Source organism: Notolepis coatsorum, assembly GCF_963971535.1.
Source record: "Notolepis coatsorum genome assembly, chromosome: 4".
Taxonomy (NCBI): Eukaryota; Metazoa; Chordata; class Actinopteri; order Aulopiformes; family Paralepididae; genus Notolepis; species Notolepis coatsorum.
Genome location: NC_140168.1, coordinates 196,505,769 through 196,649,947, shown reverse-complemented (window position 1 = coordinate 196,649,947; position 144,179 = coordinate 196,505,769).

Sequence of the window (144,179 nt, the reverse complement as noted above, 5' to 3'; positions counted from 1 at the left end):
ACTGTGGGTGGGAAGTAGCTGCGGCGTATGTTGACACCTGGGAGTGAGCTGAGTTCCGTCTCCCACTCTCTCCATGTGGATGCAAGGTGTTCGGGTATGGGGTCGTCCCAGCCCTGGTCCTTGTCCCATAACGCTCTTACAATCATCTTTGCCCTGGTGGTGTAAGGTAGAATACATCCCAACGGGTCATATTGTCTGGCGAGTGTTCTGTATACACTCCGTCTGGTGGTCGGTAGTGCAGTCGACCTTCCCTGCTCCTTGGTCAGGGGTGTGTGTTTATAATGGAGCGAGTCTGTTTTGAAGCGCCAGACTAGTCCTAATGTCATTTCTTGGGCTTCTCCTGGGATGGTCGCTATCCAGGTCTCGCTGCTTGCTGCCTTGTCCTCGGGGGAGAGGCTGCGCAATACTTGCGGGTCGCTGCTGGCCCACTGCCTGAGATCAAAGCCGCCTTTGATCAGGGAGGCGCGGAGCTTGAGTAGAAGGGCCTCGGCTTCTTCTGGCGTCGAGACGCTTTGCAGACAGTTGTCCACGTAGAAACTATTTCCTACACTTTGTCGGACCTCTTCATCAGCTGCTGGGTCCTCTGCGACGTGTTTTTGCAGTGCAAACGTAGCACAGCATGGGCTGCATGTGGTTCCGAAAGGGAGGACTTCCCATTGATAGATGGCTGGTTGCTCATCCCCGATCCTCTCTCTCCATAGGAACCGCAGCAGGGGCTTGTCCTCCTCCACTAGTCTCACCTGCAGGAACATCCCTTTGATGTCGCCGCTGATGGCCACCTTGTCTTGGCGGAAACGTAGTAACACGCCTAGTAGAGAGGGGCCGAGTGTTGGGCCGGGCAAGAGCTCTTTATTCAGATTTTGTGATCCGATCTGGTAGCTGCAGTTGAACACAATACGATCCTTGCCGTTGTGGTGGACTTTGTGGCGCGGCACGTACCATGATTCGGTCGTCTGATCGGCCTCTTTAATGTCAATTTTCTTTATGTGTCCCGCTGTGATTAGCTTGTTAATCTCAGCGCGGTACACAGCTTCGGCCCGCTCCCTTACCATATTCTCTTCCGTCTGAAGGCGTCTAATCTCTAGACGTATACGATCTTCGTCGCTCCGTTGCTGCGCCTGAAGGCGTTCTCTTTCCATGGAAGAATGTTCGCGCTCACTAAGCGTCTGTGCTTGGAGTCGATCGCGCTCTGTTGAGGCTGCTAGGCTGGCGAGGAATGCCTGTGCCAGCATCTTGTCCGCCTCGCTGGGGGAAGACGCTGGTTGAGGTGATCCGCTCCTGGCAGTACTCGTTGGAGATCTGTTCTCCTGTGGCGAGTCCTGGAGATCCATCTCCGGGGTGCTCTCCTCTTCTTGTAGCGGGTAGAGTTCCATCCCTGGTGAGCTGTCTTTATCCTGGAGCTCTCCGGGGACTACTTCTTCGGTCTTGGCGGGGGGTAAAGTCATGTCGGGTCCCTCCTGGTCCCTACCGTGAGCTTGGTCAGTTACGTTAGAACCCACTAGGGCCTCTATTGGCGGGGTAGCCTGGTCGATAGGGTCGGACATAATTTTACTATCTACTTTTTCCGCGTTTACCGTCTGTAGAAAGCTAGGTAGTATATTGGCAACGTAATCCTCTAAGTACTGAGGTGTCTGCCGTCTACGCTGCGGGCGATCTACTTTAGGAGAACCGTTTTGTGGAGTGTTCATCATAGGCCATGTCAATATTAATACCACTATATTAATATTACACTAGTTACCCTCCGGCTCGAAGGACCAATTGTAACTGAGGGGTACAATTCCCTGACTGTATTGATAAGTATGGTATCATTAAACCACTACCGCTTTATGTACTTTAATTACTGGCCATACAGTACATGATATATAAATATGATGAACACTTCCCACATTGAATCGGTTCCACACAAAGTTGTCTTTAAGTATTTATTGCAGCAAAAGGTACATAATACTTCTCTATTATACTTTGAATGCACTTGTAAGGCAAAGGAATGTGCGTAGGCAAATCAACAATGAATGTCCATTCTCTGGTTACGCAGGAGGTAATTATACAACCTGAATCTTAGGGAATTATATCTATGGTACACTAGTAATATATAGCGGGAGATACTGGAAGGGTCCCCCTGGTTGTAAGCCAGCAGGGGTAGAGGATCTGTCGGTAGTAGAGAGTCTGGTCAACGATGACTAAGGAGACTCCAAGTACAGGAGACGGTGCAATAGTCTCTTGATCCACAGACGAATACAGCTGTTCTCCGTAGACTGTAGCTCCACAGTGAAGAAAGCTAGCCGGCCTCAGGCTCTCTGAGGCGCGGACTCGACTTGGCTCCTCACAGGGTAAATCCAACACGTGCAGGCGTCGGCGATTCTCTGCTCCATAATCACAGGACCAAAACAAATATAATCCAGCCGCAAAGGGCTATGTAGTCGTCGGGTAGATTAATCCAGTGTACATGTCCACACGGTTCTCGTCTAGGTCTCCTTGGTCGAAAGCGCCATGAAAGCAGCCCAGCCTGGATAAGAACTCTAGCTGATACGAGGAAGCGTTGGTGATGCTGGTCACTGTAGAACTTTAGCCGCACGATACACTATACACAAATAGACTATTACTGACTGAATAGAAATATGTCGCACTCGACGGTATAGCGCCAAACTCTGACAATTCAGTTATTAATTCACACGCGGTCTCAATGCTCTATTCTGGGGCCAAACAGGCCATACTTCACCGCACGTTGTATTTATATGCACGGTGAACAAACTAGTGCCAACGACATTTCTGTCTCGTAGCCCTGGGCAAAGCCGGGCATGTTCAGACATGTCTTGACGGTGACTTTGAACCTGACTCCGGAGGCATGGCTCTGGCGCCTGTGGACCGCTGTCCAATAGGAGAATGAAATATTATGGTCTGGGCTAAAGGGATATTCCGTGTATATGTACAAGGAATATACAAGGGATATCAACGATATACAAATACTATGCAATATATATCAATAAATAAATATATATATTCGGTTTAATCTGATCCTTTGTAACACTAACCGTGCGACTACCTAGTGACCTAAACCTTCTACCAGAGGGGAGGAGTTGGAAGAGGTGATGAGCTGGGTGCAGGGGGTCACTGATGATTTTGTGTGCGCGTGTGATGGTGTGATGTTTGTGTATGGAGTCCAGGGTGGGGAGTGTGCAGTTGATGATTTTGGATGCCCTAATGATGATCCTGTCTAGTCTGTGTAGTGTGTGTTTGGGTGTGTTGCCGTACCAAACAGTGATGGAGAGTGAAATGATGTTTTGTATGATAGCTGTGTAAAATTGAATCATTAACGTCTTCCTGACCTTGTACTTCCTGAGTTGTCTTAAATGAAATAATCTTTGTCCACCTCTCATCAGCTGTGTCTTTTACACAAGTATTAACTGGCTTTATCCAGTATGCATACAACCGGCCATCATCCACTGTTTGGGAATGAAGGCCTGTCGCCAATATGACTGCCCCTAATGTAATTGACAGCATATTGAGTGTTTGTTCCTGTCTGCAATCTGTAAGGAAAAGCAATGTCCTTTATCTAATACCTAATTATACTCCTGAATTATACTATCCGTAATAGCAGTGTCCTCTTTGTCCTCTATCTGTGTGTATTTACCAGCAAGGCAATTTCTTTATAAGCAACCCTCTCTACATAGTTCTAAGGAGCTAATGCCTCTTTCGATATAGTAAAAATATCAATAAAAACATATAAAATAAAATATATAAAAATATACATTCAACACTTGTACCATACATATTCACACAAATAATCATCATTCAATCACTACTAAGTGTTACATTTTTTCATACACTCCATACTCCAATCATACGCCTCTAATTTAACTGGTCAGATATACTGCATATAGACTCACTCCCTCCCCCATTTTAACTATTTTTAATCTCTCCCAACATCAAGTGTCCTCTTATGTGTTAACTGTGTGAGTTTTAACCTGATACTCTGTGTATGTATATATCTGATATTTGTGTACTAAATTTGCAATGTGATTAATCAGGATGCAATATTTCTACTGAAATGCAGCTATTGCTACCACCTTGTGGTGAAAAGCGGAAATTCCTCACATAGACCATACATACACTGCATTGTTCCATTCAGACATACTCACACATTACGTCCTGTAATGATAAACTGTACCTATTCTTAACTTCTATATCATAAAAATTGATTTCAACAACACTTTCACATATTCTACTTCATTTAGTTATTCAAGTTGCAACATCTTAGGGCAATATCCTATCCTATCAATAAATGCTATTAAGAATATTTCCTTGTCTTTTAGTCATACTACATCACAGTGGATTTTATAAAGAAAGTGATCAATTTTCTATTACATCTTTTTTACCCAAATGCATATTGACAGCAGGGAAATTCATACAGTAATAGTCTATATAGTGAGATATTTGCCATCTTACTGCAACAAACCATCAAAATGAAATAGAATATCCAAAGTATTCCGGTTTATTTGCCAAACTTCTTGTCAGTAAAAAGAGCTAATATATTGTAAACAAAACCGTGCGTTTTAAATGTAAACAATCATTATTCACATACTTCATTCATTTCTTCATTCATTCTGTGCAAACGCTTAAAGCCAACTGTTCCATTCACTGTAAACCCCGGATGTTCCATCCTGAAGCAACTCCATTTGTAAGCATATTGCTCAAATCATACTTTAGTTCCCCCCCACAGGCTATACATATAAAACATTTGTCCAACATTATCCAAACATATTTTTCTTCTCTGTTACGTTGATACAACGATACTAGTCATTTTTGTCAATGAAACCTATATTCTCCTGTGGGAACTGGCGGTGCTGACGTAACACTCATTTATTTAAGCCAATGGGCGTTCACATTGTTCACAGTTATACAACACACAGACCAATGAAAGACGTCGATATTCGATGCAAACTCTCCATTCATTCAAATACCGGAAGTAAACACGTTCGTTTTGTGATTTCTTTAAACGCTTTTTTATCACATGAAATCATAAGATAATATCCTTATTCTAACGTGAATCGATATAAACTATATTATACGTGTTTATGCTGTTTTTAAAATGCTCGTTTTGTACATCTAAGTATAGTTTGGAAAGTTTTTTGAAAACACATATTTCTTCAGTACCAAGGACACCTTTATTAGAGTGCTCAAGCTGCCTTATTAACTTATTAAGTGCAATTTTCATAGTCAAAAGTTTTGGAAAGACGTCTCTTTCTTTAGTACATATATGTAGACTTCCATGGATTCGTTCTCTATTCCTCAGAGCTTGGAAATGCGTCTTATCAGACCATCAACGTCATTGTTTCTGGGACTCTGAATACATATATTTTTTCTTATAATTGTCTTCGTCCACTTCTTAACAGCACGGGATCTGCCAATTTCATCCTATAGTAATAATTTGTACTTCGTTACCTGTTAATCAGTGCGAGATCTTCCAATTAACCTAGGATTCAAATTTTTTATTAAATAATTCTATATGATTCAGAGTATTCAATAACCATAACTTTGAGAACCCCTAAAACAGGCTTATTTCCGTTCCCCACCTAGGCGCGACCATAGATTTCAAACGATTTGGCAAGTTTAGCAGGTTTTTTAAACATATATTCCTAATGAATTATGCCAATAGCTTAATTAAACAACTCATCGTCCCCAACGTGGAGTTGGCGCATTTCCACCTCTGGCACTATTACCACAATGTTCTCTATTTATCAATAGTAAGATTATAATTATCATTCTATAATTTTCATCACATCTCTAATAGTGTGGGATCTTCCAATTAGTTTATTCAATAATTGTCTTCGTCCACTTCTTAACAGCACAGGATCTTCCAATTTGTTCCTATATTAATAATTTGTACTTCGTTACCTGTTAATCAGTGCGGGATCTTCCAATTAACCTATATCTAAATTCCTACTATTTGGCAATTCGCCTGACAATGAGAAAACTTAAAAGATTGATTATTTTTATTCTGTGATTCTCCGTAAACTCTGTTGTGTCTTGCCAACATGTTACTTTCCTCTCTGAGTCAGTCATTCTCTCCTTCTGGCAGTGGTCCACAATTTCACATTTTGTTAACATGTTGCAGTTCTACTCACCTTCAGCTTTTGAAGACAGGAAACTCAGTGTTTGAAGAAAACAGCGACGTCCTCTTTAGTTGTTTGAAAAGTTCTGCTGACGAGGTCCAAACGTGGATTGTTTCTTTTTGTTGGTTCGGTCCTAATTCTGGTTTATCGTCCCCGGGTTTCGGCACCATTAATGAGGTTACAAATCAGCTGTGACTTTGTAAACAACAATTATGGAATGACCAATTTCAGAGCAAGAAAGTAGACGCTGGATACAAGTTGAAAGTCAATGGCTTCAGGTTCTCAGTCGATTTATTCAGCAGGGCACCAGCGGTAGAAATACAGCAATATCACAGGATACAAATAATCTCTCTGACACACAGCTTGTCCTGTTGTGTGTGTGTCCTCTAATGTCAAGATGTGTGGTTTATATGTGTTTCAACCGAATCTAAATGCTGTGATGTGATTTGCTTATCACTACCTGGGTAAACTGGTTTTGGTCTCTGTCTGTGTGAGATTCTAATGGGTGAGGGGGTGTGAGCTCTACTTTCGGTCACCTGCAATACTGGGTGTGTGTTTCATTCATCAGTGTGTGTGTTCTACTTAACCAGTCTGTCTTGTTAGTTTAGACAATGGTCACTGTGTGTGTGTGTGTGTGTGTGTGTGTGTGTGTGTGTGTGTGTGTGTGTGTGTGTGTGTGTGTGTGTCAATCAGGTTTGCCAAGGTCAAGCCAAACTGTGGTCAGCTAGCCATTCTGAATAATGCTATAATACTGTTGAAATAACTATTACTAATTAATCAAAAATACACTATAATATCAAATCTATTAGCCATGTGAACATAAATGGTTACTTCACGAGTTTTGGCGAGTATCCAAAACGGAAACACAATTTCAGTTATCCTGCATAAACGGCGTTTCTTTTTAACTTGGACAGCAAACGTAATCATTCAGCAACAAAAACGTCTCTGTATTCAATGGTGTAACCATGGCCTAAGACACCCACCCTGATACTAAAACAGCTCTCACTACTAGACTACGACACCCACCCCCTCTGATACAAACACAACTCTCAACACTAGACTAAGACACCCACCCTGATACAAACACAGCTCTCACCACTAGACTAAGACACCCACCCTGATACAAACACAACTCTCCCCACTAGACTAAGATAGTAAGACACCCACCCTGATACAAACACAGCTCTCACCGCTAGACTAAGACACACAAAATAAGACTGACATTTTCATGCAGCAGGATACAGTAAGGCTGCTGCGGTCATGAGCAAATTTTCCAGGAGTTTGTTTTATTTCAATTTGCTCAGCAGGTTGTGGTGTCATGATGACATTATCTAATCAAATTTGTCTCCAAGGCAGCAAATTAAAGATTAGATGGACCTTTATTTATCCCTGTGGGGGAAGTCTGGACTCATAGCAGCACAGGAAAGAGAGGGGGGAGGTACAGACAGCATAACAGCACAGGAGAGAGAGAGAGAGAGAGAGAGAGAGCGAGAGAGAGAGAGAGAGAGAGAGAGAGAGAGAGAGAGAGAGAGAGAGAGAGAGAGAGAGAGAGGGGGGGAGACAGACAGACAGCATAGCAGCACAGGGGAGAGAGAGCAGAGAGGTACAGGCAGCATAACAGGAATAAAATATAAGAATAAAAAATAAATAAAATAAAGATAAAGGTGTGATCTACAGTGGATCTTTGAACAGGTGAGACATATGCATCAATAATATTAATAATAATAATAATTAATAGTAAAATGGTGCATTTATTTAGCGCTTTTATCCAAAGCGCTTTACAATTTGTTCCTCACATTTTACCCGTTCACTCACACATTCACGGCGGAGGAAACCATGCAAGGACACTTCAACACGCTGCTTGGGAGGGGCGGGAATCGAACCGGGAACCTCCGGATTACCAGACGACTGTTCTAGCGCTTGAGCCACTGTCGCCCCTACAGAGTCTGTGGCTGGACATACTCCTAGTCTTTGCTAGCTCTTCGTGGAGAGGTTCTTCTGGATGTACTCCTAGTCTACTCCTAATCTAAAATAGATAAGTATAAAAGTATAGTAAGTATAAAATAGAAATCAAGTACGTAGACAAAAAGTGTTCAATATATACATATACAATGTACAATGCAGAGTAGAAAGTAACTGAGTTACAATACAATATACTATATACTATACAGTACATAGCAGAAATGGGATGAGTGTAAGAATCTCGTTGTTGGTGGTGTGGACCCAGGCGCAATAACAGGAACGAGAGAGAAAGGCAGGACACAACTGGGTGTAGTTGGGAAGAGCTTTACTTAACTTCAACAGTTCAACTACCTAAGCTGGCAGATAATGATCAAATAACAAAGGGTACAAACGTGGAGAGCACAGAAAGGTGCTTGTCGAACCACAACCACAATGCTATGATAATAATGATAATGGTAACAACAACATTCACAAGTAAAGTTTACGAACCGACAGGGGAGTAACAGGACAGCACAGAATATATAGGAAGACTAATCACTAACAAGAAACACCTGGAACAAACACACAAGCTGACATTAACAGTGACACCAATATAAAACAAGGACTGAATAACAATGATACATACAAATACAACATTAAACCAGACCGGGGAACAGAGTGGACAACACACACAGGAATGCAATACACGCATTGAACAAAGACATAAACATTGGGGACAATAAGAGAGTAAGAATATGGAGACTGATTAGCATAGGGGATAACAGAGGGAGTACACCATTGACTCCGCTAGGGGGAGCTAACGGGCATTCCTTTCCAAGCGGAGGGATCTTGTGGCCCGTCTGGTCGGGAGGGATTGACCCAGGCTCGAAGGGCCGATTATGACAATGAGGTCCAATTTAGGTACAATTTACAGTAAGGTGTAATGAGGTATGAGTTGTAGTGCAAATTCTTTGCCAATAAATATAAAGTGTGTTTAGGTGTTCTAAAGTGGGTAAAGTGGGTGCAGCAGTGAGTTGTTTGTTTAAAGTGAGTGTGTGCGTGTGGATGTGTGTGCTGTGAGTGCATTTGATGGTTGTTACGATTGTTCATTGTTCAACCCTTGTTCATTGAGCAATCATTGTTCATTGAGCATCCTGATGGGCTGGGGATAGAAGCTCCTTCTGAGTCTCTCTGTGCTTGCCATGAGACTCCGGTATGGCTTGCCTGACCGCAGCAGTTCAAAGAGGCAGTTGTTTGGGTGGCTGGAGTCTTTGATTATTCTCATTGCCTTGCCCATGCACCGCTTGTTGTAAATGCCTTGGAGAGTGGGAAGCCCCCCTCCAATTGTGCGTTCGGCTGAATGGGCCACTCTCTGTAGTCTGCTACGGTCTTGTGCAGTGCTATTCCCAAACCAGGAGGTGATATCGCCAGTCAGGATGCTCTCTATTGTGCATGAGTAGAAGTTCTTGAGGATCTTCTGACTCATGTTGAACTTCCTTAAGCACCTAAGGAAGTAGAGCGAAGTAGTAGAGTTGTCGTGCCTTCTTGATAACACTGTCAATGTCTGTGGTCCATGTCAAGTCCTCGGATATGTGGACTCCGAGGTACTTAAAACTGTTCACTCTCTCAACCGGTGCCCCATCGATGCTGTAGTCCTGTAGTCCATCGAGGCTGTAGTCCCTGACCTTCGACCTCCTAAAGTCCACAATCATCTCCTTTGTTTTGCTGACGTTCAGGGAGAGGCAGTTCTCTTGACACCATCCCGCTAGAACTTTCTTAAAGGTCCTGCTCACCTCATGTTCTGTTATCCTGAACACTGAATCTCCATCAGCAGCGCCCCCCCCCCCCCCCTCAATTGCAGTGGTTTGTAGGCTGTTGTTATTCCCAGCCTCAAACCGCGCATAGAAGGTATTGAGATAATTTGCTAAGGAGATGTCACTGTTCAGTTTGAGGGAGGTGCCTTTGTAATCTGTCATCATTCTGAGGCCCTGCCACATAGCTCTAGAGCAGGGGTGGGCAACTTTGTATATGGTGAGGGCCACAAAATGTCCACAATCAATCTGGGGGGCCGCATTGTTTATCGGCATTTCCCGCCAGTAGTACCCCATCACTCAAATAGCCCTAATAGTCACAAGGTATATAAACAATTATAATTTGTTGTAACTTTGTTTTTATTCCATTTCAAATGCATTTAGTAATGCAATTTCAACTTTATGAATTTATAAACAGCTGAATTTAAAAGTATTGCTGTGTAACCCCAAATATATACAAAAATTATCAATTATAATTAAGGCTTCTAATAAAATAAATGTATGAACTTAAAGCCCACTGCTCAACAAACACAAAGCAGCATTCCTGCTGCATTTCACTACAACAGTAAATCAAAAGTGCAATAATAAATGATTTTGTTAAATGTATAAACTTTTATCCTGCTACTAAACAAAACATTATAACACTGAAATGCATGTTATGGATATGAAGCACTCAGGAATGTTTTGTTTAGTAGCAGGATAAAAGTGTATACATTTAACAAAATCATTTATTATTGCACTTTTGATTTACTGTTGTAGTGAAATGCAGCAGGAATGCTGCTTTGTGTTTGTGTTATTAGTGTTATCTGAACACTACAAAAGTAAACAAGTAAAGTGCAAGTAAAGTAAAGTGCAATACTACATGCCTCCCTTTATCAAACTGGCATGACATTCACCCTCGCCCCACAGTGGGTCAATAATGGTTATAATAATAATAATAATAATAATAATAATAATAATAATAATAATAATAATAATAATAATAATAATAATAATAATAATAATAATAATGGTCCCCTCTCTACACCTCTCCATCATCTCCCCCCCTCTCTACATCTCTTCATCATCTCTTCCCCCCTCTCTACACCTCTTCATCATCTCCTTCCCCCCCTCTACACCTCTTCATCATCTCCTCCTCCCCCCTGTCTTTAATGAGACACTTGTGGTCTCTCCATTTGGCGCACAATAGCAGGAATGTCAACTTCAATGTTTGTGCATGCAATCTGCATCAGATGAAATAATGTTTCATCCGACAGCCTGTTTCTCTACTTTGACTTGATGTGCTTCATGTTTGAGCAATTGCTCTCACATATGTATGTGCTCCCAAACATACTGGCCATAGAGAGGGCAAAGTCCCTGAGGAGTGGGAAGCGGGGCTCAGGTAGCAGTTTCCAAAACGAAATTCCCCTCTCATTTCTCTTTGCTTGAAAAAAAGGATCTGACTGTAGCTCGCACAGTTCAAGCTGCAACGGTGGGGGCTGCTCTGACACCGTAGCGGTGAGGGGGCCAGCAAACAGCGCTATCCGTGACTGCATGCCATTGAAATCTTCAAACCGATCATTGAATTGCATTTGCAGTGTTTCAATGTCGCTCCTGTACTTTCCGACGGCTCAGCCATCGGATTTCTGTGTGTAGCTGCAAGTCGACATAATCAGTGTCCATCTCTTCCAAAAAGGAGACAAACTTTCTATGGTTTAGTGACCTGTTGCCTCCACGAATTAGATTGGTAACCTTGGTAACCAAATCCATAACATGGCTGTAGTAGTCAAGCTTCTTGGCACAGAGAGCCTCCTATATCAGATACAAAAAAAGAAAAACTATTTAACGACTCTTGCATATAATTTGACTACACTCGACTCGCATTGGTCATTATAGTGACCCACAATAGATGGAAATTATGTTAGCGAACTTACCTGATGTATAATGCAGTGCAGCATTGGACACTCAACGCCACTCTGCCTTAGAAGCCCGGCGAATCCTGTGTGTTTTCCTTTCATTGCCGGTGCTCCATCGGTAACAACAGCCGACAGTTTATCAAAACCCCCATATTGCTGCACGGCACTTTCAACAGCGTTTCATATGTCCACACTAGGGCTGACCCCTATTAGTCAAATAGTCGACTAATCGATCGAAAGGAGCCATAGTCGACTGCCAACTCTTCTTAGTCGAATACAATAAAAAAAAGAAAAAAAAAAAAAATTATATTGGCCTGGGGCCGCATGGAACGTCGGTGAGGGCCGCATGCGGCCCGCGGGCCGCCAGTTGCCCCTCCCTGCTCTAGAGTCAGCCTGTTCATATTGAAGTTCAATTTTATCCCTGTAGCGCCTTTTTGCTTCTATTACTGCCCTCCTAACATTGTATCTCGCCACCTTGTGGTCATTCATGTTGCCTGCCACAAGCCCGGCGTTGTAGGCTGAGGTGCGCGCCTTCAGAGCTTCGTGGACGGATTTGTCTACTCAAGGCTTTTGGTTTGGGTAAACTCTAATTGTGGTAGTGGGGATTGTTTCTTCCACCAACGTACAAACAAAGGAGGAGAGGTTCTCCTCGACGTACTCCTAGTCTTTGCTAGCTATTCATAGCGGGGATGGAGAGGTTATCCTGGATGTACTCCTAGTCTTTGCTAGCTCTTCATAGCGGGGATGGAGAGGTTATCCTGGACGTACTCCTAGTCTTTGCTAGCTCTTCATAGCGGGGATGGAGAGGTTCTCCTTGACGTACTCCTTGGCTTTGCTAGCTCTTCATAGCGGGGATGGAGAGGTTCTCCTGGATCACATCCAGCTTCTTTTCCAAGATCAAACTCTTCATCTCAATATTATCCCACATATCGACGGCCGAAAAGCAAAACCTCCTATCTGAATTCTTTTTTTTACTTGCAGGATATCCAATACAACACACTGTTTCTGGATTATATTACTACATTATGTGTTAACAAAACCGACCAGGTATTAGTGCCTCGCAAAGTGCAGATAATGAGGTTTTCCCCCACTTTTCTTTATGCAGATGGAAGGTTTTGCTCTTCGGCCATCGATACGATTAAAAGAAAGAAAATCACAAATTGGAGCTTTAAGAAAATATCACGACAGGAAGTTATTTTGTGACGAGTGTAATGAATTCATAATAATCCGAGCACCGCTGCGGCTTCCTGTCTCTGATCCTCATTCATAATAAGGAGGCCATGCACTTAACAATGCAGTGTAGCCTATACGCTACCATTGTATACAGTATTAGATCATATTATATTAACAGCGGCAGAGTAGTGCTCCAGATTTCGAAGGGTGTAGCGGGAGCGTGTTAATTGTTTACTCTCTCCCCTGCGTTCCGTTTGAATATGCATGGCAGGGAGGAAGAGGCTGGGTATTCCCAGGGACATATGTACTGTGAGAGAGTTTTGGTTAAAAAAAAAGAAAAAGAAAAAGAACCGGCTCAGACTGGATGAAGCTAAAAGGAGAAGTAACCTCATTCTCTCACTGGCGTGTGAGATTCAAAGAAGTAGAACATAAAAAAAAATTATAATAAACGTTGCGGATATTATTGTTTATTTGATCGGGTTTGAATATGTAGAATACATGAATATATATAGATCAGATTTGATTAGATTCAAATGTATTGTCATTGTACAGCGGCACTGAGGAAATGTCAATAAGGACGAGTAGATAAGAGAGAGTAACAGCCACTCATCTTAAAGAGCCATGGAAAAGATATTCACGCCATCGCACGCTTGCAGATTTGTACGTATTTCCGCATTCGTCCACATTTGGTTGACATCCAAAAGTACCTGCGTATTTACAAAGATGGGGGAGGGGGCGGGTTTCAAAATAAGATTTCTTTCTTTTTGGGGGGGTGGGGGGTTGGTGTTTGCCCTCAAGTGCAGATTAGATTAGATTAGATTTAAATTAGAGATGTCCGATATTATTGGCCTACCGATATTATCGGCCGATATTGGCATAAAAATGTGATATCGGAAAATATCGGTATCGGTTTTTCCATTATTTTTTTTTAATTTATTTTTTTACCTTTATTTACCCAGGCAAGCAAGTAAGAACAAAGTATTATTTTATTCATTGTCAAAGTATGCATAATGTGTTAATTACACAACAAGAGATATGTAATTTTAATTACCTGAAATTATTCAGTTTTTTGGCGGGGTATATCGATATCGGTAAAAAAGTCAATATAGAAAATCCCTAATTTAAATGTATTGTCATCATACAGCACAAGTACCGTACAACGAAAAGTTTGGCATCTAACCAGAGTGCAAATGTAACAGTAAGGTGCAATAGTACAATGTACCGGTGATTAATTAAACTTGTTTCTAACATGGATCTCTTACAAATGATGTTGGACACTTGTATACAGTCAAATTCAATATATCTAACTTCCGATACATCAGAAACTATCTGAACATTGAAGCAGCAACACTGTACTTCAATGCCATCATCATGTCACACCTTACCTTACTCAGTAAGGTAAGTAAGGCTTATTACCAGCTGGACCCAGGCCTGCAAAACAACTCTAGCGCCCATTCAATCTGCATAGGTTCTGGACCAGAAGCCTATCCGTCACCACCACTGCAATATCCTGGACAAACATGCCCTCTTGAGCATCCATACAACATCCATCAAACTAACCGATGCCAGTCTGGTCTTCAAAATCCTCCATGGTCTAGCCCCACCCCCACTTTCCGATTTTTTCACTCCCAGCAGCAGGTTCACCAGAACTGTTGTACCGGGTGACTTGGCTGTTCCATTAAGGACAAGTACATTTAGCCAATCAGCCCTCTCCTTGAGAGCTGCTAAGACCTGGAACTCCATTCCAAGTTACATCCGCAATATTTAAACACACAGATCATTCAAACACACTTTCAAAACATGGTTAACTAACTAACTAAATAACTACACATGTGAACACAACAGCCATGCAGAACTCTAACCCCATATGCTTGCCTGTACCTAATATGTAGTATTATTGTTTGCTTATACATTGTCTGTACATGTCTGCTGTATATATTTTGCATGATGTGTTTTTAACCTGTTCTTTAACTGTATGCCATATATGTTTTTTTATTTGTATTTAATTTTTTTTATTATTTTTTAAACAAACACATAAACAAACATGACAACACACGATAAGATATACAAGCATTAATTGTCAGGGCACATCCAATGAGATTACATTTGAGTTAATTGTCTTATATAAGATGCCATATATGTTATGCTTTCTTTTTTAGCAGCTTTTTAACACCAGGCCCAGGGACAACAGTCGAAAATTTGCTTCGGCTGTCTCACACATTGACTTTTATGTTCATTAATGTGTGCTGTCCCTGTTCAAATAAAGTTTAAACTGAAACAGATTTTTTTTTCTTACAGCGCTAGAAACTCTCTCGTCTTGCCGTGCCGCGGAGGAGAGGAGCCTCTCTCCGCCCGGTGTGTGGAACCTGCTTTTTTTGACACAAAATGAAACAAACTCAAAACTGCCCTTAATTTAATATAGAAATGTCAACCTGGCTGCATGGGGGAGTGTTTCAGGAGGGCATGGGGAGTGGAGCTGAGGTTGATCTTGGCAGGAAGGAGTAGTTTGCTTTTAGTGTCTCTCTTCCCCCCAGAATGCACTCATACGATGTGGCAGACCATCAAGCGGGCGTGTGGATGATGCAATAATATACCTGCCGCAGAGGACCTAGGCCACCCCGGACAGATCCAGACAGAGGACCTAGTCCACCCCGGACAGATCCAGACAGAGGACCTAGTCCACCCCGGACAGATCCAGACAGAGGACCTAGTCCACCCCGGACAGATCCAGACAGAGGACCTAGTCCACCCCGGACAGATCCAGACAGAGGACCTACTCCATCCCGGACAGATCCAGACAGAGGACCTACTCCTTCCGCCGTAAACGTTTGGATGTTCGGACCTTGGTTCGTTACGTTGGCATTCAAATTATAAATGTTTATAATATTTTTTATATATATATATTTTATGTGTCTATTCATTCTGTTTAAACCAATAGTTTTTTTTCTTTCTTCTCAGTTGCAGATAAAGATTAGGCTACACTAATAATATAGTATTAAAACTGATGAGTTATATTCATTAAAGAAAGTTGATTTAATAAAAAGATTTAACTTATTTAATCAGATTAATCACTTTATTCAAATTGAGGATTTAGTTTAAGGATATTTATTTAAAAAGTGTTTTTATTATTATTAAAAACGAAGGTTCGAACGTCCGTTAGAAAAACCCTGACGAAGTTCGACGCACAAAAACGGGCTTCAGGGACAGCTCCCGACAGAGGACCTATTCCCCCCACGTACAGATCCCGACAGATCCCGACAGTACACGCTGCCGATTATGTACTTCGACTTCTCCGGCGCCTTCGATATTATTCCCCAGCCCAGAGACTCTGCTGGAGGATCAACTGGAGGCCGTGCGGGTGGATGATGATGTATCCATGGTCTCTGGACGGAGGACTACCTGGCGGTGCAGGACACAGTGGTGCAGAGCTCTGTGAAGCGTGGTGTTAGAGCTCTGTGCAGCGTGGTGTTAGAGCTCTGTGAAGCGTGGTGTTAGAGCTCTGTGAAGCGTGGTGTTAGAGCTCTGTGAAGCGTGGTGGAGAGAGCTCTAGTGAAGTGTGGTGTTAGAGCTCTGTGAAGCGTGGTGGAGAGAGCTCTGTGAAGCGTGGTGTTAGAGCTCTGTGAAGCGTGGTGGAGAGAGCTCTGTGGAACGTGGTGGAGAGAGCTCTGTGAAGCGTGGTGGAGAGAGCTCTAGTGAAGCATGGTGTTAGAGCTCTGTGAAGCGTGGTGTTAGAGCTCTGTGAAGCGTGGTGGAGAGAGCTCTGTGAAGCGTGGTGTTAGAGAGCTCTGTGAAGCGTGGTGTTAGAGAGCTCTAGTGAAGTGTGGTGTTAGAGCTCTGTGAAGCGTGGTGTTAGAGCTCTGTGAAGCGTGGTGTTAGAGCTCTGTGAAGCGTGGTGTTAGAGCTCTGTGAAGCGTGGTGTTAGAGCTCTGTGAAGCGTGGTGTTAGAGCTCTGTGAAGCGTGGTGGAGAGAGCTCTGTGAAGCGTGGTGGAGAGAGCTCTGTGAAGCGTGGTGTTAGAGCTCTGTGGAGTGTGGTGTTAGAGCTCTGTGAAGCGTGGTGGAGAGAGCTCTGTGAAGCGTGGTGGAGAGAGCTCTGTGAAGCGTGGTGGAGAGAGCTCTGTGAAGCGTGGTGTTAGAGCTCTGTGGAGCGTGGTGGAGAGAGCTCTGTGAAGCGTGGTGGAGAGAGCTCTGTGAAGCGTGGTGGAGAGAGCTCTGTGAAGCGTGGTGTTAGAGCTCTGTGAAGCGTGGTGTTAGAGCTCTGTGGAGCGTGGTGGAGAGAGCTCTAGTGAAGCGTGGTGGAGAGAGCTCTGTGAAGCGTGGTGGAGAGAGCTCTGTGAAGCGTGGTGTTAGAGCTCTGTGGAGCGTGGTGGAGAGAGCTCTAGTGAAGCGTGGTGGAGAGAGCTCTGTGAAGCGTGGTGGAGAGAGCTCTGTGAAGCGTGGTGTTAGAGCTCTGTGGAGCGTGGTGTTAGAGCTCTGTGAAGCGTGGTGTTAGAGCTCTGTGAAGCGTGGTGTTAGAGCTCTGTGGAGCGTGGTGGAGAGAGCTCTAGTGAAGCGTGGTGGAGAGAGCTCTGTGAAGCGTGGTGTTAGAGAGCTCTAGTGAAGCATGGTGTTAGAGAGCTCTAGTGAAGCGTGGTGTTAGAGCTCTGTGAAGCGTGGTGTTAGAGAGCTCTAGTGAAGCGTGGTGTTAGAGCTCTGTGAAGTGTGGTGTTAGAGCTCTGTGAAGCATGGTGGAGAGCTCTGTGAAGCATGGTGGAGAGAGCTCTGTGGGGAAAACCACCGGCAGCTGAAATGTCATCGAGACAAAGGAGATTGTTGTGGATTTCAGGAAAAAGAAAACGGTCCCATCTTCTCCGGCCCGCCTCGGCGGGAGTGATGTGGAGATCGTGGAGCGATGTGGAGATCGTGGAGTGATGTGGAGATCGTCGAGGTCTTGGGCGTCCAAACTGGAACGGCCCACCAACACCGAGGCCTTCTTATAGGGGTGCTATTGGCCTAGGCTTTACTTCCTGAGAAGGCTCAGATCCTTCCATGTCTGCAACAAGCTCCATCAACGTCATCTTCTACGCTGTGGTGTCCTGGAGTGAAGGCATCAAAGCAAAGGACGCAAAGTAAACTCGTAAAGATGCCTGGGTCTGTCAAGCTTGTCACATCGGAGGACAGAATGCCGGAGAAACCACTGGCGTTCCTGGATAATGCCTGGATAACGCCTACCACCCCCTACACAGCATGTCAGCATGTAAAGAGCACCTTTAGCATCAGACTCGGTCAACCCCGGCATGCGTAAAGGAACGACACAGGAGGTCATTGTTGACGGGTGCTATCAGACACTACAATTCATCTGCCTTTTGTCAGGCCACGCTGACATTGAACTGCTCATATATTAAACTTGACATTGAACCGTTCCTGGACTAAACATGCTTTTTTGCGTTTATCTTTAACACTCTGCCCGTTGCACATCAGGGCTACCAGAACACTTGAATATATCAGGACTGCTATTGAACCGGTGCTTACCTTTGTGTTTTGTATTTGCTCATTATTCCGGTCACCTTGCTCGTGGCAGACTGTGATATGTGACTTGATATTTGATGGTGTTTGAATGTTTGAATATTTGTGTTTGTGTACCTGTTGTCCTCTGTGGTTTGATGTGTCTGGCTGCTATGACAATTGAATTATCCTCTTAATAAAGTTAACTATCTATTAACTTTCGCCTCTGTGGTGAATTTACTTTAATTTGAAAAGGGTAGACTTGCATAATCCACCCTAAAACAGAATTCAAATATGTTACAGTACATACACCGCCGATGACTGAAAACACACTTCTTCAATCAATATCTGAAATACAACTACAAAAGAAACTTCTTACTGTCTTTTACTATTATGCACTTTGCTACTAGGTAATCTACTATGCTAGTATGTCTATGCATTCAATACTGTAGCACTCAAGTTCAACACTGTTTGACCAACAATCTTACTGACCTTGAGCTGCCAGAGTCGTACCCTTCCTGCTGACTTGTTGTACAGAACATGTAAGTCACTTTGGATAAAAGTGTCAGCTAAATGACTAAATCAACTTTGACTCGTTAATCACAGGGAGTTTAATCAATGTTTGCAAACAAGAACAACTGTCTTGCAAAACTCAAAAGACCAGAGAATAATCTGATATCATCAAATAAAAAATCTTGGAACCGTTCTGCTGAAAGTGAATGGAAAAATAACAAGTTGTTCATTGTCACATGCAGTCACAGATATTGATTGAACTGTCCAATATCATAGAAATAAATGTGCGGCTTCCATTGTATGGATTTTTATTTTTAAAAGCAATAGCTATAGTCTGTTAAATTACTCTTGTGACCCACAGCTCAGTTAGTCTGAGCAAACCCAGACAACTGTGTCACACAGCCACAAAATTGAATTTGTCTGGCCCCCCATAATTAGTGACATCATCCAGATGCACAACTCCTTGTGAGAATCACTTGGCAAACATGATACTTTTCTGAGTCGAAACTTCTAGTGTCTAATGACTAGACAAATACAAAATAAAGCTAGCTTCTGTTTTGAAGCTCAAACTAAAATGTATATCCACAAATACAGGTAACTATTGGCCTATTGATTGATTGGAGTAAGCAGTTATTGCATCCATCCCCCATTCACATATATACTGGCAACACCCTACAATCCTTTAAATCAGACCTCAAAACCACCTGCCAACACCCTACTGTCCTTTAAATCAGCCCTCAAAACCACATGCCAACACCCTACTGTCCTTTAAATCAGCCTCAAAACCACCTGCCAACACCCTACAATCCTTTAAATCAGACCTCAAAACCACCTACCAACACCCTACTGTCCTTTAAATCAGCCCTCAAAACCACCTGCCAACACCCTACTGTCCTTTAAATCAGCCCTCAAAACCACATGCCAACACCCTACTGTCCTTTAAATCAGCCTCAAAACCACCTGCCAACACCCTACAATCCTTTAAATCAGACCTCAAAACCACCTACCAACACCCTACTGTCCTTTAAATCAGCCCTCAAAACCACCTGCCAACACCCTACTGTCCTTTAAATCAGCCTCAAAACCACCTGCCAACACCCTACTGTCATTTAAATCAGACCTCAAAACCACCTGCCAACACCCTACTGTCCTTTAAATCAGAACTCAAAATCACCTGCCAACACCCTACTGTCCTTTAAATCAGCCTGAAAACCACCTGCAACACCCTACTGTCCTTTAAATCAGCCCTCAAAACCACCTGCCAACACCCTACTGTCCTTTAAATCATCCTCAAAACCACCTGCCAACACCCTACTGTCCTTTAAATCAGCCCTTAAAACCACCTGCCAACACCCTACTGTCATTTAAATCAGCCCTCAAAACCACCTGCCAACACCCTACTGTCCTTTAAATCAGCCCTCAAAACCACCTGCCAACACCCTACTGTCCTTTAAATCAGCCCTCAAAACCACCTGCCAACACCCTACTGTCCTTTAAATCAGCCCTCAAAACCACCTGCCAACACCTTACTGTCCTTTAAATCAGCCCTCAAAACCACCTGCCAACACCCTACTGTCCTTTAAATCAGACCTCAAAACCACCTGCCAACACCCTACTGTCCTTTAAATCAGCCCTCAAAACCACCTGCCAACACCCTACTGTCCTTTAAATCAGGCTCAAAACCACCTGCCAACACCCTAATGTCCTTTAAATCAGCCCTCAAAACCACGTGCCAACACCCTACTGTCCTTTAAATCAGACCTCAAAACCACCTGCCAACACCCTACTGTCCTTTAAATCAGCCTCAAAACCACCTGCCCTCAAAACCACCTGCCAACACCCTACTGTCCTATAAATCAGCCTCAAAACCACCTGCCAACACCCTACTGTCCTTTAAATCAGACCTCAAAACCACCTGCCAACACCCTACTGTCCTTTAAATCAGCCTCAAAACCACCTGCCAACACCCGACTGTCCTTTAAATCAGCCCTCAAAACCACCTGCCAACACCCTACTGTCCTTTAAATCATCCTCAAAACCACCTGCCAACACCCTACTGTCCTTTAAATCAGCCCTTAAAACCACCTGCCAACACCCTACTGTCATTTAAATCAGCCCTCAAAACCACCTGCCAACACCCTACTGTCCTTTAAATCAGCCCTCAAAACCACCTGCCAACACCCTACTGTCCTTTAAATCAGCCCTCAAAACCACCTGCCAACACCCTACTGTCCTTTAAATCAGCCCTCAAAACCACCTGCCAACACCTTACTGTCCTTTAAATCAGCCCTCAAAACCACCTGCCAACACCCTACTGTCCTTTAAATCAGACCTCAAAACCACCTGCCAACACCCTACTGTCCTTTAAATCAGCCCACAAAACCACCTGCCAACACCCTACTGTCCTTTAAATCAGGCTCAAAACCACCTGCCAACACCCTAATGTCCTTTAAATCAGCCCTCAAAACCACGTGCCAACACCCTACTGTCCTTTAAATCAGACCTCAAAACCACCTGCCAACACCCTACTGTCCTTTAAATCAGCCTCAAAACCACCTGCCCTCAAAACCACCTGCCAACACCCTACTGTCCTATAAATCAGCCTCAAAACCACCTGCCAACACCCTACTGTCCTTTAAATCAGATCTCAAAACCACCTGCCAACACCCTACTGTCCTTTAAATCAGCCTCAAAACCACCTGCCAACACCCGACTGTCCTTTAAATCAGCCCTCAAAACCACGTGCCAACACCCTACTGTCCTTTAAATCAGCCCTCAAAACCACCTGCAACACCCTACTGTCCTTTAAATCAGCCCTCAAAACCACCTGCCAACACCCTACTGTCCTTTAAATCATCCTCAAAACCACCTGCCAACACCCTACTGTCCTTTAAATCAGCCCTTAAAACCACCTGCCAACACCCTACTGTCCTTTAAATCAGCCCTCAAAACCACCTGCCAACACCCTACTGTCCTTTAAATCAGCCCTCAAAACCACCTGCCAATACCCTACTGTCCTTTAAATCAGCCTCAAAACCACCTGCCAACACCCTACTGTCCTTTAAATCAGACCTCAAAACCACCTGCCAACACCCTACTGTCCTTTAAATCAGCCCTCAAAACCACCTGCCAACACTCTACTGTCCTTTAAATTACTCTTGTGACCCACAGCTCAGTTAGTCTGAGCAAACCCAGACAACTGTGTCTCACAGCCACAAAATTGAATTTGTCTGGCCCCCCATAATTAGTGACATCATCCAGATGCACAACTCCTTGTGAGAATCACTTGGCAAACAGGATACTTTTCTGAGTCGAAACTTCTAGTGTCTAATGACTAGACAAATACAAACTAAAGCTAGCTTCTGTTTTGAAGCTCAAACTAAAATGTATATCCACAAATACAGGTAACTATTGGCCTATTGATTGATTGGAGTAAGCAGTTATTGCATCCATCCCCCATTCACATATATACTGGCAACACCCTACAATCCTTTAAATCAGACCTCAAAACCACCTGCCAACACCCTACTGTCCTTTAAATCAGCCCTCAAAACCACCTGCCAACACCCTACTGTCCTTTAAATCAGCCTCAAAACCACCTGCCAACACCCTACTGTCATTTATATCAGACCTCAAAACCACCTGCCAACACCCTACTGTCCTTTAAATCAGAACTCAAAACCACCTGCCAACACCCTACTGTCATTTAAATCAGCCTGAAAACCACCTGCAACACCCTACTGTCCTTTAAATCAGCCCTCAAAACCACCTGCCAACACCCTACTGTCCTTTAAATCATCCTCAAAACCACCTGCCAACACCCTACTGTCCTTTAAATCAGCCCTCAAAACCACCTGCCAACACCCTACTGTTCTTTAAATCAGACCTCAAAACCACCTGCCAACACCCTACTGTCCTTTAAATCAGCCCTCAAAACCACCTGCCAACACCCTACGGTCCTTTAAATCAGCCCTCAAAACCACCTGCCAACACTCTACCATCCTTTAAGTCAGACCTCAAAACCACCTGCCAACACCCTACTGTCCTTTAAATCAGCCCTCAAAACCACCTGCAACACCCTACTGTCCTTTAAATCAGCCCTCAAAACCACCTGCCAACACCCTACTGTCCTTTAAATCATCCTCAAAACCACCTGCCAACACCCTACTGTCCTTTAAATCAGCCCTTAAAACCACCTGCCAACACCCTACTGTCCTTTAAATCAGCCCTCAAAACCACCTGCCAACACCCTACTGTCCTTTAAATCAGCCCTCAAAACCACCTGCCAATACCCTACTGTCCTTTAAATCAGCCTCAAAACCACCTGCCAACACCCTACTGTCCTTTAAATCAGACCTCAAAACCACCTGCCAACACCCTACTGTCCTTTAAATCAGCCCTCAAAACCACCTGCCAACACTCTACTGTCCTTTAAATTACTCTTGTGACCCACAGCTCAGTTAGTCTGAGCAAACCCAGACAACTGTGTCTCACAGCCACAAAATTGAATTTGTCTGGCCCCCCATAATTAGTGACATCATCCAGATGCACAACTCCTTGTGAGAATCACTTGGCAAACAGGATACTTTTCTGAGTCGAAACTTCTAGTGTCTAATGACTAGACAAATACAAACTAAAGCTAGCTTCTGTTTTGAAGCTCAAACTAAAATGTATATCCACAAATACAGGTAACTATTGGCCTATTGATTGATTGGAGTAAGCAGTTATTGCATCCATCCCCCATTCACATATATACTGGCAACACCCTACAATCCTTTAAATCAGACCTCAAAACCACCTGCCAACACCCTACTGTCCTTTAAATCAGCCCTCAAAACCACCTGCCAACACCCTACTGTCCTTTAAATCAGCCTCAAAACCACCTGCCAACACCCTACTGTCATTTATATCAGACCTCAAAACCACCTGCCAACACCCTACTGTCCTTTAAATCAGAACTCAAAACCACCTGCCAACACCCTACTGTCATTTAAATCAGCCTGAAAACCACCTGCAACACCCTACTGTCCTTTAAATCAGCCCTCAAAACCACCTGCCAACACCCTACTGTCCTTTAAATCATCCTCAAAACCACCTGCCAACACCCTACTGTCCTTTAAATCAGCCCTCAAAACCACCTGCCAACACCCTACTGTTCTTTAAATCAGACCTCAAAACCACCTGCCAACACCCTACTGTCCTTTAAATCAGCCCTCAAAACCACCTGCCAACACCCTACGGTCCTTTAAATCAGCCCTCAAAACCACCTGCCAACACTCTACCATCCTTTAAGTCAGACCTCAAAACCACCTGCCAACACCCTACCGTCCTTTAAATCAGCCCTCAAAACCACCTGCCAACACCCTACTGTCCTTTAAATCAGACCTCAAAACCACCTGCCAACACCCTACTGTCCTTTAAATCAGCCCTCAAAACCACCTGCCAACACCCTACTGTCCTTTAAATCAGCCCTCAAAACCACCTGCCAACACCCTACTGTCCTTTAAATCAGACCTCAAAACCACCTGCCAACACCCTACTGTCCTTTAAATCAGCCCTCAAAACCACCTGCCAACACCCTACTGTCCTTTAAATCAGGCTAAAAACCACCTGCCAACACCCTAATGTCCTTTAAATCAGCCCTCAAAACCACGTGCCAACACCCTACTGTCCTTTAAATCAGACCTTAAAACCACCTGCCAACACCCTACTGTCCTTTAAATCAGCCTCAAAACCACCTGCCCTCAAAACAACCTGCCAACACCCTACTGTCCTATAAATCAGACCTCAAAACCACCTGCCAACACCCTACTGTCCTTTAAATCAGCCCTCAAAACCACCTGCCAACACCCTACTGTCCTTTAAATCAGTCCTCAAAACCACCTGCCAACACCCTACTGTCCTTTAAATCAGACCTCAAAACCACCTGCCAACACCCTACTGTCCTTTAAATCAGCCCTCAAAACCACCTGCCAACACCCTACTGTCCTTTAAATCAGGCTCAAAACCACCTGCCAACACCCTAATGTCCTTTAAATCAGCCCTCAAAACCACGTGCCAACACCCTGTCCTTTAAATCAGACCTCAAAACCACCTGCCAACACCCTACTGTCCTTTAAATCAGCCTCAAAACCACCTGCCCTCAAAACCACCTGCCAACACCCTACTGTCCTATAAATCAGCCTCAAAACCACCTGCCAACACCCTACTGTCCTTTAAATCAGAACTCAAAACCACCTGCCAACACCCTACTGTCCTTTAAATCAGCCTCAAAACCACCTGCCAACACCTGACTGTCCTTTAAATCAGCCCTCAAAACCACGTGCCAACACCCTACTGTCCTTTAAATCAGCCCTCAAAACCACCTGCAACACCCTACTGTCCTTTAAATCAGACCTCAAAACCACCTGCCAACACCCTACTGTCCTTTAAATCAGCCTCAAAACCACCTGCCAACACCCGAATGTCCTTTAAATCAGCCCTCAAAACCACCTGCAACACCCTACTGTCCTTTAAATCAGCCCTCAAAACCACCTGCCAACACCCTACTGTCCTTTAAATCAGACCTCAAAACCACCTGCCAACACCCTACTGTCCTTTAAATCAGCCTCAAAACCACCTGCCAACACCCTACTGTCCTTTAAATCAGCCCTCAAAACCACCTGTCAACACCCTACTGTCCTTTAAATCAGCCCTCAAAACCACCTGCCAACACCCTACTGTCCTTTAAATCAGCCCTTAAAACCACCTGCCAACACCCTACTGTCCTTTAAATCAGCCCTCAAAACCACCTGCCAACACCCTACTGTCCTTTAAATCAGCCCTCAAAACCACCTGCCAATACCCTACTGTCCTTTAAATCAGCCTCAAAACCACCTGCCAACACCCTACTGTCCTTTAAATCAGACCTCAAAACCACCTGCCAACACCCTACTGTCCTTTAAATCAGCCCTCAAAACCACCTGCCAACACCCTACTGTCCTTTAAATTACTCTTGTGACCCACAGCTCAGTTAGTCTGAGCAAACCCAGACAACTGTGTCACACAGCCACAAAATTGAATTTGTCTGGCCCCCCCATAATTAGTGACATCATCCAGATGCACAACTCCTTGTGAGAATCACTTGGCAAACAGGATACTTTTCTGAGTCGAAACTTCTAGTGTCTAATGACTAGACAAATACAAAATAAAGCTAGCTTCTGTTTTGAAGCTCAAACTAAAATGTATATCCACAAATACAGGTAACTATTGGCCTATTGATTGATTGGAGTAAGCAGTTATTGCATCCATCCCCCATTCACATATATACTGGCAACACCCTACAATCCTTTAAATCAGACCTCAAAACCACCTGCCAACACCCTACTGTCCTTTAAATCAGCCCTCAAAACCACCTGCCAACACCCTACTGTCCTTTAAATCAGCCTCAAAACCACCTGCCAACACCCTACTGTCATTTAAATCAGACCTCAAAACCACCTGCCAACACCCTACTGTCCTTTAAATCAGCCCTCAAAACCACCTGCCAACACCCTACTGTCCTTTAAATCAGAACTCAAAACCACCTGCCAACACCCTACTGTCATTTAAATCAGCCTGAAAACCATCTGCAACACCCTACTGTCCTTTAAATCAGCCCTCAAAACCACCTGCCAACACCCTACTGTCCTTTAAATCATCCTCAAAACCACCTGCCAACACCCTACTGTCCTTTAAATCAGCCCTCAAAACCACCTGCCAACACCCTACTGTTCTTTAAATCAGACCTCAAAACCACCTGCCAACACCCTACTGTCCTTTAAATCAGCCCTCAAAACCACCTGCCAACACCCTACGGTCCTTTAAACCAGCCCTCAAAACCACCTGCCAACACTCTACCATCCTTTAAGTCAGACCTCAAAACCACCTGCCAACACCCTACCGTCCTTTAAATCAGCCCTCAAAACCACCTGCCAACACCCTACTGTCCTTTAAATCAGACCTCAAAACCACCTGCCAACACCCTACTGTCCTTTAAATCAGCCCTCAAAACCACCTGCCAACACCCTACTGTCCTTTAAATCAGCCCTCAAAACCACCTGCCAACACCCTACTGTCCTTTAAATCAGCCCTCAAAACCACCTGCCAACACCCTACTGTCCTTTAAATCAGCCCTCAAAACCACCTGCCAACACCCTACTGTCCTTTAAATCAGCCCTTAAAACCACCTGCCAACACCCTACTGTCCTTTAAATCAGCCCTCAAAACCACCTGCCAACACCCTACTGTCCTTTAAATCAGCCCTCAAAACCACCTGCCAATACCCTACTGTCCTTTAAATCAGCCTCAAAACCACCTGCCAACACCCTACTGTCCTTTAAATCAGACCTCAAAACCACCTGCCAACACCCTACTGTCCTTTAAATCAGCCCTCAAAACCACCTGCCAACACCCTACTGTCCTTTAAATTACTCTTGTGACCCACAGCTCAGTTAGTCTGAGCAAACCCAGACAACTGTGTCACACAGCCACAAAATTGAATTTGTCTGGCCCCCCCATAATTAGTGACATCATCCAGATGCACAACTCCTTGTGAGAATCACTTGGCAAACAGGATACTTTTCTGAGTCGAAACTTCTAGTGTCTAATGACTAGACAAATACAAAATAAAGCTAGCTTCTGTTTTGAAGCTCAAACTAAAATGTATATCCACAAATACAGGTAACTATTGGCCTATTGATTGATTGGAGTAAGCAGTTATTGCATCCATCCCCCATTCACATATATACTGGCAACACCCTACAATCCTTTAAATCAGACCTCAAAACCACCTGCCAACACCCTACTGTCCTTTAAATCAGCCCTCAAAACCACCTGCCAACACCCTACTGTCCTTTAAATCAGCCTCAAAACCACCTGCCAACACCCTACTGTCATTTAAATCAGACCTCAAAACCACCTGCCAACACCCTACTGTCCTTTAAATCAGCCCTCAAAACCACCTGCCAACACCCTACTGTCCTTTAAATCAGAACTCAAAACCACCTGCCAACACCCTACTGTCATTTAAATCAGCCTGAAAACCATCTGCAACACCCTACTGTCCTTTAAATCAGCCCTCAAAACCACCTGCCAACACCCTACTGTCCTTTAAATCATCCTCAAAACCACCTGCCAACACCCTACTGTCCTTTAAATCAGCCCTCAAAACCACCTGCCAACACCCTACTGTTCTTTAAATCAGACCTCAAAACCACCTGCCAACACCCTACTGTCCTTTAAATCAGCCCTCAAAACCACCTGCCAACACCCTACGGTCCTTTAAACCAGCCCTCAAAACCACCTGCCAACACTCTACCATCCTTTAAGTCAGACCTCAAAACCACCTGCCAACACCCTACCGTCCTTTAAATCAGCCCTCAAAACCACCTGCCAACACCCTACTGTCCTTTAAATCAGACCTCAAAACCACCTGCCAACACCCTACTGTCCTTTAAATCAGCCCTCAAAACCACCTGCCAACACCCTACTGTCCTTTAAATCAGCCCTCAAAACCACCTGCCAACACCCTACTGTCCTTTAAATCAGCCCTCAAAACCACCTGCCAACACCCTACTGTCCTTTAAATCAGCCCTCAAAACCACCTGCCAACACCCTACTGTCCTTTAAATCAGGCTCAAAACCACCTGCCAACACCCTAATGTCCTTTAAATCAGCCCTCAAAACCACGTGCCAACACCCTACTGTCCTTTAAATCAGACCTCAAAACCACCTGCCAACACCCTACTGTCCTTTAAATCAGCCTCAAAACCACCTGCCCTCAAAACCACCTGCCAACACCCTACTGTCCTATAAATCAGACCTCAAAACCACCTGCCAACACCCTACTGTCCTTTAAATCAGCCCTCAAAACCACCTGCCAACACCCTACTGTCCTTTAAATCAGCCCTCAAAACCACCTGCCAACACCCTACTGTCCTTTAAATCAGACCTCAAAACCACCTGCCAACACCCTACTGTCCTTTAAATCAGCCCTCAAAACCACCTGCCAACACCCTACTGTCCTTTAAATCAGGCTCAAAACCACCTGCCAACACCCTAATGTCCTTTAAATCAGCCCTCAAAACCACGTGCCAACACCCTACTGTCCTTTAAATCAGACCTCAAAACCACCTGCCAACACCCTACTGTCCTTTAAATCAGCCTCAAAACCACCTGCCCTCAAAACCACCTGCCAACACCCTACTGTCCTATAAATCAGCCTCAAAACCACCTGCCAACACCCTACTGTCCTTTAAATCAGAACTCAAAACCACCTGCCAACACCCTACTGTCCTTTAAATCAGCCTCAAAACCACCTGCCAACACCTGACTGTCCTTTAAATCAGCCCTCAAAACCACGTGCCAACACCCTACTGTCCTTTAAATCAGCCCTCAAAACCACCTGCAACACCCTACTGTCCTTTAAATCAGACCTCAAAACCACCTGCCAACACCCTACTGTCCTTTAAATCAGCCTCAAAACCACCTGCCAACACCCTAATGTCCTTTAAATCAGCCCTCAAAACCACCTGCAACACCCTACTGTCCTTTAAATCAGCCCTCAAAACCACCTGCCAACACCCTACTGTCCTTTAAATCAGACCTCAAAACCACCTGCCAACACCCTACTGTCCTTTAAATCAGCCTCAAAACCACCTGCCAACACCCTACTGTCCTTTAAATCAGCCCTCAAAACCACCTGTCAACACCCTACTGTCCTTTAAATCAGCCCTCAAAACCACCTGCCAACACCCTACTGTCCTTTAAATCAGACCTCAAAACCACCTGCCAACACCCTACTGTCCTTTAAATCACACCTCAAAATCACCTGCCAACACCCTACTGTCCTTTAAATCAGACCTCAAAACCACCTGCCAACACCCTTGTAGCTGAGGGGCTACACAACCCGGACTGTATTAAAGATTGTTTAGATTAAACCACTACTAAATATTATTACTTGCCAGACAGTACAGTTAGATAAATATGGCAGACACTCAATTGACGGCACGGGGACAAGGATATCAAGTTTACAGTATTTTAATAGTCATATCACTATACAACTGAATTATTACGTTGCTCTTTTAATAGTAGAATGATAGTAGAATGTCAGAGTATCAAAGTCAGGGGGAATGAATAATTCCTAGGTTAAGAATACTCGACCGGAGCTCTGCATGGAGTGAGAGAGGCGATACAGGGCAAAGCGAGGGGGATAGCTGGAGACGATGATTTTCTCCATGGAGTTGTAAGCTCCAGAGGATTTGAAGAATAGTCGGATAATCCTGTGGTCACTGAAGAAAAGGGGGTCTCGTACGGATCCAGTCCTTGTAATCCAAGTGCCCGATGGCAGGGTTAATAGCTCTTAATCCAAAGCCCGATGGCAGAGATGGTAGCTAGCTAGCTTCGTTTGTACTTGAAGCTAGCCCGATGACGGTCTTCAGGGAGTAGTTAGATCCAAATGCTGATGGTCTTAACTATACGCTTCTCCACGTTACTTCGCTTACACAAGTCACTATACTGCGCCAATAATGGTTCTACAATATTATGGTCGTATCTAAGTAGCTACTAGCTATCCGTAACGATACACCGCGGGTAGGTCTGTGTACAACGGTACCGAACGTATTACAATCTCGCTCGGCTGCTTCTCCTGTTCTGCTACTGCCGACTCATTACTTCCACTGCTCACATATTCACTCGTTCTGCTGTTAGGTTAGGTTACTTCTCGTTTCTCTGCTTTCGTTCACACACTACGGCTGCTTGCGCCATCTACAATATATATTTTTTTTATCCACTTTTTCTCCCATTTTTCCATATTTTCTCCCATCCCAATTTCGTATCATCCAATTCAACCCTCCCCTGTCACGAACGCTGTTTCTTGCCTCCCACAAGCCGGCTGCAATGTGGACTAAGTCATACATAGCACAAGTCCCCTCCGGTACTTGAGGTAACAGCAGTCGCATCTTTTCACCTGCGCAGCTCGATCTCTCAGTGTCGAGGAGTAACGCGTGGGAGGCTCACGCTGCCCCCGACACTTCCTGATTCTACTGCGCAGGCGCACCAACCGACTTGTAGGAGTCGCTTGTTCACAACGTTCGATCCCCACCCTTCAGTTTTCCCTCCCCGTAATACGGCCAATGTGTATTACTGCGGACGACCAGCCAAACTGAAAAACAATGTGGAGAGCTGGATTCGAACACGCGAATCCTAGCGTCTCCACACTGGTGGCGAGTGCCTTGCCCACTACACCACCTAGCCGCCCTCGCCATCTACAATATATATACTCAGAGTGATTTCTAGAGCGCAACCGAATTACTTGTCCGGAATCAATGCGCCTGCTAAGGGTATGTCTGAACTTGCCCGGACACGTCTTTGAACTTGTCTGAGGGGCGCGTCTGCTGGCGCCTCCAATGTCAAGGGCGGTGCCCAATGAGGCGAGCGGATAATACTATGATGCAAACGGAAGCTTAAAGGTATATAGCTTATATATATAAACAATATACAAGTTATACAAAATAATAAACGCAGATTCTCAGTGTTAATCTGGACCCTTCAGAACAGCCGCCTCCTAATTAGTCCGCACCTAATTAGTAAATAAATGAGGGCACAGATTAATATTAAGGTCAAGTCAACTTCTCCATAATGCGCTATGGGTAGTTGGAAACAATCTACAAAGTCAGTGGGTCATCGTCGTCGTCAGGGGAGTCAGGGATCGCCGGCAGCTCTATCAACTTGGCTACATGTCTGGTGTAGGTCCGCCCTTGGACGATGACTTCTGCCGCTCTGACCTTCCCATCGGAACCAGTGATCACTCTGCTCACACGGCCGGCCGGCCACGTAGCTCGGGGTAGTGACTGGTCTATTATCATCACGACGGTATTCACTGTCAGGTTGTCCCTGTCTTTAACCCACTGGCTGGAAGGGAGGGTAGGTAGCTTAGGAGGAAGCAGGCCCAAGACTGGTCGGCCAGTACTTGGCCGTGTCTCCACATCCTCCGTCCGTTCATCTCGTCCTGTCTGTACACCGTCTGAGGAAGGGCCGGGTCCGGCCGCGCCATCAAGAGGTGGTTGGAGATGATGGGTTCGATGTCAGCTACGTCGCTTGGAGCGTAGCTGAGAGGCTTGGAGTTCAGAACTCCCCCTTCTTGAGCCCTCAGGTAGGCCACTGTTCCGTACGCCACTTCTGAGGCGTCGCTGAAGACGTGCAGGTCTGTCTGACACTTCTCCAGTCGCACGGTAGGGGGGAAGTGACTCCGCGGGATGACCACCTCGCGGAGTGAGACAAGTTCACCCTCCCACTCTCTCCATGGGGTAGCTAGGTACTCGGGTATGGGGTCTTCCCAGCCCTGCTCCTTGGCCCACGGTTCTCTCACCGGCATCTTCGCCTGCTTCAAGAGTGGGGTTGCGTATCTGAACACTCCGTCGACCTCGACTCTCGTAGTCTTCTGATCTAGTAGAGTGGGCCGAACCATCTTGCGTTCGGTCTTGAATGGCATTGCGTCTAGTGTCCATAGCCTCTCAACGGGCTGTAAGAGAGTGTTGTCTGTGTCGCTCACCTTGGTGTAGAGGCAGCGTGTGGTCGTTGGTTGGCTGGCAGGTCCGTAGAGGGGGCCCTGGAGCGTCCACCCCAGTCGGGTCTTAACCGCGGCTGGGCATCCTTTGCCAACACCCTACTGTCCTTTAAATCAGCCTCAAAACCACCTGCCAACACCCTACTGTCCTTTAAATCACACCTCAAAATCACCTGCCAACACCCTACTGTCCTTTAAATCACACCTCAAAATCACCTACCAACACCCTACTGTCCTTTAAATCAGACCTCAAAACCACCTGTAACTTGTTCTTGTCAGAGACCAGCAGGGCTGAGTCGTCCGCAAACAGGAACAAGTTGCAGTCACAAGCTGACGACATGTCATTTGCATAAATTAGGAATAGTAGCGGTCCTAGTATGCTTCCTTGTGGAACACCACAGCTCACTGTGAGGGGGGGGGATAGGGTACCGTTTACCTCCACCATCTGTTCTCTCCCCTCCAGGTAGGATTGTATCCACTGATAGACTATCAAAACATATTGCTTTTAGCTTGTCAAACAGAATGGTGTGATTGACAGTGTCGAAGGCCTTTTGTAGGTCCAGCATGACCATGCCGCAGTATTTGCCCGCATCCACCTCTTGTTTGATGTGGTCGTTCAAATAGAGAAGGCATGTGTCAGTGGAGTGGGATGTTCTGAAGCCAGATTGGAATTCGTAGATTAGATTTTTTTCCGCGATGTACTTTTCGATCTGTTCGTATACTATTTTTTCCATGACTTTCGAGATGGATGTAATGATAGAAACAGGGCGGTAGTTGCCTGGGTCTAATTTGCTGCCCTTTTTGTGCAGGGGTGTTACTCTTGCAATTTTTAAGTCCTTGGGGACGTGTCCCTGTTTTATGGAGAGGTTTATTATGTGTGTGATGACTGGGGTGATGGCGGCTGCTGAGTCTCTGAGGAATTTGGAGGGGATGTTGTCATGGCCAGTGGCCTTGTTCGGTTGGAGGGCGCTCAGTTTTTTGAGTACCTCATCTGTAGTTACCATTTCCAGTTTGAAGTCGTCTTTGTGGACGCCTAGGTTCTTGTAGTATGCTACTATGTGTTCTACCCCATACTGCCCTGAGTGGGAGGGTAGTTTGTTTACCAGTGCTGTGGCTATGTTTGTGAAGAAAGTGTTTAAGTGTTGTCTGTCTTTATGTTTATGTTTGAGAACCTGGTTTTAAGTTTTTTACTGCAGCCTAGTTGATTGTTGAGTAATTTCCAAAGTTCACGTGGTTTATTTTTGTTTTCCTCCGTTTTGTCATTGATGACATTTTTTTAGCAGTTTTGATCATGGAGTTTACGTCATTTCTTAGTCTGTTCCTTTCTAGTTTGAGTTCAGTCACGTGGTCTTGGAGTTCACTGCTCGTGCTTTTGGTAAGCTTTGACTGAATTTTACGAAACTCAGAGCATTTTTTGTCTCTGGCTTTCATAGCGGTCAGTATTTCAGTGTGCATCCATGGCTCAGCGTGATTTTTTACCCTGGTGGTTCTTAGGGGGCCATGTTGTTTAGTATTGATGAAAATTTGGTTTTGAAACCAAGCCAGGTTTCTTCAACCAGTGTACCATTGAGTTCATCTGACCAGTCCAGACTCTCCAGTTCAAGGTTAAAGGCCTCGCTAGAGTAGGTTTTCAGGTCTCTAGATGTGACTGTTTTGTGACAGCCAGCCTTTTTCTTTAGCTTTTTGCGGGTACAGAATATCATATAATGATCACTTAACCCGCATTCTATAACCCCTTTATTGGAGATCTTGGACTTGTCAGAGGTCAGGATGAGGTCAATGGTAGTCTGAGTTGTTTCACATACCCTTGTGAGTTGGGTGATTAGCTGGATGAGGCCGTGCAGATCACAAAACCTATTGAAGGATTTGTAGACAGGTGCATCTTTTTGTTGCATATCCGTGTTCCAATCCCCAATAAGAATCATTTCAGCATCCTCAGCTCCAGCTAAGCACACATCCAGAGTATCATAAAAGCCAACAACATGTAGCAGACACGTTTGGTCAAAGCTCCGCTCCCGTCAACGTTAATTTAGCTTAAAAACCTTATTTGTACAACACTAATGAGTTTAAACATCATCGTATATATTAAATAAGACCTTCTACTAACTATATCAAAAGAAATAAAGATTCAACATGGGACCTAAGGAAAAGAAAGAGACTGGAAAGAAACTCGGAGGAGACAGTACAACGGCGCAAGTTGTGACACGCTCAGCCGCCAATACAACAGCACCGTTGTTGACTTGCCCCGTTGGGGAGACAGTAGTTGATAATATACCGGGCCCGACGACAACTTGCCCCGAGAGGGTGACAGCAGACGATAATATAACGGTAACGGCGGGGACGAACTCTGTGAGAGAGAAAGCAATGGAATTTGAGAAGAAAATATCCGTCAACTCCACCGTGACTCCCAATGCTCCAACAACCTCAACTGATACAAGCAGGGAGGGTACACCACCCGATTTCAGGTCTCTGACTATCCTGATAAAGGAGCGGATGGACGACTTCAAATCACACATCGATGCTAAATTCGAAGAGGTTAAAAAAGCGGCCGCAGAACAGGCCGGGCGTATTACTGCAGTGGAGAACACTGTTCTCGAAATCACATTGAAAGTCGAGGAGAACAAGAAGACTGTTCACGATGGATTCACAGAGATAGCGGAGGAGATACAACAGGTGGACAAAGCACTTCGGAAGAAAATACAAGACATCGAAGAAGCAATGGAGAGGCGGCTCGAGACCGAACGTTACTACCGCAGATATGATATCCGTATTGTGGGATTGGATGAATCAGTCATTTGCACAGACGACACATTTCCAACAGTGTTAGCTGGAATTCTAGGTAAACAGATCCTCTCCACAGCGCCGTTAATGGACCATTGTTGTAGAATCGGTACACGGGACCTAAAAGGCAACAGGACGAGGGTTATCATTGCTACTCTGCGCAAGACAGAAATAAGAGACACGATCATCAGAGGGGCACGCAAGCAATGGGGGAAACTGAAATATAATGACAAACCAGTGTCATTCTACGAGGATCTATGCAGGGAGGCCATTTCCCTACGTATCCCTTACAAAGAGGTGCTGCAGAGGCTATACAGGAGAAATCTTAAGCCCAGCCTGCGTTACCCTGCCTTTCTCTCCATCTTGGGGGAAGATGGTAAAAGATTCGAGTTACGCTCGCCTAAAGACGCCGATGAATACATGAGGCAACTTGATATCGGCCCCCGGGGACCGGTCGCACCATAGGATCAGAAGACAAGCCTACTCATCTCTCTCTTTTTCTCACTTTTTATTATTTTTATTAGAATGTAGAATATAAATATTTAAAGACTTTGCCACGGCTCAACTACAAAAGCAACAGCAGATATGCCTGTAGGCAACACTGAGGTACAAAGTGTTTAATACGGAACGATAGGCACTATATTTATAGACTTCTGGTTTCTGAGGAGGCAATAATCCAACAATGACATTGGGAACACTCTGGAATATTCTGGATTCTTCTCTTGACTACTCAGGGACACAATGGAATATACTGGAAAACACTAGAAGGTCATAACTCCTGGACAGGAAGACCATTCTGGAACATAACATCAGTGTTTACAAATTTACAAGGGTATTCTACAACTTTCTAGAATACACTGTACTCCTACAATGAAGGCCTGTAACAATAACATCCGGTATGTATAAGCATATGAACCAGAGATGGAAGTTCAATAAGGTTTTAAAAACATCCTCATCTAAAGGTATAAGCATGACAAGGTTATTCTAATATTTTAAGCAATTACTCCACTGCTTTAGGGATTTGCATAATTTAGTTCTAAAAATCTCTTTTTTTCTGTTGAGTTTTATTTTATTTCTTTTTTTTTTTGCTAGTATTTTTCTTCTCTCTTTTCTTTTTTCTGATGGTTCCAACATAAGTTAGTAGAAGGTTCAAATAAATATATCAATGGAGGTATATTTTTCATTTTTCACACTATTTTTATTACATTAATGGGAAGGCGCAAGACCAAAAGTGACATTCTATTGAATTAGAATGAAAGTTTTAGATCCTATGGCAATTAGCATAGGAAGATTAGTGTTAGAAAGCTCATTTTGGGCAACCCGGTGGCTTACGCGTAGGATGTGTCTATGGAACACAGTCCTGTACGACTCTCAGAGGGAGGGGGAATTAGGGGATTATTATTTGTATATATGTATGTTTTTAACGTCGGGACCTCAATAGTTGGATGTATATCTATTGTAGATTCGCACTCCAGAAGCATTACCAACAACTACACAACAACATGTATAGATTATGGCTAGTTTGAATATAATGATCTGGAATACTGGGGGAATAAATAATCAACACAAACGCAAAAGCGTACTCACACTGATGAAAAACGAACAGGTTGACGTGGCTCTGCTAAGCGAAACGCACATTTTAGGGAAAGACATAGCTACGTTAGCGGACAACACATACCATAACATTAGTCACTCTTCCTTTGGAACGAGAACTTGTGGAGTTGCCATAGTCGTTAAACGGAAGTTGAATATTGAATTAAAGGGAGTATGGTCTGATGCAGATGGTCAGATAACTATAGCTAAGATTGTACACAAGAACAGGAAAATAGCGTTGGTAGCGGTATACGCCCCAAATTTGTACGAAGCTAATTTCTTCACTACACTTACCAGAACAATGTTAGACCTTCCCGAATACTCATTTATAATTGGTGCGGATTTTAATGCCATTTGGGATCCAGGGATGGATAAATCTTATCCCTCCTTTTCCAACGAACAAAGAAATTCATCTAATGCATTAAAGGATTGGTCGAAGAATACAGGTGTAAATGACCTATGGCGATCACTCAACCCCACGACCCGGAAGTACTCTTGTCGATCAGCAATACATAACACACTTTCCAGAATAGATTATGTTTTTGCATCCCCGAGACTATTTGATAACTATTATGTGGAAATGATATCCAATGCATTGTCAGATCACTGTTACTTACTCCTAAAAGGATCATTTGGTATACTATCATCCCGTGCCCCAATATGGCGATTTAACTCGATGCTGCTTAATAACAAGGAATTCATTACACAATTCAAAGAAGCTCTTTCAATATTCCTACTGGAGAATGCGAATTCGGTGCAGGACCCCAGAATGTTATGGATGTCGGTAAAGGGAATGATCAAGGATTTCACCGATAGCTTTTCGTCCAAAATACGCAAGAATCGATGCTCAAAACTGGCTGAACTGGAAACGCTTTACTCTACGTTATTTTCTTCTTTACAATACAACGACTCGGTTCGACTGGAAACTCAAGTTAATGTACTAAAAAAAGAGATTAACGCCATATATAAACAACAATCTGAAATACAAATACGTAGCACAAGACAACAGCAGTACTCTCAAGGTTCTAAACCAAGTCACCTATTAGCTATGCGATTAAGAGTTAACGCAACATTTGCAGATATAACTACCATTAAAGCACAAGGACTTGTTACACACCCTAAAAAAATAAACGCGACATTCAAAGAGTTCTACTCCAACTTGTATAAATCAGAAACGACCTTCGATCAAAACAAAATGGACACATATCTTAATCAAATTAACCTCCCTAAACTTTCAGAGGATGACGCTAAACAGTTAGAAACACCGATCACACTAGAGGAACTCAGGAAGGCCATATCCGAAATGCAAAGTGGTAACGCTCCAGGAAGAGACGGTATCCCACCAGAAATGTACCTCTCATGTTGGACCCCTATTGGACCCCTATTACTTAATATGATTTTATACTCAGTCAAGGAGGGGAACTTCCATAAGAACGACAATATTGCACTCATAACAGTCCTCCTTAAAAAAGACAAAGACCCCACCGAGTGCGGTAGTTATAGACCCTTAAGCCTCCTCGGAACCGATATCAAACTGTACTCTAAGGTATTAGCCATCAGACTTCAAAAGCATATGACGTCTTTAGTTCATCCGGATCAAACTGGCTTCATAAGAGGCCGCTTGATCACTGATAACATAAGACGATTACTACACGTACTAGATGCCAACAAGGACGACACCACACCTAAGGCGATGCTGTCTCTGGATGCAATGAAAGCTTTTGACAGGTTGGAATGGTCGTATCTATGGGCAGTATTAGAAAGGATGGGGTTAGGAAAAGGATTCATTGATATGATTAAAGTATTATACAAAGATCCATCGGCCATAATTACAACAGGTATAATCACCTCTGAAATCTTTCCGGTATCACGCTCTTCTAGACAGGGTTGCCCTCTTAGTCCCGGACTATTCGATTTATCATTAGAGCCTTTAGCACAATATATAAGACAATCCCAATCCATAGAACCAATCGTAATCTAGGGCACACAACATAAAATTAGTTTATATGCGGACGACGTAATACTGTTTATGCAAAACCCCAACACCGCAATGCCTCATCTTCTCAAGTTGATTGAGGACGTTGGCGATTTATCGGGATTTAAGATAAATTGGCCGAAGTCGGCTTTCCTTCCACTTAACGCCCCTGCAAAAAAATATAACCCTCCCAGAAGAGATACCGATGGTTAAACACTTTAGATGTTTGGGAGTTGAAGTATTCCCTACCATAAGCCAAACGGTGAAGCACAATTACATAAAAATCCAAAATAAAATTAAATACGACTTTGACAGGTGGTCAAAGCTTAAAAACTCAGTACAGGCACGGGTATCAATAGTTAAGATGGACGTCCTACCTAGAATCAACTTCTTCAGCTCAATGCTACCGTTACCCCCTCCAGATGGTTACTGGAAAATATTACACTCCTCCGCATACAAATTTATTTGGAATAACAAACCACCACGTATAAAAAGATCCACCGCACAGAGAAACAAAGCCGACGGTGGTATGGCATTTCCACTATTTTAAGGCGTACACTTTAAGACCACTGACAACATGGTTTGATCCCCAAGCATCAGTATCCTGGAGAAATTTAGAAGAAAATAGTAGCACCACATAGACTGCAGGACATAGTGTACACCGAATTATCAATTAAGCAATGCGAACGGAAATTTGGCCCCATTATTACTCATGCGATCCGGATATGGCGTGAAACACAAAAAAAATATTCTAACCCACATAAATGGCATAATCATACTCCCTTATTCAATAACAATGCACTCCTGATTGGAAAACGACCTATAAGATTCACTAGATGGGAAAAGCAGGGCATACACACATTAGGAGATGTTTTCAACAAACAGGGTTTTTGTAGTTATGAGGAAATACACAAAAAATGTAATCTCACCGGTTCCACATATTATTTTTACGCAGTTATTGTTATATTTGAAGGCTCATGGTGTTTCATTAAGGATACCAATTGTACACCACAGATACCACAAATTCTTCTATGAAAGAGAGACATCTAGAGGTTTTGTATCAGATTTTTATCATCAATTACTAACATCCTCGTATGAAATCCTCCACCTAGACTCTGTCTGGAGGAGGGATATACCAGACCTGGAAAAAGTTCGACTTGCATCACGGAACCCGGACCATCAACAAATCAATATTAACTATATTCATAGGACATACTTGACTCCTATAAGACTGAACAAAATGGGTCTTAAACAAGACTCCAAATGCTCGTTATGTACAAATGGGGACGAGGGTACATTTATGCACATGTACTGGGACTGCCCACCAATTAAGATATTCTGGAAAGAAGTGACCCAGCAATTATCAAGTCTCTTAACTCTGAATATACCTGTACACCCCTCTGTATTACTGTTGAATGATGTTTTTGAGTGTGCAGTACCTATAGAGCTAAAGAGATTGGTTTTATCTGGTATCACAGCGGCTAAAAAGCTGATAGCATCACGATGGTTTCATCCGGAAAAACAATTGCCGGAAGGTCTGGATTCTTACATATCTCGATGTGATTTATCTAAAAATATCCACAGCAAGAATTTTGCGTCTCAGTGAATCCAAAATTACAATGTGGTCAGAAGTGGTGGAGAGAATAAAAGCTAGCATATAATTGTAGTGCCTGGTTAGGAGCGAATGATAATGGATGGATTATCCAAGGGGGGGCCCGGGGGGGGGGGGAGCGAGCGAGAGCATATGTGTGTAGGGTATTAGATAGCAGGTATTAGGTGTATATCTTGTATAAGACATTTATTTAAAAATGTTGATTTAACTGGATGTGCACTGTTAATTAATGCGTGTATATCTAATTTTATGTTGTCATGTTTGTTTATTTGTTTGTTTAAAAAATTATATATAAAAAAAAAAAAAAAAAAAAAAGCCAGTTTGATCTGGCGGTCTGACACGGAGGTGGATGTCCTCATCACGGAGGTGGATGCCAAGGCGGGGGTACTATTTGGTTCCCTCAGCCTTGGCATAACGACTAAGAGGAAGAATGCTGCGTGGGAGGCAGTCACTGATGCCGTTAATTCCATATCTCCGCAGCAGCGAACCATTGCGGAGATAAAAAAGAAATGGTTTGATGTCAAACTGACCGCTAAGAAGCGCCTGGCGGAATACAAGAAAAATGCCAGTGCGACTGGCGGGGGGCAGGTATGTCGTATGTCAATCATATATGATATATCTGTTATGATGAATTGAAAATGGGGGACCCTGATGTAAACAAGACGAAAGTATTTCTCTGGTCTGCATCCCCTTAACAATTGTGTGTATTGAGCTGTACTGTATTGTACCCATTCTGCAATCTGTTAATACAGTTTTTCAATCAATTCAATTCAGAGTCAGAGTGACCTGTCCCCACTGGACATGAGAATCGCCAGCATCATCGGGGACGAGGCGGTGGAAGGAATTCCGCGCACCACCGACACCGACACATATGAAGTGGCTGGGCCATCCAGCCAACAGGTGGAAGGTAATAATATAATATACACTTTATTTGGATAGCACCTTTCATACAGGAATTGTCACATCAGTAAAGAAGACTGGCATAGAAATAACTTTGTCGTCAATGATTTTATTGAGGAACATGACAAAAGAATCTCTTCATTTATTTGAAACAATATTTAACCGTATGGTTTCGAACCTTTCTAGCAAATAAATAAAACGTTATCAAATTGCCTATTCATTCCACAGACAACTCGGCTCAGTTGCCCGTCGGCACCCAGGAGGAGCAGGAGGAGCAGGAGGCGTCCTGCAGCCGACCCCCTTCGGCGTGCAGGGGGCAGAGCTCCCACCCGGTCCTGACTGAGGCCGTGATCGCCAACCAAGAGACCACGTCACCCTCCTGAATGACATGCGAGACGAGATGCGGCTCACACGCCAGAATGTGGCCCAATTGGTCCATGCCCTGTCGGGCATTGGCGACAGTCTGAAGGGCATCGGCGACAGTCTGTCGGGCATTGGCGACAGTCTCCGAATAATAGCTGAAAGAAACCAATAAAGACCGTAACCACTTTTGGCGTTGGTGTCATTATTATTATAATTAAATAATTATTAGCTGGATAAATGTCTTTTTTCGTTCCGTTCTTTTAAAAGTTCGATTGATACCCTGCATGCACGGTAAACTGAGTGTCATCTGGTCACTTTTAAACTGTCAGCTACTTTTATTCAACTAAAACTGTAAAATGCAATTAAAAAATGGTTCCAATTCATTAATCAGCTCAATTCGATTTCAAACGGCAGTCTTTTTTTTTATGTATAGGTTACTAATGATTATTTAATGAATATGAATTAACCCCAAGCTCAGTTCTTACAGTGCATGGGGTAGACTTACTTAAAACTGCTCGATGATCCTAGCTCTTGTCTGCATTCCAGTGGCGTTTGGAGGTGGCTGTTCCACGTCTGGCATGGGGTCGTCAGGTATTTCTGGGTTTAGCAGCGGGATGCCATGCCTGATGGCCATGTTATGGAGCACACTGCAGGCCACGATGATGTTGCAAACCTTTTCAGGCCGGTACTGCAGTGTGCCCCCCGTGCCAGACAGACAGAGCCATCGACCCTTCAGGAGACCAATTGCACGCTCCACGGTGACTCTTGTGCGTGCGCCCGGTTATAGGTGCGCTCCTGTTGGGTGGTGGGGTTGGTCAGCGGAGTCATTAGCCATGGCTTCAGTGGATAGCCACGATCCCCTGCATTAAAGAGATATAATTTAATTACAGATACCAGTAATAACATTACAATTTAATTAAATATAGGCCTAAATGTGTAACACTCACCAATAAGCCACCCGTCTTCAACAGCCCCACCCTGGAGACGAATGCCCACAGAGCTATTCTGCACCACAAACGAGTCGTGGGTTCCCCCTGGCCACCGCGCAACGACATTTAGGAGTGCCAAACGGGCATGGCAGATCACTTGGACATTTACCGAGTGGAACCCCTTCCTGTTTACATAATTGAATTAATTTTGTGATGGTGTTTTGATGGCTATGTGTGTGCAGTCTATTGCTCCAATTATGTTGGGGAAACCGGCAATGGCGTGGAAAGCCCTCTTGACCTCGACCTGCTGTGCGTGTGCGTATGGGAATTTGATATAGTCGGGGATTAGGGACATGATGGCATCCAACACTGTGGGCATGATCCTGCTGAGTGAGGGTTGGGAGATGCCAGAGCGATCTGCGATCTCCCGCTGAAACGTCCCGGTGGCCAAGAATCCCAGGGTGGAGAGGACTTGGAGGTGGACGGGGATGGCATGTGTGCGCCTTGTTTGGCGCTCCAATTCGGGTCCCAGATTCTGGCACAGGTCGAGCAGGATTTCCCTGGGGAAGCGGAATCTGCTCATGAGCCACTCTGTGCTCTCGGCAAACAGGTCTGCCCTGTCCCTGAAGACGCGCTCCCTGCGGAGCGCACCATGTCCCACTGCCAAATCATCCAATACTGCAAGGACCGCGTTATCCATGCTGCATACATTCTGACATCCATATTCCAAATATAATTTATAGGGTTTGCCGACGATTACACTCATGTCGCTAATTTAATTACGGGTCATACAGAACACCTGCGTATATTGAAACTCTTGATTGATTTTCTTTCAATCTGCGCTCCAATTGGGTCGTTGTTGGTCAGGGACGTGATCACCTGCATTTAAGTGATATTTTGATGACAGATATAATAACATTACAATTTAATTAAATAAGATTAGGCCTGAGTCATGCGTTCCTTATCAGCCAACAACGTATTGGCCAAATGCGACGTTAACCATCCTGCATTCATTCGGAAATTAATGCTATTTAGGGTTTGACAATAATTACACTACTATCGCTATTTCACAATGAACTATAATGAATTACGGTTCATACGGAACACGCGCCAGTGTCGGGAGTAATGCACGGAAGCTTATTTCCGCATTGAAACTAATGCATGGACTGAGGAGCGCATATGCCGTCCGTCTGCAGTAACGATATTCTACCACCGGGCGTCAGCTACGCATGCTCCGAGCTGTGCGTAGATATACGCACAAAGTCAAGTTCACGTTCAAATAGATAAATCCCACACTTTGCTTAGAAATTATCGTACGCACGAGTTATGCACATATCTGTGCGTACGCAACGTTGATAAATGAGGGCCCTGGTCTCCATCCTAGCATCCTCAAGCAGTTGTGTATTGAGCAGTACTGTATTGTAGCCATTTTAATCATTGATAGATTGATTTCCTTCACCCTCAAATCAATCTACTAGGTGTACCTGTGGAAATTGTGGACGAATGCCGACAGAGGTGGAGAATGTCTGCTGCATGGAGGTTCCTCAGCAGGGGCGGAGCTAGGGGGTGGCTACCTGGGCTCAAGCCCCGGATGTATTCTGAAAAGCCCCGAATCTATTTAAAAAAAAAATAAAAAAAATAAAAATAATTTTTTTTTTTTATACAATTCATCATTGTTACATGAAAATATGTTTGCACCAGATTTAGCAGAAGCTAATTTCCATCTGTGGTCTATCCAGCTGCTAACTGTATTTGAGTGAGTTAAGTCTTGGTGTTATGGTAGACTCAGACCTAAGCTTTAAATCATATTATTATTATTACAATCAACAAGTTGACAAAAACTTAATTCTTCCACCTTAGAAACATAGCTAAAGTACGGCCATTTATAAATCAAAAGGACGCTGAAAACCAGATCCATGCCTTTATCTCAAGCCAACTCGACTACTGTAATGCACTCCTTACCGGCCTCCCGAAAAAATACGATGATAACTATTTTATTGCAATGCACTATTGCATTATTTTATTCTATTTTACTAACTATTTTATTGCACTGCACTATTTTACTTTGTATCAGTGAATCATAGACGCCTGGCCATAAGAGCATTCGGAGCATCTCTGCTCTCCCACTATTGAACTTGGGGGAGCAAAGGTATGATCTTGCTCCACCACTTTTTGATTATATGAAAAATATGATATATCCCCCCCCAATATATAAATCTAACCATAACTACGTTATGGTTAACTGAGTTTTATAGTGAAAAGAGCAGCTTTATTGGTCAAGATTGAAGGCTCTATATTGCAGGAAATTGCACGTACAGGTTCATTAAATAAAAAAAAAAACACCCCTTGCCTGCAAAAAAAAATAAAAAAAAAATATATATATAAAAAAAATAAAAAAAAATATAAAAGGGGGCCCATCTGGGCTAAGCCCCGGATCTCCTACAATCCTAAATCCGCCCCTGTTCCTCAGGTACAGTAGTAATGTCACACAACCTTGCATCTGGGTAGCACTGAAAACCATGCATATGGCTAACTATTTTATTTTAGGTCAGGAGAAGAATAAATCAAGAGCCCGAGGCAGTTCCGTGGATGGTTGTTCATCCTGGATTGCAACCAGTCTGCTTCAACCCTACAAATGGCAACAAATATCTACAAGGCAGATTTTGGCCGGATACCAGCCCACGGAATCAATAAGTAAATAATATTTATTACAGATTTATATTTTATTTACAGGTGTTTCTCCATCTTGCATCTCTCAGACTATACTAATCTTTCTTGCAAACACGATCTAATTCTTATTGCACATCCCACATAATCCAGCTTGCTACTGTCCAATGACATGACATGACAAATAGTAATTTCACAACATTTATTTTTTTTATTTGTGCATAAATATAATACTTCCTTCTTTTTCTTTAGCCGTTTCAGATATATCGCATACCGGTGTTTTGTGGCCTGGTGTTGGGGGTTCTTAGGACGCAGAGTGAGGGTAGTCATCCCTTCATGTGTGGTCCTAAGAATTCACACCGAATTTCCGGATGCTGATGGTGTCTACACTGGCTTCAGGTCGGTACTAGATTGAAGCGTGACACATATGCGGCAACAGCATCTTCCATGGAAGGCCTGTCAAACTGTGCGCACAGATGTTTTGGGATGGGAATCTGCTGCACCTCTGCCAGATATGGTCTATTTTTATATGGCTCATGTGTGTGCAATAATAAATGTTGATATTTTCACTTACTGACTGTTGGAGAGCGGTTTTTCCTCTGTATACTGTGTCCACCCTTTTTGGCCTTGGGAAAGCTCATTCGGCAGGCGCTCCCAAAACGTTATATGCTGGCGGTTGGCGTTTTCATTGAAATGCATTGCAGCTAGGTATAGTCTGAAAGGAAAATTTCAATAAGCAATATATTTGTAGTTGATCTGAGGTTATCTATTTGCAACATAATGAGTGATTCGACACATCAGGAGTCCATAATTAGTCATTTGTACACAATATAAAATATCTGCAAAGCATTCCAATGTATGAAAAGACAACGTTCTTCGGGGCAAAGCGTAAAATGACACTGTGATAGGACTCCAGTGAAGAGGTTTGATGGTGTGGACTTAGTTTGGAGAAATCTTTGATGAGCCTCGTGTTTAGGAGCACCTTCTCGAGCTGGTGGGCAGGTTTTGAGTCTAAAGTAAAAAAGAAATTGCATTCAGATATTTCATTAGAGTATATTACAGTAGATTAGAATTATTCAAGCAAGTATACATTTGTAAATCACACCAATCTAGATTGAGAACATAAATAAATATGTTGAGTATATAATCATGATGAAATACGGACAGACATACAGAGGTCTTTTGAGAATAGCAACTTCTGACACGTAACCATAGAATGTACATACCAGGCTTCACCCACTTGCTACTATCTCTCGACAAACGGTCATCATGAAGACAACGTGGATAGAGTGGTTCTTCGTCGTGTTCATCTACATTCATCAGGTGATTGACGGATGACTTCCACTTGGCCACCCTCTCAGCCCCCGTCTTTGATGTGGCCGCAGTCCAGTAGAGGTGGTTCGATAAGTGTTGCCGCCATTTTTTTATCACCTTGCAGTCTTTATCTTGTGCCACCTTGTCAAGCTTCTTAGACAGGCCTTGAATTTGAATCAAGCAGAACATAACAGTCGTCAATCTAAACAGAACAGGATAACAACATCCTAAGAGATTGAATGTGTGGTGCCTTTCGACATAAGTGTCATACCTTTGGCCACGTGCCACACATCGTAGAAGTGTTTGATGCCCAGATCTCTCAGGTACTTTTGAATCTGTGGGTGGCGGTCTGTGACAATGCAATTTCTGTCCTTCAGAAGAGCGAGGCTTCTCTTCAATCCTTCCTTCTCCACATGGTAACTCCTGCCAACCGCATTGCTCTGTTGAGGTACAACAAGCAAGGCAAGAGAGACAGACTAATGAAATAGCCTTTTCAAAATAGTCACCCGTGTTAAAAACACTACATCCCCCATCCCACAATTTCCATTTCCTAACCCCCCCTCGCCCACACACACAGCCAGACCACTTCACACTTACAGCGATTCAAGATTCAAGAGCGAGAGCTTTGTGAGATGTATGTAATGTGTTTGAGCACAATGAAGGGTGCAGTGTCTTCAGACTTGTTGTATACACACTTGAATGAGTTTGACGTCTATGACATGATTTGTGTCAAGTTCCATCACAGAGTAACTACCGTACTTTGCACTGTGCCCTGTTGAAAATAATAATAACAATTTCAATCAATGTAGTGCAATATTAAAAATGTATTCATAAAGTAGAAATCTGACACTGGGGAGCTGTTTTCTAACCTGGAGAGTCTGCGTGCATGTCACCTCCGACTTCGTTTTCGGACTTAATCTGGCGAGGGTGACCTCTTGCTCCGTCTTCCACATACTTAGAACAGCAGGTTCCAAGAACTTCTTGGTGTGTCCCTGAAACGCTCTGTACTTGATTGTCTTGACGCGTAACGCATTGAGAACCTAAAAGAATAAATGAATAACGCTTTGTTAATATGCATGTGTGAAACACAAACAAAAACAAAACATAATGGATATATGACTTGTGCAATCAAATACCTTCTCCATTTGGGTGAAAGATGAGCCAGTGAAAAACACAGCAGCCGAAAGCTGTACATTTCCGGCTGGTGTGCTCCCAATTAATGGCTGACTGGACCACTTTCTGCTATATTTACAACTAGGGCAGAGCTGGCTGAGAGCCAAGAAGGTCCCTCGCGTAGTCTTCTTGATATGACATCCAGCATCGCACACCGGACACTGTTGGAATAACTATAGTAGACAGTCTTCGTAAACGATGTATTTCTGGACCTCATAGATTGGTTTTGATGGTTGCCTGCTCGCTCAAGGGAGAAAAATAGAAACACAAATAAATAACGTCATCGACACAGCACAACTGGCACATCTATACAGCTTTACTATTTACCGGCCATGGAGATTTTTGTAACAACTTACGCTAGAATCGAGGGCTCGCTCATCAATGAGTCAATGTTGAACGTGGAATCATGAGGCTCTGGAACGTCTATCGAGCTGTAGGTCACTTCATCCTCATTGGACTCCAGTCGTGGTATTTTACTGGGTCTAAACGCCTTCACAGGTGTTGACTTGGAGGGTTCATGTTGACTAGACCAGTAGCCAGTAGTTGGGGTCCCCACCCCGACAGATACAGACACCACTTTTGCCTGAACACCTATGTACAAAACATAGTTTAGTCAAACAAGGGAGACTATAGTTCAAACTGTACAGATTGCTATAGATACAAGATTGTTTATTGTCATGTGCAGTTAAACAGGCCGCAGTTAAAAATGTGCTTTAGTGATTCAGAGTTGGGGGGGGAGGGTGTCAGATCAGAGAGCCTGGCAGGCACAAAACTGGGTGGGGGGGGGGGTATATGTGTCACCTGGCAGCGCTAGTGACCACAACTCGGCCCGCCCCCTTTTAGTCTAGACGTGAAAACGTTTTTTTTTTTTTTTTTTTTTTGTGTTTTTTTTTTATATATTATTATAAATTGAATGTATAAGCACATATATACTATAAAAACGAACAGTTAGAATATTTAAAAATAGTAACAACCTTTGTTTAAAAGTAGGCTGTTCACGACATGATTTCAGTGGAACGGGGGCGTAATAACAATTTGCATTTGAATCGAATCTAAACCTTGGGGGGAGAGGCAGCCCGCAGCGCAACGCCCACAAGACCTATACACCTGTTGGCACCTGGTGACACTTTTAATGTGTCTTGCGTTGAGATTGAGAGATGGATGCAAAGACGATCGCTGCTGAACTCAACAAAATATCTGCTGCAGGAAGAGCCATCGATGGATCGCATTTAATGAATGGGTACTTAATGGACTATTTTTCACCCAGGTCCAGTCCCCGAACCACCGCCCAAACCGGACTCTTCAGATGAAGAAAAAGATTCGGATGACGAAGTAGTGCCTGATATCGATCCGATACAGCAGCGCGCTGATGATTTTGAAGAGGAAGATGAGCGCGCGGATCAATCAGATTTAGAGGATGATTCTATTCACAGCGGGACCGTCACACCGGGCTATTCAACGGAATTAACGATGAGACATGTCGCAGATATGATGTCTGTTGTAACCGTAGACAGTGACACCAATGAAGAATTGGAAAAAATAAGAACGTTTGATTGCAAATGCTATAAAGAGCGGAAAGAGAATTCCGAACGGCAGGCGTTGTCGTGTACAACAAAACTGTCGGAAGAATTGATATACAATAGCAGGCTGGACATGGCCTCATTGACGCCGAAAGAGAGGGACATGTGTCTGCTCTCGGCTATACAAACAGGCATCAATGATTCTGAAGTCACACAAAGCACAAAGCGAGTAAACACCATTCGCAAAGCTTCACGGACAGTGTACAGATTCCATAACGTCGTGGTCTGCCGGGCAACATTCTGCTTTCTCCATGGGTAAGTGTGCCATTATTATTCTGTGTGCATGTGTAACTATGACCGGTTAGTACAGGCTAGTATACATTCTGGAACATTCTGAATTGTGTTGTCATAGTAGTGATGTCATAGCAGACCCTTGATTGATTAAGTTTATTAACAGATTGCAGAATGGGTACAGTACAGTACAGCTCAATACATACAATTGTTAAGAGGATGCAGACCTGAGAAAGACTTTCGTCTTGTTTCCATCAGGGTCCCCCATTTTCAATTCATCATATGACACACACAACATACAGATAGACAGTACTGCTACATCTATACATTTATGACATACCAGATTTTCAAATACAGTACTGTTTGTGATACTAAAAAATATACATTTGACATAGAAACATGTGCATTGGGGAGGTTGGGTAGGTGGGGTGGGGCTGTACATTGGAGGTGGGGGGGGGGGGTTGGGTAGGGGGGGGACACTGTACATTGGAATACTCACATACATTTGACATAGAAACTGTACATTGGAGGAGGTTGGGTAGGTGGGGTGGGGCTGTACATTGGAGGTGGGGGGGGGGGGGGGTTGGGTAGGGGGGGGGACACTGTACATTGGAATACTCACATACATTTGACATAGAAACTGTACATTGGAGGAGGTTGGGTAGGTGGGGTGGGGTTGGGTGGGGCTGTACATTGGAATACTGACATTTGTAGGGGCCAGTTTTGAATTGCAGTCTCCCGTAGGTGTTCTTTGAGAACTATAGAGAACTACAGTACTATACAATAATATTCTATATAGTGCAAAGCACGTGACTGTATTGAAGACATTATCATTGGCTCTAGCTAGCAGGGACTGTGTGTATGTGTGTATAATAATTATTTCAAAAAAAAATTTGTTTAGGATAAGCTGTGGACTTCTCAAAGCTATTATCAAGCACTACAAGACAAATGGAATGACACCACGTGATAGAAAAAAACAACCGAGAACTCACAAAAAGTTTCTCTGTAAAGACGACTGTCAACGTGTGGTCGATTTTCTCACCAATTATGCAGAGGTCCATTCTATTGTCTTGACTGGTAGACATCCTGGCCACAGAGACTACACTGCCAAGTTACTTCCAAGCAATCTGACAAAAGCGGCACTCTGGCGTCAATACAAACCTGCTGGGGAGGAAGCAGGTATGTGTGTTTGTTATTTATTCATTTATTTCATGACATGAGGTACAGCCGCCTGGACTGCAACATTCCATAATGTTGATAATTTTCTACTGTTCTATAATAAGCATGATCTGTTCAACTGTGAAATGCAATGTTGAAGGAGCCAAGCTGCTTTCATCAAATATCCTTCTCACAATACAATCTCTCCAATGTACTTATTGACATCACTTAAGTTCAAGCCCCCCTCCATAAACCACTTGTGTTTACACATCAATTGTGTAAATTTGCAGCATAGACCAGTCCTGAGTAGCCATCCTCTGGCATTGTGTATATGTAATGTGTACTATTACCAAGACAAAGACATTAACGATCTAACATTCCATAAACCACTTGTGTTTACACATCAATTGTGTAAATTTGCAGCATAGACCAGTCCTGAGTAGCCATCCTCTGGCATTGTGTATATGTAATGTGTACTATTACCAAGACAAAGACATTAACGATCTAACATTCCATAAACCACTTGTGTTTACACATCAATTGTGTAAAATTTCAGCATTAAGTATGCCATTCTTGAGTAGCCATCCTCTGTCATTGTGTATGTAATGGGTACCATTCCATAAACCACTTGTGTTTACACATCAATTGATTAAGTACACCAGTCCTGAGTAGCCAATAGCCATCCTCTGTCATTGTGTATGTAATGAGTCATTTTTTTTTATTTTTTATTTTTTATTTATATTTTATTCTAGGACATCGCGTTGTTGGTCAGGGGAGCTTTCTTCAGCTGTGGAAAACCCTTCTGCCCCAGATAACAATCATCAAACCGAGGACAGATTTGTGTTGGGAATGCTACAAAAACAACTACCAGTTGAGTCAAGCGGCTGGCAAGCCGGATAAATTGCAGACAGAAAAATTGCAGGTGCAATTACAACATCTGGCCCGTGTTAAGAGAGAGCGCAAGCTGTTGCAGGCTATGACTGCTTCCACCCAAAAGACCTGTGCGGAATTGCAGCTGAGTCTAGGCCCTGCCACACCGGCAAGCAAAGACATCACAATGCACTACAGCTTTGATTATGCACAGCAGGTGAGAATCCGATCCTATTACAATGTAGCTTTTTGTTGTTAACTTACTTGACAAAAATCGTTTGTTTGCTGTATTACAGCATTACATCATGTTGTGTAATATTTAAAATGACAATCACCATCACAATCACTACAGCACTACTGTACTACTACACTACAACATTATTTCAATGTATAATTTGTCTTTCTTCCGTCAGGTACACTACCCCTCTCACCCTCTTCAAGTTGGGCCGATGTATTTTGCAACACCGCGCAAGTGTGGCCTGTTTGGCGTACATTGTGAAGGGCTGACAAAGCAGGTGAATTACCTTATTGACGAAGGGATGGCCACGAGTAAGGGTAAGAGACTCCAAGATACCAACATCTTCCCATCCATAGCAGAGCTCTTGGTCACTTTATCTGTCTGTAAACTGTCCTTTCATTGTGTCCTTTAATATTTCCCATTACAGGTAGCAATGCTGTGATCAGCTATCTGCATCATTACTTCAACAATTACGGCGTTGGAGAAACGAAAGTCAACCTGCACTGCGACAATTGCTCGGGCCAAAACAAGAACAACTACGTCTTGTGGTATTGTGCCTGGCGTACACTCCACCGACAGCACCTGCAGCTTGGTCTCCACTTCCTAATTACAGGCCACACAACGTTTGGCCCCGACTGGTGCTTCGGTTTGATAAAGCAGGTATACAGGAAAACTGCAGTCGATACCCTGGCAGGCATCGCCGACATCGTGAGGAAAAGCTCTGAGGTAACCTAGTAAGGTTTAGTCGATAAACCAATGTACAGTTCCCCCCCCCCCCACAATGTACAGTTTCTGCATCAAATACTCTCTTCTTCTTTTTTAACTCTTTTTGTATCACAAACCGTACTGTATTTGTAAATCACACACACACACACACACACACACACAGATGGACCCTGCATCCATACACTCTGTAGACATTGACTTTTATTTTATCTTCCTAAAATTGTTTATTCTATTAGTCCTATACTGTCCAGATAGATGGACCATAGAAATGGACTATTTTATTGTATCTTCCTAATAATAATTATTGTTTATTAATTGTGCACTGTTGACAGCACTGTAAATAACACACACACACACACACACACACACACACACACAAAGGAGGGAGGAAGAGAGAGGGAGGGAGGGAGAGAGAGGGAGGGAGAGAGGGGGAGGGAGAGAGGGGGAGAGAGAGACACAGAGAGAGAGAGAGAGAGAGAGAGAAAGAGACACACACACAGAGACAGACATAGACTGTCTCCACTAGTGTTTCTTCATCAAGATAGAGAGAGAGGAAGAAAGAGAGGGAAGGGATACCACTTAGTTTGCTTGATTACAGACAGATTACAGACTTCTGAATGATTGTATTGTACCCATTCTGCAATCTGTTAATAACATTTTCAATCAATCAATCAGGTGAAAGGAGTCAATATCCCCCAACTTGTGGGAAGCGAAGATGGGACAGTGTTTGTCCGAAGCTACGACTGGCAGCAACATCTGGGTGGCTTTTTCAAAAGGTTCCCACAGATAAAGAAATACCAGCACTTCAGGTAATTGTCTATATTTTATTGTATATTGTATATATATTTTATCATAATAAAATAAGTAGAAGAAAGCAGGAAGCCGGACCAGCACACTCAGGTTTTCGCAGCCGAATACAGACATGTTTCGGAACAGGTGTTCCTTCTTCAGTGTATTATTATTATTATTATTATTATTATTATTATTATTATTATTATTATTATTATTATTATTATTATTATTATTATTATTATTATTATTATTATTGTTATTATTATTTTTTTTTTTTTTTTTTTTTTTTTACGAATGAGGAAATGTTTTCCTCCTGTTTTTTCTGTTCTTATCTTAGATAATTTTGGTTTGCTAATATTGCAATAGGCTAATTTACTTAGCCCTATTAGCTATGATGAAGAAGGTTTATTTTGTTTCTGGTAATCAATGTACGAAATGTGTTGACATAGATGCTTGACTCACAGTGTCCTGGGACCAGTGTTTTCTTTACGAAATAGACAATATTTTAAATGTGTTCTTTATTCTATTACAGCTTCGATGCCAGCAGACCTGGCATGGTGACGGCGAAATTACACCGTGATGATGCTGAACCATTCGAGTTTCAACTGCTGAAAGACCCAAAACGCTACCCGACCATCTCCAATTTTCCAGTGATACCCCCACCCGGACTTGACAATGACAGGCAGAATTATCTTTTTAAGGAGATAAGACAATACTGTTCTGATGCGGGAAAAGACATCACATGCCCGCGACCAACGTCTACAGCACCTCAGAACAAGACTGTACGATGTTAGATACCCTCAAGACCAACGTCTACAGCATCTCAGAACAAGACTGTACGATGTTAGAAGACCCAACACACACAAAGATACAGATAAGTGCTGAGATCACACACACACACACACACACACACACACACAGATGGACCCTGCATCCATACACTGCAGACATTGACTTTTATTTTATCTTCCTAAAATTGTTTATTTTTTATTGTGATGTTACCTACTAAGATAAGATGATCCTTTATTAATCCCCTTGGGGAAATTCTGGTGTCAAAGCAGCATGGGGGGGGGGGGGGGGGGTACATAGAAATGGACTATTTTATTGTATCTTCCTAATAATAATTATTGTTTATTAATTGTGCACTGTTGAGCTATATAACGCTGTCTGTATAATGACAATAAAGACTCTAGAAATATTCTATTCTATTTAATTTTATTAAAGCACTTTGGTTTGTGCTTAAGGTCAACGAGGTCAAGCTCTTGTCTGTACAAGCTGGCAGAAGACGAGCCAAATTAACTTCAATTAATATCTGAAACTACTAACCTTCATACCATCTTTTACTAGTATCCATCTTACTACTACTACCTACTATGCTAATAATGTCTATACTACTATGCATTGAAAACATTATTAACAGATTGCAGAATGGGCACAATACAGTACAGCTCAATACAAACAAGAGAATGAAGATCGGGTCCTGAGGAGAGATAACTGCCATGGCAGCACTTAATTATGTTAATGCTATTCAGGTGAGGGGCGTTGCTGGAGGGGGTTAGTTGACGCCCAGTTGAAACTGTCTGAAGTGTGAAAAGTTGCCTTCCTTTGAGACACCTTTTCACCTCTTAGGTAATCTAGAACACAGCCAGTTTTAGAAGTTATAATTGAGCACATCGTGTTCAAAACATTCTCAGATTTCAACATATGACACATCATTTGAAAGCTTAGATTCTGTACTTTAGCAATCTGGAATAATCTGAAAAATGAAAATGTAGAGATCTGGCATAAAGCGCTGTGAGGTGACACATATGTAAAGGCTATTATAGCTGCCAAACTACATGTGTGTTGGAATACATTAATTGCTAATTGATCAGAAATGTTACAAACCTCGACTCTTGACATGTGACCATAGAGTGTTCTTAGACAGCTGTGTGCCAACAGAACTCATATTTGGGGGGTCGGTCTGGCAACTGATGTCCCTGGAAGCTGGACGCAGGCAAAGCTGGGTGCTGGAGCTTGTGGCCTAAGTAAGGACATAGTAAAACAATTACATTATATAATCCAAGTCACAAATATAAATAAACAGAAATAATTAATAATTAATTATATACCCCACCCCACCGTCGAACACACTAACGTTAGATTGTGTTGATAACATACCTCACCCCCCCCCCCCCCCCAAAACAATGGTCCCCCCCCACACACACACACAGTGAACGTAGCAACAGTTAGTTAGTTAGCTGACTAATTACGACATATCTACTTAGTACTTCTGTCGGGTCCCGAATAGTTGGTACAACACCTTTCTTTAGAACAATCCAGGAAACCACCCCAGCATCAAAAAGAGATTGATTGGCAACGTCGTCGGTGCACAAGTGTGCAGTACAGACCCGAGTATGAGACATTGCGACAGCACTATTAATTATATACCCCACCCCACCGTCGAACACACTAACGTTAGATTGTATTGATAACATACCTCACCCCACCCCCCGCCCAAACAATGGTTCCCCCCCACACACACAGTGAACGTAGCAACAGTTAGTTAGTTAGTTAGCTGACTAATTACGACATATCTACTTAGTACTTCTGTCGGGTCCCGAATAGTTGGTACAACTCCTTTCTTTAGAACAATCCAGGAAACTACCCCAGCATCAAAAATAAATTGATTGGCAACGTCGTCGGTGCACAAATGTGCAGTACAGACCCGAGTATGAGACGTTGCGACAGCACTAGGAGGGTCCCCAAAAACGAACTTGGTCCATTGCTGGCGAAGTACAACATCCACGGGAAAAGTGTGCAAAGATGTATTAGGAGCTTTACAGCCAGGAACAGAACATGTCCTGCAGGGTTTGCTCATCGTGGAAGTTAGGCAAGTTACTGCAATCCTGTCCTCTGGTAGGTAGGTAGGTAGGTACAGATACAGCCATAAATAGTCATGGAACAACTGCTTTCGGGCCGTTTTGATGCCGTTTTGCTTGGTTAATGTTAACAATGACCAGCGGGGGCACTCTCATACAGCTGGTGACAACGTGCTGGACGAGCTCCCCCTCTGCAAAGTGAGAGAGAGGCAGAGAGAGAGTGGACTAGGAAGTAAATATCGCGTCTCGTCTGTTGGCAGTGGGTTTAGCTCTCAATCGGTAAGCTCTTAATGCATACATACATTACTATTGAAATGCATTTTTACTTAACTTTACAGCATTATTCAAACGTGATAGGAAGTTATGAGTCATCAGCCGTTTATATGCAGTACGTTTTTGCCTACAGATTATACAGTACATGGCAAATGGCCAGCCGGCTCACATACAGTAGACTAACGTTACGTTACTTTCTCAGATAGCAATCTGTGTGTGTGTGTACTTATGTGTTGTACTAATTGTACTAATAATAGTGTTTACATTCCATGTGTCCATATCCTGGCTGCCAAGAGGTGCGAGGAGCTGGAGAACACGGAGCTGCGCCATGATCTCAGTCCTGGAGAGCAGCATCAAGGACATATACACTGTACATTGGAAGAGGTCTACAAATATACAGCACTGTTGGGGGGGGCTCTCTCGCATATAGTAATAATAGAGTATATACATTTGAGGGGGAATAAACTTTTTATGTTGAAACTTGTTGTGTGCCGTGTTGGTCAGGACTCCCTGGAAGAAGATATATTGTATCTCAATGGGACATTCCTGGATAAATAAAGGATATAAAATTGTTTGATACTTTTCTGGACTCTTTGTATCATAAACAGTACTGTATTTGCAAATCTGGTATGTCATTAAATGTATAGATGTAGCAGTACTGTCTATCTGTATGTCATATATGTTATGATGAATTGAAAATGGGGGACACTGATGTAAACAAGATGAAAGTCTTTCTCTGGTCTGCATCCCCTTAACAATTGTGTGTATTGAGCTGTACTGTATTGTACCCATTCTGCAATCTGTTAATACAGTTTTCAATTAATGTCAGACGTCCTCTCCATAAAAAAACGATTGAATTGCTCAGAATTTTAAATTATGTCCCCAATAGGACATAATAATATTAATATTATTCCCCAGTATGACACAATAAACACAGAATGAATGCCCCCCCCCCCCCATAAAAACATACTGCCAAATTACCCCCATGGGTGTTGAAGACACTGTACCACCACAAGTCAGGAATTGAGAAAAAGAAAATGCAACTTCAGCCTCACGCTGCTCCAACTTTTCTTCCAGCATCGTGATATTGTAATATTCTTACATCCACTTGGACCATCACTTCTTCCCTTCCACCCTCATCTCCAAAACAGTTGGCGTGAACAAATAATACTAGAGACAGAATGAGTTTTGCTTCTTTTTTTGGTTTTTCTTTTAATCAGTGAAATATATTCCCATCCATATCCCCAACTATGTGATTTTTACATACTGATCAGACGGAGGCAGAATAGCCTGCACATACATCAATGCATCTCTTGTAAGATATGAATTGCGGCATACATTTTCCCAGACATGGTGCTGTTGGCGTCAAGCACAGGAGGTGACGGGTGGATTGTCACCACCTGTTTAGCTAGGGCAGAGCGCATGTAGAGGGCATAGAAGAACCAGACGAGGCTGAAGATGCACAGGCCGATGGAGATGTTGATGAACACTTTGCCCATGTCAACCTTCTTCTTCTTCTCCTTGCGGTGCAAGGCAGCAGGATTCTCCTCTTTCCTCTGGAGGGGAGCAGCTTCACCGGTCACCACCCTCGTCCTCTGCCTTCCCATCCTGCCCACAGGAGCTGAGTGAAGAAGTGCAGAAGAGAAGATGTTTAGGTTCAAAGGGACAGTCAATGGCATGCTTGAGGAAGACCGGTAAGGTCGAAACGTTGCATCTACTGCCTTTTTTGTTTATTAAAATCACCTTGGAACTACAAGTGAGTTGCGAGCCCCACTTTGTTCTTATGTATTACTGTTTTTACAGTTTGGCTCAGCACCAACAAACGGAGGATGTGCGTTATTTATTTTTTCTGACTGTTCAAATAAATAACATGTTATTTTCACACTTGTTATTGTGTTATAAATGTTGATTGATTGATTGAAAACGTTATTAACAGATTGCAGTACAGCTCAATACATACAATTGTTAAGGGGATGCAGACCAGAGAAAGACTTTCGTCTTGTTTACATCAGGGTTTGTATCTGAATGCTGGTTCAGATACAAAACTCATTCTCCTTCTAAAACAGACTGGTTATTTTTTTTTATCATTTTATTTTCAAGACAAGTCAAGAGTTCAGAATTGTATTAAAACACACACACACACTAATTACAAGATACAAGATACATGAGTTATTTACACGACCAAGTACGTCAAATGTATATACACTCTTTTTCTGGTCACTTTTTGTATCACAAAAAGTACTGTATTAAATGAATTCACTCAAACTGTATGGTAGCCTTTTCCTTGGATCCTCTGATCGCGGGTTCCGCAAACGTTCATTCACTCGATCACAAACTTTATCCCAGGTGATTACACTATAGCGTGCTTTAATTTGAGCAATCAACATCAATCTGAGGTTCTTAGGTAAAGCATGTTTCCCCCGTTTACCATTCCAATTGACTTTATGAGCCCACTTTTGGTAGGTTTCAAAGTCCACTAGCAGCATGAACATCCGCCCTGCATAGTCATCAGGCCGTGGTCTGCCTTGTGCGTCATGAGCATGATCGAACGCCTTTTGCTTGTCGTCTGCTGAAATACTTTCCAGTTCTATGTTGGGCAGGGCTGGACGCTGTCGCTGTGCTTTTTTCTGTGGTTTTGCCACTGGAACTGCAGGCACTGGCAGAGGCGTTCGGAAGGGTGAAGTTTGAAGAGGCGTTCGGAAGGGTGCAGGTTGAGGAGAAAGCGGTTGCGGAGAAAAACATGCATCATCTTCATCATCATCATTATCATCATTCTGGGGCGTTTGGGACAGAGAGGGTGATAGAGCCAACCATGGTCGTACATTCTCATAGCCCACTTGGGATGGGTAGGGACTGGGCGTTAGAGCCCGCCATGGTACATTCTCATCTCTTGATGGTGTGTAAAACAAAAGCTGCCGATTGAATGTATGAGCCGCAGGTTGTGGAGAGGAGGGTGTAACCAGTTTAAGCAGCCTGGCCAGCTCTGTCTCTGTGGCCTTGTGTCGATTATCAGAGGCGTCCAGTCGATTCTCAGTCGCCTCCAAACGTTTCTTAGTCGCCTCCAATCGATTCTCAGTCGCCTCCAAACGTTTCTTAGTCGCCTCCAGACGGTCCTCCAGACGTTTCTCAGTCGCCTCCAATAGTTTAAGCAGCCTGGCAACATTCTTGTTTATTTTTTGTTCAATAACAATAGCCACTGTTGTCATGATAATCGTATTACAAATGTTATTAATGGTTGGAGTTGGTGTTGGTGTTTCCGCTGTCTCCTCATCTCTCATCTCTGTCGTTACTGCTGGGAGTGGCATGATGTCCATAACAATAACAGCAGCCTGCACAGCAATAAGGGAGGGAAAGTTAAGATAAGATTTGTGTCACAATGATGTGATGTGGAAAACATGATTGATTGATTGATTGAAAAGTTTATTAACAGATTGCAGAATGGGTACAGTACAGTACAGCTCAATACATACAATTGTTAAGGGGATGCAGACCAGAGAAAGACTTTCGTCTTGTTTACATCATGATGTAAACAAGGGGGGACACACTGTACATTTGAATACTGACATACATTTGACATAGAAACTGTACATTGGAGGAGGTTGGGTATAGGGGTGGGGTTAATGGGGCTGTACATTGGAGGTGGGGGGGACCCATGTAAAAAGATTGTCTGAATAATGGAAAATGCAATAAAAAAAAAGTTTACTTACTGCTTTCTTTTTGACCATACGGTGTTTTGATTTGGGGGGAATCACAGGACCTCCTGTTCTTTTTCGACCTAGAGGTGCCTTTACTTGAGTTATTCCTGGTCGATCAACACTCGGGATAGATGTCTAGAATAGAAAAATTATGCATAAATAAATAATTAAAATGTCGGGGACATCGAATCATTGTGTGAGAGGAGAGGAGAGAGAGAGAGAGAGAGGTATCTGTAAAGCATTCCCGGTAACTGGAGAAAGGTATTCCCGTAACCTACAGTATATGTAACCGAGAATACCTTGAGGTACCAGGAATACCATGCCTAGGTAGCATTTTGTATAAAAGTATTCCGTACTTCTGTATGACAACTAATAAAGAAACTTGAACTTGAACTTGAGGTGACCAGGAATACCTGTTTTTTCCAAAATTCTGTTCAAATGCCATCTTGGAATAACAAAACAACGATTGTGTGCAGACAATTGAAAATGTTGGGTTCCTTTCCACTTTCTTGAAGATAGAACAAATTTAAATACTTGTTCTAGAACTGCATTTTTTGCACTTGTTTGTTAAGTTACTGGGAATACATGCGTTACCCATATAGAGAGAGAGAGAGAGAGAGAGAGACCCTTGAGAAATATACAAACATACCTTCAGTTGTTTAGTGCCGTAAAAGGTTGCCATTCTGTCCTCCTCAATATTCTGTCCACACAGGACTGTCCGGTCCACAGATTCCACACACGACTTTTATATCAAAATAACTCGCGGGGGTGGGGGGGGGGGCGAGGCGTGAACGAAAGCCTAATCTTACATTTAAATTAAATGTTTGCTCATGCATATGTTTGGACACCTCTAGCTGATAAACCAATCAGGATACAGAAACGGGAAATACGGACCCCAAAATTGTCAACAAGAACAAGACTGGAACGCTGGCTGGATTATACATTGCAAAATGAGACAGTAAATACTATTGTAATAAAACGTTCAAAACTATGTTCAATTTGTGTATTGTTTTGTTACTATAAGATTGTATTTCACACTGTACCGACGTCACAGATGAGCTTTAGATGGTTAACATGATATTAACGTTAGATCTAACCGACCACAATTTGATTCGAAATGTATTACATACCTCACTTTGTTGGTCTCTCACGAAAGTCTTTCTATTGTTTGCATCCCCTTAACAATTGTGTGTTTTGAGCTGTACTGTATTGTACCCATTCTGCAATCTGTTAACCGTTTTCAATCATGTCAGACGTCCTCTCTATAAAAAAAACTATTGAATTGCTCAGAATTTAAAATTATGTCCTTAATAGGACATAATCATATTAATATTATTCCCCAGTATCACACAATAAACACAGAATGAATGCTACCAAAGAGAATGCTATATGCAATTTGTGTATAAAGTGTGTATTAATCCTGTAACATGAGTCAAGGTCAGATCGAGCCTGGCATAGAGAACAGAATGTTGATTTTTTTATGTTCAAGTTTCTTTATTAGTTGTCATACAGAAGTACAGAATACTTTTATATAAAATGCTTCTTTCTGTTTTGCTCCAGAGATTGTGCTAGATAAAAATAGATAAGTATAAAATAGAAGTCAAGTACGTAGACAAGTGTTCAATATATACATACAATGTACAATGCAGAGTAGAAAAGTAACTGAGTTACAATACAATTGTGAGGTTTTGTCCGCTGCTCACCAACTTTCTCTGTTTTCTTTAAGCCTACTGTTAGAAATTCCCTTCTCACTCACTCTCTCTAGCCCCCACCCTCTCGTTCTTTACTCTCGTTTACTCTCAGTGGCCACACCTGGACTATTATCAATTACCTCTCGCACCTGTGGTGGCAGGCTAATTAGTTCCCCTGTGGGCTTTAAATACCAGGGCTCTTCCCCTCGTTTCGGCGTGGGGTCGTGTTGTATTCATGCTGAGTCATATTCTCTAACATCTAGACTCTTTCGGGAGATCCTCTGGTCTACCAATGCTGTATATGGATTTCTCCAGCCTTGAGATGTTTTGCTCCAGCCTTCGTCTGCTGTCGCCGTAGCCTGTGGAGGAGACTGTTCTGCGCTCCCTGTACTTCCACGGGAGGCACCCCAGCGCTCCACTGCAGACCCCAGCGCAGCTGTTCGTCCTGACGCACATCTAGACCAACGCGCATCTCCCGGACCCTCGGGCTTGGCACGCTCTCCAGTCACCAGCGCGCAACGCGCATCTGCAAGGGCTTGGCACGCTCTCCAGTCACCAGCGCGCAACGCGCATCTTCAAGGGCTTGGCACGCTCTCCAGTCTCCAGCGCGCAACGTGCATCTTCCAAGGATCCTCGTGCTTGGCACGCTCTCCAGTCACCAGCGCGCATCTGCAAGGGCTTGGCACGCTCTCCAGTCACCAGCGCGCAACGCGCATCTTCAAGGGCTTGGCACGCTCTCCAGTCTCCAGCGCGCAACGCGCATCTTCCAAGGATCCTCGTGCTTGGCACACTCCTCCTCGCAGACGCACCCCGAGGCGTCTCTCGGTTCCGACGTGCACACCAAGGTGTGGCGCGCCACTCTGTTCCTCGGCTCCGACAGCGGCTACCCGGTGGACGACACCCTCGCCACCGCCGCTGTTCCAGCACTCTGTTCCTCGGCTCCGACAGCGGCTACCCGGTGGACGACACCCTCGCCACCGCCGCTGTTCCAGCACTCTGTTCCTCGGCTCCGACAGCGGCTACCCGGTGGACGACACCCTCGCCACCGCCGCTGTTCCAGCACCCTGTTCCTCGGCTCCGACAGCGGCTACCCGGTGGACGACACCCTCGCCACCGCCGCTGTTCCAGCACTCTGTTCCTCGGCTCGGACAGCCAGCTACCCGGTGGCGACACCCTCGCCGCCGCTGCTGTTCCTGCACCATTACGCATACGCCTGGGTGAGTTTTGATTGTGATGTCACTCACCCAGCGTATTGCCTCTTGCCCCCGTCCCGCTGCGTTTCCTGTACCATTACGCATACGCCTGGGTGAGTTTTGATTGTGATGTCACTCACCCAGCGTAATGCCTCTTGCCCCCGTCCCGCTGCTGTCCCTGTACCATTACGCATACGCCTGGGTGAGTTTTGATTGTGATGTCACTCACCCAGCGTAATGCCTCTTGCCCCCGTCCCGCTGCGTTCCTGTACCATTCCGCATACGCTTGGGTGAGTTTTGATTGTGATGTCACTCACCCAGCGTAATGCCTCCTTTTCTTGTTCTCACTTAGTTAGTAGTTTGGACATTTCATCTCCCACTCTGTTTTTGTTCTCACTTAGTTAGTAGTTTGGACATTTCATCTCCCACTCTGTTTTTGTTCTCACTTAGATAGTATTTTTGGACATTACATCTCCCCCTGTGTGTTTGTCACACGAAGATATTATTACTTTGTTACTTTGTTTATTTGGACTGTTCTGCATCTGCTCTGTTTGTTCCCTTTTGAATATTAACCCTCTCCTCTGTTCTGCAGAGCGGCCCAGATGTTTTCCCACCAGTCCCCAGTTCCTCCCTGTCCCCAGCCCGCCTCCGCGGGCCTCAGTCCCCTCTGTCCCTAGTTCTCCCCTTCTAGTTCCACCTAGTTCCTGGTCCCAAGTTCTCCCCTTCTAGTTCCACCTAGTTCCTTGTCCCTAGTTCTCCTAGTCCCCAGTTCTCCTGTTCCCTAGCTCTCCTTGTCCCGACATCTCCTAGTCTCTAGTTCCTCTGTTTCCTTAACCTTCCCCTAGCGTTCCTTTAATGTTTCCCCTTGCGTTCATTAACCTTCCCTTAGTGTACCCTTTTCCTGCCCGCCTCTTAAAGGCACCTAGTTTTTCCCCTCTTGTTATATTCCTGTATTTGTGTTCTCCCTTAAAGGGACAGTGCCCTTTTTTCCCTGTCTCTCAATAAATATCTGTTTCTTGGCAAACCATCATACCTGTCTTGTGTTGTGCGATTGGGGTCGGTTACAAACCATAACAGTACGACCCCACCAAATCGACGACCCCAGCCAGCACAGACGGTGTATGTTGAGTTTGCCTTTTTTTTTTCTTGTTCCCTCTAGTTCCCCTCTAGCTCCCCTGTTAGCTCCCCTGTTAGCCCTGTTGGCTTCCCTGTTAGCCCAGTTTAGCTCCCCTGTTAGCCTGTTAGCTCCCCTGTTAGCCCTGTTGGCTTCCCTGTTAGCCCTGTTTGACCCCCCTGCAGCTTGTTAGGCCTCTACTACCAGCATGGCCCCTGTCTGCTAGCCTTGCCCTGGCAGCTAACCCAGTCCCTCAGCAGAGCCCCAGTCTGCTAGCTTAGCCCCGGCTGCTAGCACAGCCTCTATGTTTTATGCAGCCCTTGCTGCTGGCATGGGCCCTGTAGCTAGCCATGCCAGGCAGCTAACCCAATTCCCTCTGCATGGCCCCGGTCTGCTAGCTTGGCCCCGGCTGTTAGCACAGCCTCTATGTTAATGCAGCCTTGCAGCTGGCATAGGCCCTGTAGCTAGCCAGGCCCAAGCAGCTAACCCGGTCCCTCTGCATGGCCTCCACTTTTTTGTGTAGCATCTCACACTGCTAGGACTGCCCCTTCAGCTAGCAGGGTCAGTTTTCTCCCACTGCTAGGACTGCCCTTTCAGCTAGCAAGGTCAGTATTCCCACTGCTAGGACTGCCCTTTCAGCTAGCAAGGTCAGTATTCCCACTGCTAGGACTGCCCTTTCAGCTAGCAAGGTCAGTTTCCCCACTGCTAGGACTGCCCTTTCAGCTAGCAAGGTCAGTTTTATCTCCCACTGCTAGGACTGCCCTTTCAGCTAGCAAGGTCAGTTTTATCCCCACTGCTAGGACTGCCCTTTCAGCTAGCATGGTCAGTTTATCCCCACTGCTAGGACTGCCCTTTCAGCTAGCAAGGTCAGTTTATCTCCCACTGCTAGGACTGCCCTTTCAGCTAGCAAGGTCAGTTTTTCTCCCACTGCTAGGACTGCCTTTTCAGCTAGCAAGGTCAGTTTATCTCACACTGCTAGGACTGCCCTTCAGCTAGCAAGGTCGGTTTATCTCACACAGCTAGGACTGTCCTTCCAGCTAGCTTGTTCTCTCATGCTGGTCCAGCCCTGTCTGCCAGCCTAGCTCCGGCAGCTAGCGCAGCCTCTATGTTAATGTAGCAGTACAGCTGGCATAGGCCCTGTAGCTATCAGTGCCTTGGCAGCTACCCTTTCCCCCTGCTAGCCTAGCTCGGCAGCTAGCGCAGCCTCTATGTTGATGTAGCAGTACAGCTAGCATAGGCCCTGTAGCTATCAGTGCCTTGGCAGCTACCCTTTCCCTCTGCTAGCCCTTTCCCGGTGCTACCATGGTTACCCCTTAGCTACCCTGCTTGCCCCTCAGTTCCTCTAGACCAGTTCCTCTAGACCAGTTCTCTAGACCAGTTCTCTAGGCCAGTTCTCTAAACCAGTTCTCTAGACCGGTTCTCTAGGCCAGTTCTCTTGGCCAGTTCTCTAGGCTAGTTCTCTGGACCCAGTTCCTCCTGACCCGGTTCCTCTAGGCCCGGTTTCCTCTAGGCCAGTTCCTCCTGTTGCCCCTCTGCTACCCTAGTTACCCCTCGGCGACCCTGTTTCTTTTGCTAGCCCCACTCTTGTGGTGGCTTCCCCTGCTGGCTTGGCCAGTACCTTTTGTTTTTGTCTTGTTTTGCCCCCTGCCACTCTGTCTGTATTTGTTTTGGGTCGCCAGGTGGCTCCCGTTGAGGGGGGGGTACTGTGAGGTTTTGTCCGCTGCTCACCAACTTTCTCTGTTTTCTTTAAGCCTACTGTTAGAAATTCCCTTCTCACTCACTCTCTCTAGCCCCCACCCTCTCGTTCTTTACTCTCGTTTACTCTCAGTGGCCACACCTGGACTATTATCAATTACCTCTCGCACCTGTGGTGGCAGGCTAATTAGTTCCCCTGTGGGCTTTAAATACCAGGGCTCTTCCCCTCGTTTCGGCGTGGGGTCGTGTTGTATTCATGCTGAGTCATATTCTCTAACATCTAGACTCTTTCGGGAGATCCTCTGGTCTACCAATGCTGTATATGGATTTCTCCAGCCTTGAGATGTTTTGCTCCAGCCTTCGTCTGCTGTCGCCGTAGCCTGTGGAGGAGACTGTTCTGCGCTCCCTGTACTTCCACGGGAGGCACCCCAGCGCTCCACTGCAGACCCCAGCGCAGCTGTTCGTCCTGACGCACATCTAGACCAACGCGCATCTCCCGGACCCTCGGGCTTGGCACGCTCTCCAGTCACCAGCGCGCAACGCGCATCTGCAAGGGCTTGGCACGCTCTCCAGTCACCAGCGCGCAACGCGCATCTTCAAGGGCTTGGCACGCTCTCCAGTCTCCAGCGCGCAACGCGCATCTTCCAAGGATCCTCGTGCTTGGCACGCTCTCCAGTCACCAGCGCGCATCTGCAAGGGCTTGGCACGCTCTCCAGTCACCAGCGCGCAACGCGCATCTTCAAGGGCTTGGCACGCTCTCCAGTCTCCAGCGCGCAACGCGCATCTTCCAAGGATCCTCGTGCTTGGCACACTCCTCCTCGCAGACGCACCCCGAGGCGTCTCTCGGTTCCGACGTGCACACCAAGGTGTGGCGCGCCACTCTGTTCCTCGGCTCCGACAGCGGCTACCCGGTGGACGACACCCTCGCCACCGCCGCTGTTCCAGCACTCTGTTCCTCGGCTCCGACAGCGGCTACCCGGTGGACGACACCCTCGCCACCGCCGCTGTTCCAGCACTCTGTTCCTCGGCTCCGACAGCGGCTACCCGGTGGACGACACCCTCGCCACCGCCGCTGTTCCAGCACCCTGTTCCTCGGCTCCGACAGCGGCTACCCGGTGGACGACACCCTCGCCACCGCCGCTGTTCCAGCACTCTGTTCCTCGGCTCGGACAGCCAGCTACCCGGTGGCGACACCCTCGCCGCCGCTGCTGTTCCTGCACCATTACGCATACGCCTGGGTGAGTTTTGATTGTGATGTCACTCACCCAGCGTATTGCCTCTTGCCCCCGTCCCGCTGCGTTTCCTGTACCATTACGCATACGCCTGGGTGAGTTTTGATTGTGATGTCACTCACCCAGCGTAATGCCTCTTGCCCCCGTCCCGCTGCTGTCCCTGTACCATTACGCATACGCCTGGGTGAGTTTTGATTGTGATGTCACTCACCCAGCGTAATGCCTCTTGCCCCCGTCCCGCTGCGTTCCTGTACCATTCCGCATACGCTTGGGTGAGTTTTGATTGTGATGTCACTCACCCAGCGTAATGCCTCCTTTTCTTGTTCTCACTTAGTTAGTAGTTTGGACATTTCATCTCCCACTCTGTTTTTGTTCTCACTTAGTTAGTAGTTTGGACATTTCATCTCCCACTCTGTTTTTGTTCTCACTTAGATAGTATTTTTGGACATTACATCTCCCCCTGTGTGTTTGTCACACGAAGATATTATTACTTTGTTACTTTGTTTATTTGGACTGTTCTGCATCTGCTCTGTTTGTTCCCTTTTGAATATTAACCCTCTCCTCTGTTCTGCAGAGCGGCCCAGATGTTTTCCCACCAGTCCCCAGTTCCTCCCTGTCCCCAGCCCGCCTCCGCGGGCCTCAGTCCCCTCTGTCCCTAGTTCTCCCCTTCTAGTTCCACCTAGTTCCTGGTCCCAAGTTCTCCCCTTCTAGTTCCACCTAGTTCCTTGTCCCTAGTTCTCCTAGTCCCCAGTTCTCCTGTTCCCTAGCTCTCCTTGTCCCGACATCTCCTAGTCTCTAGTTCCTCTGTTTCCTTAACCTTCCCCTAGCGTTCCTTTAATGTTTCCCCTTGCGTTCATTAACCTTCCCTTAGTGTACCCTTTTCCTGCCCGCCTCTTAAAGGCACCTAGTTTTTCCCCTCTTGTTATATTCCTGTATTTGTGTTCTCCCTTAAAGGGACAGTGCCCTTTTTTCCCTGTCTCTCAATAAATATCTGTTTCTTGGCAAACCATCATACCTGTCTTGTGTTGTGCGATTGGGGTCGGTTACAAACCATAACAACAATATACTATACAGTACAATGAAATAAGAGTTCTAAATGGCTCATTTTATTTTAAATCATTTTATTTTCAAGTACAGTACAGTAACCATCAGAACAGCAGTTGTCAGTCAAGTCAAGAGTTCAGAATTGTATTAAAACACACACACACACACACAAATTACAAGATACAAGGTTACACGTTAACTGGCTTTACTGGCTGCCCTGGAGATTCTATTGTTAAACATTGTTTGCAGAGTAGAAAAGTAACTGAGTTACAATACAATATACTATACAGTACAATGCAGAAATGGGATGAGGTACAATTTACAGTAAGGTGTAATGAGGTATGGGTTGTAGTGCAAATTCTTTGCCAATAAATATAAAGTGTTTTGTTTAAAGTGAGTGTGTGCGTGTGGATGTGTGTGCTGTGAGTGCATTTGATGGTTGTTACATAGTGTTATTGTCATTTGTATGTGTGTAATGTGTAACTAGTACAGTGGAGAGAGCTGTGTGAGTCGTCCCCGGACAGCTTACAGTATGTGAGAGGATGACCATCCTTGTTCAAAAGTTGAGCTCTTGCAGATTAGCCTGGCCCCTGGTTTCATTTACATGTTAATAGGTAGGGAGGGGGTAGTATTGTAGTGGTTGGATATAATAGACACACAGAGGTCCCTGCCCCCTCCCCCTCAGGTTTGGTGTGTGAACGATGGTCTAACTCAGGCAGAGCACCATTAACACCAAATGTGAATACCATGAAATGGGTTGCATTCCATACGCTATTGTTATGCTTATGCAGGTAGCCATGCAGGTACACAAACACAAAAGAAAACTTAAAATAATCAGACATGGGAAACTGAATGAATACGAGATGCAAATATGCAATTGATCACTTGGTATGGTTGTCAATGTACCCAACCCCCCGCCACACTTAATTAATTGAAAATGGGGGACCCTGATGTAAACAAGACGAAAGTCTTTCTCTGGTCTGCATCCCCTTAACTATTGTATGTATAATTGTATGTATAAAATCGGCCAAAGACTTCACATATATTAATTTAAGCAACTTTGAAATCGATCATGCCCAACTTTTCAATAGTCACATCTTTCTTTTTACTAATTTCAGTATTTAATTTCAAATATTTGTTCAAATACATTATGCATTTAATCATGCAAACTACACTAAAAATCACATATTTAAATGTTATATTGGACATGCAAGTTGGTCATGGGTGGGACTGAAAATGTCCTCCAATTCTGGAATGTCCCCTATATTGAGTGCAATATGATATTCTATATTGAGTGAAATTATAACTCTATACCTCCATGTTTTGGGGCTATTCATCAGAAAACTCGGATCCGCGATTCGCCTCCCATCCGTCGGGCAAGAACTGGCGGTTTTCAGCCTCTCTCTCTGGAGCTTAGCGGAGTTTCGAGTTTGAGATTCACCGTGTTGAAAGGGGCGTCTGAACTAAGCAAGGACCTCATGCGCATGCACGGCGAAGAATGCGGAAGCGCCCTTGCACTCTTCCGCTGGCAATAAGCTACATGCAAATCAAACCTGTCTGGAAGTATGGGAGGGGGCTAGGGTGGGGCTATAGAGGGACCCGCCTCTATATAAAGTGTTGTATCACCTTGACTTTCGAACGGTCTGTTCAGTTGTCAGTGTGAAAATGACTAAAATCAACAAACAACATTCTCGAGATGTGCGTCAGTTACGATCCCAGGGCATATCTACGAGACGCATTAGGCAACATCTTGCATCGTTAGGAATCTGCGTTACTCCGGGCACTATTGAATGGCATTACAAACGGAAAATACAACGACGGCGTGCTCCACGTAAACTGTCTGAGTGAGTACAGTATATAGTTCTATGGTATTAGCACATTGTGAAATAATATGTTGCCGTTTCTAAATAAGAACGATATTGTGAATGTGAATAAATGGTGGATCCCGCCCTCGGTGCAATATTCTGTTCATTCTGACGGTTCATTAACTCTCAGTTAATTAATTTCCACTTTCTTTCTCTTCCCTTTCCATAGCAATGTCCTGGTTGCCATTGACAACTTGACAAAGGCCCGCAATTGCATGGTTGCAAGGCAAATACAGAAGCGCATCGAAGACGATTTGGGTATTCATCTCAGCCTGACTGCCATCCGTAGAGCACGTAGGGGCCTCGGCTGGAAATATGGTCAAACTAAGTTCTGGCCAATGATCCGTGACAAAAATAAAGAATTAAGACTTGCACAGGTTTGTTTTTCTTCTATCTATCTATCTATCTATCTATCTATCTATCTATCTATCTATCTATCTATCTATCTATCTATCTATCTATCTATCTATCTATCTATCTATCTATCTATCTATGAGCCGTACTGTATTGTACCCATTCTGCAATCTGTTAAATAAAGTTTTCATTCATTCATTCATTCATCTACAGGGGCACCAGTGGATCGATACATGTGAAACGTGGCATGACGTCATATTTACAGATGAAAGCACTGTCGCACACTTTGCAAGACAAAGCTTTACGAAAAAAGGCTACCGTCAAGGTAAACCTGCACCTAAACATCCATTAAAAGTGCATGTTTGGGGCGTGATTTCCAAGCTTGGTCCAGGCCCGCTTGTTATTTTCGATGGAATAATGGACCGTGTCTTTTTTGAAGAATCGATCATCAAAGCAGCCGCCGGTCCGTACATACGAGCAACATTTGGGCGGAGCCACCGTTTCTTCCAGGATAACGACCCGAAACACAGCGCTGCCAGAGTTTGCATTGAAGCAGAGGGAATCAATTGGGTCAAAACACCCGCCGAATCTCCCGATTTGAACCCCATTGAAATTGTGTGGCACATGATGAAAGACTACATTCGCAGAGACGCGAAACCTTTCACAAAAGATGCTTTAGTAGCGGCCATAAGGTTTTTCTGGCGCAATAAACTAACAGTGGATGTATGTAACAATCTCATAGCTGGCTTGGCAAAAGTGTTGCCACTAGTCATAGCAAATAATGGAGGTCAAAGTGGTAAATAAGAGTCAACAATGTTTAACAATAGAATCTCCAGGGCAGCCAGTAAAGCCAGTTAACGTGTAACCTTGTATCTTGTAATTTGTGTGTGTGTTCTAATACAATTCTGAACTCTTGACTTGACTGACAACTGCTGTTCTGATGGTTACTGTACTGTACTTGAAAATAAAATGATTTAAAATAAAATGAGCCATTTAGAACTCTTATTTCATTTTATAAATAATAAAAAAAAAAATATTCTAGGCCTAATCCAACCCTAGCCTGAGGGTTATATAGTAATCATGCAAGCTCAAAGATTGAGCTCTTGAGGTGACTGGCCCTGCTCTATATCAAGAACCATTATCAGAGTGGCAACTGCAGGACAATGAATATCATGATTGAATGAGAGGCCATGGTAAACAGCACAGTTAATATCACGTTAACCATCTAAAGCTCATCTGTGACGTCGGTACAGTGCGAAATACAATCTTATAGTAACAAAACAATACACAAATTGAACATAGTTTTGAACGTTTTATTACAATAGTATTAAAACGTGCATAACATGTTGCAATGTATAATCCAGCCAGCGTTCCAGTCAGATCCATTCTCCGTTCTTGTTGACAATTTTGGGGTCCGTATTTCCTGTTTCTGTATCCTGATTGGTTTATCAGCTAGAGGTGTCCAAAGATATGCATGAGCAAACATTTAATTTAAATGTAAGATTACGATAACCTGCAGCGAGAGCGAGAGGGCAGGCTGACTGCATCAGAATTTGGCAAGATACTAAAGAGAAAGAAAATTTCAGATGCCTTCATACAGTCCACATATTACCCCAAGCCCCTCTCTGCTACTGTGACTTTGTACTTTTTACAAGAAGAGATATATATATTGAGAGAGTTCACAGAGATATTCAGTTCATCAATGACATGATTGTAAAGTTGCACACATTCCATGATGCTCACTTTAGTCCAAAAACATAAATCATACCTCTTTCATTGTCACTCATGTCCTGTGTTGGATTGACCTGTGTCGGGGGGGTTGTGTTAGGACATTTACAGGGGCCAGTTTAGAAAGTGGGAAGTATTTTGACATGTACATGGGTACCTTGGTCGTGTAGTGTATCTTGTAGACCAGGCCCATTGCAAGTTGTGTCTACTCTAAGCCATCCTAGGTTGTCAAAGTGGGCAGGGGTGAGGTGGGTTCTAGGAGTAAGGTCAAGCAGTAGTCTGACCAGATTGTTTTGAGATGTTTGTAATTTTGTTTTTAGCGCCTTTGAGGTGCTTTGGTACCATGAGGTGCATGCATAGTCGTAGTACCCTTGAATGAGTGCTCCTGCCAGAGTCTTCAGGGTATTTGCCCATGTGTAATGATAGTTTGTTATCAGCGAGCCATATGCAGATTTTGCCTAGTTCTGAGCTGAGGGTTTTTTCAACCTGTAACTTGTTCTTCTAAAGTGTGAGGGACCAACTCATCAAAAGATGTGCTAATAAACGATAAGTACTGTCCTCATGCCAATATGTGGGTGGTATTCCAACATGCCTATTTCACCTGGCACCCTAGAAACACCACTGTGCAATTTTTTATCAACACAGTTCTATTTAGCTATTAATGGATTTGATCAAGGCAGGAGTTTAGTCAGTTTCAGTCAAGGTCATTCGTACTTCTCATCACAGTTAGGACAGTCGAAACCCGATCAATCTTTCGCCGTCGACTAAAAACACACTTCAATTAATATCTGAAATAAATATTAAATAAAAAGCCGGTCCTTGCAAGGGTTCCGGTGGGTCCCTATAGCAAAATCAGGAATAGTTGACCTTCACCATTGTTTTTATGTTTAATTGTTTTTAATGATTTAATTTAATTGTAATCAGTTTAATTTACCTGTGCCTTTGATGATCTGTAAATAAAATAAATATGCACTGTTCTAATAATCAATTCAATGTCTAAATGTATCTGTGCCCATATTGTAATATGTATATATTAAGGCTGTCAAATATATCACGTTAATATCGCGTTAACTCCCGATTCTATTAATGCCACTAATTTTTTTAACTCAAGATTAACTAAAAAAAATTTTTTTTTTTTTTTTTTTTTACTAGACTTCACTCAGGTGTATTATTGATGCTCTCATTGATACTATGTTTGTTTCTGAAGTGTGTGTGTGTGTGTGTGTGTGTGTGTGTGTGTGTGTGTGTGTGTGTGTGTGTGTGTGTGTGTGTGTGTGTGTGTGTGTGTGTGTGTGTGTGTGTGTGTGTGTGTGTGTGTGTGTGTGTGTGTGTGTGAGATATAGAGAGAGAGGGGGGTGAGAGAGATGAGGAAGGGGCAAAAGAGAAAAAGAGCTGGGAGAGTGTGTGTGTGAGGGAGAGAGGGGGGTGTGTGATTAATCAGCCCTTGTGTGTGTGAATGTAACAAGTTCCTAACGTTTTCTTTCCCCTATTATTTCATGCACACTTTATTCATTGTTTTAAATTATTATTTTTTTTTAAGTTATTTTGTGCATCACTCTGTTTTGAATTTGATGCAAATTTGCAATGCATGAGGGTCATCCTTTTGTGTTAAATGGCTGCACAAAGCAAGCATTTGTTGACTCGCATGTTGATAAGAGTATTAAAACTTGGAACTTGAAAAAGATCTGTTTAAGGTATAAAAAAAAAAGCGATTAATTTGCGATTAATCGCGAGTTAACTATGGACAATCATGCGATTAATCGAGTTAAATATTTTAATCGTTTGACAGCACTAGTATATATGCATTGGTCAAAGTTTAATCTTGATTTGCATCGTAATAGTTATTGTAGTCACCCTCCAACCATTTTGGATACAAGGACAATCTTGGTTGAGCATTGGAACAACTCTCTCAACACAAAGTTGGTGGCTCTGAAAAGAGCCTTTGGGTGGCTCTGAAAAGAGCCTTTGGGTGAATACGGGAGGTAGGAGTAGGTGGCATTGTTGCTTCCCATCCTTCTGAGGGCCTGGGCACCAAGGAGTGGCTCTGCTGGCACAGATCCATCGTCCCACCTGATTGATTGATTGAAAACATTATTAATTGCAGAATGGGTACAATACAGTACAGCTCAATACAAACAACTGTTAAGGGGATGAAAGACTTTCATCTTGTTTACATCAGGGTCCCCCATTTTCAATTCATCAGGACATTTATGACATACAGATATTTATATATAGCCTACCTCATGAAGTTGTGGAGCATACATGTTGCTTTCACAACTTTCTCCGCAACCTCTGGAGACACACCCACCACCCTCCTATACAGTCTCCACTGAGCCGCCATGATGCCAAAAGAGCACTCCACCATTCTTCTGGCGTGGGAAAGCCTGAATGAATTAATGACAACTTTATTTAACAGATTGCAGAATGGGTACAATACAGTACGGCTCAATACACACAATGTTAACCCTTTTCACTGCCACACGACAGCAGGTTAACCCTTTCACTGCCACACTACAGAAGGTTAACCTTCGGTTGTGTGATAGTAAAGGGTTAACCTTCTGTAGTGTGGCAGTGAAAGGGTTAAGGGGATGCAGACCAGAGAATGATGGAGAAGGTTCCCTTATAGTTGAAATACAGGGAACCGCTGCAAGGTGGGGCTTGGACTATGACGTGCTTCCCATCAACTGCACTTATAAAACAACACACAATAAAAAATTCACAATTATGCCACAATAATGTGTTACGCCGGCCCTACCCACAGCCGTAAAAAGATGTGAATCCCTACCCATGTATGTCCCTATGTCATAAATGTCACTATGAATTACAAATATGGGGACCCTGATGTAAACAAGACAAACGTCGTTCTCTGGTCTGCAGCCCCTTAACAATTGTGTGTATTGAGCTGTACTGTACTGTACCCATTCTGCAATCTGTTAATAAAGTTTTCAATCAATCAATCAATAACGTTAGCTAGCTGCTAACGTTGGCTAACTGGGCTGGATACACGATAGCTAGTTCGCAGTTAAAGTCAAACGTTAGCAAACTAAGTTTGGTCTACGTTTCTATTACATGCTGTCAAATATTATGTCTTTATGAATTGACCTTACCTTTGAGCAAACATAAGTGTCCTTGGTAATGGTCTTCACATTCAGCTGTTTATGTGGTCGACGACACAACACAATCCACCGCTTGCATTTCTCGAGTTTTCTTTTGGGCTTCGGAAAAGGTACAAACATAATACTCCTCCATCCAGTCTTTCGGGGTACCTGGTGTCCGAATTACAGGTACCCCACGCACAGCGTTTCACCATCAGATATTATGTAGGATTGGTTGGATTCTTATTATATATTATTACTATTGTATTATGCACATCGTTGCAAGCAATTTCATTTTATAAATAATAAAAAAAAATATATGGGTGGGATTCAAACCCCGGTCGTCGGCTTGAAAGGTATGACCATAAACCGCTAAACCACAGTACCAGACGAATATATACTGTATTATAGCTTACTTGAATGAACAATCTCCCTCCCCACTTTACCAGTGTATTTTAAATTCACAATAAAGTCTCTCTCAGTCTCGCGCCGTCCCAACGTTGACAGTGGCTCGTGTTATCGACACAAAGGCACAGTGATGAATGAGGAAGTCAATACTCAATAGACCGCCGCCGGTCGACTTTGCGCCTCCTGGCGGCATAAAACAGAACAGCAGCCTGGGGTCCTAATTAATTAAAACGACGTGATATCACCGTGCGTGCGTCGCGGCAAAGCGTGCATGAAAACTAAAGGCTTCATCTGTAGGTAGAGGTACTGCTCTAGTCAAGGTAGATTGTGGGTAGGTATTAGCTACAACCACAGAGCCAATCACATCACTGTCCGCTACCCAGAGCCCGAGTGACGTCACGACATGGCTCAAATCAGGATGGCCTAATTTACTAGAGCAGGAAATGGTCTGAGCTGAATCAGAGCAATCCGCCAATATGGTATTTAGACACAAAAACACATTGATACTAACTCCTATTACTATAATACAATGCTAGAGACTGAAAAATGACATTTATAATGCATGTCACCTTTAAATCAGACCTCAAAACCACCTGCCAACACCCTACTGTCCTTTAAATCAGACCTCAAAACCACCTGCCAACACCCTACTGTCCTTTAAATCAGCCCTCAAAACCACCTGCCAACACCCTATACTGTCCTTTAAATCAGCCTCAAAACCACCTGCCAACACCCTAATGTCCTTTAAATCAGCCCTCAAAACCACGTGCCAACACCCTACTGTCCTTTAGATCAGCCCTCAAAACCACCTGCCAACACTCTACTGTCCTTTAAATCAGCCTCAAAACCACCTGCCAACACCCTAATCTCCTTTAAATCAGCCCTCAAAACCACCTGCCAACACCCTATTGTCCTTTAAATCAGCCCTCAAAACCACCTGCCAACACCCTACTGTCCTTTAAATCAGACCTCAAAACCACCTGCCAACACCCTACTGTCCTTTAAATCAGACCTCAAAACCACCTGCCAACACCCTACTGTCCTTTAAATCAGACCTCAAAACCACCTGCCAACACCCTACTGTCCTTTAAATCAGCCCTCAAAACTACCTGCCAACACCCTACTGTCCTTTAAATCAGCCCTCAAAACCCACATTCTTGCTGTTAACCCATAGTTGTTTTTTTTGTTTTGTTTTATTTTGCTGTTCTTTTTTATCCAACACTGTAAAACATATTTGAGCAGTGACAAAAGCACTATATAAATGTAAAGTATTATTATTATTATTATTATTATTATTATTATTATTATACTGTGAACCGGTGTGTCATATAGTATATATACCACACTTAAAACTACTAAAAAGGAGTGTTACACACCAATCTTATTATTACACCACTTTCTTATTATTACACCAGTGTCTTATTATTACACTAGTTTCTTATTATTACACCACTTTCTTATTATTACACACCAGTGTCTTATTTTTACACCTGTTAATAATTATTACACCAGAGTCTTATTATTACACCTGTTTCTTATTGTTACACCACTTTCTTATTATTACACCAGAGTCTTATTATTAAACCAGTTTACCTGCCAAAGTTTAAAAAAAAAAATTTCACTTCAGCGCTGGATTTATGAGGGGCCATGGGGTTTCGCCAAAGATAGATGAAGGTGAACAGCCTTGTGAATTGATTCAGAGGGAAAGGATACAAACAACTGGCCACTGTACAGATGATTGAAGCTCTCATTTGATGATTCACAAAGCGGTAGAGGGGAGGGGGGAGGGGCGGAGAAAACAATGTCAGTGAGTGTGCTTTAATATCAAGTCTAAAGATACAGTATGTAGTCTGCACTGCCTGTGTGGAGCCTGTGTCACAGTTTAGATTAGATTCAAATGTATTGTCCTCATACAGCACGGGTACAGTACAATATGGTTACCCATAACAAATAAACTCATGACAACAACGGTATTACATTTTACAAAATGACGCTCTAGAGCGCTCACTGTGATTTTCAATGATCACATTTTCAATGATTAGTATCCATGTGTTGGACAGACAGAGTTGTCATTAGATTCTAATTGGAAAATAAACCAATGGACAGTAATACCTTCCGTCACTTTTCTATCTGTTCATTGACGGATTGGATCGATGTAGCGTATCGATCACATACTGTGCAAACATACGGTTGCAGGCCTGGACCTCTGAGCTCCTCTCTATAGTCAAGCGTTCGCTGCTGTGGGTTTTAAATCCAAAATATTTCCATAGTATAGTTGTGTAACTTATCATGTCTCTAGACTCGAGGCTTCTTTCTCTCCTTCACATGGAGTCAAAACTAAGTGAAAGTGAAACCTAAAAATAGGTGCTGTCCACGCAGACATGTTCAGTTTATAATGTTGTCTGACTTACATGCTTCATAACACGTTTAGCCTTTTACAAATGAGCGGTTTTTATTTGAATATGGGCACTGATATGCAAGAATATATATATAAAAATAAAATGTATAAGTTAAATAAATACATACACAGTGGGGGCGGGCGCGGTGGGTAGTAATGTATTCAGTGGAGCCTGAACACCCCAGCAAGCCTACTTAGTGCAACGGAAATAAGTTTGGCATCCAACCAGAGTACAAATGTAACAGTAAAGTGCAATAGTAATATACAATGTACAGGTAATTAAACTGGATATAAAATATATAAGTTAGTACTACTGAGTAGTCATAGTCAAGTAGTCAAGTCATACTCGCCAGCAGTGTAACTAGTAAGAGTAGGTAAGGGATATGTACAGATATATAGTATCTACAGATATGTAAAAAGGATTATATGCAGGTATATACAGACAGATGTGGATAGATATGTGGTAAGAATAGATATATATATATATATATATATATATATATATATATATATATATATATATATATATATATATATATATATATATATATATATATATATATATATATATATACTGTATGGTACAGCATTATTGTACATATCATATCATACAGAATTATATGGGTTATTATTAAGGCCAGTGGCGGCCGCTATGAACTACACTTGGGTGGTCGCGAGTTCATTCATACTACACTAGTACACGTATCATCATCAATCCAATAATGAACACATATATCTTGTCATTTTAAACAAGTTACCATTCATTCATTCAGCCATTATGCATTACGTGCTGCGAAATTAACACGCTGTGTTGAGAGAGAGAGAGAGAGAGAGAGAGAGAGAGAGAGAGAGAGAGAGAGAGAGAGAGAGAGAGAGAGAGAGAGAGAGCGTTTGAGCGTTCTGATGTGCCATAGCCCATAGTTTACCAGACCAGGATTTTGTCAATGTCAACACAGTTGGAACCTGGAAGCGATATAAAGAAACGAATTGCCAATAAATGTGAAGTTATCAACCTCTGTTCTCAAGCCTCCTCAATATACCCCCCCCCCCCCCTTTCCTCACTAATGGAACTGGTATCGCGGAATCACGTTAGTTAGTTAGTTTAGCATTAGCTGAGTGGCTAACAGCGGCTAACGTTAGCTTAGTGGCTAAGAGAGAGAGAGAGAGAATTAACTCACTTTGTTTAATTGAAACATGGTCCAGCCGGAGGGCTTGATAAAGTGTATGTCCACTGACTGTCCCCCAGACTGTTGTCGATGTATATCCACTGCCCACTATCCAGACTCGAGACTGCATCACAACACAACACACAGCATCGAACATCCTGCAAACTACCTGGCGTTCTATCGTCCACTTCTAAGCAAAACCGAGAAATGCGGCTACGGAAAAGTACTGTCGTCGCCGCGTCGGCCAATCAGAGAGCGTCTCCGAGAAATGCGGCTACGGAAAATACTGGCGCTGCTTGCTTAAATGATAATAGATCGCTTGGAAAAGCGCCCGACTTCCATCATAATACATCATATTTCAACGCACAGCGCGTTACGCACTGATTGGCTGCGACGGATACAGCGATGAAACCAGTGCACGGTGTGCACGCCCACTGTATTCTCTATAAGACAGTCACTTCCTGTTCATGGAAACAATTATTTATATTTGATATATTAACATTATAGTGTGCATTGGAAACACAAACATACTTAAAATGAGTAAATATTATTCATTTTAAACATGTTTATATTATTTATAGGGCTATAAAAAAGAGATTCTTCTTCTCTCTTTTAACCAGGGTTAACCAGGGGGGGGGCGGCGCCCCAGCGCCCCTAGTGGCGAGCCGCCACTGATTAAGGCTGTCAAAGTTAACGCGGTATTAACGCGTTATCACCAGATTCTATCGCCACTATTTTTTTTAACTCACGATTAACTTTTAAGAATACATTTTTTTTATTTAATTCTTTTTACCTTTTTTTTTTTTTTTACTAGACCTTACTCAGGTGTATTATTGATGCTCTCATTGATACTATGTTTGTTTCTGAAGTGTGTGTGTGTGTGTGTGTGTGTGTGTGTGTGTGTGTGTGTGTGTGTGTGTGTGTGTGTGTGTGTGTGTGTGAGATATAGAGAGAGAGCGAGGGGGGTGAGAGAGATGAGGAAGGGGAAAGAGAGTAAGAGAGCTGGGAGAGTGTGTGAGAGAGAGAGGGGGGGGGGGGGTGATTACTCAGCCCTTGTGTGGGTGAATGTAACAAGTTCCTAACGTTTTCTTTCCCCTATTATTTCATTCACACTTTATTCATTGTTTTAAATTATTATTTTCTTTTAAGTTATTTTGTGCATCACTCTGTTTTGAATTTGATGCAAATTTGCAATGCATGAGGGTCATCCTTTTGTGTCAAATGGCTGCATAAAGCAAGCATTTGTTGACTCTCATGTTGATAAGAGTATTAAAACTTGGAACTTGAAAAAGATCCGTTTAAGGTAGATCAAAAAAAAATTATGAATTTGCTAATTAATCGCGAGTATGGACAATCATGCGATTCACCGCGATTAAATATTTTAATCGATTGACAGCACTAGTTATTATATTGGTGAAGTGCTCCTTTTACCTGAACAAAAACGGAACATATGAATATTTTACGATTCTTACCGTTGTTTTTAGTGGAGATGGTGCAGTGGGATGGTGCTTGAATCCGCTTGCGATGTGAAAACGGTAATATGATGAGTTCACTGACATGAAACATTGTGTCATGACGCGGCCAGTAGTCCCATGTAGTACTGCAGCCCAGTATCAATCAGAGCTCACGTTCATATTCAGAGAAACCAGCACGCATTGATCAGCTGTAACGAAGACGGACATCAAAGCCTCCCTGCCCTTGCTTGACAGAAACCCTAATTGTGACCCTTTACTTTTTGCCAACGCGGAATACTCCTGTGTTCCGTTTGACCCCCATCTGGCTTTTTGATGATAGCGGAACATTAAAAAGTGTGGTTGGTTGACCTTATCTGCCAATCAGTGCAGGTGTTTTCCAAGGACAGAGGTCTGTCTGTATATATATACTGCAAATATTTTTTTCCATCCATTTCTAATCATCATTATCTCGCTATGTCTTTGTTCTGCTGGCTAATGCGGCTGGAAGGCTTCAAAGGCATGTTAATCTGAGGATGTCGGGAGACCAATTACACTCGTGAGCTCGACTCCAGCTCCCCCGCACCCCCCCCCCCCCCCCCCCCCCCCCCCCATGTGCACACCCACAACCAAACCCTGCTGCTCAAAGGCAGCTGCAGCCCTGACCAGATTCCTTTTTCCTTTCTCACACACCGATGAGATAGTCGTCCTCGATGACGAGTAAAAATCGGTGAGGAATTGGTAGCATGGGATGGGCATGAAAGTCCTTCAGATTTGTGTGTTTTTGGGTAACCTCTTTTGAGAAAAGGCAGCGTTATCGTCTGAGTGGTGTCTATGCTGGACACACGTAAGGGATAGCGACAGACGAGCTGGACATTAACACATTTTAATGGACGAGGTGGAGGCAGAGGACTGTCCGACATTAAAATATGTTAATGTACAGCACGAAGGGCATTATCCTGCTTATACCGTAGCTGATTGACAAATATTTATCAAATACAAATAAGGAACATTTATTCATGTTTCCATGCATGCTGTATTCAACATTAACACTTGTGATGCTCAAGATTCTGCATAATGAAAATGTAATACCTGGAACTAGTTTGTTATTTGTTGTCATCAGCTAGAAAGCTAATGTTATGCTAGCAGGCATTATGAGCGCTAGTGTTCCTTAAGGTTTGCAAACAGTGAATATGATCGATCACACTTTACTGTTACATTTGCACTCTGGTTGGATGCCAAACGTCTTTTTGTTGTACTGTACTTTGCACTGTATGATGACAATAATAATAATAATAATAATAATAATAATAATAATAATAATAATAATAATAATAATAATAATAATAATAATAATAATAATAATAATAATAATAATAATAATAATAATAATAATAATAATAATCTAATCTAATCTTGCAGGTCACTAAATGGCCAAGTTGCAAAGTAAGAAATCACTGTGACTTTTAAATTGATGATCAGGAAAATACTCTTTGTTCACTCTTGTGAGAGGGGGGAGAAAGGGGTGAAGAAAGTTGAAAACTAGTCAACATTTCTGAGCGACACGTTGCAACTTCATACAAGGATGTCCCCGCTATCTCGTGGTAGCTTTTTCTTTGCCGTCAAAAGTGGGACCCTGTCTATTACATTAGCACTCAAAGTTATTTTTCTTATGTGTAAGAAACCTCAGAATGTTACCTTTCAAAAGAGACCAGACTCATGCATGTGCTATACGTATAAAGTATAATAAATAGCTAATTACTTTGGGTATGCAATCGACAGGCGTTTTATGCTAAATTTGTAGGACTGTTAAGGTGTTAACCCTTTCACTACCACACTACAGAAGGTTAACCTTTCACTACCACACTACAGATGGTTAACCTTCCACTACCACACTACAGAAGGTTAACCCTTTCACTACCACTAGGGGTGGAATGGTACACATTCAAACCGTACACCGTTCGACACAACCTCCACGGTTCGGGGCATGGGTGTATTGTTCGGTTATAACGGTTATCCTCGAGCTAGGCTAACGTTACGTTAGCCACAAGCTAACTAACTTTAGCCGTGAGCTAACTAATGTTAGCCACGAGCTAACATTAACTAACTTTAGCTGCGATCTAACCGTGGAAACAAACGCTCACAGCGAAGTACTCCACGACACCAGTTCCATTTGGGGAAGGGGGGTATATTGACGAAGCTTGACAACAGAGGTTGTGTCTGTCTGTGTTCAATAACAAGCCAGGAGACTATAGCGTGTGTGTGTCAACTGCGTCTGTTTACATCCTGGTCCCTGCTGGGACGTACCAACTCGACACACCACTGTGGGGGGGTTTATATAACATTCCCCATTCCCTTGTAACATCTCCTTTTTTTGTTGATAACAACAGTTACAACATTCCTTAGTGCAAATTATTATTAATACAAGAAACCCCATAAACGTCCTTATTTAAAACCCTAATAATCTTTTCTGTGACTTTTCCTTTTTGATAAGAAAGTCTAGTGCTGGTTGAGCATATGCATACTTTGTTGATGGCCTTTGTCTATAATGTGGCCACAAAAATAGAAAGGTTTAATTATTTTGTTTGTTTGCACTAAGTTAATACTTTGACAAATGTAGCCTATATTTTTTAGTCAGTTCGGTCTTTGTGTGCCAAACATTATTTAAGGCAAACCGCTGTAAATCTTTTTTTTTATATATATATATATTAAGCCTGTCAAATTTAACGCGATATTAACTCCCGATTCTATTAATGCCACTATTTTTTTTAACTCAAGATTAACTAACTAAAAAAATAAATAATTTTTTTTTTCTAGACTTCACTCAGGTGTATTATTGATGCTCTCATTGATACTGTTTGTTTCTGAAGTGTGTGTGTGTGTGTGTGTGTGTGTGTGTGTGTGTGTGTGTGTGTGTGTGTGTGTGTGTGTGTGTGTGTGTGTGTGTGTGTGTGTGTGTGTGTGTGTGAGAGATAATAGAGAGAGAGGGGGGTGAGAGAGATGAGGAAGGGGCAACAGAGAAAGAGAGCTGGGAGAGTGTGTGTGTGAGGGAGAGAGGGGGGTGTGTGATTAATCAGCCCTTGTGTGTGTGAATGTAACAAGTTCCTAACGTTTTCTTTCCCCTATTATTTCATGCACACTTTATTCATTGTTTTAAATTATTATTTTCTTTTAAGTTATTTTGTGCATCACTCTGTTTTGAATTTGATGCAAATTTGCAATGCATGAGGGTCATCCTTTTGTGTTAAATGGCTGCATAAAGCAAGAATTTTTGACTTGCATGTTGATAAGAGTATTAAAACTTGGAACTTGAAAAAGATCTGTTTAAGGTAAAGAAAAAGAAAAAAAAATGCGATTAATTTGCGATTAATCTTGAGTTAACTATGGACAATCATGCGATTAATCGAGTTAAATATTTTAATCGTTTGACAGCACTAATAGATATATATATATAAATGGAGTGTTACATTTCTTTTTTTTTATAAAAAAACAACGTATAGCGAACCGAACCGAAGACCGTGACCACAAAACCGTGATACGAACTGAACCGTTGATTTTGTGAACCGTTCCACCCCTAACTACCACACTACAGAAGGTTAACCCGTTCACTACCACATACAGAAGGTTAACCATTTCACTACCACACTACAGATGGTTAACCATTTCACTACCACACTACAGAAGGTTAACCCTTTCACTACCACATTACAGAAAGTTAACCTTTCACTGCCACACTACAGACGGTTAACCCTTTCACTGCCACACTACAGACTGTTAACGTAAGGTTATGTATATAACCAAGGTCTGTGAGTTATGGTGCGCTCAGCACCAGTAGCACTGTACTTCACTTCGTGTACATACACTGAATAAAAAAATTGTACCATGTACCTTTACATCCCCATATTCGTCTGACCACACCCCCTTCCGCTTACCTTCATAAGCAGGTGTGTGGTCACCTACTCGCCTCCTTCCCAAACTTTCACCACAAGGCGAGATCAAGGGCAGCAGCGCCGTCCTGGTGCTGAGCGCACCATAACTCACAGAACTTGGTTATATACATAACCTTACGTTCTGTTTCGTTAAGGCTTCGCTCAGCACCAGTAGCACAACGGGGGCTGAGCGGGAGCCTTAGCCCGACAAATACACCCCGCTGAGGCCCCCCACAACTATCAGACCGGGGAGGACCGAGCCCCCCCGACCCTCCCTAATGGAGGATACCCTCCCTATTGGAGGCTTACGGGAGGGAGACGGATCCGACCAGGCGAAGAGGAACTCAAGCAACTCAACGCACAGGGTGAGCAGACCGTGGCTTGACCCCACGACTACACACACACACAACCCGCATGCCACCAGGTAACGAACGGAAGGAACAACCTCGTTACTGCCCCCAAAATCACGGGGACAAGAGCAACCCTAACCCTGCGGCAAGGCCGTAGCAGCGGAACGCGAAGGAAGACCCAGTCCCACTGAAGGGACTGGATCCCCTGGAAAAAGGGGGCCTGGAGAGGTCAATGACGCCAGGCATCAAGACCCCACCAGGTGGTCACTTAGTGACACCGCCCCCCACATCGCCAGCGTATTCGGATAGGGCCCCTCCAAGAGCGGGCCCTTTCCCCCCAATAGCACACCGCCTGGCACACTGACTCTGAAACACAGGCAGTCAGCATGGCCGTAAGCACTCAAAGGTTAACCAACGGAAGCAGGCAGCGCACCGGGGAAACCAGGCAGCAGGCTGTAACCTGAGCCTGGAGCACTGCGGACGAGACAGGCGCCAAAGGAGTCAGCTGAAAACAGCCCCCCCCGGCGGAAGGGGCGTATGCTGGCGTTGTTGATCACCATGACAAAGCCTCCATTAAAAAAAAACCACCTAGAGGGGTTGAGGCAGAGAAGGCTGACATGATTGGCAGACGTCATGAACGTGCAGGGGCACACTCAACCGGGTAACCCGGGAGTTGACTCTGCTCCAACACACCAGGGAATCAACCACCCCTTTGGTACCATATGCGGTGGTTGTTCCTATAACCCCTCAAGAAAAAGGGTTATCCCAGGTTTACAGTATCAACGAAACTTTACTTCGGACCGGGCCCGGCGGCTCGGGAAGCACACAGGGTTACCAGAGGAGGTCCAGAAGACCACCCCAACAGCCCCCTCTTCGCCATGCGTGAGAGAGGAGCGAAGAAAAGAGAACCAGCCCCTTATGATAGTGCAGAGTACAACATGTACCCAACAAGGGTCTCCATAACGCCTAACCTTGTGACACCCCGGGCCGACCCGGCATTTTTCCCCCCGAAAAAAGCCCAAGTCCCTCAGGGTACCAGAACAGCAGATCTGCATCCCCGGCGGACAACGGGTTAACTGACCTGGACCAGCGTGACCAGAACCAGTCCCGTGCCCTAACCACGCCGACCTGCCTACTCCGTGAGAAGGGGCAGATATGCGTGTCGATCAAAAAACATGAAAAGAGAGGCCACCCAGACGGGCCGGTGTGAACCGTGCTCGGTGGGCCACCCCAAGGGCGTGAGACCCCTCTACCTATGTTCCGATCTTATTCCGTTAACATCCCCCAGACATGAACGAGAACCTGTCGAGAACCAGTAACAGGTTCGCGGAAGAGGACAAACCCTCCATCCCAGTTGCTTTATAAAAACGCTATTTTAACCACAAGCAACCAAGGCGTACTAGCTACCCGCATGATTCCCATCAGAAACACCCCGAGCTAGCACCATGCATGCGTCGGGACACAACCACATCAATAAATAGGCTAAAGTAGACCCTTCATTGAATCCTCAAGGCGCCTGGGAGAAACGACAAGAAGGGTGTGGTGCTTCCTATACTCCACACTCTTTTATTAAAAAAGAAAAGAAGCACCGACTGTATGAACCCCATTTGACACAGCTGAGGATAAAAACTGTTTACATTTTTATATCCAGTCACCCCCACCACAGAGGATTAGACGGAGCTCCTCAGGGAGACTTCCCACGTGAGTCATAGAGTGAAAAAGCCATGGCAATCTTGAGTCATGTGACCAACCGACTCAAGTTACACATATATTGAGCGTAGTGGAACCCACGCTCTATCCCGACACTTTGACAACAACAGACCGTCATACGGGTCTATCTCACGGAAGCCATCGTCAAATAGCAACGTGCGTAGTGACGTGTGCTATGACGGGGGGAAACCCAATACTCAACGCCTGTGTAATAGGAGCAGAGTTAGGGAACCCTTCCCCCCCCCCCCCCCTCCCTGCCAAGTCGCCTAACAACTTGGCCCTGACTGGACTGACAAGAGATGAATAAACCCCCTGACCAATCAGAAGAGGGAAGGAGGGGTTTATCCGGTACCCCCTCACAAGCCCTTTCCTTGCAAACAGCAACAACTTTAGCACACGATACCTTTAATAGCAATGCTAATGAATAGCGCAAGCTAATACAATGCATGCTAACCACAGACAACTGTGGGCAGGGTTTACAACAAAACCAAGTCGCGTGTCTGTGTGAATCCTACACCCGCATCCATGTTGAACATAGAAAAACACTGATAGAGAGAGCGAGAACGGCTGAGCCGTGGTACGTGTTCATACGAGCATTACTGCAACCAACACAACAGTGTTGTAGATCAACATTACACGTGCAAGCAACAGAACATACAAGTAACCTCTACCTTATGTGGAGACTCAGGCCGAGGTAGAAAAAACCCTTTTTCAACCGAGTGTAGGCTGCAGACCTTGCTTAAAGCTCTTAACATGAACGTAACCCTCCTATCAACCCATACTAGTGAAGATTCACACTTTGCAACCCCATCATATGTTTGGTGAAGAAACACACAGTTTGTTAACAAAAAATACTTTTTATTTTTCAAACAAATCATACGGCAAGGCCGGGAAGGGAAAAACAGAGGGGACCACAGGGGAAAAAAGTCACTGTGTCTAGCGGCGCCTGCCGCCACGAGCCGCTCGGGATTTGCCACCCCGGGGAGCCCCGGAGGGACGGTAAGCAATCGGCGGCTGGTCTCGACGGTCCCTACCGTCAACTCTGGGCGTAGATGGGTCGGCTGTAGCGGCGGCGCTCTCTCTCCTCCTGGCCTTCTTCCTCGAAGGACCAGCAGTGGCGGTGGTGGCAGCAGCAGCCACGGCGGAAGACGCTCGACGATGTGGCAGCCGTCTGACCCCACCGGCAACATCGGGAGGGGGAAAATGAGGTTGAAGCACGGAGCGTTCCTCCTCCATCTCTCTACAGGTCGAGGTCATCAACTGTAGGGCCTTCCCGAACAGTCCAGCATCGTAGAGGGGTGCCGTCAGAAGTGGAAGCCTCTTCTTCTCCGGCACATGCGCCTGCTCCAGCCAAAGGTGGCGCTGGTTCAGAGTTGCCAGGGGGCGCACTTTCCCAGCAGCTATGGCCTGCAGCTGAGTCAGATGCAGGACAGCTCCTGCCGCCTGGGAGAGCTGGTCATGTTGTACATCACTCTGCTCCATGCCGCCCGTCAATATCCCGGACATGAATCTTGCCACCTGCGCGATGTTAGACGCGGCAGCTAGAGATTGTGTTCCGGCGATAAATGACTGGTCGCTCCAGTATGCCAACCGCCTAGCCGATTTCCCTTGAGGAACCGGCTTCCGTGACGGCTCCCACACCACCTCCGGACAGAGTAGCGCGGCCATCGGCCTATCAAGCAGTGGCACGCCCTCCCTCATACCGTCGACCAAACCCGCCACCCGCCTAACTTGTACGTAGGCGGGGGTGAGGCCTATGATGTGGGACACCACCTGGCCCTGACGAACATAGGCCCCCATTGAGGGGAAAAATGGGTAGACAACGTCCATCCCTCTCACCGGGCGACGCTGCCATAAATGACCTATGAGATCATCAGGGACAGGAACAGGCAGTGGCTGCGGCAGCGGCACGCTGTTTGCGACTGCCGCCACCTCCATGAGCTCGGGAAACAAAGCCTGCAGTTCCCCCTGCAGACTTTCCTCCACCGAGCCCGCATCCCTCACATACAGCAGGCTGCTACTGGTCAAGGAGCCACACTCCGATGTGGCTGATAGCAGGGCATCCCGCCGACGAGTCAGAGATTATTCTCCAACGTCTTCAAACGAGGCGCCCCAAGGAGACATCTCACCCCCCTCCAGTGTTACCTGGATGGGCGGGATACCTGTCTCCACCGGGCCTTCAAATAAGAACCCGTCCGCCTCTATCATGTAATCCTCTATTTCCATCGGGCATGTAGAGACCGACGCATCCTCACTGGGCTCCAGCAACTCACCAAACCCTGGCCGTTCGCGTCTGCAAGCCACCATCTTGTGACGGGAGCGAGCCGACGCAAAAGGTTTGCGTCTCAAATCACCTGGAACCAAAGGAACCGGCCGCCCAACAGCGGACGATTCCTCTGAAACAGAGGAACCAGAGCCAGAACCAGGCCATCGCATAGGCGACGGCACCGGTGCACCAGCTCCTTGGAGAGGCGAACTACCCATCGGACGCCTACCGGGCGTGGCTGTCAACCACGAGAGAGGCAACAGCCCCGCTCCAGGACGTACGACGGAGGCGGAAATGGAGAATCGCTGGTGGAGAGTGGCGCTGCGAACACGACCCTCTGGAGTAGACATTATGACTTAGGTTTTTCTATCGAATATATATGAGAGAAGAAAAAAATAAGCACAATGTAAACACGTCTCAACTTTCTTCAGCTAACAACCTCGTCAAGTGGGGATCTACCGAGGCACTTCCTTGTGGTGAAAGTGAAGAAGAAGGCGAGTAGGTGACCACACACCTGCTTATGAAGGTAAGCGGAAGGGGGTGTGGTCAGACGAATATGGGGATGTAAAGGTACATGGTGGAATTTTTGTATTCAGTGTATGTACACGAAGTGAAGTACAGTGCTACTGGTGCTGAGCGAAGCCTTAACGAAACAGAACCTGTAGTGTGGTAGTGAAAGGGTTAACCTTTTGTCCCCAAAGCGCTCTCAGGGAAGACGCCAAGGTGATAGAAAGTCAGTCCTCCTTCAGAAGGAAGTCTTGAACAGATGCATGTGGAACAATCAGCCTCCTTCCCTCCAGCTGGTCCACTCCAGCATTGGACCAGGAAGCAGAGGAATTCTTCGCCCACGCTGCCCCCACCCCCTCCCCCCTCCCGGTCCCGCTTGGCCTTTGGAGGGCTGTGGCTTTCTCCTAATCATCAGCCGTCCATCCATCCGCCCGCCCGCCTGGATGTCGTGAAAAGAGCCCGGCATGCCCCCCGTGCCTGCCAGCCAATGAGAGCCTGCCTCTGCTGCCAGCCAATGAGAGGGCCTGCCTCTGCTGCCAGCCAATGAGAGGGCCTGCCTCTGCTGCCAGCCAATGAGAGGGCCTGCCTCTGCTGCCAGCCAATCAGAGGGCCTGCCTCTGCTGCCAGCCAATGAGGACCTGCCCCCCGCGCCTGCCAGCCAATGAGGACCTGCCCCCGGCCTGCCAGCCAATGAGAGGGCCTGCCTCTGCTGCCAGCCAATGAGAGGGCCGGCCGCTGCTACCAGCCAATGAGAGGGCCTGCCTCTGCTGCCAGCCAATGAGAGGCCCTGCCTCTGCTGCCAGCCAATGAGAGGGCCTGCCGCTGCTGCCAGCCAATGAGAGGGCCTGCCGCTGCTGCCAGCCAATGAGAGGCCCTGCCTCTGCTGCCAGCCAATGAGAGGGCCTGCCGCTGCTGCCAGCCAATGAGAGGGCCTGCCGCTGCTGCCAGCCAATGAGAGGGCCTGCCTCTGCTGCCAGCCAATGAGAGGGCCTGACGCTGCTGCCAGCCAATGAGAGGGCCTGCCGCTGCTGCCAGCCAATGAGAGGGCCTGCCGCTGCTGCCAGCCAATGAGAGGCCCTGCCTCTGCTGCCAGCCAATGAGAGGGCCTGCCTCTGCTGCCAGCCAATGAGAGGGCCTGCCGCTGCTGCCAGCCAATGAGAGGACCTGTCGCTGCTGCCAGGCAATGAGAGGGCCTGCCTCTGCTGCCAGCCAATGAGAGGGCCTGCCTCTGCTGCCAGCCAATGAGAGGGCCTGCCTCTGCTCGGCTGGCGTCTCTGCTGGCTCCAGGACAGACCTGATTGGACCAGGCTCCAGGACAGACCTGATTGGACCAGGGGGGGGGGATGCCTTGGTGATTGATGATTCCTCCACATGTCTTCAGCCACAGCAGTCTGGCCCGGCCCCATCGCGTGAATATTAAAGGCAACCAACTTGTGTTCAGCTTTTCGTTCAGCGTTTCCCTGATTGGCCACACGGCCACGTGACCGCCCTAGCACACGCCCTGCGGCAGAGAGGACGCGGCAGAGAGTGACCGCGGCCGCGCATGCGCATGAGGCTCCCCCAGGTGCTCTGAGAGGTGCTCGTTGGTTAATGCCTCAATGCCTCGTTGTGCCTCGTTGTTGGTTAATGTTGTTGGTTAATGCCGCATCGCCGCATCACTTAACGCCGCCATATAACTAACTAATACTAATACTAATATACTAATATAACTAACTAATTCGCGATGGACCCTGCCGCCAACGTGCAAGCTTTAAGCTGCCTTTAAGCTGCCTTTAATATTCACGTGGCCCCATCACGGTGTGTGTGTCTGTGTACATGTGTGTGCGCGTGCGTGTGTGCATGTGTGTTTGTGCGTGCACGTGTCTGTGCTGCATGGGACTGGTAGTGGGTGTTCCTGTGTGCGAGCGTGTGTGTGTGTGTGTGTGTGTGTGTGTGTGTGTGTGTGTGTGTGTGTGTGTGTGTGTGTGTGTGTGTGTGTGTGTGTGTTCTGTGTGTGTGTGTTTGTGCATGTTCATGCACGTGTGTGTGTGTGTGTGTGTGCTGCATGGGGCTGGTAGTAGGTGTGCCTGTGTGTGTGTGCATGCGTGTGTTTATGTGCATTTATGTGTGTGTTTATGTGCATTTAAGTGTGAGTGTGTGTGTGTGTGTGTGTGTGTGTGTGTGTGTGTGTGTGTGTGTGTGTGTGTGTGTGTGTGTGTGTGTGTGTGTGTGTGTGTGCGTGCGTGCAGACACACATGCCCTGTCATTGTGTGAGCATGTGTGTACTGTGTATCCAGGGGAGCTGGGTGGTGCAGGTCCAGCAGCACCATGTGACCCGCAGCACCATGTGACCAGCAGCACCATGTGACCAGCAGTACCATGTGACCAGCAGCACCATGTGACCAGCAGCACCATGTGACCAGGGCCCCGTTCCCCGTACCTGGATAACTGAGTTAGCCGGATAACTTTCGGTTAAGTCTGACTTAAGCCGGACTTTCCCGTTCCCCGTACCTGGATTGTCCAAATCACCATGACAACAGATCCAAAAGTTTGAGCCTGGTCGAGAGCAGGGTTAAGTTCAAGTTAGCCGGATGAAGCACAGCCACGCCCCCGCAAAGAAGTGACAGCTCTTTCCTGAAATTATTCCCACAGTCTAGGATCTGCTTTATACCATTCTGAATTACGTTTTTGTGCTCCATTCTTCCAGAGGGGGCTTTTGAAATGTAAAATAGACCCAAAATGCTGATACTAAATTCACTTTGTCCTAAATAATGCACGTTATATATACCGTGGCGCTCGCTCGGTGCGATGTACACATTATGTGGTTATTTTAACAACGCGCAGCATTGCAAATGTGAATCCCGCGGGGATATTTTTAATGATTGAAACCTATCGCTCGTTTGGCTCTGATTCCTTTCATATTCTCCGCTGTGGATGTTTAATGGAGCGCCTGGATTGTGTTTCATTCAAGCATAAAATTGAAGTGTCTATGCGTGGATTGTGGATCTTGTCTCGTTCATTAATGTATAAACAATGAATTTATCCCATCTGGCACAGTGGCGCAGCGGTAGTGCTCAATCCTGGCAACCCAGCGACCGGTGTTCGAAACCCCGTGTTTCCAATATAATTTTTTGGAATATAATATTAATGATTATACGCCAAAGTAGCCTAGTTGTAAGTTAAAATATTATAAATCTACATGCATTGAGGATGTCATTCTTTATATAGCTCTCAACGTGCACCAAATTGAATTATTCCTACATCGCAAAAAGAAGGGAAAGACTAGGTTTCGAACCCCGGTCGTCTGCGTGAAAGTCAAAAGAAGAACCCGTTACACCACAGTGGAGATAAGTAAAAGATCGACCATACATCAATCAATGGGAAGAGAGCCGTATCGTTATTTTGTATAACAGTTTAACTAATTATTTTCGCTAGCAAGATCTCATTTGATTATTCAATCCAGCAGGCAAGTTTAAAGAAATATAATCTGATTGATTGAGGTAATGAGGGACTTAAAATTAGCCTATAGATAACGCATTTAACTTGTCGGTGAGGCGATTGAGCCGTACTGCAATATGTTAATAAAGTTTTAAATCAATTAATCAATCAATGCCGCTAGAGAATCAGGATCTCTGCTATCGATACGTGCTGGCTTTTCAACTGGAGCGGCCGCGCGCACTTATCCTGGGTCTCAAGTCTGGCTTGAGTTAACGAGACTGAATCCACCTTCGAGGAACAGGAAAATCCCGGCTTCAAACATCGGGTTAACTGAATCTGGATAATGACATCTTGATCGACTTAGTTGAACCAGGTACGGGGAACGGGGCCCAGCTCTCATCAAACCCCAATCTGCTCTTTTCATCACAAGGGTTTCTCACTTTGCAAATTGGAATATAGGTCTGTTTTACTTCAGAGTTTAAGATAAGATAAGATATTCCTTTATTGATTCTGGTGTCATAGCAGCATGGGGGGGGGGGGGGGGGTACAGGTATAGGCAGGGTAATAGTAGAAAAAAAGGACATGTAACGTGTATCAATTTGCAACTTGTATCTCGGTTCTAATGATTTAATTCGCCCTCGGAATCCTTTCTCTCTCCACTGTATAAATGGGAATCATGTAATCATGTTCTTGGCTATATTATGGAACGAGATTGCTGACGTAAGAAAATGTAGGCCATAATCGCCTGGCACTAATTCAGTGTGATTCAATGTGATATGTTTCTGTTCACACACTGTCATGAAAAATCTGATTTGGGATCAGATGTGGATGCCTGCAGTCTGAACATAGCCTAAATGCAAATGCCCCCCTCCCCCTACACCCCCCCCCCCCCCCCCCTATATCCGCAGCAACCCTCATGGTTCTAGATACAGCTTCCATTCCAGCAGCCTCAGATGTAGCTGTAGTCATCAGTGCTGAGGAGTGCGTTCCGTGTCTCAGATCACATGGCTTCCTGTTTCATAAAATGTCAGCTCCCGCAACGTTCCTCAGGGCTGGTAAACATCTTCCTGTCAACCCATCTTCTTCTTCTCCTTCTTCTTCTTCTTCTTCTTCTTCTTCTTCTTCTTCTTCTTCTTCTTCTTCTTCTTCTTCTTCTTCTTCTTCTTCTTCTTCTTCTTCTTCTTCTTCTTCTTCTGCTGCTGCTGCGCTATAATCTGGATCAATGCTCTGCTCCTCACTGTGAGTCTTTAGAGGACAAGATAACAGAGAGAGGCTATACACGAATCCGGCGAAGTACCGGTTTTAACAAGTTACCATTACTGGGGCGACGCTTCCCTACAATATGTGGTGTGCGCGTTGGAATGTAAGCTGTGCTAAGAAGTGTACAATTTTCTACTTTGATCTTTTTAACATTATTCAACGTTACTGTTGACAAGCAACGATGTCTAGGAAGTCGGGAAGAAGCTGTGCAGTCCTCGGCTGCTCAAACAGTATAGTGGCAAACTTCAAGTTTGAAAAAAGACTGAATGCGAAATACACAAGCCTTTACTTCGTGAAGACTGCCCCTGTCTGAGACCATACAGTTTACATAGATTCCCTGGCCGTGCAGAGGACCAAGATATTCGCCAGAAGTGGATTAAGAATACCAACAGAAAGGACTTTGTTCAATGGCGGCTGGGTGGCGTAGCGGAGATTGCACTCCTCACCAATGCAAGAGACTCCGGTCTCGAATCCCGGTGTCAGTATTGCCTGCGGCTTGGGCCAGTCGTCATACTATCTCAATTGACAGAGGTAGTGGGTGGAAGTCGATGGGTGGGGATTGGACGTTGTGGACAGCGACTACTACAGGTCAGTTGGGTGACGCCTGCACAGCAGAGACAGGAAGTATCGGGGGCAGCGTGAGCCTCCCACGCGTTACTCCTCGCCACTGAGAGTCCGCGCTGTCTGGTGAAAAGATGCGACAGGCTGCCTCCTCGTATACCGGAGGGGACATGTGATGCAAGGCTTCTATCCTCACTACAGCCGACCAGTAGGAGGCATAGTCTAGCAACGTTCAAGACAGGGGAGGAGAGAATTGGCAATATGAAATTGGGATGGGAGAAAAAATAGAAAAATAAGGAGAAAAAAATTACTTTGTTCCCAATAAAACAGCACGGTAGGTTTTGTTTAACAGGCGACAATCTCTATTCATCTCACAATGACTGACGTTAGCATACAGCTGCCTAGCCTAACATGGTGAAACACGTTAGTTATAACGTTAAGTTAGCTAACATTAGTGCTCTGCGGTGGTCGCACATAATAAATTAACTCAACCAACTGGCGTTATCGTGGAAATATCTAACGTTAATTGCTCTAACGTCACCAAGCCCATACACAGATGAAGACCTTAAATCTTACAAATGTTTGGATGCCTATTGCCTACTATTGCCTGGTGTGTGGATGGGTGAGCAGGGCACAGTATCAGCTCATCGATGACATGTCACATGTGTATAGTGAAAGCCAAGGTAGGCGATTCAATAACGTTACTAGATCGACTGATCTTTACATTTGAATATTTTTTTCTAATAGGCTACTAGTACAAATGTTTGGATCAAAATGCTGATCGGTACTTTGGTAGTTCGTTCAGACTGGAGAGAGGACAGAGGAGAGAGGAGAGGGGGTGTTTGCCTCCTTTTTTGCACTCTTCTCCCTGATTTGTAATAGCTTTTGGCAATCTGAAGTACTCCAAATGTTTTTCCGGGTCCGACCGATTAGTACAGCCAAAGACACGGCAATAATTGACAATTTTGAGCAACAATGACCAGGAACAGTTGCTAGTTCGCTTGCGTTGGATACGTTCAGTAGTATCTCCTTGCCAACCGCAGTAATGGGGGGCGTCACTAGATGGCGGAACACACAAATTGTGTAGTGTATGCACATGTATACTGTATCCGTGCACTAACCGCAAGCTTGAGCGTTTAAGTGACCACGCACATACTCACACACACACATTCATGCAAGCACACACACAATGTACATGTATAAACACACACACATGTACACGCACACACAGACTTATAAACATGTACACGCACATACACACACACATTCATACATGCACACACACATATACATAATATACATGCATAAACAGACACACATGTACACACACACACAGACTCATAAACATGTATGTGCACATGCACATACTCATACACATTCATACAGGGCCGGACTGGGGAAATAATTCATACCGGGAGATATAGCGCGAAATATAGCTCCAGTCAGGCCACTTTTTAAGCGGGGGGTCTGGGGGTCCCCCACCAGGATTTTTTTTGTTACAAAGACTTAATTTCCTGTATTCTGGTGAATTTTAGTGCATGTGAATCACAAACTAATGAGCCAACAATTGCTTAGTACAATGTACTGTTATGGACCTCAAATAAAACTGTTGTGGCACTAGCAATGCTACTCTCTCCACCTTCAAAAAGAAAAAAGCAAGAGCACAACATATTTTTCTATTTACTATTATAATACAGTTAACCACTCTCTCCTGTAAGGGCCTTTCTTTTTCTTTGTTTTATCCCTCTCTCCTCCACCCTTTCTCTTTCTTCCACTGTCCATCTTGACATCAACGTTAATTGACTTTCGCTCTACTGTATCTCTCCCGAGTCCCTAACTACCTGGCTCACTGCCTGGCTGTTATTCTGCATCTGAGTGCCGTCTGCCATTCCATTCGCCGCCTCCGCTGTCAATCAGTTGTATCGCCTGGTCCTGCCTCCACCAATCACAAGCGGCATTGTGTGTGTGTGATCCGCCGGCCCGTGAGAGAGAGAGTCAGATAGTTCTCCAACTCTGTGGCAGACAGTGAAATCCTGGTTGTTCCCCACCCATCTAGGTTATCTAACTATCGCGCCGCGCCGCCGCCACAACTAGAAACAATCGCCTGGCAAAAAAAAATAAAAAAATTATAATAATAATATATATATTTTTTTTTTTTTTTTTTTTTTTATATAATTTTTTTTTTTTTTATCTGTGCAGTCCAGGCCACCGGGAAAACTCCCGGTGCTCCCGATGGCCAGTCCGGGCCTGCATTCATACAAGCACACACACACAATGTACATGTATAAACACACACACATACATAATGTACATGTACACGCACTCATAAACATGTATGTACATGCACATACACACACACAGATTACATAGGCTACATGCACAAAGACACACATACATACTACATAGGCTACATGCACAAACACACACACACACACACACACACACACACACACACACACACACACACACAACTGTACATGTAGGCTGCCTACATGCACAAACACACACACACACACACACACACACTATATAGGCTACTATGCACAAACACACACACACACAAAGAGACTCATAAAGCATGTGACGGTGATGATGACACCACGGAGCTGGAGGGGAATGAGAAGCGGTGATGTAATGTTTCTGAGAGCAGGCTCGGGTGAGAGGCGCATGTGAAACGAGAGAAGAGCGCAGGGCGACGCCAATGCGAGGGGCGCCATCTACTGTCCGGTCACGTGTACTGCACATGTGCTCCTCCTCCCGACGCCCGCACTCACTCACTTCCACCTCTCTCTCTCTCTCTCTCTCTCTCTCTCTCTCTCTCTCTCTCTCTCTCTCTCTCTCTCTCTCTCTCTCTCTCTCTCTCTCTCTCTCTCTCTCTCTCTCTCTCTCTCCCCCCATCTCCCCCTCTCTCTCACTTCCACCCCTCTCTCTCTCTCCCTCTCTCCCCCCATCTTCCCCTCTCTCTCACTTCCACCCCTCTTTCTCTCTCTCTCTCTCTCTCTCTCTCTCTCTCTCTCTCTCTCTCTCTCTCTCTCTCTCTCTCTCTCTCTCTCTCTCTCTCCGGGGGGCGCGGCAGGATACGGCCCGGTGGTGGGGGTGGGGGTGGGGGTTGACTGAGCCGGTATAATTTATGCCTGTGAATGATGGGACGTACCACGGATGTGAAGGCCAATATATGTTTTATACCTCGCTCTCCTCCGTTTATTTTGGCCGGGGTTATGACTTGATAGCTGGCAGTCCTTTTGATGATGGACTTTCTGATTTATCTGCTAATGTCAGGCCAGGCCATCAATAAAGGCGCCTTGCCGGGGAGGACGGACGTGCCGAATGCACCGTCACCGGGGATTGTTTACGACCGAATCAGCTCATTCCATTCATTCGACCCGCAAAGGGAATAATAAAGAATGCAGCGGAATAAGAATTCGTCCTCCGGCCGCTATATTTGAACGGTACGGTACCGGTGGTGGTGCAATGGTTGTTGAGCGGGGAGGTTAATAAGGGGGAAAGTCCTATGCTTCAACTTACCTGAAATTGTTTGAAATGAACAAAACTGGTGTGGTTGCACTATGTCTATTTGCGAGAGGCACAAAGAAAAAAAGAACAGATATTTTCACAAGATAACATATTCCTTTATTGATCCCGTTGGGAAAATAACAGTAAACAACCTGTCCTCAGTGGAAATGGCACTGTGTAAACTGCTATCGGGTCCCTGAACACTGTATAGCTAGAGAGCTACTGAAAAGGTAAGTTCAAGTTTCTTTATTAGTTGTCATACAGAAGTACAGAATACTTCTATACAAAATGCTTCTTTCTGTTTCGCTCCAGAGACTGTACTAGGCAAAAATAGATAATAAAATAAGTATAGCAAGTATAAAATAGAAGTCAAGTACGTAGACAAACATTTTCAGTATATACATATACAATGCTCTATGTAGAGTAGAAGTAACTGAGTTACCATACAATATACTATACAGTGCAAAGCAGAAGTGGGATGAGGTACAATTTAGGTACAATATAATTTACAGTAAGGTGTAATGAGGTATGGGTTGTAGTGCAAATTCTTTACAGATAAATATAAAGTGTGCTTAGGTGTACTAAAGTGGTTAAAGTGGGTGCTGCAGTGAGTTGTATGTTTAAAGTGAGTGTGTGCGTGTGGATGTGTGTGCTGTGAGTGCATTTGATGGTTGTTACATAGTGTTATTGTTTGTTGAGCATCCTGATGGCCTGGGGATAGAAGCTTCTTCTGAGTCTTTCTGTGCTTGCCATGAGACTCCTGTATCGCTTGCCTGACCGCAGCAGTTCAAAGAGGCAGTTGTTTGGGTGGCTCGAGTCTTTGATAATTCTCTTAGTCTTGCCCATGCACCGCTTGTTGTAAATGCCCTGGAGAGTGGGAAGCCCCCCTCCAATTGTGTGTTCGGCTGAGCGGGCCACTCTCTGTAGTCTGCTACAGTCTTGTGCGGTGCTATTCCCAAACCAGGAGGTGATATTGCCAGTCAGTATGCTCTCTATTGTGCATGAGTAGAAGTTCTTAAGGATCTTTTGACTGACTTGGAACTTCCTTAGGCGTCTGAGGAAGTAGAGGCGTTGCCGTGCCTTCTTCACAACACTGTCAATGTGTGAGGTCCATGTCAAGTCCTCGGATATGTGGACTCCAAGGTACTTAAAACTGTTCACTCTCTCAACCGGTGTCCCTGACCCTTGGCTGTAGTCCCTGAGGTACTTGGTGTTGTTGTTTACATTTACATTTTGTCATTTAGCTGACGCTTTTATCCAAAGCGACTTACAAGTTCTGTACGACAAGTCATCAGGAAGGGCACAACTCTATCAGCTGAGTAACAATGTTCATCAAGTGTTGAGTAGTACAGTGTAGGTTAGTTTATTAGGTGCATGACAGTAAGGTTAGATTTTTATTTGTTTTATTTTATTTTTATTTTTTTCAGAGAATGGTTGAAGAAGGCTTGTCTTTAGTCGATGGCGAAAGATTGGACGGGTTTCATTCATTCAAATCCTTATTTCAAATCTAAAAATCATTGAGGGCACTGTGGTGGATTTTGACGTCTCCAGGGATGGTTAGATGAAATACAGAGACAAGAGATTGGCCTTAAATCAGCGTGCAAACCACCAGGTTCTCCACGGACATCCAGCAGCCTAAAACAGTGTCACACTGCGAATCAGATATTCTGAAATAATAAAACAGGAGCAGAAAGAGACAGCCGGAATACTCACGTTAAATGAATACAATACAGGTTTATTGGAAAAGAAAATATATATATACAGTACGCCCATACGGACGGACTTTCTATCTGTCAGAGTGCATATTCACAGGTCTGTCAGAGTGAAAGTGACAAAAAGCAAAAGTGTCATGTGTTTTAACACAGTGGAAATAGATACGCCTTCTTCAATGCATTCCTTAGAACTCTGGGAGGCTCCAAAAGGCTTCTAGCCGGCGCTGACCTTGACAAACTTATCAGGCCAGATGAATGGTGCCCTGTTTTAAACAGAAATCCTGACTTTACCAAGAGAGGAGGAGGAGGAGGAGGAGGAGGAGGAGGAGGATGTGAAATTACCCTTCACATTCCCCACTTTGTGCCATTTTTGGCACATCCTGGTAATTTCAACCATCAATATCACTAAACCACAGTCTCAAGACATCATACAGAACATCAAATCAATCAACATTAATACATCATAATGTCATACTTGGCTAAGTAGGACGATAATTCCAAGCAGGTAATTGCAAAATGTTGCATCCTTAGGTACAATAAAAAAAAAAAACATAATAAGGTAGAACAATAACTTTTGAGAAAGAAAGAAGAGGGGAAAAAAAAGTTCAGGTGCAAATTGAAAAGGGGAGGAGTCCCAGGCCGGGGACAGATCGGTCGCTGGCGCCTTATAAAGCGCTTCTCAGTGACCCGAAGCGCCGACAGCAGTTAATAGGAAACAAAGAACAAATAAAATAAAATGGCAGTCTTAATATAAGTAGTATTTTCAAACTCTGAATATGTACCCATATCTAAATCAGAAATTTGACTTTTTAATATGCACACTGGCTTCTCAAGTTCAAGTTCAAGTTCTTTAATAGTTGTCATACAGAAGTACAGAATACTTTCATACAAAATGCTTCTTACTGTTACGCTCCAGAGACTGTGCTAGACAAGATAGTATCAAATAACATAATAACATAATATAGCATGAATTTAGAAGAAGAAAATGAGGTCACAGTGTTCGGTATAGACATATGTACAATGTTCTGAGTTACCATATAATATACAATACACAATACTATGCAGTGTACTAATGTACAGTACTATCTAGTGCAAAGCAGAAATGGGATGAGGTACAATTTTAGGTACAATTTACAGTAAGGTGTACGAGTTGTAGTGCAATCCTTCATCCATAAATATAAAGTGTGGGGAGTGGGTGCTACAGTGTGTTTGTTTAAAGTGGGTGTGTGCTATAAAGTGTGTGGAGTGGGTGCTACAGTGTGTTTGTTTAAAGTGAGTGTGTGCGTGTGGATGTGTGTGCTATGTGCGTTTGGTGGTTGTTGTTGTGTAGTGTTCATTCATTGTTTGTTTAGCAGCCTGATGGCCTGGGGATAGAAGCTACTTCTGAGTCTTTCTGTGCTCGCCTTGAGACTCCGGTATCGCTTGCCTGACCGCAGCAGTTCAAAGAGGCAGTTGTTCGGGTGACTGGAGTCTTTAATGATTCTCTTAGCCTTGCCCTTGCAACGCTTGTAGTAAATGTTCTGGAGGGTGGGGAGCCCCCCTCCAATTGTGCGTTCGGCTGAACGTGTCACTCTTTGTAGTCTGCTTCGGTCTTGTGCAGTGCTATTCCCAAACCAGGAGGTGATGTTGCCGGTCAAGATGCTCTCTATTGTACATGAGTAGAAGTTCTTAAGGATCTTCTGGCTGACTTGGAACTTCCTTAGGCGCCTGAGGAAGTAGAGGCGTTGTCGTGCCTTCTTCACCACACTGTTAATGTGTGTGGTCCATGTCAAGTCCTCGGATATGTAGGCTCCGAGGTACTTGAAGCTGTTGACTCTCTCAACCGGTGCCCCGTCGATGCTGAGGGGGCTGTAGTCCTTGACCCCCGACCTCCTGAAGTCCACAATCATCTCCTTTGTTTTGCTGACATTCAGGGAGAGGCTGTTTTCCTGGCACCATCCCGCCAGGACCTTGACCTCTTCCAGGTAGGCCCTCTCGTCGTTGGCAGAGATCAGGCCCACCACCACTGTGTCGTCAGCAAATTTGACGATTGTATTGCTACTCCGCTGAGCCACACAGTCGTGTGTGTGCAATCAGTGTTGTTTAACTTCCCTTGTTGTCGTTCTCAGTAGCAGTCACAGTGGACTACAGTAGCAGTCAGGTGTCTTCCCACTCCTTCACACACAGAACGATATATATCTGTTGCAAGGAGGCTGGATGCCGTTGAGTAGAGTAGCAGTCATCTCCCCATAGTTGAATACAGCAGCATACCAGGTGCAGGGAGTAGGGAGGTAGGATATTCGTAGCGGGCGTTGTTTGTACAGGCCGGGGCCGTCGTTGGCGTGGTGGGGTAGGTCCTACTTATGCAAAAGGGCTTGTATTGCCGACTGGGGTGCATGGTAGGGGTTCCTGTGGATCCCAGCAGCGGTGCGTTCTTATCTTCGTGGCAGGGCGGGGCTATCGCACAGGGAGCTTAGCTGGAGTTCCTGTCCCAGTTGCCCTCCCAGGGCCTCCACTGATCCCTGGGCCCCGCTTCCGTAGCACCGGCCCTGCTGTGGTGTTGCCATATCATGCGAGATGTTGAGCAGGCGGTTCCTGTTGGACTTGGGACTGAACCTGATTAGGTTGTCGTTGTCCTCTGCGGGTTCATATGGGTATGGTGGCTGGTGTGCCGGTGGAGATGGGGCCCCTAGGTGGTGTGGTTGCCCAGGGACAGCGTGGCCCTGCAGTGGGAAGTACGGCCCTGGTGCATATTCGTTATCTTCTTTCTCCTGCGCTGAGAGAAACGCACCATCCTCCCCCTCACATTCCATAGATCTGAGTTCCACAGCATTGATTAGTACTGCATCTTGGATGTCATGCGTCGCGTTATGAGTTGCATGATCTCGCCGGCCAAAGGAAAAGAAATCAAACAAAAAAAACAACAACAATAAAAAAAATATTAAAAATGCTTAACTGCTGTGCAGTGGCAGAGCAGGTATAACATTGGAAAAGCATGATAGAGATAAACACAGATAGTGACCAAAGCCTTGAACTTATCGCATTGTCACATACATAATCAATAACACAGATAGTGACCAAAGCCTAACCAGGGTTGACTTATCGCATTGTCACATACATAATCAATAACACAGATAGTGACCAAAGCCTAACCAGGGTTGACTTATCGCATTGTCACATACATAATCAATAACACAGATAGTGACCAAAGCCTAACCAGGGTTGACTTATCGCATTGTCACATACATAATCAATAACACAGATAGTGACCAAAGCCTAACCAGGGTTGACTTATCACATTGTCACATACATAATCAATAACACAGATAGTGACCAAAGCCTAACCAGGGTTGACTTATCGCATTGTCATGATCAGTTTTCGAGAATTCACACGCGGAATCCCTCGCGCTCTTACGCGCGGACTAAACACAGTTAGAGTTACATTAGGACGCCCCCCCCCCACTCCTGCTTACCTAACTCGCCGCGACGCTGCATGTAATGCCCGTGGAATGCCGTCCCGACCAGCCGATGCAGACAGACAATTCCTCACTGTCCTAGACGTGGCTGTGTTGTAGAGCGATGAAGAGCCCGTCTGCACCGGCAGGATCGGTTGGCACCCCACTTCTGACACCAAGAATGTGGTGGATTTTGACGTCTCCAGGGATGGTTAGATGAAATACAGAGACAAGAGATTGGCCTTAAATCAGCGTGCAAACCACCAGGTTCTCCACGGACATCCAGCAGCCTAAAACAGTGTCACACTGCGAATCAGATATTCTGAAATAATAAAACAGGAGCAGAAAGAGACAGCCGGAATACTCACGTTAAATGAATACAATACAGGTTTATTGGAAAAGAAAATATATATATACAGTACGCCCATACGGACAGACTTTCAGTCTGTCAGAGTGCATATTCACAGGTCTGTCAGAGTGAAAGTGACAAAAAGCAAAAGTGTCATGTGTTTTAACACAGTGGAAATAGATACGCCTTCTTCAATGCATTCCTTAGAACTCTGGGAGGCTCCAAAAGGCTTCTAGCCGGCGCTGACCTTGACAAACTTATCAGGCCAAATGAATGGTGCCCTGTTTTAAACAGAAATCCTGACTTTACCAAGAGAGGAGGAGGAGGAGGAGGAGGAGGAGGAGGAGGAGGAGGAGGATGTGAAATTATCCTTCACAGCACGCTCTCATTGACAATGATGCTGAGCATATACAAACACAATAAATACATGATAAATCCAATAAAAAAATACAATATACAATATGCAATAGATGCACTCATAATAATACAAATGTGTACAATCAATTAAAATAATTACAGATTATAGTGGAATGGTTGGTGATCAATGATTTAAACTGACCAGAGTTTGTTGTATGATGTTCCACGTGTCAGGAGCACAGGAGCTCTTTAATTAATGAAAACTTTAATTAACAGATTGCAGAATGGGTACAGTATACAGTACGGCTCAATACACACAATTGTTAACACTTTAATCGCCGAAAACGCTGGAACTCGTCTTTCCCCGCCATGCTCATTCTGCCGAAGACGCCGTAACTCGTCTTTGATATCAATATTTCAAAAATCTGTGATCGAAATCATATTTCTCCTCCGGGGACCTGAGATATACTGCTGATCTCCACTCAACTCTCTAACGGTTCAAGAGCGCCATCTGGTGGCAGATCGGCAGATCGCCCAAACAGCAAACCGGAAACAGGAAACTGGTGCTCATCCAAATTCGGTCCGACCACTCGCTATAGCTCCGGGGACTCCATCTTGACACACTGGATAATCGATCGCTCACCCTAACTCAATAAACAACATGATTTGGACGTATATACTATTATACAACCTGGAAATGGATCCGGTATTTCTCCATCCCATAATAGAAAAAATTCTGTTCCACGCTCATCCCCCAACGGCACGAGGAAGCCACGGTGAGTTTCAGCGTTATTTTCTAACGTGTTCCATATAAACTGCTCTGATGATCATATGACCCACACTAGATGAATGATATAACGTTGCCCACGGAATTATAAACGACCCCCCGCCCATCCGGTCAACATCAGATGATACGTAGTAACTTCTAGAAGTACCTCCAGTTGAAATTTTTTATCTGGCACCGATCGCTACCAAACTGTATTTGATCATCAATATAATGCATTTGGGGCTATAAATCAAGTTCTGGAGAAAGCTGCAGAAAACGATAAAAACATAGTTATACTTTAGACCATATTTTAGTATGAATATGTGAATGAAAAAGTATAACGTTGCTACACCCTGAACAATAGATATAGGACATTGAATGGGCCATAATAATGTCAATTTAGCAATACAATTTAAAAAGTTATAGCCCTGCAAAGAAGGGGAACTTCTCCATAGACAAATAGAGATGGCGAGGGATGGTAAATTATGAATTTAACCATGCAGGGGGGCGAAATTAAAGCCTGCCGCCCGCCAGGGGCGCTCAGTTTTTACCTTTGGCGCTTGCCACTGGGGTGTCTGCCCGCCGTGTGGCGTGTAGACGTGTAGTTCATAACGATACTCTTATTTTGAAAATCTGTGCGGGTCTCATTTCCGCTCCAAGCGCAGTTCCAGTCATAATATCGATGGCTCCGGCAGTTAGCAGCATTCGGTTCGTATGATACTCTTATTTTGAAAGAAACCGTGGCAACGAGTCATATCTGCCCAGCCGGGCCAGCCCTGCAGCGGGATACTATTGGCTTCTGCTCATATCAACACAGAGAGGCAGTCTGCTCTCGTCTAGACCGGACCTTCATGAGCTACCGTTACTGTTTAAACAATGACCCAGTCAACTATTCACTTTTAGTTTAATACATGACGAGGCATTGTCTAACGGTATCTAGCTGGCTAGCTACTGATATCAACAAATGCTCCAGCAATAGTCGACTCGAGTGCATAATACCTCCGTTCCCTCGTTAGCTAGCTCACGTTAGCTAGCTCACGTTAGCTAGCTCACGTTAGCTAGCTCACGTTAGATCTATATGTCCCAGTAAACTAAATTGTCTTAACGTTACCTAGCGGGCTAGAAGTAGCTACAGATAGCTCCTGATATCAATGTCTTATAACATTGATTCAATGCGTATTGTAGCTGAGGGCTTTATGAATGTGATTTGACCAAAGAACCCTAACATTATACCAATAGGGTCCAGCTGCAGCGCCGGAGAATCCTTGCATGCTGAATGTAGAGTATTAGTATAGGGTCCCGCTGCAGCACAGGAGAATCCTTTTTGGAGCTGGAGGCTACTAGAGTACACACAGACAGTGGAGCTGTTTGCAGATAGCGAGCATTTTGACTTATTGCGTGGTGGCGATGTCTCGCAGATAATACAACTACAAGTATGATTATATAATATATATTTTATTAAAAAAAATGTATATATAAAATATATATATTTTTTTAATCAAAAAAAATTTGGCAGGTAAGAAATATGCTTGGCGGGTAGATTCTTCCCATCTACCCGCCACTGGCCGGTGAGTCAAAAAGTACATTTCGCTCCCTGCATGGCGATCAAAGTGTTAAGGGGATGCAGACCAGAAAAAGACTTTCATCTTGTTTACATCAGGCTCCCCCATTTTCAATTCATAATGAATTGGGTATACAACTCTATCAGCTGAGTAACAATGTTCATCAAAGTGTTCAAACTAACTCAGTACAAACTCTACGTGCTTGTTAAGTGTGAGCCAGTCATTGGAAAGTGTGGAACATGGTCCAGGGGTCCACTCTATAGCAGAGAAGTGAGATAAATCGGGCAATCTCCAATTATGGCTTTTATATAGAAACTGATGCCAATGCAGCTCTCACCTCTCTGATATGGAGGACCATCCAACCAAACTATACTGGACACAATGGTGAGCACCACATATAACCATCACCAGTGACAAATCTAATGTCTGAGTGGTGTACGGATTCCAAGTAATCAGCGAACACGGGTTCAATTGGCCATCCTCACACACACACTGAGGAGTGCTTCACCTGTCATGACAATAGTGTAATGTTCTGGGGTTTTTGTGTGTCACCTGGGGGTGTGTTTCCCCCCGGGAGAGATAGGAGGTGGCACCGGAAGTTACGTTGTGTTCGTGGAATATACGTGGATGGAGGTAGCTGTGTGTACCTGACGAGTGCTGTATGTAATCAATGTACTGGAATTAAATAACCCAGAAGAAACATGAACATCTCCTCATTCTTCCTCACAATACGGGTATGACAGAATGCTACAATATGTTCCATCTGATCTGGCTTGTACCAATAAACCGCTGTGCTGTTTATATCATTTATGCCTGTGTTTCGGTGTCTGAGAGTTCCTGTAAAAAAGATGCTTTGGAGGCGTGAGGGCTCAACACTGTTTCGCTGTTCTTGTTTGTAAAGGCAGGGCCCGCAATTTTGTTATAGGAACACGCCAACATTTGGGGAAATTAGCTTACCGTCTTCTCCAGAGAGAGACAAGAAGATAGATACCAGTTGCCTCTCTGTGCGTTCAGTAGAAATCTATCTGGCTGCGTGTTAGCATAGCTTAGCACAATGAATGGAAGCGGACATGACCAGTTAGCCTTTGGGAGAGGTGTTAGTGGGACAATGCCTAGGCTAACCGGTCACCCAGAGTACTTACTGTACTCCTTTCTTTCCAACGACTGTTATCTGCTACATCCCAAAGTTTGCACTGAATTCGGCAAGTACTCCTTCATGCACTTTGCACCCGCTGCCTGGAATTCATACAGAGCACTCTGAACCTAAACACGTTTTGCAATTATGCCACATCAAGGTGGAACGCCCTACCCACAGCCGTAAAAAAAATTGTGAATCCCTACCCACCTTCAAAACTGCTCTCAAAGAGCACCTACGGGAGGCTGCAATTCGAAACTGGCCAGCGTAAATGTCCAAACCCCCCCACCCTCCCACCCCCTCCTAATGTACTGTTTCCTCCCCCTCATATGTATATATTATCTGTTAGGATCTCTGTTTAACAGTACTGTATATTTGCATATATTGTATGTCACAAATGCAACAGTACTGTATACCTGTATGTCATGTATGTCAGAAATGTCATGATATATATCTGTATGTTGCGTATGTCATTATTAATTGAAAATGGGGGACCCTGATGTAAACAAGACGAAAGTCTTTCTCTGGTCTGCATCCCCTTAACAATTGTGTGTATTGAGCCGTACTGTGTTACGTTCCCAGGTCCGGCCCTTGCTGTGCCGGGCATGAAAATGACAGTGGACATTTCCTTCCCCCTGATATTGGTTCCCTACCTCCCTCCAGTGACCAAAGCCGGATGGTGCAGGCGACCATCTTATGTTGGTTTCAAGTAATTGAATGTATTTCTAATTATTTGTTATCCTGGGCCATCCCTGTCTGTGTTTGATGTCGTCCCTCTGTCTGGTTGTTGTGTGTGTCATTGCTTTTGTGTCTAGTTGTGTTTATGGTGTCATTGCTTTTTGTGTCTAGGTTGTGTTTGTGATTCTGTGTTTTGGCCTGGCCCTGCCAGGTGTGGATCGCTGTTAATTAGTGTTGGTGTCCGTTTGTCATCACTTCCTCGTGGCGTCATTGTCTCCCGTACCCTCATTGTACCCTCACCTACTTCGTGCCTTCCCTTGCCTTGTTTCATGTTCGTCTGTGCTGTAAGTTGTTATATATCCCGTTTTCGCTCATCTTTGTTTTTTTCCGTCCCCTCAGTGTTGTTTTGTATGATTTTGTTAGTAAACTTATTTTGATTTCCACGTATCCTGCCATCTCTGCCTCCTCTCTTCCCTCTGCAATTGCGTTCTCACCATCTCAGCACCCCTAATCCTAACAGTACTGTATTGTACCCATTCTGCAATATGTTAATAAAGTTATCAATCAATGAAGGAGCTCATTTCTCTTAGAACGTTTAAAAACCTTGTGAGTAACTTGGAATCAGCCTCACATCGTTCTTGCACCTGCTTTATATGAAAGGCCCATTATTTAACTCTATTGCTATGACCAGATTATATCTTGTCTATCTGTTGGTGATTTGGTATTGTTTTATTGTGTAATTTTGCATTGTCCGTTTTAACTGTCGAAATTCAATGTTCTAAGCTGCGGTCTTGGCCAGGCTTCCATTGGAAAAGAGATCATTGTGTTATGGTTTGTATGCGACCCCAACAGCACGACACAGACAGGTAATTCAGAGTTAGCAAAAAACAAAGGGCGTATTTATTTGTGCAACAATGTTCCTTTAAGGACAAAACAGAAGAGGAGAAGAAACAGTGTCCAGTAACTTGAGCAATAGCATAGTTGGACTCTGCGGCTCTGCAGAATTATGCTACTCCACTTGAGGGGAACAATAGGAACGTAAAATGTCAATAGCCCAAGGCAGAGTCCAGTAACGTAGAAATCAAACAGTTCAATGATTTAGAGAAACACACAAAGGCGAACGAAAGCCCAGAGTCCAGGGCCCTCATTTATCAACAATTCTTAGAAAGTGTTCTATTTTCGTTCTTAAGCACAGAATTTAGAATGTGTGTACGTACAGAAAAATCGGGATTTATCACACGTGCGTACACAGGTTCTACGCACACTCCGTGTTGATAAATGCCACTTGTTCTACGCTCCACGATCGTGCACGGTTTTACGTATTTTCATATAGAACCGCCCGTAATTAACCATATATGGTCATGAAACACCCCCATGAAATGTGGAAAAGTGGACTAAGGTCGCTTTCACATATAGTTTTGGTGGACTCTGTGCGGTTCTGGTGGTGAAGTTGCAACAGTTGCCTCTCCTGGAATCACTCTGTACTACATTCTGTTGTGGAAGGACAGCTCATTCACTGAGAGACTTACACTGCATCAGGGTAAGTCATTTTAAGTCATTTAGTAATATCTTTAAACTGAGACTTGATTGCTGACTTGACCAGCTGACTTGATTAAGACATTTTAAGTAATTTAGTAATATCTTTAAACTGAGACTTGATTGCTGACTTGACCAGCTGACTTGATTAAGGGGCGTGTTTAAAGCGGCCATTTTGTTTCCTTAAGTGCCCCATTAAAAGCTGCTTCCTGCTTAAAGACAGCACTTGTGTACTGAGTGTGATCTCAGAGCCCTGTCACTGCTTAAAAGCAGAACCTCAGCCTCTCCTGGAATCACTCTGTACTACATTCTGTTGTGGAAGGACAGCTCATTCACTGAGAGACTTACACTGCATCAGGGTAAGACATTTTAAGTAATTTAGTAATATCTTTAAACTGAGACTTGATTGCTGACTTGACCAGCTGACTTGATTAAGGGGCGTGTTTAAAGCGGCCATTTTGTTTCCTTAAGTGCCCCATTAAGGGCCAGGTGTTAGAAAGCACTAATTAGTGATAGGGATTTAAAGGCCTGCTGGCTTAGCGTCAGCGAAGCGTCGAGAAACGAAGAGGGACAAAGAGGAGTTTTCCTGGAGTTCTCTGCAGAGGGATCCAGGGATCCACCCAGTGCTAAGTACATCATAATCCTATCTTACACTCCACTCTGAAAAATCTCCCTTTCCCTCCCACTCTGCTATTTCTCTACTTCCTCCCTGCCACTCTTGACACCACAATGTGTCTCATATCCACAATCTGCTCCCCCAGAACAGACTCAACCCACCCACGGCAGTTTGCTAGCAACCCGGCTAATCTATCCTACCCTCCTACAGCCACTAATACACCTGTCACAGTACAGGGAGGCCTATGGAATTGTCAATCAGCAGTCAAGAAAGCTGACTTCATTACTGCCTACGCCCATAGTCAAAATCTGCAGCTCCTGGCTCTAACTGAGACCTGGATAACCCCCAATAACTCATCAACACCTGCAGCATTATCTACAAACTATAACTTCACTCACACACCTCGACCTTCCAGGCGGGGTGGAGGCACTGGCCTCATGACATCTCCTTCATGGACTACAAACGTAACACCCCTCCCAGCACTGTCACTCTCCTCTTTTGAATATCATGCAGTATCTGTCTCTAATCCTTTCAATCTCACCATTGTTACACTCTACCGCCCTCCAGGTCCGCTCGATCACTTCACAGATGAGCTGGACATGCTTCTAAGCTCCTTACCGGAAGATGGTACCCCTCTCCTTCTATTGGGCGACTTCAACCTGCCTGACTCATCTCAGTCAGTCATAGTAGTCTCCCTCCTACAATCATTTGACCTGACTCCCACTGCCATGCCTCCCACCCACAAAGCAGGCAACTCCTTGGATCTCATATTTTCACGTAACTCCAGCATCATTAACACCACGGTAACTCCCCTACATGTATCTGACCATTCCTTCATATCCTTCTCACTAACTCTCATGCTTAACCGAAAGGTCTTCACCCCAACTCAAACCGTCTCACTCAGACACAACCTGCCCTCCCTATCCCCCTCCACCCTCTCCCCTGACATACTATCCACTCTACCTTTGAGTGACACCTTCTCTGCTCTCTCCACAGAGATGGCAACCTCCACCCTCCTCTCAGCCCTTGCAACCTCCTTCGACAAGCTCTGTCCCCTCGTTGAGAAACCTGCCCGCCGTTCCCCACCCAGTCCATGGCTGACAGATCCAGTGAGAGAACAAAGACAGGTCCTGAGAGCAGCTGAAAGGAAGTATAGAAAGTCACGCCTCACTGCTGACATCGACACATATCACAACCTCTTGTTAACATTCTCCAAAACCATTACTAATGCCAAAGCTTCTTTCTTTCACCATAGGATCGAGGCCTCTGCCAAGAATCTTCGCAAACTGCATGCTACCATGTCCTCCCTCCTCACTCCCCCCCCACCCCCCCCTCCCTCATCTTTCTCTGCCGAAGACTTTGCGATCTTCTTTGAGGAAAAAGTGGAGAACATCCGCAGCTCCTTCTCCCAACCCCCACCCATTCCAAATGCTGAATCGAGAACCTCATCCTTCACTCTGTCATCTTTCTCTCCCATTACAGAAGCCGAGACCCTGACACTGGTAACGTCGAACCGTCCGACTACATGCCAGCTGGACCGGCTACCTTCCCCACTCCTCCAGTCCATAGCACCAGACATCCTCCCATTCCTAACTGCAACCATCAACTCCTCACTCAACTCAGGGGTGGTCCCCACCTCCCTAAAACAAGCCAGAGTCACGCCCCTCATAAAAAAACCATCCCTGAACCCTACCGTCATAGGCAACTACCGTCCTGTCTCTCTTCTCTCCTTCCTTTCTAAAACACTTGAACGTGCTGTATCCAACCAACTTACTGCTTATCTCTTACAGAATGACCTCCTAGACCCTAATCAGTCAGGCTTCAGGACTGGTCACTCCACAGAGACAGCCCTCATTGCGGTCACAGAGGCACTTCACTTAGCAAAAGCGAAAGGCTTCTCCTCTGTCCTGATTCTCCTAGATCTATCTGCAGCCTTCGACACAGTCAACCACCAGATCCTCCTCGCGGCCCTCGCAGGAATGAGAGTGGCTGGCTCTGCGCTGACATGGTTGTCATCATACCTCAATGACCGCTCCTACCAAGTGTCATGGAGAGGGACCCTGTCGGCCACCCGCCCCCTGCGGACGGGTGTCCCCCAGGGCTCGGTTTTAGGACCCCTTCTCTTCTCCCTCTACACTAAATCACTGGGTAACATTATCACGTCTCATGGCTTCTCCTACCACTGTTATGCCGACGATACTCAACTCTTCCTCTCCTTCCCTCCCTCAGATATCCACGTCTCTGAGCGGATCTCGGCCTGTCTGTCCGACATCTCCGCCTGGATGACGACCAACCACCTCAAACTGAACCTAAGCAAAACAGAATTGCTCCACCTGCCGGCCAAATCCTCCCCCCTGACCGACCTTTCCATCACAGTCGAGAATGCAGCTGTGACCGCGTCCCCGACCGCCAAGAACCTTGGTGTTGTCCTCGACGACCAGTTGAACTTCTCTGCTCACATCGCAGCGACAACCAGAACCTGCCGATTCCTCCTGAGCAACGTCAGAAGGATACGCCCCTTCCTGACAAAAGAAGCCACCCAACTCCTCGTCCAATCAACAGTCATCTCGCGCCTCGACTACTGCAACGCACTGCTCGCTGGCCTCCCGGCCACTGCCACTAAGCCTCTTCAACTCATTCAGAACGCAGCGGCCCGCCTGATCTCAAACCTACCGAAGTCGGCCCATGTCACCCCACTTCTTAGGGACCTGCACTGGCTCCCCATTGCTGCACGAATCCGCTTCAAGGCCCTTGACCTAGCATACCGTGCGGCAAAGGGAACTGCTCCCGCCTACCTCCGGTCAATGGTCTCTAACTACACACCCTCAAGACCCCTACGCTCTGCATCTTCTGGCCGCCTCAGACCTACTCCTATCCAAGCTCCGGGAGGGTCATCAAAGAGAAGTCGCCTATTCTCAGTCCTTGCCCCACAATGGTGGAATGAACTACCCACCCCAGTTAGGACAGCCGAAACACGTCCAATCTTTCGCCGTCGACTAAAGACTCACTTCTTCAACCATTATCTGAATAAAAAAAAAAAAAAAAAAAAAAAAAAAAAATCTAACCCTAACTAACCATACTGTCATGCACTTGTCCTAATAAACTAACCTACACTGTAGCACTCAACACTTTGATGAACATTGTTACTCAGCTGATAGAGTTGTGCTCTTCCTGATGGCTTGTCGTACAGAACTTGTAAGTCGCTTTGGATAAAAGCGTCAGCTAAATGACTAAATGTAAATGTAAAATGTAACATTGTTGCATTCTTCATTTGGTTCGCCTGCGTTCACATAGCAATCTGTCAGGCGCACCGAACTTTCTGAACAATGTCACACGGTCGAAAAGGGCGCTCGTCTATTGGACAGTGGAAATGTGTGTGTGGCTGCGAGCCCGTGTGTTCGCGTGCGCGTGTGTGTGTCTGTGTGTGGACTGCGAGCCCTCCAGATCAGCGGAGGCGAGTTTTGACGTGGCATTGATCCAATGCCGTGCGCCTCGGTAATAATATAATAAGCCGTGTTTATTCTTCCTTCTTCCCAAGATGCACAGTTAGATATATAGATATATAGATAGATAGATAGATAGATAGATAGATAGATAGATAGATAGATAGATAGATAGATAGATAGAGAGATATATGCAGTGTGCTTGTTTTGCAGTGAATGCTGCGAGCAGTGGTAATAATAAGCACTTCCTATATTTGGTTCGCATTTGGTCCGATGAAGCAAACCGAGACCTATGTTTTTGGTCGGACCAGAGTTTGTGTGTTTAGTCCGCGGACCGAGTTCGACGCGCATTCACACAAACCCGAAAAACCGGACTATCGAATTCTGGTCCGATAGTCCGGACCAAACAGCCCCTGTGTGAAAGCGACCTAAGCCGAGCGAAGCGTGTTATGGGAGAAATACGCGACAGGCTGACAGACAGTGATGTTGCATATGATATCTATTAACTTCCTAAAGACCATTGCTGCCTGGGCAGCGCAAACACTAATAAAGACCGCTAACCACTGTTTGCCATTGGTGTCATTAATAACCATGCTGGAATATGACTGCTTTTTCTTCGTTTCGTTCGATTAATACCCAGGGATTAAAGTTCTCCTGGTGAGTCTTAAATAAGACTAATTCCCCTGAACATTTATCCTCGTTAGTCCTGGGCTCTCATTTATCAATGTTGCGTACGCACAAATATGTGCGTAACCCGTGCGTACGATCATTTCTAAGCAAAGTGTGGGACTTATCAATTTGAACGTGTGCTTGACTTTGTGCGTATATATACGCACAGCTCGGACCATGCGTACCTGGGCCCTCATTTATCACGTTTCCTCAGAAAATGTTCTATTTCAACACGTAAGCACAGAATTTAGAATGTGTGCACGCACAAAAAAAACTGGATTTATCACACGTGCGTACACAGGTCCTACGCACACCTGTCATGATAAATATCACCTTGCTTCTACGCTAAGGCTCGTGCACACTTTCACGTATTTGCATACCAAAACCGCCCCGATTAACCATATACAGTAATGGAACACCCCCATGAAATGTGGAAAAATGGACTAAACCGAGGGAAGCGTGTTATGAGACAGGCTGACAGACGTGTACACATACGGTGATGTCGGATATGATATCTATTAACCATTGCTGCCTGGGCAGCGCAAACACTAATAAAGACCGTGCTAGAATATGACTGCCTTTTTCCGTTTTGTTTGATTAATACCCAGGGATTAAAGTTCTCCTCAATTTCATTCCAAATCGCGACAGATTTTCCGTCAATTTTCTACCTGCATATGATTTGTAGAGGCATACAATCTATTTTGATGTCGGTATTAGGTAGCCTATATAAACAATAATACGAGAGCATATACAAGAAACTTTCTATTCACATAACTGCATTTGTGATGGAGCTTTGACAGCTACATGGGTGGTACAGTAACAGTCTATTGCTCAATCCATCTCCAATATCACGATGGACCGTGCCATGTAGTCTATGTATAGCCTGCCTATGTGATCAATAAAAACGTGAACTTGAATCCCATCATCATATTTATATGTTGTGTCTGTCCACTATGTTTGTTACTTTGTTATTTTTTCCCCCTATGTAAAGCGACATTGGGTCTCTTGAAAGGCGCTATATAAAATGAAGCTATTATTATTATTATTATTATTATTATTATTATTATTATTATTATTATTATTATTATTATTATTATTATTATTATTATTATTATTATTATTATTATCATCATGTCTGTGCGGGAGCTTACAAATAGACTGTCTTTTAGTCTCAGTGAAGTTTCAACAGAGGTCATCTATTCTAACCAACAAATTGAAGTAGAAAGCATTTCGTTGTGACCAATCTTATTTGGAAACATGACACACAAAATAATAGTATTTCGCTTTTTATTTTAAACAATATTTAATCGCGTTTGGAGGTGGGTGTTCTGCGTCTGCCCCCCGTGCCAAACAAGCAGGCCAACTTCTTGTTCGAGCGTGAGCCCGTTATAATTACACTACTGTCGCTATTTTACAATTAACTATAATGAATTATGGGTCATACAGAACACGCCAGTGTTGGAAGTAATGCACGAAAGCTTATTTCCACGTCTGCAGTCTCCATATTCTACCGCTGGGCGCCAGGGCCCTCATTTATCAACGTGACGTACGCACAGATATGTGCTTAACCCGTGCGTACGACCATTTCTAAGCAAAGTGTGGGATTTATCAATTCCAACTTGAACTTGACTTTGTGCTTATGTCTACGCACAGCTCTGAGCATGCTTAGCTGACGCCCAGTGGTAGAATATCGTTACTACGGCATATGCGCTCCTCAGTTCATGCATTAGTTTCAACGCGGAAATAAGCTTCCGTGCATTACTTCCAACACTGGCGTGTTCAACTTCTGTATGACCCGTAATTCATTATAGTTCATTGTAAAATAGCGACAGTAGTGTAATTATAACGGGCTCATGCGGGAACAAGAGGTTGGCTTGCTTGTTTGGCACGGGGGCAGAAGCAGAACACCCACCTCCAAACGCCATTAAATATTGTTTCAAATAAAAAGCGACATACTATTATTTTGTGTCATGTTTCCAAATAAGATTGGCCACAACGGAATGCTTTCTACTTCAATTTGTTGATTAGAATAGATTACCTCGCTCCGTTGAAACTTCACTGAGCTCAGCACACAGACATGATAATAATAATAACAACAACAATAATAATAATAGCTTCATTTTACATAGCGCCTTTCAAGAGACCCATGCAAGGTCGCTTTACATAGATGGGGGGGGGGGGCGGAATAACAAAGTAATAAAGATAGTGGACAGACTATGTAAATATGATGATGGGATTCAAGTTCGCGTTTTTATTGATCATAGGCATGCTGTCAGAGTATGGTGTCATAATCAAACATGCTAGAACATTTGTCATCACAGATCATGTCATAATAGAACATAGGCTACATGGCATGGTACATCGTGATATTGTGTAGACTGTTATTACTGTACCACCCATTGTGACAACAGCCTTGTGAGCTCCCGCACACAAACATGATGGAATTCAGTTTGTATTGATCACATAGGCAGGCTACATCATACATGGCAGTGAGATTCATTGTTCTTGTATATGCTCTCGTATTATTGTTTATATAGGCTACCCAATACTGACATCAAAATAGATTGTATGCCTCTAGAAATCATATGCAGCAGGTAGAAAATTGACGGAAAATCTGTCGCGATTTGGAATAAAATTGAGGAGAACTTTAATCCCTGGGTATTAATCAAACAAAACGGAAAAAGGCAGTCATATTCTAGCACGGTCTTTATTAGTGTTTGCGCTGCCCAGGCAGCAATGGTTAATAGATATCATATCCGACATCACCGTATGTGTACACGTCTGTCAGCCTGTCTCATAACACGCTTCCCTCGGTTTAGTCCATTTTTCCACATTTCATGGGGGTGTTCCATTACTGTATATGGTTAATCGGGGCGGTTTTGGTATGCAAATACGTGAAAGTGTGCACGAGCCTTAGCGTAGAAGCAAGGTGATATTTATCATGACAGGTGTGCGTAGGACCTGTGTACGCACGTGTGATAAATCCAGTTTTTTTTGTGCGTGCACACATTCTAAATTCTGTGCTTACGTGTTGAAATAGAACATTTTCTGAGGAAACGTGATAAATGAGGGCCCAGGTACGCATGGTCCGAGCTGTGCGTATATATACGCACAAAGTCAAGCACACGTTCAAATTGATAAGTCCCACACTTTGCTTAGAAATGATCGTACGCACGGGTTACGCACATATTTGTGCGTACGCAACATTGATAAATGAGAGCCCAGGACTAACGAGGATAAATGTTCAGGGGAATTAGTCTTATTTAAGACTCACCAGGAGCGACGTCGAAGGGCAATTCAAAGGCACCGATCCACGGGGAAGAAGAGTGAGTGAACAGCAAAACTCCATGGAACAGCAGGGAAGCGATAACGTCTCGCACAGGAGACCACGGGAGTACACGGCGGACGAATGGTGGTGAGAAGACGACCCGACAACTAGTGATCTGCCGACAGCGTATATGAGTCCTCCTGATGAGCTGATTGGAATTCATCTCAGGTGAGTGATGCTAATTGACGCTGAGAAGCATGCAGTGCTCGGTCAGCCCTCACACATTGTGTCTCAATGGGACTGACCTGGTTAAATAAAGGCTCAAATACAAAATAAATTATTGCACTCCTTTGTCTTGTATCTTGATTCCTTTTTTGTACGGATACCCATTCGTTTACATTTTGATGACAAATCTGGATTGCAAGTGTATGTTTTTTTTAAGACACATCCCCGTTAAGAGCATTCGTCAGGCATGGCCTTTATTTTAACTCATTGACTGGCGGGGATTAGCCTTGGCCCTGTGGTAGCATTGCCACGCTTTAAAAGATAGATAGAAGTGAGTCACCTTGTTTGTAGAGCTATAACTATATTCTATAATATTATAGCTATGGATACAATACTTTGGCCCATTTGATCGAGTATCTATCGTTCAATACGTGAAAAAGAAATAATTTTTTCATCCATACATTCCCGTTTTATACCGTGGTGAATATGAGTATGGTTTTAGATTGGTCTGGGGTAATTCCCGAAATGCTTAGCAATATTACACTAAAACCGTTGCCGTTTCTTGCCTGGACCCGCTATTATTCTCAAATCAAATGCATATGATAGGTATAATGTTTCATCATGAATGCATGAAAGGGGAGGGGGGGGGGGGGTCGTTTTTTGATGCATTGATCAATTGACCAACGGCATACGTTGTGGACTAACGCACACACGGTCGGATCGCATTGAAGATATGCTTGGATCAACGCAAGATTGATATCATATACCCCTTACCTTGACTAGGATCTACCCCAAAAATAATATTCCAATTATCTGATCGCCATTCCAAGTATTGATGTCCATCGTGTCGCCAACATAATCCACCACACATCATGCATCGGGAGTATTTGATTCTTCTCAATCCAACCGTTATAAACGCTGAGCTTGAGCACAAAAAAAAACGACCCAGACCCATTAGATCGACCCACAGGCCAAGATACAATGTTTCAAAGGGTGCTCGATACTGCCGCCTGGGAGGATCGCAGTATGCCTTCTACCGGCAACATACGGGGGTCCCTGACATTGAATAGGATATTCAAATCGAAAAAAAGGAAAAACTATCTAAATAACGTATAGTTTTAGATATGAAAGCATGGTTTTGCTTCATACATGGTTGGCGTTCAACGGTTGTCCGCCAAACACGTATATAAACGTGGTTGCCGTTCATTGAGTTAAGAGTGACATATGCTCTTTCTATTGCTGTTCATGTCCTTTTTAGGGAATTACAATGTAAACCATGATTATATGTTTTCCCTTTACTCCCACTGTTTTGCATGACCTCATAGCAGCTTTGTTTGAAATCTCACACAGAGAGACTGGAGAGACTTATACATATAATCCTAGCTATCCATTCCCCCTGGAAGCCATCTCCACCAATTTCCCTTCCCTTTCATCATCCTAAATGGTTTGCGGGGTAGGATGGAGAGGGGTAGGGGCAATAACTACAACTTTGTATAGGGAGGGTGATGGGGTGAGGGAGGGTAGGGGGGGGGGGCTATGGGCTCTTTGATGCTCTCCCTGCCATGAAGATGTATTTATAAATACCTTTGTGGGAGACAATAAAAGCTTTAATATTTAATTAGGCCTAAGGGCATCTTGCAATAACCGGCACAGGTCTGATCAATTGTATGACAGAGTATCCTATAGTCTTCCCTCAACGACGGGGATGTATATTAGTGAAGAAGCCTCCATCAGATAACCGTAGACTCACACAGACAGGCTGTTAGCGGGAAGCACAGTTAATCATCAACCAATTATAACACACTTCGTGGAACGGTGAGAAGCCCGAGAAGCGGTTTCCGTCTCTCTCTCCAAAGGGTGAAAATATATTCCGCTATTTGGTTTTGCTTTGATGCAATTGAATTATATTCGAGGAGGGGGGTTTTGGAATGGACTTGAGAATCACACAGGGGGGAACAGACGCACAACACGTTATTTACTTCGTCGATTTGCAGGTTTAGCATCTGCTGAATAGAGTTGTGAATGGGGGAAGCGAGTGGCCATCTTTGTTCTCAAAAGCGGCGGTAAGAAGCAGGGGCTGCGGCCGCCTGGGGCCCCGAGTCGGCGGGCATCATGGGATCACACCGCGGCTGAGCTCACCCAGTAGCCGAGGGCGACCGCTCGCGACGCGACGCCCGTCGTACGCAACAGCTACCGTACCAAGATGAGATAAGATGAGCGATTCCTTTATCGATCCCTATAGTACATGGGCCAGAGCCAAAATTTCACTTGTCGGTACCACTCAAGGTGACGAAACGTACATATAATAATTGTTTTAAAGATTTATGTCTGCAGATCATATTTTGGTATGATAGCCCTTCCTGAGTGGTAGCTGTATCATAATTATCAAGTCATGAAGTATACCCACCCCCTCAGGAAATTCTCATTTCAGATGCTGGTGCATATCCTGCTTTAGACTCACATAGAGGACATCTGTCAATGTTTCACGATATTGTCTTTGGTATCATTTTAAAGGGGACAATGTCATCTTTCCTTCAAGCTAATATGTGAATTACTATGTCGGGCGTCATAGCAGCATGGGGGAGGGGGGAGGGGAGGTATAGGTATGGGCAGAAAGATGACATCTGAATATAGAAATAGGAGGAGAAATAAACAGTGTAAACAATATAATTAACTCTGAATAAATATACGAATATGAGAAAAGTATACAGTGTAAACAAAGGTGTAGATTAGGGTCTGTGTGCTGCTGTGGTGGAACTGGACTCGTCAGTTTTGTCGTAGACGGATCTTCATGATCATTCTAGGTTTAACCCTTTCACTGCCACACTGTGAACACTGGATAGTAAACGGTTAACCTTCTGCAGTGTGGCAGTGAAAGGGTTAACCTGTTGTTGTGTGGCAGTGAAAGGGTTAAACTGATGTGTATTGTCGCAGTGAAAGGGTTAACCGTTTGGTAGTGCGGGAGTGAAAGGGTTACTAGTGACACATAATACAAAATTGATGTAGGTTAAATGAGCTTGGGCTGAGAGGAGCTCATTTGTCTCCCATCCTGGCCGTCTGGGAGACACTGAGGGAGAGATGGAGACACTGACTGCAGACTGCAGAGAGTGGCTCGATCAGAGGTGGGCTTCCCACTCTCTCCAGGACATTTACACCATGGGCGTTGCAGGGCCAAGGCTAAGATAATAGTCAAAGACTCCAGCCACCCAAACAACTGCCTCTTTGCACTGCTGTGGTCAGGCAAGCGCTACCGGAGTCTCGTGGCCAGTACAGAGAGATGTACTGAATTTCCCCAAGGGGATCAATAAAGGAATATCTTAACGTATCTTATCTTACAGAGCCAGTACAGGATGCTCAATGACTCTATGCAACACTAACCCATCTGTAACTGAGGGGTACAATTCCCTGACTGTATTGATAAGTATGGTATTATTGAACCACTACCGCTTGTACTTTAACTTCTGGCCATCCAGTACGCGTTTTCCTTAATGCCAAGCAAGCAGTGCAAAAATGCTTCCGCATTCGTCACCGCACGCCAGTGCGGTAAAGCGCCCTTCTTTTCAGACAAATGCTACCGTGCGTGCACCGGCGGCGGCGTGCTCGCTCAGGTGCGTGCGTGCGCCGGCGTGCTCGCGCGAGGTGCCCGCGCATGCGCATGAGATCCCGCCTTGGTTCGACACGAGCGGAGCTCAATATATATAAGTCACCGCCCCTTATTCAGTATCTAGAAATAGCTCAATTGGCAAGGCCACATGGCTGTGGATCCTATGGCTCGTTTGCTGGCGAGTTCGAATCCCATCGAAAATATTTTTTAACGTGATTTTTTTTTAACGTGTATTCTTTCGCCGGTTAAGGTTAGGCATGGTTAAGGTTAAGGTTAAGGTTAGGCATTGTTTCGGAGTTGGTTAAGGTTAGAACGGTTAAGTTTAGGCGCTGTTAAGGAGCTGGTTAAGGTTAGAGTTTGTCAAAGAGAATGGCAATATAATTTCTATGGTTAAGGTTAGGCATGGTTAAGGTTAAGGTTAAGGTTAGGCATTGTTTCGGAGTTGGTTAAGGTTAGAACGGTTAAGTTTAGGCGTTGTTAAGGAGCTGGTTAAGGTTAGAGTTTGTCAAAGAGAATGGCAATAGACAGCCTATTTCCGCGCGACCTGGGCGCTGGGCGGCGGAAAATGAAAGGCGCATTACTGCACGCCACTACGGTAAACTTTTGCACTGCTTGCTTGGCATAAAGCTACACGCATCCAGTACATGATATAGATATGATGAACACTTTCCCACCTGATGAAACGAAGTCCACACAAATGTATAAATCGAATATTTTATATAGCAAAGGGTATATACAACGTTCACTTAATGACATTTATGATTTGAAATGCACTTGTATGGCAAATGAGTATTCGTAGGTAAATCAACATTGAATGTCCAATCTCTGGTTACGCAGGGAGCAAATATACAACCTGGTTCTTTAGGGAACTATAGCGATGGTACTTAAATGATTATAGCTGGATACACTAAGGGGGGGGAGTCCCGCTGGTTGTAAGACAGTAGGGGGGGGGTTAGAAGAGCCGCTGGCGGTATCCCATCTGGCCGACGATTTCTTGGGAGAATTCAGAGTCCTGAACACGATGCCCACAGAACCTCGGTCCACAGATGAATACAGCTGGACCCTCTGGTGGACGGTAGCTGCCGGTCCACAGATGAAGAGACGTGAGGCGACCTCACTCGGGGTAGAGCGCCGTCTCACCTGGACTCCTCTCTGGGGGGTAGTTCCAACACTCAGCAGTGTTGGCCGTTATCCATGGAATAATCAAAGCACCCAAAGCATGTAGATAATCCAAGCCGTGGAAGGCTCGCCGTCGTCCGGGTAAAGTAATCCAATGTACAGGTCCACTCGTCCTGGCCCGGAGCTCCTCGGATGCAAGCACCACACGTGGTCTGCCCAGCCTGGTTAAGACTCCAGATAACGTCAGGAACGATGGGGGTACTGCTCACTTTATAACTCTAACCGAACGATGCACCATACATAATAGACTATTATTAGCTTAATAGAAATACGTCCAACTCGACGGTATAGTGCCAAACTATGACAATTCAACTATTAATCCACACGATGTCTCAATGCCTATTCTGAGGCCAAGTAGGCCTTACTGCACCACACGTGCGTCGTGGGTGAGGCTTCGCGTCTGTTACTAGGTTGGAGGGTAAAGAACTAATGGACTAAAAGAAAGTTCTACTTTACTTGCGCCATATATATATGCGCTGTGAACAAATAGTACCATTCGTATTTCGCCAGACGTATTCCTACGCGGAACCGGGCTTGCCACGACATGTTGGTCGGCACGATTGAACTTGAACCAAGGGGCATGGCTGCTGGCGCCAGGTTCTCGTCCAATGGTAGAATGAAACTATTATGGGCTGTTTAGTAGACTAAAGGGATATTCAGTGCATATTGTACAAGGAATATACAGGGGATATCAAACGATATACAAATACTATTAAATATATACCCATAAATAAATATATATATTCGGTTTAATCTGATCCTTCACAACAGCCGCCCCCTAATTAGTCCCACCTAATTAGCTAAGCAGAGACAGATTAACCGCACTGTCTACCACTCAAGGTCCGCTGTAAGGGTCAGTCAACTCACAAAGTCATGGGGTCATGGTCATCATCGATAGTGTCTGGGAGTCGGGGCAGTTCTATTAGCCTCGCCACGGGTCGTGTGTAAGTTCGCCCTTGGACGAGCACTTCAGCTGCTCGGACCTTGCCATCGGCACCGGTGATCACTTTGCTTACGCGGCCAGCCGGCCACATAGCTCTGGGTAGTGACTGGTCGATAATCATGACGACTGTTCCTTCTGTCAAATTGTCTCTCTCTTTTACCCACTTCTGGCGGGTCTGTAGAGACGGTAGGTAGTGGAGTAGGAAGCTGCTCCAAAACTTGTCAGCTAGCACTTGACTGTACCTCCACATTCTTCGGCCGTTCGCTTCTTCAGGCCTGTACATTGTCTGGGGTAGCGCGGGGTCCAGCCGCACCATTAAGAGTGTGTTGGGGGTGACTGGGTCGACATCTGCTACATCACTTGAGACGTAACCGAGGGGCTTGGAGTTCAATACTCCCTCGATCTCCGTGAGGACTGTCATTAGGACTTCTTCCGCCACAGTCTGGGCCCCAAGCACGGCGTACAGGGCTGTCTTTATAGAACGTACTTCTCGTTCCCAGGTTCCACCGAAGTGGGGTGCGTTCGGGGGATTAAACTGGAAGTCAATCTGGGATGGAGCGAGGTGGGTCTTAAGTTCTGGGCCCATAGCTTGGAAGCTCTCTCTCAGCTCTCTTTCTCCGCCTTTGAAGTTTGTCCTGTGATCAGACAACAATGTAGACGGTTTTCCTTTCCGTGATGTGAATCTTCGGAAGGCCATAAGGAATGAGTCTGTGCTCATGGTCGGAAGGAGTTCGATATGGATCGCTCTGGTGGTCATGCATTTGAATACAATACCCCACCGCTTCTCGGTTCCTCTTCCTCTCTTTATATACAACGGGCCAAAACAGTCCATGCCTGTGGAGTGGAATGGCTTGTCGCCGAGTCGGAGGCGACAGGGGGGTAGGTCAGCCATCCGTGGTATGCTGGGCTGTGCGCGCCACTTTCGGCAGTCTAGACAGGTTCGCTGGAAGCGTCGCACCGCTTCTCTTCCTTGAAGTATCCAATAGCGACGTCTGATCTCCGCGAAGACTCTCTGCTCCTGCGTGGTGCACATCCTCGTCGTATTTCTTTATGATCAGCTCTGTGACCTTATGTCGGCTGTTCAAGACTATCGGGTACTTAACGTCATCCGGTAGGTCTGGGGCTCTCCGCAGACGACCACCCACTCTGATGAGATTATGGGCGTCGCTCTCGGGGGCTAGGTGGAGCAGTCTGCTGTCTGATGGGACGGGCTTTGCTCCCTGTAGACAGGCTAGCTCATCAGGGAACGAGTCTCTCTGGGCTCGTTGTAGTAGAAGAAGTTCTGCTTCTTCGTAGTCAGCTGCTGAAATGTCAGTGGTAGACTGAATCTCTGGGTGGTGCCACAGGAATGTCTTTAGCTGCGCACTCTGTAGGGTAATGCAGTCATCTATGTTGGGGTCTGTGGAGGCGACTGTGCTCAGTCCACAGAACATAGGTTTCTTGTTCTCAGCCTCCTCTTTACTTGCTTCCCGTGGGGTGGGCGTAGGCCACTCTTCTTCCGGGAGCTTGAGGAATTCTGGTCCGTCACTGTAGATGTTGCGACGGGTGAGGTCGTCCAGGGACATTCCCCGGGTGATGACGTCAGCTGGGTTGTGTTTGGTGTCCACATACCGCCAGCTCGCCGCTTCTGTTAACTCTTGAATCTCGGTGACTCTGACTCCCACGAAGACTTTGTATCTGCATGAATCAGACTTGATCCATGTGAGTACTGTCGTGGAATCTGACCACAAGATTGTTCTGTGCACCGGAATGGTGAGTTCACGTTGGATTAACGTGGCTAGATGCGCTCCTGCTAGGGCTGCGCAGAGCTCTAGACGCGGGATAGATTGTTGCTTTCGTGGGGCTATTCTTGAGCGAGCCAGGATGAAAGAGGTGTGTATCTCTCCTCCCTTCTCTTGGGCACGCAAGTAGGCCACCGATCCATAGGCTACTTCGGAGGCGTCGCTGAAGATGTGTAGATCCATCTTGCATGTCTCTGGCCTCACTGTGGATGGGAAGTAGCTGCGGCGTATATTGACGCCTGGGAGTGAGCGGAGTTCCGTCTCCCACTCTCTCCATGTGGAGGCAAGGTGTGCGGGTATTGGGTCGTCCCAGCCCTGGTCCTTGTCCCATAGTGCTCGTACAATCATCTTTGCCCTGGTGGTGTAAGGTAGAATACATCCCAACGGGTCATATTGTCTGGCGAGTGTTCTGTACACACTCCGTCTGGTGGTCGGTGTCGCCGTCGACCTTCCCTGCTCTGGAGTCAGGGGTTTGTGTCTATAGTGGAGCGAGTCTGTTTTGAAGCGCCAGACTAGTCCTAGTGTCATTTCTTGGGCTTCTCCTGGGATGGTCGCCATCCAGGTCTCGCTGCTGGCAGCCTTGTCCGCGGGGGAGAGGCTGCGCAATACGTGCGGGTCACTGCTGGCCCACTGCCTGAGATCAAAGCCGCCTTTGATCAGGGAGGCGCGTAGCTTGATTAGGAGAGCCTCGGCTTCTTCTTGAGTCGAAACGCTTTGTAAACAGTTGTCCACGTAGAAACTGTTCTTCACACTGTGTCGGACCTCTTCATCTGCTGCTGGGTCCTCTGCGACGTGTTTCTGTAGTGCAAATGTAGCACAGCACGGGCTGCATGTGGTTCCGAAGGGGAGTACTTCCCACTGGTAGATGACTGGGTTCTCATCTCCGATCCTCTCTCTCCATAGGAACCGCAGCAGGGGCTTGTCCTCCTCCACTAGTCTCACCTGCAGGAACATCCCTTTGATATCCCCGCTGATAGCCACCTTGTCCTGGCGGAAGCGCAGTAGCACGCCCAGTAGGGAGGGGCCGAGTGTGGGGCCGGGCAAGAGCTCTTTATTCAGATTTTGGGATCCGATCTGGTAGCTGCAGTTAAACACAATGCGATCCTTGCCGTTGTGGTGGACCTTGTGATGTGGCACGTACCATGATTCGGTCGTCTGATCGGCCTCTTTAATGTCAATCTTTGTCACGTGTCCCGCTGTGATTAGCTTCTCAATCTCAGCGCGGTACACACTCTCTTGGGCGGGGTCTTTGGCTAGGCGCCGCTCTGTGTTCAATAGATACCGCTCCGTGGCGTCTTTCTTTGCGTGAAAGGTGGGCATTCCCTCTCGCCTCAGGAGTGGAGTTGCGTATCTCATCACTCCACCGACTGTGACTCTCTTTGTCCCTTGCTCGAGTAGGTTGATGGCGTAAATGTCTTCTTTAGAACGAATATCTTTCTTTTCGTTCTTAAAGGGCATTGTCTCTAGTGTCCATAGCCTCTCGACATGCTGCAGGAGAGTGGTGTCTTCTTCTGTCGTTCTGGAGTGGAGGCAGCTAGTGGCTGCTGTTCGGTTGAGAGATTTAGCGAGGGGGCCTTGTAGTGTCCACCCTAGGCGGGTCTCGACTGCTGCAGGACAGCCTCGGGGTCCTGTATGGACCCGGTCAATCGGGACTATGAGTTCTGCATGGTCGGAGCCTATCAGCAGGGTCGGGGTGGCGCCGTCTATGAGCGGGATAGGTAGTTGACGCAGGTGCACATATTTATCCATCAGCTTGGCGATGGGGTAGGTGTACTGCGATAGTCCTATTTCTTGGCTGGTGAAAGCATTTGTAATCCTATACCGTCGCTCTGGCTGCCCGCTTGCTACGATAGTGAAGGAGACATTCTCGCCCTTTATCGTCTTTAAATCTCTTCTTATTGTCCGAATCGTCATTTGGTTCTCGCTCCCCCGCAGTCCCAGCTGGGCCGCAGCGGACGCAAGCAGAAGGGTCTTCTCTGACCCGTCATCAAGGACGGCGTAAGTGTCCATGACTTTATCTTGGTAGCTCAATGTCACACGGACTACCTTTAAGAGCACTTGGGCGCCGCTGCTGCTGGCGGGGTCAATGTACATGACACTTGCCTTGGTGCCGCTCGATGGTGCAGGTGAAGGCCGTCTTCTGTTACTGTCGTGTAGTATATCTAGATGGGCTCCGTCGCACCGACTGCACCTTTTCTTTAGGCGGCATTCGGCTGCCATGTGACTGCGCGCACATCGGTAACAGCGCCTGTTGGACTTTATCCATTGACTCACTTCTTCTGCATTCATCTTTGTGAACAGGTCACATTGTGACAGCCAGTGTTCTTTCTCACAGTAGGGGCACACCATCTTCCACTTCTCTTTTCTCGAGGGGGTACTGTGGCTCTTACTGCTCGGTACTGACTCTGATTGGTGCATGACAGTCACCGATCTTCTTCCATCGTTTATTCTCCTGGGTCCCTCTCTGGAGCTTGGCGTGCTCCGCCCGAACGTATCCAGTCGTAAGCTGCTGACTTCTCTCGCCAGGAAGTCGGCTAGATCAAGGAGGGATGGTTCGGGGCCGTTAGGATCCCGGTGGTCTCTCTGCCGCCTAAAACGCTCTTGTCTTGCGGGTGGCAGCTTCTCCAAAATCCTCTCGACGTTAGAGTTGGCGTATAGCTCATGCATGCCCTTTTCCCGTTGCGCTCCCAGCATCCCTACCAGGGACTGCACTTTGATTGACAGGTCGTCTAATGAGCGATTGTCTGTTGCTGGGGGTAGGCGATCAATATGCCTTATCTCTTGGATTACGTAATCCCATATACGTCCATATCTCTGGTCCAGCGCTGCTAGGGCCGCGGTGTATGGGGTCGTAGAGGTGGCATAGGCTAGCGCTATATTGTGCGCTCGCGGTACTTTCAGGTGCTTCAGTAATATTGCATACTTGTGACGTTCATCAGCAACATCCACCATCATTGTCTCTAAGCACATCCGGAGCTCCGTGTACTGTGCTCGATTCTCATAGGTGAAGTCTGGAAACGACGGCGTGGCAATGTATGACGCCGTGGATGGCTGATACATCGGCGAGCGTTGGGGGAGAGACCTCCTAGGCGAGTCTCCTCTTGCGCCTCTCTGTGGGCTGGTACCGACAGGGTACCATGGCCCGCTGGTCCAGGTGCTATTCCTCGGGGCTGGTCGTGCGTCGTGCTCACCCGTGAATAGAGTCGGGGGTCTGTAGCGCAGCGCCGCGGGGGTATAGCCTGGGCTGTACTGGACCTCCTGGTCCGGTGGAGTACTGTGCTGTCGTCGGGCTTGGTTCTCCTCCTCTCCCTCTTCTTCTTCTATCAGGTCCTCTAGATCCTGTAGTCGTTTATTTAGCTTCTCCGCAGTGTATGCCGCTCCTTCCTTGTAGCTGGGTCTCGCTTGGACCGGTCTGGGAAGGGGGTCTGCGGGGGGTATAGGCTTGGTCTGTTGGTCAAGTTCAGGGTCGCTTGCTCGGTTAGGAGACGCTGCCCTTGACTGTTGTCTCGACGAGTTCCTTGAACCCCTGGCGGAGGGAGAGGGTGTTGCCTTGAGGATCAGCTGCTCTTGTAACTTGTCGCGCTCGACTTCGCGCTTGGTGAGATCTGCTTCTCTTTGGGCACCGGCAGCGGCGCGCTGGGCGTCGGCCCGGTCTCTTGCCATATTCTCTTCCGTCTGAAGGCGTCTCATCTCCAGGCGTATGCGCTCTTCTTCGCTCCGTTGCTGTGCTTGGAGTCGATCGCGTTCGCCCTGAAGTCGATCGCGTTCACCCTGAAGTCGATCGCGTTCGGTAGAGGCTGTCAGGCTGACGAGGAACGCCTGTTGTAGCATCCTCTCCGCTTCGCTGGGGGAAGACGGTTGTAGAGGTGAGCCGCTCCTGGGTGAGCCGCTCGTTGGGGAGTCCTGGAGCTCTATTTCCTCGGCGCTCTCCTCCTCTTCTTCCGTGCAGAGTTCTCTCTCTGTAGGGTTGTCTTCCTCCCGGGGCTGGTCGGGGACTACTTCTTCGGTATTGGCGGGGGGTAAAGGCATGTAAGCTCCCTCCTGGTCCCCACCGTGAGCTTGGTCAGTTACATTAGAACCCACTAGGGCCTCTGTGGTCGGGGAAACCTGGTCGTTAAGGTCAGACATAATTTTACTTTCTACTTTTACCGCGTTTACCGTTTGTCGAAGGCTAGGTAGTTGACTGACAGCGTAATCCTCTAAGTACTGAGGTGGCTGTCGTCTGCGCTGCGGGCGTTCTACGTTAGGAGGACCGTTTCGTGGAGTGTTCATCATAGGCCATTTTAATATTAATAACACTATATTAATATTACACTAGTTACCCTCCGGCTCGAAGGACCAATTGTAACTGAGGGGTACAATTCCCTGACTGTATTGATAAGTATGGTATTATTGAACCACTACCGCTTGTACTTTAACTTCTGGCCATCCAGTACATGATATAGATATGATGAACACTTTCCCACCTGATGAAACGAAGTCCACACAAATGTATAAATCGAATATTTTATATAGCAAAGGGTATATACAACGTTCACTTAATGACATTTATGATTTGAAATGCACTTGTATGGCAAATGAGTATTCGTAGGTAAATCAACATTGAATGTCCAATCTCTGGTTACGCAGGGAGCAAATATACAACCTGGTTCTTTAGGGAACTATAGCGATGGTACTTAAATGATTATAGCTGGATACACTAAGGGGGGGGGGTCCCGCTGGTTGTAAGACAGTAGGGGGGGGGTTAGAAGAGCCGCTGGCGGTATCCCATCTGGCCGACGATTTCTTGGGAGAATTCAGAGTCCTGAACACGATGCCCACAGAACCTCGGTCCACAGATGAATACAGCTGGACCCTCTGGTGGACGGTAGCTGCCGGTCCACAGATGAAGAGACGTGAGGCGACCTCACTCGGGGTAGAGCGCCGTCTCACCTGGACTCCTCTCTGGGGGGTAGTTCCAACACTCAGCAGTGTTGGCCGTTATCCATGGAATAATCAAAGCACCCAAAGCATGTAGATAATCCAAGCCGTGGAAGGCTCGCCGTCGTCCGGGTAAAGTAATCCAATGTACAGGTCCACTCGTCCTGGCCCGGAGCTCCTCGGATGCAAGCACCACACGTGGTCTGCCCAGCCTGGTTAAGACTCCAGATAACGTCAGGAACGATGGGGGTACTGCTCACTTTATAACTCTAACCGAACGATGCACCATACATAATAGACTATTATTAGCTTAATAGAAATACGTCCAACTCGACGGTATAGTGCCAAACTATGACAATTCAACTATTAATCCACACGATGTCTCAATGCCTATTCTGAGGCCAAGTAGGCCTTACTGCACCACACGTGCGTCGTGGGTGAGGCTTCGCGTCTGTTACTAGGTTGGAGGGTAAAGAACTAATGGACTAAAAGAAAGTTCTACTTTACTTGCGCCATATATATATGCGCTGTGAACAAATAGTACCATTCGTATTTCGCCAGACGTATTCCTACGCGGAACCGGGCTTGCCACGACATGTTGGTCGACACGATTGAACTTGAACCAAGGGGCATGGCTGCTGGCGCCAGGTTCTCGTCCAATGGTAGAATGAAACTATTATGGGCTGTTTAGTAGACTAAAGGGATATTCAGTGCATATTGTACAAGGAATATACAGGGGATATCAAACGATATACAAATACTATTAAATATATATCCATAAATAAATATATATATTCGGTTTAATCTGATCCTTCACAACACCATCCATTCTACATTCATTGCGCAAACATCCACAGGAATCTATGTTTTTCAATGTGTATAATGTATATAACGGTGGATGACAGCATATACTCATAGCCATCTCAGAGGAGGAGGAAAACAGAGAGAGAGAGTGTGTGTTAGCAGCAGACTAATAGCAGCAGATGAGGATTTGGGGTGTGCTGTTAACATCAACAGCTGATAGCCACAGCGTCAAGGTTACTCGATCTGGAGAAAGTGCATTACCAAGCCACAGCGTTTGTTTTTGTCATAATCTGGACACAGACAATCCTCTGCCACCCTCTGGCGCTCTGTTTGCGGTACTGCAGGAGTGCCTACTCCTTGTCTGGAGATTATTGGATGTGTGTATTAATGTGTTCCCCTTGTATTTGTTATCGGTCCTGTGTGCTCCCCAGTATGTTCAGATGTCTGCCTATTAGTCTAGTGTCCTTGTATTCATCGTATTGTGTCCTAGCCTTCATACCCAGCTGTTTCTTGTCAGTCTAATTAGTTCTGTATATATTCGTGCCGCACCCTGTCTACCAGGGTCGCAACATTGTTTGTTTCCTGTTCCAGTACCTTTCCGTGCTGTGATCTGTTTTCCCTGTATCCTGTCGTATCCCTGCTATTCCTGCCGTTCGCGGAATAGCCCTTTATCTCTTGTTTTCCTTTGAGTCCGTTCCCGCTTCCTAGCGCCATTTTCCAACACAGCTGAGGTTTTGTTTCCATGTTTTACAGTTCGCTTTTGTTGTACCGTGTAACGTGTTCCTTTGTTTACTTCTGCTCAAGTAAAGTCTTCGATTATACTTTTCGCCGTCGACTCTGCCTCCTCTCTCTGGTTCATAACTGTTCAGCATTTGGCTTCTACACACCTTCCCTCGCAACCCACCGTAACAGTTTTGGGGTAAGAGGTGCGGTAATATCAACATCGCTGTTGCTATAGTGATTTGGGTCAAGAGTGCCGTTGCCATAGTAACAGTCAAAAGAGAGAGGTCGACATCGCGAGACTTGAAGACGGTAAGCTGTGGGGTCTTGTTACATCCCAATGTATGTGCTTCGCCAGTGTGTGTCTTGTTCTCCATTTTGTTTCCTCGCTCCAGCCTCCACCATTGGTCCCTGCTATGCCTGCCCCTCCATTGGTGGACTACATAGCAGCACGGCACTGATTGGTGGATGGGTTTCAAGACCCAATCAGAACCCATCACCCACCACCCAATTCTGGATCACCACACCCTGTTAAAACATGGCTGCTCACTTCAGTCATTCTCTCTCTCTCTGGCATGAGGCTAGGCCTAGTGATATTTTGAGACATTGACTTTGGATAATATTGCATTTGTTTATTTGCCTTTGTATTAGTGACATTGCCTTTGTGTGTGTATGGCCACAGAGAGAGCATTGTTAGCTATAGATTGTTGTGTTATATGTTTGCCATTCTTGTAAGTACCATTAATGTGCTTTTTCCTCTTTTTCAGGAAGCACAGATGGGGTGAGCTGCCATTTCCTTTGGACATTGTATTTTCCTGTTTTTGTTAGATAAGGGTAGTTTAGGTAATGTAATTTATTTTACCATAGACTAGGTTGGTTTATTTGGAGAATAGTGGTGTTTGTTTGTTGTTTTGGCCTTGGCTCACCCTTGAGCTACATGTGCTTCCTTTGCATTTATCAATAAATATCATTGTGTTTACAAACCTGGTCCATAATTTCTTTCAACCAACAGTTTTGTTACAGCCTTTACCCTTAGACCCACAGGGGTAGTAACAGGTATTCAGAAGACTAGTTAGATTGAGACACGACGCACAATCGAGCAGACACGCTGATCAGAGACTTTGAGATCTCTCCTCACCCTCGCTGGGTGGGGGAGGGGAATATGCCATATCATCGCTAGCTTCGGCTAACAGGGGAGGTTTTGGCCGACGACGAGGCCCAGAACCATTGGACTAATAGCATAAGAGACGGTGGAGAATAATGAATTAAGACTGTTCAAGGACATTACAGAGTTGGTTACATCTGGTACGGAGCTATGTTTATGAAAATAAACATGAGGATCTAAGGAAAGAGATCACGTTGCAGTGTCGTTTCTTCTGACCACGGATGTACTAACGGGTTGATACAGTGTGAGACAGCTAATGAGATATCAGTAGGTGCAGTAAACACAAGGTGCAGTATACACAAGGTGCAGTGAACACAAGGTACAGTATACACAAGGTGCAGTATACACAAGGTGCAGCATACACAAGGTGCAGTATACACAAGGTGCAGTAAACACAAGGTGCAGTATACACAAGGTGCAGTGAACACAAGGTACAGTATACACAAGGTGCAGTATACACAAGGTGCAGTGAACACAAGGTGCAGCATACACAAGGTGCAGCATACACAAGGTGCTGTATACACAAGGTGCAGTATACACAAGGTGCAGTATACACAAGGTGCAGTGAACACAGGTACAGTATACACAAGGTGCAGTATACACAAGGTGCAGTATACACAAGGTGCAGTATACACAAGGTGCAGTATACACAAGGTGCAGTATACAAAAGGTGCAGTATACACAAGGTGCAGTGAACACAAGGTGCAGTGAACACAAGGTACAGTATACACAAGGTGCAGTATACACAAGGTGCAGTATACACAAGGTGCAGTATACACAAGGTGCAGTGAACACAAGGTGCAGTAAACACAAGGTGCAGTATACACAAGGTGCAGTGAACACAAGGTACAGTATACACAAGGTGCAGTAAACACAAGGTGCAGTAAACACAAGGTGCAGTAAACACAAGGTGCAGTATACACAAGGTGCAGTGAACACAAGGTACAGTATACACAAGGTGCAGTAAACACTAGGTGCAGTATACACAAGGTGCAGTAAACACAAGGTGCAGCATACACAAGGTGCAGTATACACAAGGTGCAGTATACACAAGGTGCAGTATACACAAGGTGCAGTATACACAAAGTGCAGTATACACAAGGTGCAGTATACACAAGGTGCAGTATACACAAGGTGCAGTATACACAAAGTGCAGTATACACAAGGTGCAGTATACACAAGGTGCAGTATACACAAGGTGCAGTATACACAAAGTGCAGTATACACAAGGTGCAGTATACACAAGGTGCAGCATACACAAGGTGCAGTATACACAAGGTGCAGTATACACAAAGTGCAGTATACACAAGGTGCAGTATACACAAAGTGCAGTATACACAAGGTGCAGTATACACAAGGTGCAGTATACACAAGGTGCAGCATACACAAGGTGCAGTATACACAAGGTGCAGTATACACAAGGTGCAGTATACACAAGGTGCTGTTAGGGTAGTGTTTAGCTTGAGCCCAAGAGCAGCACACAGGGGAGAGGAGAATGAGGCGGTTTAGGTTGTTTAATGAAGAATAATTGCCAACTTATACTGGAGGCAGAAGGCTAATGTTAGAATAGGAAAGGAGAAATCAAGAGACTTCCCGGTGGAGAAGGGTGTAAGACAAGGATGCATCTTGTCCCCTGTACTCTTTAATATGTACAGTGAATCACTGATGAAAAAAGGTCTGAGAGGAGGGAAAGGAGTAAAACTTGGCGAAGAGAACATCACCAATATAAGATACGCGGATGACACTGCTATAGTCTGTAACTGTCAAGAAGATCTACAGGACATGATGAATAAGCTGAATGTCGAATGCAAAAACTATGGAATGTCGCTAAACACAAAGAAAACTAAAGTAATGATCATTGAAAAAACACCAGGAACTGTTTGTAAAATACAGGTGGATGGAGAAAAACTTGAACAAGTGAAGGAGTACATGTACCTTGGAAGCTGGATCAGTGAAGGTGGAAGAGCTAACATGGACATTAAGAGAAGAACCGGAATTGCAAAGGGCGCATTCTGGAACCATAAAGAATTATTGAGAAGAAACATAAGTTGTAATAAAAAAGACCAGGATTTTGGAAACGTATGTTATGTCAGTCTTTTCATACGGAGCAGAAGCATGGACGCTGAATGAAGAGGCAAAGAGGATGATAGACTCTTTTAAAATGTGGACGCTGAGGAAGATGCTGAAGATAACATGGAAGGATAAGATCAAGAATGAGGAGGTACTGAGAAGAGCGGATATGCAAGGAGGACAGCTGCTGGAGAGGTTGAAAAAGAGAAAGATGGAGTTGTGCGGGCATGTTCTGAGAGGATCCAGCGGGGAAATGTTCAAGAAGGTGGTGATGGGGAAGGTGGATGGAAAAAGAGGAAGTGGAAGACCAAGAAGAGGCTGGGTAGACGACGTCTGTGATTGGAGCGGAGTGAGAGGCGGAGTCACGGAGTTGGAGAGAAGAAGTGGGGACAGAATGGGTTGGAGAGTGATAGGCAACCTTCGGAACGAAGAAGCCACCTAATGATGAATGAAGGTACCAGGCAGACAGGTTATTGAATGTGCATGAATGTTCGACAGGTGAGAGCAGGAGCACTCCTTGCGAAGTACAGGAGCGTCCTGGCGGGTGGTGTCTATGAGAGACAGCGTAGACCGGGCGGCAGATGATCCTAAGCACAGGGAGACAGGGTTAGGATAAGGCAGGGAACACAGATAGCTCATATCAGAGCCGGTGATGAGCAGACGAGTCTCAGGTGCGTCGATTGATCCCAGGTGACAGCGTGTGGAAGCTGGAGTAGGAAGCTGCCCATATAAGGGCGTGGAAGTAACAGGAGAGAGAGAGGCCCTGGCCCCGTGAATACTTTCGGCAAGCAACAAGCCCTTCCGCATTGCTCTGATTGGCCGCGCGCGCGCATGAGCATGAGCCGCGACACGCCCCTCAGCCAGGCAGCAATATTAAGCTCCAGTTAACCTAATTTATACCGTAACGAATCATTAAAAAAATATACCGTTAGCTGGAATATGTTGTTTCTTTACACATATGTTGGATTATGTAATTGGTTTGTCATGACAAACCAATAAACAATCGCGCGACTCGAGCTTCATCCTCGGCTTCGCGGCTGCGTTGCGGGTCCACGACCCTCCGTGCTCCGATAAGGCTTTCAACAGCGGGGAGAGGGGAACATGTCTATGTTCCCCGGGTCCTATGTTCCCCGGGTTCTATGTTTCCCGCTTTTTTCTTTTAATTTTTTTTTTTAATTAAAGGTTCTATGTTCCCCGGGTTCTATGTTCCCTTTACGGCTACCGGGGAACATAACATAGGGGGAACATAGGGGGAACATAGAACCCGGGGAACATAGAACCCGGGGAACATAGGACCCGGGGAACATAGGGATGACCCCGGGGAGAGTATGCTGCCGTGAGCGGCATCGCTGAGCTCATCAACGACCCTTCGTGCTCCGATAAGGCTTTCAACAACGGAGAGAGTATGCTGCCGTGAGCGGCATCGCTGAGCTCATCATGGTGTCCGCTGGACGAAGCCAGAGACGGTCTTATTATGGGGCTTATGCCGAGAAGCAGTAACACAACAGTGAACACATAGTTAAGTATGACTGACAGATGCATTTGCAACTATGTGTTCACTGTTGTGTTACTGCTTCTCGGCATAAGCCCCATAATAAGACCGTCTCTGGCTTCGTCCAGCGGACACCATGATGAGCTCAGCGATGCCGCTCACGGCAGCATACTCTCCCCGCTGTTGAAAGCCTTATCGGAGCACGGAGGGTCGTTGATGAGCTCAGCGATGCCGCTCACGGCAGCATACTCTCCCCGCTGTTGAAAGCCTTATCGGAGCACGGAGGGTCGTGGACCCGCAACGCAGCCGCGAAGCCGAGGATGAAGCCCGAGTCGCGCGTTTTTTCATTTGTTTGTCATGACAAACCAATTACATAATCCAACATATGTGTAAAGAAACAACATATTCCAGTTAACGGTATATTTTTTTAATGATTTGTTACGGTATAAATTAGGTTAACTGGAGCTTAGTATTGCTGCCTGGCTGAGGGGCGTGTCGCGGCTCATGCGCGCGCGGCCAATCAGAGCAACGCGGAAGGGCTTGTTGCTTGCCGAAAGTATTCACGCGCCCTGGCCGTGGTTGTAACAGGTGCAGTATACATAAGGTACCGTAACTGTCATACGTTGTAGTCCGTGCAGGTTTACTAGTGTTTGATCACCAATATCACATAGGTCCGATACACTAGACTGCAGCTGTTGGCTGTTAAAATGATGAAAAGACTTGCGCTTACCATTGACAGATTTGAGTTTAGTGTAAACTTTGTATCCATACAAGCCTGTTCACCTGCCACGAATGCAGGGTTAACCCTTTCACTACCACACTACAGATGGTTAACCCTTTCACTACCACATTACATAAGGTTAACCCTTTTACTACCATACTACACAAGGTACATTTTTCACTGCCACACTACAGACGGTTAACCCTTTCACTACCACACTACAGAAGGTTAACCCTTTCATTACCACACTACCGAAGGTTAACCTATCACTACCACACTACAGAAGGGTAACCCTTTCACTACGACACTACAGATGGTTAACTCTTTCACTACCACACTACCGAAGGTTAACCTTTTCACTACCACACTATAGACGTTAACCCTTTCACTACCACACTACAGAAGGGTAACCTTTAACTACCACATTACAGCCGGTTAACCCTTTCACTACCATACTACAGAAGGTTAACCCTTTCTCTACCACAATACAGAAGGTTAACCTATCACTACCGCACTACAGAAGGTTAACCCTTTCACTACCACACTACATAAGGCTAACATTTCACTACCACACTACAGAAGGTTAACCCTTTCACTACCACACTACATAAGGCTAACCTTTCACTACCACACTACAGAAGGTTAACTCTTTCACTACCACACTACATAAGGTTAACCTTTCACTACCACACTACAGAAGGTTAATGTTAACAGAATTCGGCTATAGGGCGACAATAATGTGGTCAAGAGGCATGGTTTCTATCTTGAGCCTTAACGTAAGGTTATGTATATAACCAAGTTCTGTGAGTTATGGTGACGCTCAGCATCATACTGCACTGTACTTCACTTCGTGCACGAGCACTGAATAAAAAATTCCACCATGTACCTTTACATCCCAACATTCGTCTGGCCACACCCCCATCCGCTTACCTTCATAAGCAGGTGTGTGGTCACCTACTCGCCTCCTTCCCAAACTTTCACCACAAGGCGAGATCAAGGGCCGCAGCGGCGTCTGATGCTGAGCGTCACCATAACTCACAGAACTTGGTTATATACATAACCGTACGTTCTGTTTCGTTATGGATCTCGCTCACCATCATACTGCACAAGGGAGGCTGAGTGAGAGCCATAGCCCGACAAATATACCCCGCTGAGGCCCCCCACAACCATCAGACCGGGGAGGACCGAGCTCCCCCGACCCTCCCTGATGGAGCATACCCCCCCTATTGGAGGCTTACGGGAGGGAGACGGATCCGACCGTGCGAAGAGGAACTCAAGCAACTCAACGCACAGGGTGAGCAGACCGTGGCTTGACCCCACGACTACACACACGCACAACCCGCATGCCACCAGGGAACGAACGGAAGGAACAACCTCGTTACTGCCCCCAAAATCACGGGGTCAAGCGCAAACCCAACCCTGTGGCAAGGCTGTAGCAGCGGAGCGCGAAGGAAGACCCAGACCCACTGAAGGGACTGGATCCCCTGGAAAAAAGGGGCCCGGAGAGGTCAATGACGCCAGGCATCAAGACCCCACCAGGCGGTCACTTAGTGACACCGCCCCCCACATCGCCAGCGTATTCGGATAAGGCCCCTCCAAGAGCGGGCCCTTTCCCCCCAATAGCACACCGCCTGGCACACTGACTCTGAAACACAGGCAGTCAGCATGGCCGTAAGCACTCAAAAAGGTTAACCAACGGAAGCAGGCAGCGCACCGGGGAAACCAGGCAGCAGGCTGTAACCTGAGCCTGGAGCACTGCGGACAAGACAGGCGCCAAAGGAGTCAGCTGAAAACAGCCCCCTCCGGCGGAAGGGGCGTATGCTGGCGTTGTTGTTCACCATGACAAAGCCTCCATTAAAAAAAAAACACCCAGAGGGGTCGAGGCAGAGAAGGCGGACATGATTGGCAGACGTCATGAACGTGCAGGGGCACACTCAACCGGGTAACCCGGGAGTTGACTCTGCTCCAACATACCAGGGAATCAACTACCCTCTCGGTACAGACGGTGGTTGTTCCTATAACCCCTCAAGAAAAAACTCCAAAACACACCTGCGGGTATACACTGACTATACCGCAGTACAAGTGTTTCAGTTTTCAAAAAAGGGTTATCCCAGGCCTACGGTATCAACGAAACTTTACTTCGGACCGGGCCCGGCGGCTCGGGAAGCACAGGGTTACCAGAGGAGGTCCAAGACCACCCCAACAGCCCCCTCTTCGCCACGCGTGAGAGAGGAGCGAAAACAATGGAGAACCAGCCCTAAGCACACCGCACTTGGTATTCCCAGGCGGTCTCCCAACCAAGTACTAACCAGGACCGAACCTGCTTAGCTTCCGAGATCGGACGAGATCGGGCGTGTACAGGTTGGTATGGCCGTAAGCCATTACGATAGTGCAGAGTACAACATGTACCCAACAAAGAGTCTCCATAACGCCTAACCCTGTGACACGCGGGCCGACCCGGCATTTTTCCCCCCGAAAACAGCACAAGTCCCTCAGGGTACCAGAACAGCAGATCTGCATCCCCGGCGGACAACGGGTTAACTGACCTGGACCAGCGCGACCAGACCAGTCCCGTGCCCTTACCACGCTGACATGCCCACTCCAGAAGGGGGTAGGTATGCGTGTCGATCTAAAACATGAAAAGAGGGCGCCACCCAGACGGTCCCATTTGTACCGCGCTCAGTGGCCCACCCCAAGGGTGTGAGACCCCTCTACCTATGTTCTGATCTATTCCGTTAACATCCCCCAGATATGAATGAGAATTCATCGAGACAACCTAGTAAACTGGCGCTCGGAAGAGACAAAACTCCTACCAACAGAGACGCACTCAGTGACGTACTCTATGGCGGGGGAATTTCCGCGGTGCACACGCCCAATCTTCCAGGGCGTGGGACCAGGAAACTCCCCCCCCCCCCCCCCCCCCCCCCTTACCCTGTAACGTGCCGAACAGCAACGTGACAGGAACCTTGAAGGACAGGTGGTTTTAACCCCTGACCAACAGAAAAAAGGGGAGGAAAGGATTACCAGTTCACCCCTTTACGACCCCTCACCCATGATACGATGTAATGACAAGTAGAGCATCGAACAGCCTCACATAGCTCATGTGATAACCTGCTATCTGATTTTTACTAAGGAAAAAACACAGAACAGAGAGGGCCCCCTTTAAGAGCCCCGGTACCAGACTTACATATGTGCTTCTGTGGGCCAAACCTAACCCAGTTGTAGATCACAAGACACACACAACCCTTCATCACAACAAAAAATGGCAAAAGTACACTCTTGCTACAGAGGAACGCCGTTTTTCATAACGAGAGAATACAGAATCCTCGATTACGTATTGGCCACAGGCCTTGCCAAGCACACATGATAAGTGACCAAACAATCTTTTCTTTAGGAAAAAATTGTTTCTCAAGCGGAAAGCACAACCCCAGCAATTAAGCAGAGGGTTACATCGTATCCCCACAAACACAGTGACACAATATATTGTAAACAACATGTCTGAGAGGAGGGTGGGGAAGCCCCAGGGAAACCGGGGGGACCACCCCTCCTTCCTTACCCTTGATACGACCAAGTTGAACAGGTAACCCTGTTAATATGTGAACACACTGTTCATTGTCATTACAGGCTGAGAAAATAATTCATTCCTCAATCACATGTCACTAAGCATAGCTTCATAGGTTAATTAACCCCCTTAGTTGTGAGTTCACGTTACATGAACACACATGTTCTCATCACAACTAATCAGATCATTTTTACACATGTAAACAACAACCCGATTTCTATGGAGAGAGAAGCTATACCAGTGACAAGACAATTCACACACAACACGCGTCGTATCCTCAATGTATTGCAGCAACACACGTTTTGGAAAACATCGTTATTACAAAACATTTAGAAGGGAAGGAAAGAAGAAGTGTTTAAAGTCCGGTCGGGACCTTCCTACCCTGAGCGCAGGCCAAGAGAACTGCAATCTGGCTAACGGAACTCCCGTGTTGGCGACGAGGTTAACGTCGCTGCGCCACCCAGCCGCTACGTTTCTCCATGTTGACGCAGTCCTGGCTGGCAGGGCTCCTGGTGTAGGTTCGACTAACATCCTCTGTCAAAGATGACGTCGTAGTCAGAGTGTTCAAGGCATGTTATAGTCATAGAAAACGTTCAACAGTGTAGCATTAAGCTAACAGCCGTCCGACTGATAGCAACAAGCTAATGTTTACTAGCCTGGTAAACACAGCGAGCTAGCGCCGCAGCTAACAGCTGACTGGCTAACACAGTAGGCCACAACTAGCACGCCAGCTAAGCAGCTATCCGACTGATAGCAACAAGCTAACGTTTACTAGCCTGTAAACACAGTGAGCTAGCGCCGCAGCTAACAGCTGACTGGCTAACACAGTAGGCCACAAACTAGCACGCCAGCTAACCAGCTATCACCTGAACCGTACACAACGACATAACAAGCCACACTTCAGACAGGCCGCTGTCCAAGTCCCTCCCCTAAGAGGGAAAAGAAAAAGAATAGTCCTTGTGGGAACGATGGTACGTAGAGAGCGTTCTTTAACGTCACCGTATGCTTACTGTCCGTGAGTCATACCTGTGCGTCTCCTCTCTCTTGCGCCAATCCGTAGGTGCGTCTCCCGTCTGCCAGCTCCATGCTGTGCCTCTCCAGGTGGAAAGTGTCATCAAAGTTCTTGAACCGACTCCTGTCGTTGATGACATGGGACGACGCACCTGTGTCCATGATCAGTCCCCTTCTCTGGGCTCGCTGCAGCTGGGCCGGTCCGGCGGTGCACGCCGTCCGTGCCCCGAAAGCGCAGTCTTCCTGTCCCGTTATTCTCCGGGCGTCGTCTCGATCCGTCTCACGTCGACCGTCGCCGCCATCGCGTCCGCTGTCGCCATCCTGTCCACAGCTGTCTTCTTGTCCGTAGCCGCCTTCTTGTCCGTAGCCGCCATTTTGTCCGTAGCAGCCATTTTGTCCATGGCCGCCGTCTCGTCCATGGCCGTATGCGCGTATCGTGCGCTCTGGTCGTGTTTCTTCATGCACGCTCTGTCTGTGTGCCCCGTGGATTTGCAGAAGCTACACCAGACAGTCTTTGTGCAGTCGCTTCTCCGATGGCCTTTCTCTCTGCATCGCCAACACGCCAGTTCCATCGTGGTCCTGGTCCTCTCCCTTGGCGTCGCTTTAGCACCCTCTCTCCCGCCTCTGCGGCGGCTGTGTCGGTATCTTCTGAGGCCTCGAAGTTCCTTAACTTAGCCTTGAACTGTCCCAACGTCATGTCCGTTGAACCGTGTGTTACCAGGAGTGTGAACGGTTTGTACAGCTCCGGTAGTCATCTCATCATCATCGCCATCATTAGCCCATCGCTTGGTGCTTCTCCGGCACTCCTCAATGGCGTCGTGATCTGCTCCGCTCTGTTGACGTATTCGGTCATAGTCTCGGTGGGCCCCTTCTTCAGGGCCGTTAGTGCTATGTAGAGGGCCACTACTCTGGGTCTTCCTCGCCCGATGTAATGCTCTCTCAACACCTCCAGGCTTTCTCTGCCTCTGTCTTTAGTGTCGCGGAATATCAGCCCCAGGCTGGTGTCGTCGGGCAGCGGCGCTAACTCACAGTACACGTCTGCGTTATGCTGGTTGTCCAGGGCTTGCTCTTCCGCCGTCAGTTCTCCCGTGGGGGCTGCCAGGATCGTCTCCTTCAGTCCTGCACCATGCATGCAGCATAGCATGCGCTCTTCCCAGAGCTCGTAGTCCTCTGCTTTTCCATTGAATGAGGGCCATTTGCCCCTTCTCTTGTTTTCCATCCTCTTCGTTGGTGGTAGGCTTAGCTTTTGCTCTTGTTGGCCTAGCGTCTAGCCACGCGGTGCTCCAGGCGCTAACCTAGCCTATACTTTAGCTAAGCTTGCTACAGTACCCTTATTATTTCGCCCCGGCGTTATCTGGACCCATAACCTGTTAACAGAATTCGGCTATAGGGCGACAATAATGTGGTCAAGAGGCATGGTTTCTATCTTGAGCCAACTACCGTGGTTTATTATTCACATGGCAGAGCAGTAACACTACAGGTCTTCTCTCACTGAGAGACTGGGGGAAAGAGAAAGAAGTGGGAGGAGACACCACTATTTATACTTGCCACCTGGCGGTGTTCCTGAGTGTCTCCGCCTAGAGCGCCCTCTAGTGGAACAGTTATATATGTAGTTAGACAGTTACTAACAATCCTACACAGAACCTCTGCCTTCAACAGTTAACCCTTTCACTACCACACTACATAAGGCTAACCTTTCACTACCACACTACAGAAGGTTAACCTTTCACTATCACACTACAGACAGTTAACCTTTCACTACCACACTACAGAAGGGTAACCTTTCACTATCACACTACAGACGGTTAACCTTTCACTACCACACTACAGAAGGGTAACCTTTCATAACCACACTACAGACTGTTAACCCTTTCACTACCACACTACAGAAGGTTAACATTTCACTACCACACTACAGAAGGGTAACCTTTCACTACCACACTATAGACGGTTAACCCTTTCACTACCACACTACAGACTGTTAACCATTTCACTACCACACTACAGAAGGTTAACCCTTTCACTACCACACTACAGAAGGGTAACCTTTCACTACCACACTACAGAAGGTTAACCCTTTCATTACCACACTACCGAAGGTTAACCTATCACTACCACACTACAGAAGGGTAACCCTTTCACTACCACACTACAGATAGTTAACCATTTCACTACCACACTACCGAAGGTTAACCTTTTCACTACCACACTATAGACGGTTAACCCTTTCACTACCACACTACCAAAGGGTAACCCTTTCACTACC